This window comes from Budorcas taxicolor, chromosome 11, assembly GCF_023091745.1.
Source record: "Budorcas taxicolor isolate Tak-1 chromosome 11, Takin1.1, whole genome shotgun sequence".
NCBI classification, from domain to species: Eukaryota; Metazoa; Chordata; class Mammalia; order Artiodactyla; family Bovidae; genus Budorcas; species Budorcas taxicolor.
Window position 1 is genome coordinate 43,706,596 of NC_068920.1, and position 142,845 is coordinate 43,849,440.

General features: G+C 49.6%; 2 protein-coding genes across 3 annotated transcripts; one reads left to right on the forward strand and one right to left on the reverse strand.

The window, feature by feature from the left end:
- Positions 1-1,509: 1,509 nt before the first annotated feature.
- Positions 1,510-92,183, reverse strand: LOC128055909 (transcription initiation factor TFIID subunit 8). 2 transcript variants are annotated; one of them, XM_052648489.1, is made up of 8 exons: positions 92,139-92,183; positions 91,199-91,355; positions 88,337-88,435; positions 87,954-88,016; positions 86,835-86,959; positions 82,894-83,041; positions 81,196-81,338; positions 1,510-1,902 (listed from the first exon to the last, which is right to left on the reverse strand). In XM_052648489.1, the coding sequence occupies exons 1-8, from the start codon at positions 92,181-92,183 to the stop codon at positions 1,573-1,575; spliced, it is 1,110 nt and encodes a 369-aa protein (XP_052504449.1). In that variant the 3' UTR covers positions 1,510-1,572. The 2 variants fall into 2 exon arrangements, with proteins under 2 accessions (XP_052504449.1, XP_052504450.1); XM_052648490.1 differs by lacking the exon at positions 1,510-1,902 and adding an exon at positions 74,090-74,233.
- Positions 20,399-53,290, forward strand: C11H6orf132 (chromosome 11 C6orf132 homolog). Its single transcript, XM_052648488.1, has 5 exons — positions 20,399-20,534; positions 31,299-31,405; positions 46,730-46,805; positions 49,081-52,441; positions 53,173-53,290. Exons 1-5 carry the CDS (start codon positions 20,399-20,401, stop codon positions 53,288-53,290), a joined length of 3,798 nt encoding a protein of 1,265 aa, XP_052504448.1.
- Positions 92,184-142,845: the final 50,662 nt, after the last annotated feature.

Consider the following 142,845-nt stretch of genomic DNA (forward strand, 5'->3'; position numbering starts at 1 on the left):
AAGTTTGTGTCAGGAGCAACTAGTTCCCCAGAGGCCTTCCTCAAGGCAGCAGAATGGACATCTTAAGGTGTCATCTCTCTCCTCCTGGCCCTGGGGGAAGGTTATTTGGAGACTTGAACTGGACAAGCTCTAGCCTCGAGAGATAGCTCGAGAGGAGAGAGAAGGGCTGCTCTGGAAACCAGGAAGTTATGGCAAAGTCTGCATATGAAAAGTGAGACCCCTGCGCAGCTCCTTTCCACACTGGCTCCATGAACAATGGCAACCAGGAAGGAGAGGCTTGATACAGATGCCAAATAGCCTGCTTCCAGCCAAGGATCACTAGACATTTGAGGAAAGCCTCTAATTTGAAAGACAGCCTACTTCAAATATAATACATAGAAAAACCTGGATCCCTTGCTGTTAGGTGATATTTAGGACACCCTCTCATCCTTTTTCTCTGGCTTGCCATCTTCTTTTCAGAGAAGGGTGTCCAGGGAAATCTGGCCAGTGCTTTGGCTGCTTGTCTGGGTCCCCAGCACCCTGTCTCTTCATCCCACACCAGCCCCCTTGTCTCCTGTGCCCTAGAAGTGAAGCATGCACCACTGAATTCACCATTCTACCTGCAATAAGACATGATTCCTAGAAGTGAAACCAGCTGGAATCACTCAGTCGTCTGCTGGTAAATATTTAACTACTGGCTCTCTGGAAAAAAAGAAATCCTGTTTTATAGATGTTTGCTGGTTTCCTGGGTGTAAATACTTCCACTGCACTGGTTTCAAGCTACCAACATGAAGTCACTGATTGTGGAGTTGGGAGCTGCCCACTGCCAGCTCTCACAGGCCAGTGTGAGCTGGCGCCAGCAGGCCATTGGATCCAGCCTTGGGTGGCAGTGACCAAGGACTCTCTCTGGCTAGGAGTCAAGCGCACTCTGCTTTTACTCTCCTTCTCCGTGAACCACGGCCCATGAGCCTAACTAAACTCAGCATCAGCTCTGCTGGACCAGAGGGGAGACTTGAGATGGGAAGTCCATCCCTCACCAAAAAACCCACCAGTTAGAAGAGGCAGTTTTACGTAAAACTAGGAGCTAGAGAGGAGGCTCCCTGGAGATCAGGTTCACTCCCTGCAGGACGTCCCCCTTCCCCAGTGGCTGCTCCAACCCCAGGTCACGGTCGATTGATGTAGCTCTTTTTGGAGAGGTTGCCAAACTGGGACCACAGGCAGAGTGTGGCCAGCATGAGCTTTGCTTGGGACTCAGGCTCTGCAGGGGAGTTGGGGTTACTCTTGGGGTGAGCTGATGAGAATCAGGTCCTTCCAAGTCTTCAGGCACCTCTGGCCATAATCCTGCTTACAGCACCCCTGTGGCCTCAGTTTACCCATCCATAGCCACCCATTCAGATACCAGGGAAAGGAAGAAGAAACTTTAATTGCTGCTGAAAAGCGAGACCTCCCTTTGCCATTGTTGACAGTGGGCAAGGCACAGCCGTCCTAGCCCAGGCACTTTCTGCTCCTCCGGGAGGAAGCAGCCCTTCCCCTTGGGGACCCAGCATTGTGGGCGTGAGGGTGTAGGGTGGGGGGCTTCCGACTGGCACCAGCCTATGAGCGCCACAAGACCAGGTTGGCAGGAGGCACGTCGAAGCGCTTGCGGGTGTGGTCGGTGTCCCGGCGGTACAGGTAGCCGCAAGTGGGCTTCTGCAAGGTGTAGAAGGGGTTCAGGGAGTTGGAGTACTGGGAGGTGTAGAAATTGAACCTGAGCTTGTCTGGGTTCTGCCCTCTGGGGTCCACCACCACTGGCACATAGGCTGCCGCCAGAGTCTGCTCACGGTCCTGCTTCCACGACAAGGACAGGGGACGGTGTGGAGCCTTCACCTTTTGGCCTGATGGTGTCTTCGGCCCATGACTGGGTACTGAGGATTTCTGTGAGTCCTGCGAGGAAGGAAAGAAGGGGAGAGCTGGGGACTTTGCAAAGGCCAAGGGCAGGAGGGAGGGGGCAGGGGCACTGCTGAGAGGCCCACAGAGCTACCCCTGGAGCCCAGCTCTGCTGGCCCTGGAGCTAGACACTTGCAGGCAGGAGAAAGCCTTCAAGGTCCCCCCACCGGAGCTGCTTCTACAGACCTTGGTTTGCTTCTTGGAGACCTCGACCAGCTCAGAGGCTGGGAACCCGGGGTTCATCTCCAACCCCACGCCTGCCCCTTCCCTCTGCATCCGGTCTGTTCATCAATGTCCCCCACATCCTTCTCTCCCTGGCCTCTTCCACCCCTCCATCAGGCCTCCATCCTCTCTCCTACAAGGTGACTCCAGCTTTCTACCAACTCTTCCTGTTTCTTTATTTCTTGCTTTCCCAGCTTGCGCTTCACACTGATTTAGTCTCTCTATTGGTTGGCCCCAAAGTCCATAACATCCTACAGAAAACCCTGAATGAACTTTTGGACCAACCCAATATTTTAATGGCCAGCATGTATGGCTTGTCCTCAAAGCATCTTTTGCTGCCCAGAAAATAAAGGCCAAGTCCCCAGCCTGGAAAGACAGGGCTTCCCCAAAACCTGAGTTCCAGCCATCCAGTCTGCCTGTCACTTCCTGGTCACACCTGATCCTTCCAGGCATTCTCACTTTAGCTCAGGCTGTCCCCTGAGACTAGCCTGCCCTCCCTCCCACCCATCAGGGATACTCTTTCTTATTCAGCCCTGAACCCCTTAAGAGCAGCGCTCTCTCACCCTTACCCTTGACATAATAGCCTCCAAAATCCTATTCCTTCTCTTACTCCAGAACAAGACATTGAGCGAATGCTCAATAACTATTGGTTCAACAGAACTGGATTCTAGTAAGGGGTCATTGGCCTTCCAACCAGCCAGCCCCGTTCTAATTTAGAACACTTCTCATTGTTACAGACTGTGTCTCCCACCCAACAATGTCTGCCCCTCATAACCACTCTTGGGTGATTGGGTATGGAGATCCACCCTCCTAGGAGGTCCCTGTTGCAGCCTTTATCTCATGGTACTGACATTTATTTGGTCCTCTGTTGCCACCCTCCTTGACCACCCTGTGACTGAATCATCTTCCTCACCTTTGAACCCCTATACCGTCTCCCAGATCCTGGGTGCCCTCTCACTAGGAATCTTCACAGCTGTGATGGAACAACCCAAAGGCTGAGATCCCTGAGTGTCAGGCAGGTCTCTTGCACTTCCCCAGGCTGCAATTCTCAAGAAGACCTGTTTCCTGTCTGCAGAGGCCCCAGGGAACTGGGAGGAAACCCCTAGCTGTAGAGCTATTGGAAGTTGAACCCCTGCCATCTGACGAAACCCCCACTACTCAAATCATAATGTACGTTCTGTTGTGTTTAATTTATAAATTATTTGCCCAACTCACACTTGCCCAGGGCTTTTTTCCAAGGCAGAGAAAAGTTCCCACCTAGCAATATATGACCTCAGCATTGCACTTCAAAATTCCCCCTTATCTTCCCACACCAGCAGCTCTCATGGCACCTCCTCCAGAAAGCCTCAGATGCTGTGGCCTCTGCACCCATCTCACCATCCTCTGTGCCATCAGGCCCTCCTCCTGGGAGGTAGTCCTTCTCTGGGCTGGGACTAGAATAAGGCAAGGCTATGCATTTTCAGGAGGGGCTCATATTCAGACTCATGCAAGGGCACAGTGAGTGCTTCCTTTCACATATTTTGCACCCTAGCTCCTGTGCTTGCCTCATCTTAATGCCAAATAGTGGTCCTTCCGGGCTCTGGCTAATGTCCCAACAGCATGTACATGCTCTCAGAGGTCAGCACCACATCCTATTCACCTGGAGAGAGGGGTGCACAAGCGGTCAGCAGCCTTCCCAGACCTGTCCAGGCTCAGCCTTGGGATACAGATGACAAACAGAGGGGCTCACACCGGAAATGAGGTATGAATAGAGATAATCCACGATCATTTGTCACCACTACCCATGAGCATAGCGCCAAACTCTTTCAGTGGATTTCCTCTGAGAATCCTCACATTAACCCTTTAAGGAAGGTATCATTATGAGCCTCATTTATAATTGAGAAAACAGAAGTCAGGAGGGTATTCCCAAGTTTAGGGTTACGTGGCTGGTGAGGAGTTAGGCTGTGATGGGAACCCAGGCCTGGCTGACTCCAGGGGCCACCCCCTGTACCCCACAATACATGCTGTGTCCACAGCACTGTGGGGATGGGGCCTGCCAATTCTTTTTTTTTTTTTTTTTGCCAATGCATTTCTGTCCTCATTTCAGCATCTTGCTGGCCCCTTGCTAGATGTGCTGGGAGGCAGGTGAGCAGCTAGGGCGACCCCTCCCCAGTCCCCAGGCTCGCTGGTGAGAGAGGGTGGCCTGATGTCCCGGGTGTGGCAGGGACACTGTGGGGTTTTGAATGCTGGGTTTTGGTTCTGGGTCCTTGGACCTGGCAGAGACAGGATGACACCCCAGGAGTGTGAGGTTTATCCTGTGAATTATCTCTCAGCGCAGCTGAGGATGTGACGTCAGTTGTTCCATCCATTTGTGCTCCTCTTATGCACCAGGCTCTGGGTGTACAAGTGGCAGAGACACTACACATATGAACACAAATATGAAGCCCTGGGGAGCAGTGCTTCTCAGTCTCGGCCCCGTTGGCACTTTGGGCTGGATACATCTGCTGTGGGGCTGCCCTGTGCATCGCGTCAAAGGATGCTTAGCATCAGCCCTGGCCTCTGCCCACTAGCTGCCAGTAGCACCCCCTGCCAATTGTGACAGCTGAGAACATCTCTCGGTATTGCCAGCTCCTTCCAAGGGCGGTGAGAATCAGTGCTACAGAGTCCATGACAATTTCTCTTTCCTCAGTGTTGAGGCTGAGAGCCTGGAGGTGTAGAATTCTCCTTTCCTGGGGCGCACAAGCGGCTCGGGCTTTTCACGTTAAGCACGAATCCAAGGATGTGGGCTTCTGGTCCTCCTGACATGCAGGGAGGCTCAGCCTGTGCCTGTGGAGACAGGGAACTGCAGAGACCCTGCCCCGACCTGTCCCTGCTCCCTAGCAGCTCTTGGCCACCTGGGCCTTGCCCCTCAGGCTCCGGAGCTGCTGTGAGAGGTGGCAGAGGCAGGTGCTTTCAGAACTGTCTTGGGGGGCTCTTCCTGCAAGGGGAAGGGCTTGCAACACTCTTTGCTAATAAGATCGAGAATCTACCAACTGCCAGTGACTAAGCACTGACCTCTGCGAAAGCCCCAAAGAGCCATTGTGAGATGTTATTCCCATCTTTCTGGCTTTCCTGGTGGCTCAGACGATAAAGAATCCACCTGCAATGCAGGAGACGTGGGTTCAATCCCTGGGTTGGAAAGATCCCCCGGAGGAGGGCATGGCAACCCACTCCAGTATTCTTGTCTGGAGAATCCCCATGGACGGAGGAGCCTCCTATCTTTCTAATGCAGAAACTGAGGCTCAGAGGACTCTAAGCTTGGTCTAAGCACACATGGTTAGTGAGAGGTGTGTAAGAATCTTGAAGAAGTTGCACAACCAGTGACCAGTTAGTGCAGGAACCAGGGTTTGAATCCTCCTCTCCTACTCCACCCCAGCCCAGACCCCGAGTCTCCCGTCAGCTATGCCCCCGCTGCTGCTGCTGCTATACTTGAGACCCTGCTTGGGCGATCCAGGACCCCCAGCACATCCAGGGATGAGGCTCGCACAGGAACTGGGGAGCGAGGGAAGAGGAAGAGAGAAAGGAGGCGGCGGATGGGAAGAGGAGGAGGAAGCCGGGCAGCCCCAGCCTCGTCCCACCCCTCCCGGGGGCCCAGCCAGGTTCCAGGTGACTAAGCTCCGCACGCTGAGAACACCCCATCCCATGCTCAGCCCAGCACGGCCGCTCTGGAGGGAGGGAGGGGCCGGACTACGTACTTTCCAGGTTAACATCTGGTTTCATTTAACCGTCTCCTCCCCTCTCGGGTCCTCCCTGTCAAATGCACAGTGTGTGTGAATTTAGAGAAGTGGTTCACCCCTGGGGGCATTTCCGCCCCCACCCCACCCCGGGGGGACATGTGGCAATGCGGGGAGACATTTTCGGTGGTCAGAACTGGGAGGTGCTACTGGTGTCCAGAGGCCAGGGGTGCTGCCAAACTTCCCGCAGGATACCGGCCTCCCCCGCCCCTCCCACAGCGAAGAACCATCAGCTCACAATGCTGAGGCGGAGAAAAAGAGTTTAGAGGTGGAAGGAAGGCCCCCATCTCCCCTATCTGGTTTCTGCTGCCTTAAGCCTCCTAGTCCTCCCGTTCAGCAGGGAGCAATGAAGTTTATAGGGCAAGGAGAGGGTCCCACCAGCCCTTTCGCTCCCTGCTGAATCGCACTCCCCTGTTTTCACTTCGGTTTTGAGTTAAGAGCCAAAAGAAGGAATCTGACCCCCTCCTTCCATGACCCCCACACCCGCAGGCAGACCCACCCAGGCTTTTCAGATATATTATGTGTACATCTGTCCCTTATACCCGGACCGAGAATGGGGAAGAGGGAGACTTCAGGGCAGCACTTTCTGAGTAAGGCAAGATTCATATGTGAGATGAGGTTCAATACTTCAGGCCCCTCTTCTGGCTCCCGGCCCATCTGCTGGCCTAGTCTGTGCCTGACATGCCACCATTTGCACCTCCCTTTTTTGTGGAAGGCCTTCTGCCCTGTCAAAATGCAAATAGCACTGGGTGAGGCAGCTGGTGAAGCCTCCCAGGGCACCTGATGCTGGAAATATGCCCGAGCTTTGGAGTTTGAAGGTCTAAGCTCAGGACCTGACTCTGCCCTTACAGATCGGGCATCCTTGGGCAAGTCACTGAACCTCTTTGAGCTTGACTTGCCTCATCTGCAAAATGGGGCTAATAAGGCTATCTACCGCACAGCTTGTGGAGGGGGCACCATGAGTTGTGGGAGCTGTAAAAGAAAGTGGTAATTATCATCAGCCCCATCCAGAAGTTACACAGAGGTGTCACACATGCTCGAAGCTTTATGAGCACTTATTTGCCTTCAGTGAGGGTACAGGGACTCTGAAGGGAGTCAGTGAAAAAGCCAGGTTGGGGGAGCCTCGGCTTCCTCAGGAAGCCTTTACCACCCACTGGGTACCTGCTCTTCCGGTAATTTATTTATTTTTGGCCACACCACGCAGCGTGCAGAATCTTAGTCCTCCAGCCAGGGATCGAACTCGTGCGCCCGGCAGTGGAAGCTCAGAGTCCTAACCCCCGGACCCCCAGAGGAGCCTCTCCGGTAATTTATCATACACTCTGCCTGTTTTTCCATCTACGAAGGACAACAGAGACTCTATCTCATAGGGTTACTATGAGTTAATGAGATACTCTCCTTAAGGCGCCTGGACGTCTTTAGCCCTCAGTAACTGTTGACCAGCATTATTACTTATCACAAGTGTGCCTAGGAGGTAGGGCCATGCAAACTAACGGTCCAGGAAGCCTCTCAGGGAAGTGAAAGGGCAGAGAGCAAAGGAGCTGAGTGGTGGTCACCTGCCCTCCCCAACCCGGGGAGACAAGGACGGCTCCACAGCTGGGGAACAGGAGTTGGGCAGTGTCACTGGCACCTAAACCTTTGGTAAGAGTCCCTCAGCTCCCAGCTGCACAGGTGGGCTGGCCTGGGGCCTTCACACTCCTTCCTGTCAATCAAACTTCTTGCCACTTTGGGCTGCTCTGTTCCTACACCATGATGTCATCCCACCTGGAACATCCTTGACCAGTGCCTTCCTTGGTGGTGAGATGGAACTTCTGGCGGCCAAGGGCTCCAGAGGTATTCAGGGACTCTTGGGAGGGTACTGGGACACCAAGTCAGGAGAACTTGTATGGGGCTGGGGGCATTGTGACACCTCTTTGACAACATAATTCCTTCTGTCTTCCTAAGGAGATACAGGGGCAGGGCTGGGGGCAGAAGCTTCAAGGTCTGGATGGTTCTTCCAGCCTTAATACCTAGTCACTCTGCAATCCCTTCTTCCCATGGTGCCCAGGACTGGTGAGCTATGGGTAGTGGGGTGAGTGGAGAGTGGAGGACATCATTCTGTTTATTCAGGTAACTTGGGGAGTCCTAATGTTCCCCCAGCCCCGCAAAAGGTCACAAGAAATCACTGGCATGGAAGAAATGTAACCAGCTAACTCTCTATTCTCTTTCTTCCTCTCTATCTGCCTTCTCAAGAATAGGAATGAAGGATGATGGATGAATGGATGGATGGATGAATGGATGGATGGATGGATGGATAGGTGGATGGATGGATGGATGGATGGATGGATGGATGGGTGGGTGGATGGATGGGTGGGTGGGTGGATGGATGGATGGATGGATGGATGGATGGATGGATGGATGGGTGGGTGGGTGGATGGATGGATGGATAGATGGATGGATGGATGGATGGATGGGTGGATGGATGGATGGATGGATGGATGGATGGACAGAGGAGTAGGAGAGCAGAGTGGGAGGTGGATGGATGCAAGTAGGCGGATAGACGGCGGATGAGCAGACCCTCCTGATTGGACCCCTGGTCACCTTCTTAGTCTCATCGCTTGCTATCTTTTCCCTCACTCTGTGCAGCAGCTACTTTCTTAACATGCCCTGCTCTCTCCTTTCCAAGTCTTTGTATTTGCTGTTCCCTTTCCTAAACCACTTCAAACAAGGGGTTAGGAGATGAAGGGATGGCTGGATGAGTGAGTAGACAGGTGGTTAAGTGGGGTGGCCACGGGTGAGTGGATGGGAAGATGGTCCATGTGGATAGATGGTGGGTTGTTGTATAGTGGATGAGACTGCAGGCTCAAAGCCAGACTTTATGAGCTTGAATCCTGGCTCTACCATTTTACTAGTTGTGTAACCTTGGGCAAGTATAAATAACTGACCTCTCTGTACTTCTGTTTACTCATCTGTAAAATGGTTGGACTAAAGGTCCCTAACTACTAATAACAGAGTAGGGCAAAGCACTTAGGACAGTGCCTGGCACAGAGGAAGCACTCAATAAACACTAGCTATTATTGGACTTCCTGGTCCAGTGGTTAAAACTCTGTGCTTCCAACGCAGAGGGCATGAGTTCGATCCCTGGTTGGGGATCTAAGATCCACATTATGCACGATGTGACCAAAAAATAAATAAACAAATAAAACTGGCTGTTATTATGTGTGGGTGGGTAACTGTATTGAGGGGTAGGTGGCTGAATGGGCTGCCCTCTTGCCATCTTCAAAACCAGATGTCTTCCCCGACACACCTCCTTCGGGTCCCACCTCCGCAACATCAGACTTCCAGGAACGTGTCAGAAATGCCCCATGTCGGACTGCCCTGAGCTTCTCCCTGGGTCAGTGAGGAGGAAAGGAGGGGGCCCAGCGTGAGGAAGGCAGAACAGCTGGTGACTTCCTGCCCTCGGCCCACTGGCCAGGGCTGGGCCCAGCCCAGTTTCCTTCCTGGCACTGTCAGCACTGCCTGTTGAGTATGGTGTAGACTTAGACGCCCCCAGGCGGAGTGGGAGTTGGGGTGTTAATGGCTTGTACTCAGATCTCACACCCTAATGGTAATGACCCCTAATTTCTGGAGAGGATGGGAGGGACCAAGAGGGGAGGCAGGCAGGGAGGAGTGGGGAGGAAGGGCAGCCCTGGCGGAGCCTCTGATCTGGGATCTCCAAGGCTCTGGGCAGATGGTATCTTGCTTGGAAGACGGTGGGGAGGAGGGCCTGCTGCATGGTCAGTGCTGAGTTATATTGTTATTATCGTTTCTAAGCCCCAGACAGCACTGAGTCAGTCCTGCCTCCTGGAAGCCCACTCTTTCTGACTTCTCTGCCACACCCCCAGCATGAGCTCATTTTATTCCTCATCATAATTCCTGGAAGGTAAGGAGGGTGATCTGTACCCCACGGCACTCAGTGGGTGTTTGGGAATGATGGGGAGAGCTGGTGACATGTCAGGCTGACTTGTGGAGCCCAAGGAGATCCCCACCCCTTGCCACACACACCTGTCCTCTGTCCCTCTGTCCCTCCTGCCCTCTTTGCTGTTACAGTGCAGACATGTGGCTTTCAGGGTTCTGCTACCGTCTTGCTTTAAGAAGCCTACTTATTCGAACATCCTCTTTCCACTCCTCCTTGTCTGCTGTGTGATTTGCACAAATTACTTAACCTCTCTGATCCTTATTTGAGTTTCCTTTGTTGGACTTCAAGTACAAACAACTGAGCTATTCTTACAGCTCATATCAGGTGCCTTATCACCACTGGTCTATGAAGTCCTCCTCTCTTGTTATATTAATTTTCCCTCTTTATCTCCAGTCTCCAACCACACTCTCCACCCCCGCCCACCAGAGGCAGCTATTCTAATGTTCTTAATAAGTATCTTCTTGTTCAAATGTGTTGTCAAAATACATATTGTTTTGTGTGCAGGCAGTGTTCATTTACATAAGTGGTTTTGTGTGTTCTCGATCTCATTCTGTTGTTTACTTTGATCTCTACCTTCTGTTTTTAAGATCCATCCGTGTTGCTGCATAAGCCTCATTCCTTGCTTCCTTCCAAAGCCTTTCCTCCCATGTGTCTCCTACTCCCCATCTGCACAAACAGCACGGCAATAACATCACATCCACATGCCTTTATGGACCAGAGTGAAAGTTTCTTTGGGGCCTGCTCCTAACAGAGAATTGACTGGTCACAGGGTATGAGTAGGTGTCATTTGCGGCTTCCCTGAAGACTCACTGGTAAAGAATCTGCCTGCCAATGCAGGAGACTCGGGTTCGATCCTTGGGTCAGGGAAGATCCCCTGGAAAAGGAAGTGGCAACTCATTCCAATATTCTTGTCTGGAGAATTCCATGGACAGAGGAGCCTGGCGAGCTACAGTCCATGGGGTCATAAAAGAGTTGGACATGACTTAGCAACTAAACAATAGATGTCATTTGAAGTCTTTTCCCCTCCATCCACAAAATGGACGTATTGTCCTCTTCCTTTGTAGAGCTGGCTTGGTGGTAGTGGGTTGGGACTTCCCTGGTGGTCCAGTGGTTAGGAGGACTCCACACTTCCACTGCTGGGGGCGCGGGTTTGATCCCTGGTCAGGAAACTAAGCTCCCACGTGCCATGTGGTGTGGCCAAAAAATAAATGAAAAAAAATTTTTTTAAGATGGTATTGGGTTAATGCACCTAGTCCACTTGGCCCTGTGCCTCACACAGCAAAGATGCTCAGTGAATGGTAGATGCAGCTGCTATTACTTTCAGGTCTCAGGAAGAGAGGGAGAGACAAGATGGACCCACAAGAGGTTGCATAGAAACACACCCAGGGCTCAAGGTCCCCATTCAAGTGTTGGTCTTCAGAACACGTGAAAAGTGTACAGGGCTCCGCTGATTCCTAGAGGGTAGGGGACGGATCCTGAAGGCTAGAGACGGCTCCTGAAGGCTAGAGGCAAAGCACAGAGCTGGTGCAGAGGAGATGGCCACGCCCTGGGGAAATACTCCCTGCATCCAGTGCTCACCTCTCTTTCCCCGGAGCGCCCCCTGCACAAGAGGCACCAGAGATCCTCGTGTGCTGTTCTGCCTGCACTCTGCCAGCCAAGGAACACATTAATCAGATGGGAAACTACACCTGAGTGTTGGAGCGCACCATGTGACTTTACAGGGCTTGCCAGGTGACTCAGTGGTAAAGAATCCGCCTGCCAATACAGGGGCCACAGGAAAAGCAGTTTTGATCCCTGGGTCAAGAAGACCCCCTGGAGCAGGGCATGGAACCCACTGCAGTATTTTTGTCGGGATAATCCCGTGGACAGAGGAGACTGGTGGGCTACAGTCTATGGAGTCACAGAGTCGTATATGACTAGGGGACTGAGCGTGAGCATCCCACTTTACAGATGGAGAGACTGAGGCTCAGGAAGCCTGGATGGTCTCACAGGAGGTTCAGTTCAGTTCAGTCACTCAGTTGTGTCTGACTCTGTGACCCCATGAATCGCAGCACGCCAGCCCTCCCTGTCCATCACCGATTCCTGGGGTTTACTCAGATTCACGTCCATCGAGTCGGTGATGCCATCCAGCCATCTCATCCTCTGTTGTCTCCTTCTCCTCCTGCCCCCAATCCCTGCCAGCATTAGGGTCTTTTCCAATGAGTCAACTCTTTGCATGAGGTGGCCAAAGTATTGGAGTTTCAGATTCAGCATCAGTCCTTCCAATGAACACCCAGGACTGATCTCCTTTAGGATGGACTGGCTGGATCTTCTTGCAGTCCAAGGGACTCTCAAGAGTCTTCTCCAACACCACAGTTCAAAAGCATCAATTCTTTGGCACTCAGCTTTCTTCACAGTCCAACTCTCACATCCATACATGACCACTGGAAAAACCATAGCCTTGACTAGATGGACCTTTGTTGGCAAAGCAATGTCTCTGCTTTTCAATATGCTGTCTAGGTTGGTCATAACAGGAGGTTAGTGGCACTGAGATCCACATCTCCATGCTGGCCCCCATCCAGTGTTCTTTTTTTAAAAAAAGGAAAAATACATTCCATGCTAAACTATGTTCTTTGGGACTTCTCTGGTGGTTCAGTGGTTTAAAAAAATCTGCCTTCCAATGCAGATTCGATCCCTGGTTGGGAAACTAAGATCCCACATGCCGTGGGGCATCTAACTAAGCTCGTGTACCCCAACTAGGGCACCTGTGAGCCACAACTAGAGAAAGCTCTCTCACCGTAACAAAGAACCCGCGTGGCCAATATTAAAAAATAAATAGTGTTCTTTATTATTTGTAGAATTTCAAGTTAAGACAAATGATCTGCCAACAAAGGACATTACTGAAAAGTAAAAGCCCCACCTGTCATCCTAGCACTCCCCACCTGCTCGCTGCCCCAACTACCCCCATACTCCCAGTCAGCTCCACAGTCTTGGTCCCTGCAAACCCCTGGCTGTTCATTCACAAATACACCTTATCTACCTATAGTCACAATCTACATGAGATTTGGGTTTTTGTTTTTGTACTAAATAATCTCCCTTTTTTTAATATACACACATGATTTCAGATGGTAGGATGTGTTTTACAATGGAATATTTTTGTCTGGCTTTTGAACCTAACCTTGTAAACACCTACCCCGCCCTGTCTCCTAGGCCCCCATGGAATTTTCCTTCTTGAGGTTCTTTGTTGAATGGGTACTGCTCTCGTGCAGCCTCTCAAGGCCTCTGTTCTGTCTGTTCTGTTCAGCATGTCCATGCCCAAAGTCAAGGCAGGGAACTGGGGTGAGAGCATGCAGGTACTAAGTACCCACCATGAGTCAGACTCTGCTGGGTATTTTAACTCTCTATCTCATTGAGTCTCATAACCACCTACATTAATAGCCCCTGTTTTACAGATGAACAAACTGAGGCTCAGAGAGGTGGTATCTCAGCCAAGGTCACACCCTTTCTAAACAACAGAGTCAGGATTTAAACCTATTCCCCAGCAAGGATCTTTCTCATCCTGCCATGGTCCCACCCAAAGAGCCCACGGTTACCAAGGGAAATGCATCCCTTCCCAGCACCCTCAAACATACCACTTCCCACTCAGGGCTGGATCTTGGATCTTCATACTCTCAGGCACCAGGTACTGACCTTGACCACCTTCTCAGGATTTAGGAGTCCACGTTAGCCAGGCTTCCTCTTAGCCTGACCACATTTCCTGGCACCTGCCCAGCCCAGAGGAAGGCTGGGGTTGGGAGAGGGGGTGGGTGGAGACTGAAGCCCACTCCACCCTGCAGGCTGAAGGGAACAGTGTCAGGAGCTGGTCTGGTAGAAGGCATCTCCAACCTGGAGCAGTGGTGGGACGAGGTGATCCACAGCTCAGTGGATATGGGAATTGGCATGATGGGAGTTTTGACTTTTGCCCTTGCAGAGCTCACCACAGAGACCTGGGGTGGGGATGAGGTGACTCTTGGTGTCTCTCAGCCTGCCCTTCCCGCACTCAGAGTGCACTCCCGCAGCCAGGAGCATTTGGCTTTGTTGGAGGGGAGACCACCACTTTGACAAAGGCCCGGCTGGGTCTCTGGGGAGACTGCACCTACCGGGCCCCCATCCCACCCCACATTCCAGAACTGGCCAGGAAAGTCGGCTCTTGGAGGTGACTAAGTAACTGCCAAGCCAAGATTTAATTACAGGATTGGGCTTTTGGCTGTTTGGAGGGGAGCCTGTTATTTGGCTGTTTCTTTTCCTGGGGGACCAGGTGTGAGATGTCATCATTAGATGGAGTGGGGCTACAACAGGGGGCTGAGCTGGACAGAGAATCAAGCCCCGAGCCTGCCCCAGGGAACCCAGCCTCTAAAGTTGTCAGAAATGGGCCCCCACCTCTCCACGCACCAACATGGAAAAGGAATCTGGGTAGAATGTGGGGGTAGGGGGCAGGGAGAGCCCTGCTGTCTACTCTACGGCCTCAAGCCCTTCTGGGTGTTCATGCGTCACCCTGGTTCCCCCCTTTCCTCCACCCCCAACCAAGGCTAACCCCTAAGGCAAAGGGACCAGAAGGGGAGGAAATGAGCGAACACTTGAGGAGCGGCCCCTGGGTGCCAGGCCCTGTGCTGGCACTTCACATCGTTATCTTACTTAATCTTCCTAATGACCCGCAGAGAGGGTACTGTTATTACTCCCATGTTACAGATGAGGAAGCGAGCTCAGAGTTGTTTTCATCTCCCCATATGCAAGCTGTTAACCATGCCCTTCCCTTCTTCCTAAGAAGTGTCCCACAAACTAACAACTTTTTCATTTTCTATCCCCAGCACACGTGTCCAAATCCCCTCCTGCTTATGTCAATTAACCAAATGATTAAGCAAATAACTGATCAATTACACAGCCTCCCATAGTCCCTCAGCCTACTCTTTCTCCTTCTCCTGGTCTTTCATCCAGCTGCTAAAGATCCTTACAAACAGCTGTTACCACCAGTTACCCTTGCCTGCTCCATCACCTGGTAACCACCAACTCTAAGCCTGAACTTCTCAAACTATAACATGCTCCTGACTTACCTGGGAGTCTTGTTATATAACTTACTCATTTTGCAGTACAGCAGAAACTAACAACATTTTAAATCAACTATACTGCAATAGAATTTTTTTTAAAAAAACTGCTTAAATTACACTCTCAAAAAAATATACTGCAGATCTTCTGCTGGGTACCTTAATGCAACAGCTCACTGAATCTCATAATGATTTTAAATTAACATCTAATTTTACAGATGAGCAAGTGGACATCTTGAGAGGTTGCTCAACATCTGGAGTGGAGCCAGAGATCCTATATTTCTAGTAAAATCCCAGGTGATGCAGAGGCTGGTTTGTGGTGGGTCCATTTGTTGTTGTTCAGTTACTAAGTCATGTCTGACTCTTTTGTGATCCCATGGACTGTAGCCTGCCTGGCCCCTCTGTCCGTGGGATTTCCCAGGCAAGAATACTGGAGTGGGTTGCCATTTCCTTCTCCAGGGGATCTTTCCAACCCAGGGATCAACCTGAGTCTCCCGATTTGCGGGCAGATTCTTTACCACTGAGCTACCAGGGAAGCCCCATGGTGCTTCTAAACTAAACTCTCCTGCCGAGTTATTTTTTATTTTTTAACAGCAAATATATTTCCCACGGTTTGAAAATTAGAAAGTGTAAAACAGCATTCAGTGAGAATTCTCCCTCCCACTCTCTTTGCCCTGTTCCCACCACGTCCCCCTAGTAACCACTTTTACTAGTTTCTTAGGTTATCTTTCCTTAGTGTCTCTGTGCCAATACAAGCAAATAAGATTATACATAGTGAAAGTGAAGTCCGCTCAGTCGTGTCCGACTCTTTGTGACCCCATGGAGGGTAGCCTATCAGGCTCTGCCGTCCATGGGATTTTCCCGGCAAGAGTACTAGAGTGGGTTGCCATTTCCTTCTCCAGGGGATCTTCCCAACCCAGGGATGGAACCCGGGTCTCCTGCCCTGCAGACAGACGCTTTATCGTCTGAGCTACCTATCCTGCCCCAAACGGTAACACACACACACACACACACACACACACACACATGGTTTTGTCAACAGTTTATCAGTTTATCTGGTAGAAAACTGGACACAGTTGGCTGACTCACTCATTTTTAGAGTTGCATGATTATTCCATTGTGTGATTATGCCATCATTTATTTAACCAGTCATCTTTAACTGGACAATCTGGGTTGTTTCTGCCTTTTTAAGCCCGTCACACCCTGGCTGACCTTGCTGTGACCTCTCTTTCATCTCCCAGTTCCTAGTTCCACCACCCTGAGCCCTTGCAGAGGTCTTTGCCCTTCCTGCCTGCCCTCCTCAGATCCTCCAGCCCACCCTGTTTTCTCCTACTCTGAATCTCTGTTAATCCCATTGTTAGTCTCCCCCTGTTCACTTACCTCCCCGCCCTTTACCTCTCCACGTGTCTCTCACTGTCTCCCCAAATAGACTAAAGCCACTTGAACTCAGGAACCATGTCTCTGATTTCTCTGGATCCTTCATAGTCCAGAGCTGGGCACACAGATGTTCTCAAGATTATTTATAGGAACTTCCCTGGTGGTCTAGTGGCTAAGACTCCGAGCTCCCAATGCAGGGGGCTCAGGTTCAATCCCTGGTCAGGGAACGAGATTCACATGCCACAACTAAGACCCGCTGCAGCTAAATAAATAAATACTTAAAAACAAGAATATTATTTATATGGTGGAAGTTGCGTATGAATGGAATTGCTGGATGGTGACTCTCCTGGGGATAGTTCAGGGTGTAAGAGCCTAGGAGCTACCCAAGGCGGGAGGTCTCCAAGAAGGAAGCCCCTATCTCGTGCCTGAGTATCTGCAGCACTTGACTGGGTTGTGATGATGTCTAGGGCAGGATGCGGTATCAGGAGTCCCCTTGCACCCTTCCCAAGTGGCCAGTGGGAGGAGCCATGATGCAGAGGTGGGGGTGGTGGGGCGGATCCTGTGGGTATGTGTGGATGCCCCTCCAGTCTCTGTCAACATCCTTGTCATCCTTCAGAGGCCAGCTCAAGCCTCAGTTCTTCCAAGAAGCCTTCCTGGACCTCATGCTATTCTCCCCTCCTCTGAATTCCTGCTGTGTATGGATCACTGGCAGCAGTCACTGTTCTGTACTTAAGTCATCGTGGTCTGCCACCTTGAATCATGTAAACCCAGTTCCCTGATGAGACCTCAAGACCCTGCAAGGTAGAAATAAGACTTCTATAACTATCTTCTAGCTCCAGTTACCTCAAACCTTCAGCACGGCAACAGGCAACTGGGAAGCCTCCACAAATACTCTGAACAGGAACTGGCTCCTGCAGTGCCCTGGGAGTGGGTGGGGTAGGACAAGGTTGACCACAGACATGTCATCAATCAAAAACATTTGGGGAACACTGTCTTTAAAGATGCTCTGTCCCCCAATTTGTTCCTCAATCCCTCCTCTCTTGGTGGGAAAACGATGACTGAGGGCCCCTCTCATCCTGTCCCTTGACACTGGAGTGGACTTTTCAAAAATGCCACTGTCATGAAAAACAAAAGCAGAGGATTGCCCTAAATTACGAGATTAAACAAATATGACCAGCAAATGCAATGGGTGAGTCTTTAAAAAAAAAATTATTTGGCTGTGCCAGGTCTTAGTTGCGGCATGAGGGATCTTCGTTTCGGAATGTAGGACATTTTAGTTCTGGCACGCAAACTCTTAGTTGCGGCTTGTGGAATTAAGTTCCCTGAACAAGAATTGAACCTGGGCCCCCCTGCACTGGGAGCAGGAAGTCTTAGCCAATGGACCACCAGGGAAGTCCCACAGTGTGTGAATCCTGATTGAATTGCAGGTTGGGAAAAAAAAAAACAAAAAACTAAAATGACACCTTGGGGGATAATTGGGAAATTTTTAATGGGGAGTATACTTTATATATTCATAGTGTATCGATTGATGTTAAATTTCTGGTGTGTGATAACTGCATTGTGGTCATTAAGGAGAATGTCCTTAATCTTAGGCAATGGATACTGAAGTAGTGGTCAGGGTGGGGAGATGTGCCATACCCACACCTATGAACCGTCAGCAAAATGAAAATGAAGTGTGTGTGTGCATGCAGGTGGTCATTTTACTGTTTCAGTGTTTTCAAAATGAAAAGTTTGGAGGGGAAAGTTTGTGGTAAAAGAGGGGCGCCATTCCAACTGTCTGGGAGAAAGAGGGGAAATGCAGCTGGGGGTTATGATGGAGTAGCTCAAGGGAAGCACTTCGACTCTGTGACTCGAATACCACCCTCCACACACACACTAGCCTTCTACATGGTCCCCTGAAAGCATTCAAATCTAACCTCCCCACCCCACCCCCATGGCCTAACTCTCTGAATCTTCCGCACAGTGTCTCAGGTCCTCATCTGATGGGACCTCCCCTGGTGGAAGGCCACGCCCTGGCCGAGCTAGAATAGCGTCTTAAGGTGCACCTGAAGCATCTTAAAGATGCACAGCTCAACTCCCTGGAGAATGAACTGAACCTCCGTGGGCTTGACCCACCAGAAGTTTTTAAAAATTACATTCACTTAGAGGGTGAAGGAGTAGGCGATGGCACCCCACTCCAGTACTCTTGCCTGGAAAATCCCATGGACGGAGGAGCCTGGTGGGCTGCAGTCCATAGGGTCACGAAGAGTCGGACACAACTAAGCGACTTCACTTTCACTTTTCATTTTCATGCATTGGAGAAGGAAATGGCAACCCACTTCAGTGTTCTTGCCTGGAGAATCCCAGGGACGGGGGAGCCTGGAGGGCTGCCATCTATGGGGTCGCACAGAGTCGGACACAACTGAAGCGACTTAGCAGCAGCAGCAGCAGCAAAGAATGAAAGGGAACCCTTGGACACTGTTGGTGGGAATGTAAACTGGTGAAGCCACTATGGAAAACAGTATGGAGGTTCTCAAAAAAATAAAAATAGAACTACTATGTGATGCAGCAATATCACTCTTAGGTATATATCTGAAAAAAATGAAAAAAACAGTTCCAAAGATATACGTACCCCAGTGTTCACAAAAGCATTATTTACAATAGGCAAGACACAGAGACAGCCTAGTCTATCAACTGATAAATGGATAAAGAAGATACTTTATTTATAAGTATACATAGAAGTATATATACATTATACACACAATGGAATACTTTTGTTGTTGTTTAGTTGCTTAGTTGTGTCTGACTCTTGTGTGACCCCATGGACTGTCACCCATCAAACTTCTCTCTCCATGGGATTTTTCCAGGCAAGAATACTGGAGCGAGTTGCCATTTCCTTCTCTAGGGGATTTTCCCTGACCCAGGGATTGAACTTGTGTCTCCTGGATCATAGGCAAATTCTTCACCACTGAGCCACCACTCAGCCATAAAAAGAATGAAAACTTACCATTTGCCACAACATAGAAGGACCTAGAGAGTATTATGCTTATAAAGTTAGACAGAAAGCAAACACTAAATGTTTTCACTTGCGCAATCTAAAAAATTAAGCGAATGAATGTAAGAAAACAGAAACAGACCCACAGACACAGAGAACAAAACTGTTAATAGTTGGGGGGGGTTGGATAGTGGAGAAGGAAGGAGGGAAGGACAAAATAGGAGTAGAGAATTAAGAGGCACAAACTGCTGTGGATAAAATAAGCTGCAGGACCTACTGTACAGCACAGGGAATATAGCCGATATTTTATGATAATTTTAAATGGTATATAATCTATTAAAATATTAAATCACTCTGTTGTACACCTGAAAATAATACAATGTTGTGATTCAACTGTATTTCAATTAATATTCACAACTTCACAGAAAAAATAAAGAAATTGATGTTAAAAACGCACCAAGATTTAGCCATCCTGCATTCTCTTTGGAGCTTGTCAACGAGGATATTTTCCACCCTAGTCATCAGATTGGGACACTAGTTTATTGCTTTTATTTATCGCTTTTCCCTTTTTTTCCTATGGGCATTTCCTTACAGGCATGGATGATTCCCGCCCACTCTTCCAGGGTCTCTGGGAGCCATCTGCCTGCGCGCTGAGGCCAGCAGCCGCCCCAGTGCTGGACGCACGAGTTGTTTCCCAAGTTCTGGACTGTCCTGGTCGCGAACCGCCTTGGAAGCGGGGACCCGGCCCGCCCCCTGCCTCCCTCGGGGGGAGGGGGCGGAGGAGGAGGCCCGGGAGGCGGCCGCGGGGAAGGGGTGGGTCGTCCCCGCGCTGGGCGTGGGCTGGGCGAGGTTCCCCGGCCCACCGGGACCCGCCAACAATGGCCGGTTGTGGAAGGAGGCGGCAGGAATGCAGCCGGGGGAGTCGGGCGGCGGGGCGGCGGCGGCCGGGGGGCGGGGCCGGGGCGCAGCGGCAGCCTCTTACCTGTCCAGGTAGCTCGCATTTCTCGGAGAGCGGCGGCGCCCCCAGCACCTGTCGCCCGGTGCGCGGGCCGGGAGGACGGCGCGCGGCATGGCCTGGTAGAGGCCCCCGGGGAGACGGTGTGGAGTCCAGTCCGGAGCAGGGCAGGCGAGGGAGGGACGGTCCTCCCCCAGCGCCCGCGCGGCCGGCGGCAGCATGAAAAAGAACCCGGGCACTTTCAGCAAACTCTTCGGCAAGAAACATGCCAACCCGCCCGCCACCTCCCTCTACGCCACGAACCCCCCCTGGATCTTCACCCAGGAGGCCCCGGAGGAGGGGACCCGGGGCTTCGGTGAGTGCGCCCGGGAGCGGGAGCGCGCGGGGGCCTGCGCGTGGTCCCCCACCCCAAGGGCGGCGCTCTGCCCGGGCTCAGGGTGATCCGCGGCCGCGAGGGCGGGAGACGCGCCAGCGCGGAGGGGAAGCAACGCGTTTGAACCTGTGCGCTGGCCGGGCAGGAGCCTTCGGCAAAGGGAGGTCTCTCGGAAAAGGAAGGAGGGGCCCCTCCCCACCGCAAGGTCAGAGATCTTTGATGGGGAGGCCGCATCTGATCCTTGTCCCTCTCCCGAGGTGTTTGTTTTCCCTCCTCCGAGGAAGTTATGTTTGCTTTATTGTTGCCAGAAAGGCTTCCCGGGGTTTGCGAAACCCTCCCTCACCCTTCCCCCAGCAGTTCTGTTGAGTCTGAAGCCTTGCCTGGATCTGAGGACTTGGGGATGGTCCCTTCAACCCCTACTCTTTCCGGTTCCTCCGTTCCCCCTCTCCCAGTTCCCAGCCGGCCTCGCCTGGCCTGGCGTTGCAGGCAGTGAAGGAGCTGCTATCTAGGTGCCCACACACCGGCCTCTACCCTAAGGAGGCCCAGAGCCACTGCTGCCAGCAGGATAGCAGGCTGTGCCAGTCACCCAGTCTCTTTCTGGGATCACAGGCCCTTGTCAGGTCAACGACGGGTGCCTATGAATGAAGCCTCCCTTGACTGCCAGCCGCCCTTGGCCCCTGAATCAGGTTGATGTGTCTGCAGGTATTTGAAAACATCATACCTGCCTGCCCTGCCTTTGGGCTCTGCCTGTGGGTCATCTGATCACTGCATCTTTCTGCAATTTGTACCTTCTATAACATAGAGAATCTAGTCGGGTGAGGCCAGGAATTCACTTCTTGTGTCTGATCTGAGGTTCTGGGCCCAAGGAGGGTCACCCATCACTGCTTTAGCTCACCTGCCTTCATTTTCACCCCATTACCTTCACTGACCTTTATGGCCACAGTGTGGGGACCCCCAGAGGATGTCACAGCCTCAGCCCCTGCTCTTGGATTCAGTTTAGCCCCCAGCTTTATCAGGAGCAGGACACAAGACACCTGGACAGAAGAGGGCAAATGAGACATCGCCTCTCTCTGACCCAAGGATCTCCGGCTGGCTGGTGAACAGACATGACCAAATGCCGTTTAGCCCTTTCTGAGCCTATGCTATAAAAGAGTAAGTGCAAAAGCAACAGAGAGGTGACCTCTGATTGGAACTAGCATGTGAGCTGAGAGAGAAGGGCACCCAGCATTTCCAGAGCAAACAGCAGGAGCAAAGGTAGGAGGGCCAGGGCAGTTTGGAGGCAGGGCTTAGGAACTTAGCAAACACATGTGTCTTGCCAAGTACAACTCTGTAAGGTCTAAACACCTCTCCTCACCTGAATCCCAAACATTTATTGACCCCTTCTTAGGTGCAAGGTACCATTTGAAAGTCCTCCTGTTGTTGACTTGTTTAATCCTCATCTAGCCTGTGATGTAGGGACTGTTATTCCTGTTTGACAGGTGGGGAAAAGGAGGCGCAGAGAGGTTAAGTAACATGCCCAAGAGCACACCATTTTAAATGATCGAGCCAGGATTTTCTCTTTTTTTCTGTTTTTTAATATTTATTTATGGCTGTGCTAGGTATTCATTGCTGCACAGGCTTGGGGCAAGTGGGGACTACTCTCTAGTTGGCGGTTGAGGGCTTCTTACTGTGGTGGCTTCTCTTGTTGCTGAGCATGGCTCTAAGGCGTGTGGGGTTTGCTAGTTTCAGCTCCCAGGCTCTAGAGCACAGGCTCAGTAGTTTTGGTGCACGGGTTTAGTTGTTCTGTGCATGTAAGATCTTCCCAGATCAGGGATTGGATCACCACTGAGCCAGGGAAGCCAGAGCCAGGATTTTCTTAAGTGTACAGTTCACGGATTTTTTCTTTTTTTTTTCGTAGACTTATCAAGCTGTGTAATTGTCAGCACAATTCAGTTTTAAAACATTTTCATTGCCCCCAAATTTCCCTCATGGGGCAGAGCCAATATTTGAACCCAGGTTATGGGGCTCCAGAGACCACACTCCAGCTTGCAGAGGTGACTTTGTGGAAGGTATGAATGAATGAAAGTCACTCAGTCGTGTCGGACTCACTGGGACCCCGTGGACTGTAGCCCACCAGATTTCTCCTGGAACTCTCCAGGCAAGACTACTGGAGTGGGTAGCCATTTCCTTCTCCATGGGGCCTTCCTGACCCAGGGGTCGAACCCCGGGTCTCCTGCATTGCAGGTGGATTTTTTACCATCTGAGCCACCAGGGAAGCCTCGAAAGTGGAAGGTAATCAAGGGGGAATTTGGATGGAGAGGCATCTACCTGAGAACACCTCCCCCCACACTCCTTCCCCAAGGGGAATGCCTTCCTTGCACACCTCTACATTTTTGCTTTACATACTTCTCTACATTTTTGCCATAGGTAAATTCCCCAACATTTTTCCTACACCGAACAGACTTCTGGTGGGGTCAGTAAAGAGATGTGGGCATGGTGCCCAGTCACCTCTGGCCAGCTGCTGCCTCCACCAGCAGGGCTTGGAGCCCAGGGAGCCTCCCGTTCCGTAGGGCACAACTGGGTCTCCAGCTGACTCAGGCTGCCTGTGCCATGTGGAGAGGTGGGAAGCAACGCGCAGCCGGCAGAATGGCTCTCCAGTGTTTCCAGGGTATTTCCCGGGCCCCAGTGGGTGTAGCAGAAGTCTTCCTGCTAAGCAGGACATGTGTTGGAGTTGGGGACAGGAAGGACTAGTGTTGAGGATTCTCAGATGTGATGAAGACCCCAGACCTATTTTGGAGTCCGCCTCTGTCAATAATTGGGGGCCTAGCCACTCTCTGGGCCTCAGTATTTTTTGTTTCTGTTAAGTGGGTCCAGCAGTCTGGTATCCAGGCTCCTTACAGAATGAGTGCTTAAATTTTGTATATGGCAGTGCTTTAAAGAGCATCGAAAGGAAAGACACTAAAACAAGGATTGGCAAATTAAGGCCCATGGCCTGTTTTTGTAAATAAAGTTTTATTAGAACATGACCAGTCACGCCCATCATTTGCATGTCTTCTGTGGTTACCTTCATGCTACTAAGGGCAGAATTGAGTGACTGCAGCAGAGACAGTGTGGCTCACAAAGCCAGAGATATTTACTAGCTGGCCCTTTACAGAACAAATCTGTTAACTCCTGCCTGGTTTATTATTATCAGGGCATGTCTAGCTCTGAGCGCTTCCTGCTTCAGTTCTTCCTCCTAACATTGCTGTAGACCAGAGGAAACTGATCTGTGAAGCGGTCTCAAAGGGGTTGGGATTAGAGTTTCATAGGGTCCCTGAGTCTGTGACGTTCCCTGAGATGCTGGCAGTATCCATACGCTTGGAGAACAGCCGGTAGGATTCAGGGGGAAGAATATCAATGGGGAGTATGTAAGGGAATTAAGCAGTACGCACTTGCTGTTTGGCTACAGTCATGTAAAAATCTGTTTGCACAAGGGTAGGCTGGGTGCAGCAGGTAAAATGCAAACAGTCATGTGAGTGTGGTGATGGGTAAATTTTTCCTTACAGGATTTCCCTGGTATTTATCCAGTAACTATTAAAGCGCTTCACTTAATGCAATTTCATTCCTAATGAAGCCTAGGCCTCCCCGCTGGGCCCATCCAAGGGTCTTAAAAGGCCACACAATTGTTTTTTAAAGTACGTGAGAAAACAGAGATGTGGATCTTTCTAAATCTCATGATAAAGGACTTGCTGCAGCCGGAGACCAGACTGCCAGTGGCTCTGGACTCCTCCCTTGGCTCTCAGATTAGTTGAGCCAAGCTTCCTTATCTATTGTCACTCCACCCCACCCCACCAATAGGACACCCTGCTTGCTGGGGGCCCTTCCTCCGAAATGTAAGTCACCTTCCTCACAATCACCTAGTATGCTTATTTAAGATGCAGATTCCTGGGGGCCCCACCTGAGGTATAGGAAGTCAGAATCTCTGGGCTAAGACCCAGGTCCTGGACTTTTCACCAACTCCCAGGTGATTTTTTAAAAACTAATTAATTTATTTGGCTGTGTGAGATCTTTAGTTGTGGCATATGAACTCTTCCTTGCAGCATGTGGGATCTAGCTCCCTGACTGAAGGGACTGAAGCCAGGCCCCCCGCATTGGGAGCACAGAGTCTTAGCCACTGGACTGCCAGGGAAGTCCCCTGGGTGATTCTTTTGTATGGGAAAATTTGAGAATCTTCTCCAGGTAGAGCTGCCGTGCTCTCCCCCACTGAGGACTTCCTGCAATTCTACATAAATACATAGGGCCTATCCCAGTTCCTTATCCACGAGAACCCCTGGGCGTTCTCCCTAAGGTGGCTGCAGGTTCTACTAGTCCTGCTCCTGGGGACCGCGTGTCTCAGGCCAGGCTAACGGGTAAGAAAGCCATGAACTCCAGGCACTGAGCACATATTTCTGGCCCAGGACAGGCTGGCACCAGCCTCCCGAAAGGAAAGCTGACCTGTGCGTGACAGGGGTGTGAAGGAGATTTCTGTTTACTCGTGTCCCCTGGAGGTGTGCTGTGGTTTGCTGGCAGCTCAGTACACACACACACACACACACACACACACACACACACCCCTGGAGGTGTGCTGTGGTTTGCTGGCAGCTCAGTACACACACACACACACACACACACACACACACCCCGTCTCCTCTTGTTCCTGTAGTTCAGCTTAGAAAGCCAGGCCCTTCCTTGACCACTGCAGGCTACAGGGTGCCCCTTCTCTCCCAGCCAATAAATTAATGATAATAATACCATCCTCATCATTATTATTTTTCCCCCTCATGCTCAGTCATGTCCGGCTCTTTTTCGACCTCATGGATTGTAGCCCACCAGGCTCTTCTGTCCATGGGATTCTCCAGGCAAGAATACTGGTTGCCATTTTTTCTCCAGGGGAGCTTCCTGACCCACGAATTGAACCCATGTCTCTTGAGTCTCCGGCATTAGCAAGAGCTTATCTACTGAAAGAAGCACCATGCTAAAAACTGTTTTCTCAATTGAGGAAACACTCAGAGGCTCAGTCAGTCTGACTCCAGGCAGCTCAAAAATTAGTGCATCCAGCCACCCGGGACCTTGTTAAGATCAGATTCTGATGCACTTCAGACACTTTTTCAGGTGAAGTTCACCAGGGCTGTAGGCCATACTTTGGGGAGCATGTCCTAGCCTGGAAGCGGGCGGGGTTGTTGGGGGGTGCCTGTTTGCTACGCTCCTCCTCCCCCAGTCCCCAACCCTGAGGCTCCGTCCCCCAGTGGTCCCCCCTCCCCTATTCTGTGGCTCTCCCAGCCCAGCCCAGCTCCACCTCCGGCGTCCCCTCTGCCCTTGGACAAAGGCTTCTCCCTGGCACCCTGGGTCAGACGGGCTGAGACTTGCTGGGACAGACCAGCCTTTTCAGGTTCCTGTCATGTGGCCCTGTTAATTAGCAAGGAAGGGCCTCATCAGCCGTTTGTGGGTTACATTCACATGGGGCCCCCTAGCTTCGTCCCTGAAAGGCTGGGGCTCCAGCCAAGTGACAAGGATCAGATGCCCTACCTCGGTGGGGTGGAGGTTGGGGCCTGTTTTGGGGTTCTGGGTTACTCTGGTCAAGGTAACAAACTCTTCCAACTAGAAACCCCACCCTTTTTAAGCACCTGGAATTTTTTATTAAAAAACATAATATTTGTGTATTTATTCTTGGCTGTGCTGGGTCTTCATTGCTGACTTTTCTCTAGTTGCAGTGCACGGGTTTCTCATTGCGCTGGCTTCTCTTGTTCTGGAGCACAGACTCTAGGCCACGCAGGCTTCAGTAGCTGTAGTATGAGGGCTCAGTAGTTGTGGCTGCCCAGCTCTAGAGCACAGGCTTAGTTGCTCCACGGCATGTGGGATCTTCCTGGATCAGGGATCGAACCCCTGTCCCCTGCATCTGCAGGCAGAGAAGCCCAAGCACCTGGGATCTGATGAGACCCGTGGCCAGTGCTCGTGGGGTCATGTGGGGGCTCCTGGCAGTTTGTGACCCCGCACTGTCACCCCAGCCTTCCTCTCAGCTCTGCTAGCTTTTTTCTTTTCCTTGATTTTGGGAGGCTTCTCCCTAAAGGATCCCCATTTGGCGGTGGGGAAACCCAGCCTGAGCAAGTGCTCAGAGTCCTCAAGTGCTACATGGAGGAGCTGGGGCATGACCTCAGATCTGATTCCCGGATGCATTTGTCTCCTCCAGGCCTCACCAACTCTTCAAGCTCACTGGAGACTGAGCAAAGGGATGTTGAATCCCTGCGTTAATTCCCTGCTGTGCTGGCTGTAGCCAGAGGGAATTGGATTCTAGAGTCGGGTTGCCTGGACTTGAATCCTGGCCTCTTTTCCTCACTAGCTGTGGGACCGTGGGCCGGGGACTTAACCTCTCTGAGCCTCAGTTTCCTCATCTGGCAAATGAGGATAGTAAAAGTGCCTCCCACACAGGTGTATGAAGAGGGATGTAAAGAGAGCTTAGAATGGTCCTAGCTCATAATACTGCGTATCAGGTATCACACAGTTACATTAAAAAAAATTATGATTTTATTTGGCTGTGCCAGGACTTAGTTGCAGCACACTCTTAGTTGTGGCATATGGGATCTAGTTTCCAAACCAGGGATCGAACGCGGGCCCCCTGCATTGGGTGCCTGGAGTGTTGGCCACTGGGCCACCAGGCAAGTCCCAGACAGTTACATTTTTATCATTCATTTCCTCTCTAGTTTGGACCTATCTAGGATTTGAGAAAGGAGCTAAACAACTGTTCTGGACTTCAGCCTCCAAGGAGACCCATGGGCAGCTTTGGGGCTGGGGCAGTAAGAGCATTTTGTCAGGCTTTCAACCCTGAGCTCTGTGAGGAAAGAAGGCCCAGTGAGAGGTTCCTCCTTGGGGAGAAGCAGAAAGGAAGGGCTGGGAGTGAGGCAGCCATGGATACCCAGTCTTCAGCTCCCCCAGAGCTGGCGGTTCCCCCTCCACATAACACACACACAAGCACACGCACACCCTGCTCCAAACCGAGAAAACTAGGTCAGCCTATTTGGGGAGAGGCAGTAAGACACATGGCATGTGTAGGGCACCCCCTTATTTGTGCCTGGAGCCCAACACTTCAAGGGGCACTCCATTTGGGCCCTGGCACCACTGCTGCTCTGAGACTTTAGGCCAGCCCCCCCACCCCCCACCAGCCATTCTGGGCCTCAGTCTCCCCATCAGCACAGAGGGCAGCCCCAAGTGTCCAGACTCTAGAGTTCTCCCTGACAAAGGAGCAAAGGGCTACCCACCTCCTGGTGGCTCTGCCCCATTGGGTAGAGTCATCCAGCCTCCTCTCTGTCACCAGCTTTATCTCCTGACTTCATCTCCCTCAAGAGGCCCTCCTTTATCTCCTCTATTGAGGAGGGGGCTTCCCAGAAAGTTATTCTAGTGTCCCTGACATTCATCCCAGCAGAGTTCATTTACTTCTGCAGGAAAATCCCCAAAGTTTGATTCTGTTGTCTTTCTCTTTATTTTGGACCTTGACCTTGAGGCTCAGAAAGCCCCAGCCCTGACCTTGAACTCTCGGGCATCCCAGCTTATGGCAGCAGTCACAGTTACCCCACTTGCTGGTATGACTTGACCAGCTGGGAACTGTGCCCGGGTATGAGGGGCCCAGGAAACTGTGTCAGGTTCTAGACACACCTCTTTTTCTTTTCTTTTTTCCCCCTTGAAATAACATACATTTAATATCTCATAGTTCTGTAGATCAGAAGTCTGATCTCACTGGGCTAAAATTAAAATGTCAGCAACATTTTGTTCTTTTCTGGAGGTTCTAGGAGAGAATGTTTTCTCTCCTTTTCCACCTTCTGCCTGCACTCCCTGGCTCACGGCCCCTTCCATCTTCAGAGCTGGCAACGGCCAGCTGAGTCTTTCACACATCACACCACTTTGCCTCTGCTTCCCTCATCATATTTCCTTCCCTGAATCCCAGCCACACCTCTTAGAACTGGGAAAGCAACTTGTATTTCCAAGAGGTGCTCCCGTGGAAGGGAGCCACCTGGGCCTTCCACGCCTGTCTCTACCAGAGCTGCTCCCTTTCCACAGGTATTCTAGAGAACAATCATATTCTTAGAAAGGGTTCCCCAGTTCAAAATAACCACAAACCAACCAAGACAACAGTGCCTCAGAAGATGGGCTGAGTCATGGAATCTGTGGGCTTCCCAGGTGGCTCAGAGGTAAAGAATCCTGCTGCCAATGCTGGAGACGCAAGAGATGCAGGTTCGATTCCTGGGTTGCGAAGATCCCCTGGAGGAGGAAATGGCAACCCACTTCAGCATTCTTGGACAGAGGAGTCCATGATATTGAAAACAGTCAGACGCAACTGAGTGGCTAAGCCTGCATGAAAGGTGCTTAGAAGCGTGCCTGACCCATTACAAATGTCCAATAAATTCCACCTGGCATTATATTATTACTGCTATTATAGTGATCAGCTTGCCAGGCTGCTTGCTTCTAAAACTCCTGTGCTTAGTCAGCTCAGTCATGTCTGACTCTTTGCAACCCCCTGTAGCCCGCCAAGCTCCTCTGTCCATGGGGATTCTCCAGGCAAGAATACTAGAGTGGGTTGACATGCCCTCCTCCAGGGGATCTTCCCAACCCAGGATTGAACCCAGGTCTCCCTCATTGCAGGCGGATTCTTCACTGTTTGGGTCACCAAGGAAGCCCCAAAATACTGGAGTGGCTAGCCTATCCCTTCTCCAGGGGATCTTCCCGACCCAGGAATTGAACCAGGGTCTTCTGCATCACAGGTGGATTCTTTGCCAGCTGAGCTACCAGGGAACCCCTAAAACTCCTTGGTCCACAATAATAGTAACTATTAATATTGTGGTAACTCAGCTGCTGAGAGGATGCTCCCTTGACCCCAACACCAATACAGATTTAAATGAAATAGTGAGAGAGAGGGGAGCATGCCTGGGTTAGTCCCCACCCTACCCCCTGTCCTAATAAGGGGCCAGGCAGCGATGGACCTGGCTGCCAGGTCAGATCGAGGTCCTTGGTTTCAAAACAGCCCTGTCTAGAGAATGTCCCAGGAAACCCTGGTGTCAACAAGCTGGTGAGACATTAGAGCCAGTGAGAACTGGGTGGGCTTTAGCGTTAGCGGTTGGAGATGTGGTTATCTCTACTTTTCTTGTTTCTGATTGGGCCAAATCTACACTCTTACCACCTCCTTCTCCCTCCCCACCCACTCCATGGCATCTTGGTCTCCAGGCCCAGGCGTGGAGCCTGGCAACCACACTGGGAAATCGGGTTTGCCCAGAGTGTATGGGACCGGGCAGTGCTGGGAACTGGAATTTCCAGGGACGAGGGGAAAGCTTGCTGTGTTGGTCCCTCAGAAAGGTGGAGAATCTGGAATGTGCCAGCCAACTCTCTGGCTGGTAGGGCAACACCAGAGGTTTCTGGGTCCCATTTCTAGGGTGCCCCCTGGAGCCTCCATGTCATATTCAAGGCCCTCTATGTCAGATCTGTAAACTATTGCAATTTCTTCCTAAAGTCACGTACAAGAGGAAAAGTAATCACCGTTCATCCAATGTTTCGGTTAGTAGGATACTAGTTCGTTGGAATTTTGACTTTTCTCCTCTGTCCTCTCTGGCTCAAGAGGAAGTCCCCCACGTCCCGTGAATGGAGAAAGTCCTCCTTGCTCTTGGCCCACGTAGTAGGAGGTCCACAGTGACTCCTGCCTCTCGGAGGTGACAGTGTGAGTCTGGGGCAGGATGGGAAAGTCCCATCAATGTGTGCTAAGAGTCATGAGGGCGATTGGTTGAGAAAATGTGACTAGCGTCTCACTCCCTCCCACTCCTGTAGAAACAACCCAGAACACAGGGCCAGCAACTAGAGGAAGAGAAATGTTCTGTATCATCTTTCTACAGGGGACAGAACCACATTTGCTGGGCCCATCATTGCTCCCATTGTACAGATGGGAAAAGTGAGATCCAGACTGGTTATATGACATGGCAAGTCCATGGCAGAGCTGGGATCTGTATTAAATCAGGTGGACCCTACTGTCCTATTCTTTCTGCTCTGCCCTCAAGGGCACCTCAAACGGAGCCATGACCCCCAATCACTGATGGTTTGGGGGCTAAAGAAATCTTGGGTTAAGGACTTCCCTGGTGGTCCAGTGGCTAAGACTCTGCACTCCCAATGCAGGGGGCCTCAGTTCAGTTCCTGGTCAGGGAACTAGATCCCACATGCTGCAACTAAAGATCCCACGTGCTGCAACTAAGACCCGGCACAGCCAAATAAATAATAAACAAACAAATAAAAGAGATCTCAGGTTAGCAGAGTCCAGAAGGTGGGTGCTGAGCCACTGGGTGGCCTCATCTGCTCTTCTAGTTTCAGATTAGAAATTCAAACACTCGAGAGAAAACAACTTGTTTTCTTCCCTCTTCTCAGAGATAAGCGTTAGCTGAGGCCTTGGCCAAGCTCTCAGCGCCCCCAAAGGAGGGTCTTGTGAGAGTGAAGGCTCAGATCCTGCAGTGGGTGGATCAGGAGACAGATGGCAGCTGGGGGCCGAAAGCCCCAGGAGACCCCGAGAAACCACCCCTGGAGTCCCTCGCAGTGCTGTTTCCGGTGGCCCCATCAGCGCACGTCTACCTGTAGGATCTTGTCACGAAGAGGCGCCTGGCAGAGCCAAGCAGGGGCCACCAAGGGGCTTGGTTTTCCTTACTGGGAACTGCAGAGCAGACTAAACTCAGTCGTCCCCCATGCTCTTGATCCCCAGTCATGGTCTCCCCGTCTTGTCTCCTCTAGATGGGATCTATTATGGAGACAACCGGTTTGACACTGTGAGTGAGTCGGGAACCGCCACGCTAAAAGCTCGGCCCAGAGTCCGGCCCCTGCTCACCTTTCTTCCGCTGGTGAGTATGTTCTGCCCTGACGTCAGAGGGTCTGCTCTGGGCGGGCCACCTGGGCTGCCACAGAGAAGGTGGCCCCACCTGCCCTGGTCCGAGTGGTCATCAGCCTCACCCTCTGTCCATCCTCTTCCTTCCTGATGCCAACTGAGGGCGGCAACTGGGAGGAGGCATGGCTCACGACAGGAAGGCTGAGATTAGGGGTGTCAGCTCCTTTGAGTCGAAACCTAAGGAGGGGTTATGGGGAACATGGGTGCAGAAGCAATGCAGCGGTGGGTACCTCCAGCTCAATGGGATTCCTATTCCACACTCACCAGAGGCTGCCTGCTTCATCCCAGGCCTTGCATAGAATGCTGGGATTCAGAAATGATTGACCCAGGATTGCTCAAGGAACCTGCTGCCCGGTATAGGGGATGAATCAGTAAAGAGACTGTTAATACGTAGACCAGAGCAGGAGCAGCCTACCTAGCCACAGGGGCTGGTCAAGGAAGGCTTCCTGGAAGAGGTGACACCTGATTGTCTCAAAGGTCAAATAGCAGTGACCCTTGGGAGAAGAGCATGTGGACTGCTTTATTTGTGGGTCTGAAACTGCCAGAAACCAAACACTCCCTTCTGGAGCCTGTGGTTGGGCTTTTGTTCTCGGACAAGGGAAAGAGACTCAAAACAACCTCTCCGTGACTGGTTCTATCTACTGTGACGAGAGCTCTGGCTTTTCCAAGACAGCCTAGGCCTGTGCCGTCCAATAGAAATACAATGCAAGCCTTAGGTATAACTATCATTTCTAGTAGCAACATGAATAAGAAATAGATAAAATTAGTCCAGAGATGATCATTTCAACATTTAACCAACGTAGAAGGTACAGCTGAGATGTTTTACACTCTTTCTTTCACACTAAGTCGTTAAAGTCTAGTGTGTCGCACTTCGAGCACACATCCTGCTTCTGAGCAGTGGCATTCAAGGGCTCAAGAGCCACTTGTGGTCAGTGGCTACCATATGCACCAGCCCAGATTTAGACCTAAACAGTCAGCCTCATAAATTCTAGGTTCATTACCATCTGTGAGACCTGGGTCCCGGTTGGGACAATACTGTCACTGAGGCCACAGCATCTCACACCTCCATGAGGCTCTGTTCTGCTTCAACTCACAAGGCACCAAATCGTGATCTGAGTTTTCAGGGGCCCGTTAGACCTCACAGCACCCGACACCTTGGTCCCCGCACTCACAAATTCTGCCCAGCACTGCCTGGCACAACCACCTCCCTCACACCATCGTCAATTTTTTTCTGGTTGTTCAACCTCGCCACAGACCTGAGATTCTAGATGGGAGAGACTGAGTCTTACATTCTCCTTGCTGTGTCCCCAAGGCCTGTATGTGGAGGCCTGAGCATACAGATCGTTGGGCATACGGCTTTAATTTATTTTCTGCTTACAAAAGCAATTCATGGACATCACAGACAAATACAGAAAGTACACCACCACCAGAGAAAAGGTATAAAGCAAATGAGTCCACTCCTCACTGTTTCCAGAGATGCATAAAACTGTTTCCAGGGTTACCGCACCCATATATGCAGATGAAACAGTTTTTTGATTGTCACTAGAAGTGAATTTGATTCTCTCCCTTCATCTACTGCATACTCAGAATTACAGTGGTGGGCACCCAGGACTGGCACACCGTGCCCATTGTGGTTGATAAAATATTGAAATAAATGGCTGTTGCCCCTTGAATGGCTGTTGCTCTCTTAGCTCCTCTTTCAGGTCTGAACCAGCAAGTAAAGTGTTAATGAGGCATCACTGAGTTTGTTCTGATTGGTCAGCATCCTGCATCCCTGCCTCTACCCACCCACTCACTTTGGACCATTTGATTAACACCACAGGTCCATCCTTTCTGCCCTCCCCCTTCTGGTTTGAGTCCTCTGGTTTGGATCTGATCTGGGCCAACCAGGGCCTGACTGGGAGCGCTGCACAGGGTTAGGGGCTGCTGGCTGGTACTGGCTTGGGAACAGTCCGTCAGGGCAAGCCTCAGACCCAGTCCCAGGAGATGGGGGCTTCTCCCCAGCAAACTCACACCCCCTCATTGGTGAGGTTGAGGGAATGAACACGCCATGAATCCACAACTGAAAGGGACCTCGTGGGGTCCACACCAGCCTCCCTAGACACTGGCAGGAACTGAACCTGGAAAGGGAAGGTCATTCCGTACCTTCAGTGCCAACTGTGCAGCTGGCACGGTGCTAGCCAACAGCAGGGCCATGAGATCGTGACTTACTTGTGGGGGGCCCTTCCTGTGTGTCAGGCACCATCCCAAGTGTTAGCATGTGTTAACTGAACTGATAGAGAAACTGAAGCTCAGGATGAGGAAGTAACTTGCTCAAGGACAGGCAGCTCATAAGTGGCAGAGCTGGGGTTTGTAGCCAGGCTCCAGGGTCCAAGTTTATTGGGCCATTCTACCTGCCCTTCCACCCATGACCTTTTCCTTCTTCCCTCCCAACATCAGCCTGCAGAACCACCTGCCTCTCCCATGTCTGCCTCTCTGAACTCCTGCCTGGCCTTTTGGGGATCACACACCCCTCTGAGACCATGCTGAGGCTGTGGGCCACATCTACGTGATCTTGCTTACAATTCCAGCCAGGGCTCTCAGGCCCCAGAAGCCCACCTCTGATGCACCTCGAGATTAGGAGCCCTGAGCCTGACCGCTTGTGTCCCGGGGACGTGTTTTGCTCCTGACTCAGGTCCTAAGATACAAAGCAGCCCCAGCATCTGGGTTACGGGGAACCCAACTCCTCTGCCTTAGGCTCTGGACTGGGGCCTCTGCTTTCCTCTCGCCGGGGCAGAAGGCCCGGAGAATGAGAGGCAGGAGGACAGAACTGCAGGTTTACACGCAGGTGTGCACGTGCACACCCTGCCCCCGGCACCCCCCCGAGCCAGGTTGAGTGGGGAGCTGGGCTCTGACACCGCCTCACAGCTGGGCCTCGCCCCTCCCTGTCTTGCCTTCCCACACTCAAGGGGCACCTCCCAAGCCTGACCCTGGGGCAGGGGAGGGGCCAGGCTTCAGTGCCCATGACAGGCCCACGCTCTTCCTTGAGTGCCATCCAGGCCGGGCCGTCTTCTGAGCACACAGTCGCTCTCACGACCCCTCACGAGCCCCCGTGGGACGGTGTGAGAGGGGAGGGCAAGATGAGGAGGGGATGGGCACAGCTGGGGCTTCTGCTTCCTTCCTAGACCTTCCTTGCTTATTAAGGTGAAAGTGCAAAGGATGGGGAAATATTTTGGCCTACTCCATACTTTCCCAGGCAGCTGGCCACCAAAGGCCAGTTCCGGGAAGGACCCTGGGATCACTCGGTGACGGGGACGGGCTCTGGATTGATCCTCGGGGGACCAGTCCCAGCTCTGCCTCTGGGCCACAGCCCTTCCTCTCCAGGGGCCTCTGGCTCCTCACCCATCAGTGGGGTTACGTGGGATGGTCTGCTAGGGTCCCCTCAGCTGTGACTTTCTGTGTCCAAATAACTCACTAACAGAGGGGCAGGAGGTGGGGTCAGCTCTCTGGAGGCCCCCAGAGATGCCAGACCCTCTGAAAAGGAAGCCCTTTAGCCACCAGGGCTTCCCCCACCCCACCCTGCCCCAACTTCCTGCTCTGAGAGCTCCAAGGAGCTGGATTAGCATGGCAAACTTCAAAACTGAAGGTGGGGGTGGGCGCAGACCTTGGTGAGCATCGGAATAAGAAAACTGAAGCCCAGGGAGGGGGGATGCATGCAACTCCCTCAGCTCCATGGAGGCAGAGACAGACCCCAAGTCCAGGTCTTCTCCTCCCAATTCCCATCTACACCACCATGGATGGGCCTGGGCTGAGTCTGGGAAGGGTCCTTTCTCCCCACTTCCTTCTCCCTTCAAGGGGACGCTTGGCCCAGAACTCAAGCCAGAGCCTGCCCCTAGCTTCTCAGAGCTGAGACGGTAGGATGGCTGGTGGTGGGAAGGGCAAACTTGTCTCTGGGGCTGCCTCTGGCCCTACCCCAGTCTGAACCCAACCATCTCCAGGGCAGTGCATGTGAGGAATTAAAAAAGAAACGCCAATGAGGCAAATATGGGGAAACTGGCCAGACAGGTCCCCCGGGGTGCCTTGGGCGGTGAGAGCTCCCTGGGTCACCCCACCCTCTGAGTCAGGCAGGGCTGGCAGGGCCTGGGGAGATGTCAGGCTGGGCTCCGGGCAGGAAGCCTGACTGTTTTGGGGCCCACCCTCTACTCCTCAGCAGAGATGCAGCCCAAGTCAGCCAGATTTCTCCTTTCCACTCTTCCTCTCCATCCGCCGGCTCTGGGAGCTGTCTCGGAAGCCAAGGCCCAGGCTCCCTTTGGGGTTGGTGCTCATTTGGGTGAGCTGGGAAGGGCAGTCAGTCATGATTGGCTTTTGAGTGATTCTCTTGGCTGACATTAGCTGGCACGGCTCTTGGGTAGGGAGCTCCGGGTGTTCCTGTGGGAGTGGGTGTTGGGAGCCTGCAGCCAGTGAACAGATGGAATACCCCTCTGTTCCCCGCAGAAGCCACCCACCTGGCTCTTCTTCCACAGGGAGGGCCTCAGCCTGAACCCCCAAAGCCCAACACACACCCTCATCCTAACCACATATGGCCGCCCCTTGGCCACCCGATGGGGCTTCCCAGGTAGTGCTAGTGGTAAAGAACTCGCTTGCCAACGCAGGAGACTTAAGAGACACGGGTTCTATATCCCTGGGTCGGGAAGATCCCCTGCAGGAAGAAATAGCCACCCACTCTAGTATTCTCGCCTGGAAAATCCTATGGACAAAAGAGCCTGGCAGGCTAGTCCACAGGGTTGTAGAGTCGGACACAACTGAAGTGACTTAGCACACACACTTGGCCACCCTGTGGGTTCAGGGATGTGTGCCCCCCACTCAGGCTGCCTTCAGAAGGACTGATTGGGAAAGAAGCTCTAGAAAGTGAAAGTGTTATTTGCTTTAGTTGTGTCCAACTCCTTCTGACCCCGTGGACTGCAGCCGGCCAGGCTCCTGTCCATGGGGATTCTCTAGGCAAGAATACTGCAGTAAGTTGCCATTTTCTTCTGCAGGGGATCTTCCCAACCCAGGGATTGAAACTGGATCTCCTGCATTGCAGTTCTTTACCACTGAGTCACCAAAAGAGGCCTAAGGGCCGTTTGAATGGAGGATTCTAGGGACCTTGGTGTCTGGAGCAAGGTCAGGAAGGGGGCAGGGTGGGCTCTTAGGGCTTGTCTCCTTGACCCCATGGACTCCTTGCCCTGCAGGGCAACAGAGCACAGCCCTCTACAGATGAGAGTCCAGGGCCGGGCCCTAGAGCTCAAGTCTAAGAGAGATCCTGGGGTGGCGTGGGTCCAGAGTAAGACAGCATTATTGGTGGAATTCTCTGTTCCCCAGGAAGGAGGCATGAGCTTCAGCAGAGAGCAGGGGCTGGGGCAAGGAAGTCCTGGAGCTCTTTTTATGTTAAAAAAAATTTTTTTTCCTAAGGTTATTATTTTTTTTAACATGGACCATTTTTTTTTAAAAAGTCTTTATTGAATTTGTTACAGTATTGTTTCTGTTCTATTTTGGGGTTATGACAAGGCATGTGGGGTCTTAGCTCCCTGACTGAGGATCAAACCCACACCCCCTGCACTGGAAGGCGAACTCTTGACCACTGGACCCCAGGAAAGTCCTGGAGCTCTTGATTTTAAATGCTCACTGGTTCCCAACTTCAGAGAAGCTGCTGTGTGGGTGAAACATTGCCGACCCTCACACTGCCCCCAAAAGCCGGGAAATAACTAGCAGGGCTTCACCCAGCTGGGGACGTTGGGTGCTGGGAGGGGTTTCCTTGTGGCCCTCACTCCAGGGGCCCATCCCTCTGTTCCCCAGCCTACAGCAGCGTTCCCAACCATTCCCGGCTCTGACTGTGACTCAGGGTCACCTCCCTCACCGCCTGAGCTCTGCACCCCACCCTGAGGTGCCCCACCAGGCTCCTGGAGGAATCTGAGGAAGTTTGCATTCCACAGCCTGTCACTAAGGCTCTGAGCTGGCTCATACTCAAGGTCAACTGTGTGTAGCCCATTGGCCCAACCCTTGTGACCCACCCTCGGGGTTGGCCTGCGTTCTGAGGAACCCCAGGTATGAGGATGTGTGTCCTGGCTCAGGGAGGGCAAGGGGACTGGGCTGGGCCCATTGGTGGGGTGAGGCTGTCCCCCAGATCCTTGGTGGTGCAGCAGGGGGCTAGTGGTGGGCTCTGACTCCCTATGACTTTAAGGGGGAGACAACCTCAGTCCTCAAATAGTGAATGCTTTCCTCCCCTCTTCTTTTCTGCTTTCTTTCCTCCTTCTCTTTAACTCTGAAATATTTGTGGTCGAAAGGGCAGTAGGGGATTCCCGGTGACCTGGCCCTGACTTCGGGGAAGTACCCATCTATCTCTTCAGGCCCAACCAGACAGACACATCCCAGGAGCCCCTCCCGGAGCAGAGTATCCATGGATTTGGGCCACTGCTCACCCACTGAGCCTTGTTAGGACCTGAGGTGTGGGGACTCAGAGAGATGCCCCTTCCTTGAGTGCTTCTCTGCAGGATCTCTTTAGGTGTGGGGAGGCCTCCAATGTCACAGCAAACCCACGGAGGCAGGATCAACCCCATCTTACAGATGAGAAGAAAACTGAACCTCAAAAGGCAAGAAGGGGGCACACTTCCTGACCACTGAGTGTGTGATTCTATCTTTGAGATGATGGAGTTAAATTAAGATTGCCAGTGTGGTCTACCTGCCTACAAAATCCATGCTTTTCTTCATTTTTTAAGTATTCATTTATTTGGCTGCACTGGGTCTTAGGGACAGCACACAGAATCTTCACTGCATCACACAGGATCTTGTGTGGCAACACCGGGACTCTCTAGTTGTGGTTCACAGGCTTAGTTGCTATGCAGCATGGGGGATCTTAGTTCCCTGACCAGGGATCAAACCCACATCCCTCGAATTGCACGGTGGGTTTTGACCCACTGGAGCACCAGGGAAGTAAGTCCCCATACTCTTCTTGATTACAAGAACTTAAAAAAAACCCAAAACTACGTATTGTGTGAGTGTGTATTTTTCAATTGTGAAGGAAACAGAAGTTCATTGTTAAGAACTGAAAATAGAGACAAGTATAAGGAAGGAAATATATATAAATATCCTCAGAATGGCGCTTCCGTCCCTAGGCTCCTTGCCAGCTAATCATTGCCGGGTAACTTTTCAGTATACGAGGCTGTGATGGGGCTGCTTGATTGAGCTGGGGAGCTGGAGCTTGCACCCCTGTGAAGTGGGCAAGGTGATGGGGATCTTAGCTTCTGGGTGTTGTCCGGGTGTGGGTTCGGGAAGGGCTGAGGCCCAGCTTCAGGGGGAATGCCCCACCTGGACTCTGCCCCAGGCATTGAGCAAGGGCTGCTGTTGCGGAGTGGGGGTGGCCTGGCTGAGGACGGAGGCGCCAGGGGGCTGCCCCAGCAGAGGAGCTCAGATGCTCATTTGCATGTTCTTGGTCATTTCCCTTGCCCACCAGGTGGCCACACCCCGTCCCTCGATGTGGGGACGCTGTCCTTCAAGGGCCAGACAGGTCTCCCTCCTGAGTCTACTTGAGGGGCACACCAGTCCCTGCAGGCAGCCCCCTGGGGCGTGGGGTCTGTGATTTTCCCAGGGCAAGCGTGCTGAGGGTGGGGCAGCCCTCGGCTGACTGCTGCGGTCACAGGCCCACGTCGGAGCCAGCGGTGACCTCAGGCCCAGTCCTGCCCGCTTGGCCTCGCCCTGTAACTCCTGGAAAAGCAGCTTCACAGACTCCTCCCACCCCCTCCTCCCCCTTCCTCCTCCCCTGCCCCTACGTGTTCCGCCACCCCCCTGCCCCCAAGAACTCTCCCGAGACAAGGGCAGAGGTCTGTCCCAACACCTGGTTGTGGAAGAGGGTGGCCTCCGGTGTTCAGGCCGCTGCCCACATGGCACAGGTGAGCCGAGCACAGACAGGACACCTTATGGGCCGAGACTCACAGAACGCCAGGTTGGAGATGATCCTGAAGAGCGTTCACAGGAGAGGGCGGGAAGGAGGCCCTTTGTTCCCAGTCTGGCGCCAGAACACAGACTTTACACCTCCCTGTCCTATGTTCTTTCCACCTCTCATTCATTCATCCAGGAGTTTCTTCACTCATCCAACTCTCACTGAATTGCCCCATCTGTGCCAGGTGGGCCAAAAAGAATCAGCCGTCCCCCTACCCACAGACAGACTGGGCTGGGGCAGCAGAGACCACGGCCACCTGCAGCAGGCTTCGTTTATGCTGGAGGAAAAGTGTGAGTGTGAATAGTGGCAAAGAGGGCAGGCTCCGAGTTCCAGTATCAACTGCTGCTTATTAGCTGTATGACCTTGGGCGATGTGCTTAGCCTCTCTGTGCCTCAGTTTCATCTTCTATACAATAAAAACAACAACCTACCTCTTAGGGTTACTATGACGACTAACTAGGTTGCTACATGAGAAGTACTCAGAACAGTGCCTAGCACATAGTAGGCACCTAATAAATGTCAGGTATCAGAATGCACACACAGGGTGAGGAACACACTGAGAAGAGAAATGAACTTGGGCTGAGGTTGCCAAGGAGGGCTTCATGGAGGAGGGGTATTTAATCTAGGGTTTAAAGGCTAGGTAGGAGTTTGCTGGACAAAGAAGGGCATCTAAGAATAAGAGCCAAAGGTAAAGGAGATAATTAATAAGGATCTACTGTACAGCTCAGGGAACTCTTCTCAGTACTCTGTAATGACCCACGTGGGAATAGAATTTTAAAAAGAGTGGATATAGGTATATGCATAACTGATAGATGTTACTGTACAGCAGAAACTAACACATCTTAAATCTACTATAATAATTAAAAAAAGAGCAAAGCAAGATTTGGGAAGTCTGAGAGTATGTGGGAGTGAATCTCAAGCAGCTGCAGTGATTCTGCACGGTGAGGGAGGGAAGCAGAGCCAAATCACCTAGGGGCTTTTTCAAGCTATAGATTCACCCCCAGAACCTCGAAATACTCCCTCCAAGGAGTGGTCTCTGCTATACTGAAGATCCCTGCTGCAGGGAGCCCATTTGCTCTTGAGTGAGGCAGGTCTCCAGGGACACTGGTGGAAAAACACGAGAACCACTAACTGGAGCCCAGAGTGTGTGGAGTGGGTGGGAGAAGGTGGTGGGGGTTGCAGACAGGACAGCTTAGGAAAAGTCTAGAACACCATGCGAAGGCGTTTGGGTGTCATCCTCCAGACCGACAGAAGGATGCTGAACAGGGAAGGGATCTGCTCTGGGATGCACTTTATTTCTTTCTTTATTTTTTTAAAAATATTTATTTATTTTGGTTGCTCTGGGTCTTAGTTGTGCCTGCCGGGCTTCTCTCTAGTTGAGACATGGGGACTCAGCAGTTGTGGCCCACGGGCTGGGTTGCTCCGAATCAGGTGGGATCTTAGTTCCCCAGCCAGGGATTGAATCTGTGTCCCTTGCATTGGGAGGCAGAGTCTTAACCACTGGACCACCAGGGAATTCCCTGAGATGCATTTTAGAAAGAATATCCTGGCATCAGGCTTAAAGAATGGGGTGAGGCAGAAGCCAGGGAGATGATAGCAGTAGTCTGTCTGTCTGGGTAACAGTGAGGACTGAAGGAGGGCCAAGCTTTCGGGGTAGCAGGAAGGGAGGGACACAGGATATGCCTGGCAGAGCCAGGTGAAAAGCTGGGGGTATGGGTGACGGGTAGATGCCTGGAAAGACAGTGATTTGCTCATCTGTAAAGGGGAGGTGTAATAACACTGATCACATCTCATGTTGTGAAAAGTAAATGAGTTAAGAGATGGAAGACAGAGCACGTGGTACAGAGTAAGTGCTAAGTAGCAGCTGTTATGGTTATGGTTAAGGTTGGGAATATTAAAAACGAGAGAAAGAAGTGAGATGCTGATGTCTGTCCAGTGGATGGGTAAGCTGTAAGTCTCCCTCAAGACTTTCTCTCTTGACGTTCTTGTTCTTTTGTTTGTGGGAGTGTGTGCCAAGTCGCTTCAGTCGTGTCCGACTCTTTGTGACCCTATGGACTGTAGCCCGTCAGGTTCTTCTGTCCCTGAGGTTCTTCAGGCGAGAATACTGGAGTGGTTGCTGTGCCCTCCTCCAGGGGATCTTCCTGACCCAGGGACTGCACTCTCCTGTCTTAAGTCTCTTGCATTGGCTGGCAGGTTCTTTGCCACTAGCGCCCCCTGGGAAGTCCTTGGTCTTTTGTTTGCTGTGTTTTAACTTTTTAAATTGTTAAGATACATTACATGCAATCTACCATTTTAACTATTTTAAAATGGACCATTCAAGGGTATTAAGTAACTCTCTCCTTTTAACCAACCCCAATGTGCGGAGCGGTTGCAGGGATAGTACAAAGGACTCCCTAGAGCCGCCACCTAGATTCACCGCATTGTGCTCCATTTGCTTTATTTGCTCTCTCTCTCATTATTTACACATTGTTTCTGCCCAAATGTTAGAGTAATTTGAGACATCGGATCCCTTTATTCCTAACTACTTTAAATCAACTATAATGCAATTAGTAAAAAAGCAAAACCTTCCCTCTTCAAAAAAAAAAAACTCTTACATACTATGTGTGTGCTATGTAAGCACAGAGACATTCTCTGTGCAACTAGCAAATTCAGGAATTTAATATAGATACGATACTATTACCTGATATGCCTTTTACATTCAATCATCGCTGATTGTCCATTAAGACCCTTTTACGGCACACCCTTCCCCCATCGCAGGATCACACATCGAATTGAGATGTTACCTCCAGGCCCTCTTCCAAAAGAGGCTTCACCTCAGTCCTCTGAGGCTAAGGGAGGCAGGTGAGGAAGTTTACTCCCCATGGAGAAGGATGCTGTTCACACCTGTGCATTTGCACACTGAACTCTGTCACCACCCAAGCCAGGGCACTGGATGCCAGCTCCCTGGGTCCCCGTGTTGAGAGGGGTGTGACGTACCTTCCAGGTCAGTTTTACTAGCACTTGCATTAAAATGAGTTTGTATTTGCCTTCCCCAGTCCACACTGGTGGAAGGGACAGCTAGCCCAGGCAGGTGGGAGGGGAAGAAGCAGGGCCAGCTGGGGCTTGGGGCTGCATTCAGTTCAGTATTGGGGGCTCCTAAGATCATGGCATCTGGTCCCATCACTTCATGGGAAATAGATGGGGAAACAGTGGAAACAGTGTCAAACTTTATTTTGGGGGGCTCCAAAATCACTGCAGATGGTGATTGCAGCCATGAAATTAAAAGATGCTTACTCCTTGGAAGGAAAGTTATGACCAACCTAGATAGCATATTAAAAAACAGAGACATTACTTTGTCAACAAAGGTCCGTCTAGTCAAAGCTATGGTTTTTCCAGTGGTCACATATGGATGTGAGAGTTGGACTGTGAAGAAAGCTGAGCACCGAAGAATTGATGCTTTTGAACTGTGGTGCTGGAGAAGACTTGAGAGTCCCTTGGACTGCAAGGAGATCCAGCCAGTCCATCCTAAAGGAGATCAGTCCTGGGTGTTCATTAGAAGGACTGATGCTAAAGCTGAAACTCCAATACTTTGGCTACCTCATGCAAAGAGTTGACTCATTGGAAAAGACTCTGATGCTGGGAGGGACTGGGGGCAAGAGGAGAAGGGGATGACAGAGGATGAGATGGCTGGATGGCATCACCGACTTGACTTGATGGACATGGGTTTGGGTGAACTCCAGGAGTTGGTGATGGACAGGGAGGCCTGGCGTGCTGCGATTCATGGGGTCGCAAAGAGTTGGACAGGACTGAGCGACGGAACTGAACTGAACTGAAGGAGTGAGGCTGGACTTTGGGACCTACCGCAAGGGTAACAGAGTACCACAGCACCTCAGGCACTGTGGGGATGTGATGGGCGTGTTCTGGACTCGTGTGTGTGTGTGTGTGTGTGTGTGTGTGTGTGTGTGTGTGTGTTTGTTCCAAGGCTGCTCAGGAGACAGATTTCCATCCATCCTGTGGTCTTTGGAATCTAATGCGTTTTCAGAGTTCAGATCAAAGGTGGGGTGGACAGTATTACCTCCAGCCCATAAAGTCCGTCCGTGTTCCTCATTCACACATAATTATAGGGTGACCCAGAAGGTGCTTCTAGGATTCCAGGCAGCTTGCTTTGACTGTTCACAATATTCTCACTTTTGTGGGGAGAAGATTTAGAACACAGATTCCTGGGCTAGGAGCATTATCTCCTGTGGTCGTCGTGATGGCCCCACAGAGCAGGAAATCTCTCCATGTTATACATGAAGAAAATGAGTCTCTGATTTGTAGAAAAGGGAAGTTAGGAGGCCTAGGTTTGCACCCTGTCTCTTAAGGGGTTTGAGATAACATAGTGCTGGCATATAGTAGGTGCATAAATGATAGATTAACATCATAGTTGCTACGGCTCATCCAAGGTCACACTCCTGGCAACGTCACACATGCACAGGCAAAATCAGAGCACGACTGGAATCTGAGAACCCTTAATGATAAGTCCCTAGGTCTTTCTACTTTCCGGTTATGTGCAAAAGAGGAATGAGAGCTCAACCCGGGCTTTTAAAGGCCTGGCCTCCATCTCATCAAAATCAGAGTATACATACTCCATGAGGGTTATTAGACAGTCAGTCATGGGCACACCACAAAGAGGTGGACAGGACTTAGCGACTGAACAGCTAGACAGCCTTGTGTACTGCCTCTCATGCAGTATGCACCGCATTTCAGAATGCAGGATTGAGAGAGGTTGAGAACAAGTATGTGGCCATTTGACTCAAACAGAGGCAGAAAAAAAGTAGATGATGGAGCAAGGCCATTCCAGTTCTTCAGAATTCTTTAAATAAAATGAGTTGTTTGCTGCCCTCATATAACCAGAGAGTAATTCTGAGACTGCCCTTGGTACCCCGAGGTCTTGTGGATGTTTGTGAAACATCTGCCTTGAATCCCCCTTCTTATATATTGAACCATTAAGTCTAGAGAGTTGGCACCATCAGCCCATGAGTGAGTAATAGCTTGGCTTACTATATGTCCATGTTTGGGGGATTCATATAAGACATGTCCCTGGGCTCCAAGGAGCAACCAGATCTCATTGGAGGAACTGGGGGAATATCTAGGGCGCCAACAGGAGTCCTCCTTTGTGGGACTTGGCTGTGGGTGGCTCTGAACAGCAGTCGGTCAGTATGGCCTGGTGCAGACAAGGGATGGCTCCGTAGGAATAACAAGAGCTAATGTTTATTGGGTTTTCACTGCATGCCAGGAGCTAAGTGCTTTTTGTGTTTTGCATCACTTAATCCTCACAACTTCCCTAGAATAGGTAAATTCTATTTTTTCTTTTCTGACCGTGCCGTGTGGCATGTGAGAACATAGTTCCCCAACCAGAGATCAAACCTGTGCCCACTGCCACTGGGAGTGTGGAGTCTTAACCACTGGACTGCCAGGGAAGTCCCAGTAAATTCTATTTTTAAATCAGTTTCATAGTCAAGGAAACTGAGGCACAGAGAACATAAGTCATTGGCTGAGTCATATAGCCAGTGGGAAGCAGAGCTAGAATTCAAATTCAAGCAGTCTGGCTCCAGAACTTTCTCATTCCCTCTACCATCTTTCTAGAGGGGCTCTGTGAATCCTTTTAGGGTTAGAGACTTGGACTTTAGGGAAGCAAAATACTCAGGGGTGGGAGCTCCACAGACCTGGGCTTAGCACCGCTGGTCGTGAGAGTGTAAACAACTTAGCAAACTTCTAAACCTCTGCGTTCTCCGGCTCATGGGGACAACTTCTTCATCGCAGGGTAGTGTGATGGTGAGCATGTGTTTACAGCACAGAGCAAGGGGTGTTACTGTTAGAAATGGAGGGTGGGAAGAGGGGCACAGCCTGACCAACACCCAGTATCAGGGATGAACATGAACCAGAGGGGTGGGTTGGAAGGATCCTAGAGAGGGAGCTGGTTCAGTTAGATTATCGGATTGGCTGTAACAGGTGAATGGAAATTAACACTAGCCTGAAGGATACTGCCAGGGTGTTGAGGACCTTGAAAGCTACCATAAAACGCCCCACAGCTCCTCCAAAGGACAGGTGTGTGGACATTGTTGACATATGGAAATGTGTGTTTGGAGGGAAAGAAAATAGAATGCAAAATAGTATGTACAGACCAACAGCTGTGTAAACGCATTATGGTCCGAAAGCCTAGAGATCAGAAAGGCATCCACAGTGTTGTCAGTACTCCAGGTCACCACTCTTTTCTTATTTACTTTTCTGTAACTACCTAATGAAAACTAAGCGTGAACGGGAGGCCAGGCCACGGGGGGTTGGCTTTTGATCTTATGGACATCCCTGGGGAGTCATGCACAGTTTTGTTTTATTTTGTTTTTTTGATCTGTTTCAATTGAGATACAGTTCATATACAGTTGACTCTCATTATTTGCAGATTCAGTATCTGTAATTCGCTTACTCGCTAAAATTTATTTGTAACCCCCCAAATCAGTATTCAAGACACTTTGGCTCGAGCAGAGCAGTGAAAAGTTTGTCACCTGCTGCACAGGGAACCAGCTGAGGTCGAACAAGGCATTTTGCTTCCTTGTTTCAGCCCTTGTACTGTAAATAAGCCTCCTTTTCTGTTTAGTGCCATACTTTTCATATTTCTTTACTTTTTGTTGGTGATTTTGCTATTTAAAAATAGCCCTCAAGGACTTCCCTGGCAGTCCAATGGTTAAGACTCTGTCTCCAATGCAGAGGGGCATGGGTTTGATCCCTGGTCAGGCAACTAAGATCCCACATGTTGCATGGAATGGCTAGAAAAACATTTTTAATTTTAAAAATTAAATGAAACATCCCCTAAGCACAGGGCTGATGTGCTGTCTAACATCCCTACGTGCAAGGAAGCTACGAGGTGCCTTACAGAGAAAATACGTGTGTTAGGTAAGCTTCAAAGGCGTGAGTTATGGAACTGCCGTGAGTTCAATATCAGCGAGTTAACAACAGACATTAAATAAGGTGTCTTTAAAGAGAAACACGCATAAAGACAAAGTTGTGTATTGATCAGCTGATGAAAGTGACTTGACCAAGATTTACAGGATCCTTACCCTGTATTTCCCTCAGGGCATGGATCCAGTTTTTACTAATTCACTGTTTGCAGCAATTTCACAGACCCTAACTACCACGAATAACAAGACTTGACTATATCATAAAATTCACCCTTTTAACTGAGCCCATATTTCAGTATATTCACAAGGTTAACCCTGTGGATTTTTCAGCAATTAAAACAGCCTCACAGAGCAGCAAGTTAAGAACTGTCTGTCTTTCCCTATCCCCTGATGGTTCTGCTCTCTTTCAGGATGCCCAGGAGAACCATGGACTGGCTGTACCCACGCCCTGTGTGCCAGACAGCTTTGCAGACAAACAAGGGACAGGTAAGAGGACCTCATGCTTGAGACTTGCCCATCTTTCTTTTTTTCCTCCTTAAGCCCAAGCATCTGGACCTCCCTCCCCAGCTGGTGAGAAAGCTGGAGTCCCCAGGCCTCTTGGCTGCTAGCTGCTGTGGGTGGGAGATGAGGAGAGCCAGGGCTAAGGCCCAGGGGAGGAAGGATGGTTAGGGACGTGGCCAGAGCAGGAACAAGGGCAGCGTGAGTGATAGAAAGAACCCTGGAGTCAGGCAGCGCTGGCTTTGAGTCCCAGCTCCCCCGCATATTAGCCTCGCTCCCTGGGGCAAGTCACTTAACCCCTTGCCCTCTGTATCTCTGGGCAAGACAATTCCAGTTCTGGAGGCGCAAACAAAGTACTGGATAGGATGTGAGTCACTTCTTGTCATATCCCTGCTCAAAACCCGCCAGTGACTTCCCTTGTCGCCTAATGGAAGGGTTCTTGCCAGGATGGCCAGAATCTGGCCCCACCTGGCTTAATCTGCTGGCTTTCTCGTCTCATCCCACTCTCCTTGCCGCTCCTTCAATATCCAGGCTCGTTTCCACCCTCGGGCCTGTGCACTTTCTGCTGTCCAGTCTGTTCTTCCCTTGCACGTGTGCACAGCTCACTCTCTCTCTCTCTCATTCCGTCTCTGCTCCAATGTCACCTTCTCAGCCAGGTCTTCCCGGACCTCGCTATTCACATTGCACCCCCAGCACCCATCCTGGGTTTCCCCTCTGTATCACTCTTCACCTCGATGTGGTGGAAATTTACTGATATATTCATTGTCTATCTCATTGTCCCGTTAAAACACAAGCTGCAAGAGGGCCAATATTTTGATTATTTTTTTCATTTGTCTTTTCTGCTGTGTCCCAGCTCTTAACACTTGGGTGCTCAATGGATGTTGTCTGGTCTTTATTTTGAAGTCAGGAAACTGGGAGGAGCCCTTCAGAGCTGCACATTCCTGGGTTTGTTTCACTCTTGTGCCAGAAATTGAGAGGTGGGGGAGGCAAAGGATATGTGCCCCTCAGAGAGGAGTAACCAGGGCATCCTGGTGGTCTGCAGACACTAGGGAGGGGGCAGGGACTGGGGCTGGGGGCTGGGGATTTGAGCCTCTGGGGCTAGGGTGGGGGACTCAGTATCTCTCTAGTGCCTGAGTCATCCAAGTCAATTCATTTCTACACACCCCATCCATCCGGCAGTCCAGAGTCCCTTCCAGTTCTCTGCGAGGTTCTCTGGGTTCTTGGTAGATTCAGGATCTTTAGAAAGCAAGAATTGCTCATGCAGATTTCTTCCTCCCAAACTTTCACCCAAACTTCCTCACTGAGGTGACACTGAGGTGTCCAGGCCCCTACTTCCATCTATGATTTCCTATCTTTCCCAGCTTCCTGTCTTATGCAGAATGAAAAGTTAAGCACAGGTGGTAGTAGTCAAAGTGATTACCATTCTCTGGACCTAGCACTTGATACGAAGAAGGCAATGGCACCCCACTCCAGTACTCTTGCCTGGAAAATCCCATGGATGGAGGAGCCTGGTAGGCTGCAGTCCATGGGGTCGTGAAGAGTCAGACACGACTGAGCGACTTCACTTTCACTTTTCACTTTCATGCATTGGAGAAGGAAATGGCAACCCACTCCAGTGTTGGAGAATCCCAGGGATGGGGGAGCCTGGCAGGCTGCCATCTATGGAGTTGCACAGAGTTGGACACGACTGAAGCAACTTAGTAGTAGCAGCAGCAAGCAGCACCTGATAAGCTCTTTCCATGCTTTTACAAAAATTCTCTTAATCCTCACAACAGCTTTATGAGGCAATTGCTGACGTTATTCCCATTTTACAGATAATGAAACTGAGGCTCAGCAAGTTTAATCAGTGGGTCCAAGGTCACACATTTAGTAAGTGGAGAGCCTGGATTTGAACCCTGGCGTTTCTGGCTTTGTACCAGCTGAGGCACCTGTAAGAAACACCCGGTGCACTCCAAGGGGCAAACTGAAGAGAGTTTAGTAAAGGAATTATATATAGGACTGTGAGCAGGGCAAAGAAGCATGGAGCCTGAGCCTTGGAAGCCAATGGAGAAAATTCAGCACAGGCTCCAGAGGCTGTGCCAGGGACAGGCAGGGGCAGGGGTCCCTCCCTGGAAAGCAGAGGGTCCCTCCCAGGAGAGGTCAGAAGCCTGGAGACATGGCTGCTCCTCGCTTGGTGTTCAAGAAACTGGCCAGCTGCTCTCTCATGTCAGCAAGCCCATGCTGCCCACTCACCCTCCTCACCTCTGCCTCTCCCTCCTTTCAGGCACCAGCACACTCGTCAATGGCAACCTCCGACTATACAGCTCTGTGGGGGACCTAAGGCCTGGGCATTATGGCCAGGACTTACTCATCCCCCCACCTCCCCCGGGCCCAGCGCCGGCACCACCCCTAGGTGCTCTGCAGCCTCCAGAGTTCTCTCCGCCACCTCCACCCTCCACAGCTCCCCCACCTCCTCCCCTGCTGGAATCACTGCCCCCACCCCCACCCAGCACAGCCCCAGCTCTGCCCCCAGGAATGGGGGCCCTTCCCCACCCACCCACCGTTTCCTCCCCATCCACACCCACGCCTCCTGACTTCATTCCTCCCGCACCACCCCAGGCCGTTCAAGCCCCACCTCTACCCCTCTTGCCAGCCCCGACACCCCCAGCCCCAGAGTCTCCTCATACCGTGGGGACACGCCTCTTCCCCACTGGGGGTGTCACCAAGTGGAAATCAGAAGTGGCGCTGAATGGCAGGCAGCCAGAGGTCCCCAGAAGCAGCCCCCCTAGGAGCCCTGCTGAGCCCAAGGGGGCCCTCCCGGGTCTGGAGTCCCACCTCACCTTCCCCCGGTCATTCAAGGTGCCTCCCCCAACCCCAGTCAGGACTTCGTCCATCTCTATTCCAGAGGCACAAGGGACTCCTCCTGAGGACGAAGAGTGCACCAAGAAGGGCCCCGGTCGACCCTCACTGCCTCCTAGCTTCCATATCCGCTCCGCGTGCCAGGCCTACCCCGACAGGGCTGCTGAGCTAGCGCTCCCTGAGGAGCCCAGCACTGTGGCACTGGCCGGCCCAAGGCCAGGCCAGCCTCAGGTCCAGAGCAGTGAACAAGCTGAGATGCCACCTCCAGCCCCTCCCCTACCCCCTCCTGCACCCCCACTCCCTCCACCAGCACCCCCACTGCCCCCAGCCGCCCCTCCTCTGCCATCTGCTGAGAAGGCAGCCCCTCCACCTGCTGGCTTGATGAAAAGAACCAAGTTTAGCTTTCCTGCTCCCAAACCCAAACCTGACCCCCCCAGCCCTGAGGAGACAGCCTCTTCGGAGCCCATGGACTGGCGGGACCCCAGCCAGATGGCAAAGCTCCGGGACCAGCTGTCAGCCTATCTTTGCAGCTCCAGGAGAGAGGACCGGCTTGCCAGTCACAGACCAGGTCCAATGGCAGCCTCTCAGGAAAGAGAGAACCACAAGCGTCCCAGCCTGCCAGCGAAAGAGGTGCCCCCGAGTCTGCTACAGAAGGAGGCTCCCCCAAGGCTGCCAGAGAAGGAGGCCCCCTCAAGTGTTCTTGAGGAGAGTCCTTGCAGCCGGCCAAAGAAGGCTGCCACCAGCCTGATCCTCCCTCCTGTGGACTACCTCCCCCAAGACCCGCCAACTCCTAGCGTCTGGGAGATCCGGAAGAAGCTGGAGGCCCAGCTTTCCTCATCAGCTGAGAAGGAGGCCAGGCCCAGCAGAGGGTCTCTGCCTCCCAAATCTCAGCCAGAAGGGGGAAGAATCTTTGAAAACAGAGATGATAACAGCAAATTCCCCAAGCCTGTGGCCAAGAATCTGCCACCTCTATCCACCACCCCTCTGCCAAACACACCACTCCAGTCCAAGGTCACACCTGGACCAGCCACCCCACCCAAGGCCACGCCTGAACCAGCCACATCACCCAAGGCCACTCCCAGACCAGCCTCACCACCCAAGGCCACGTCCGGACCAGCCTCACCACCCAAGGCCACGCCCGGACCAGCCACACCACCCAAGGCCACGCCCGGACCAGCCTCACCACCCAAGGCCACGCCCGGACCAGCCTCACCACCCAAGGCCACGCCCGGACCAGCCACACCACCCAAGGTCACGCCCGGACCAGCCACACCACCCAAGGCCACGCCCGGACCAGCCTCACCACCCAAGGCCACGCCCGGACCAGCCACACCATCCAAGGCCACGCCCGGACCAGCCACACCACCCAAGGCCACGTCTGGACCAGCCACACCACCCAAGGCCACACCTCTACCCATCACATCTTCCCAACTGATAGCAGAAAAGAACCTGGCCCCTGCTGGGCAGTGGGAGAAGCCAGAACATGAAGCACTTGCAGTGCCCTCCAAGCCAGAGGTAGAGGGGCACTCCTCAGAGACCAGTAAGCCTCCTACACAGGGAGCCCTCTCATCTCCAGCCTTCCCCCCAAAGATATCACCTGGGCGAGAAGAGGTGCCATGTTTCTACAAGCCCCACTGCAGCCAGAACAGCTCCAGCAGAGAGGTGGCTGTGGTGATACCCACTCTGTCCAGAGGAGAGGCTGCAGGGTCAGGCAAGCCTGTGGAGGTGAAGGAGCCCCAGCAGCTGCCACCCAAACCCCCAGCCTCATCCCAGGCTGCTGACGAACTCCTCAGGCACCCGGTGACGGGGGAGGTGGTGGAGCGGGGTTCCCCAATGGCCCTGCTCCTTGCGGCCAAGCAGAGGGCCCAGAAGGGGAGGCCCAGGGGGGCCCCCCTGGGCCGGCCCTCCCTGCCAGGGAGTCTCCAAGGCCCCAGCCAGCCCGAGGCAGGCTCTGATACCATCTTGTACAACGAGGGCCAGCCCAACTCCTTCACTGTGGTTCCCAAGGTGTCCAAGGAGACTGAGAAGGTCCCCCAGCTAACCTCGCCAGGACAACCCAAAGGACTCTGTCAGTGGGAACTCCAGCCCCTCAGGGACCCGGAGGACACAGAGTCGGGCCGCGGGCCCAGCTCAACAAAGGTGAAGCCCCAGGCCTCCGCGGCCTGGGAGAGACCGGCGCCCTCCAGCCTCCTCCAGGGCCGCCTGCTGCCCAAGTCTTTCTCTTCCCCTCCTTCTCCTTCCCACAAGCCGGAGGAAGACAAGGAGGAGGAGTTCAACTTTGAGGTCATCCCGCCGCCGCCAGAATTCAGCAATGATCCCGAGCCCCCGGCCGCCCCCTTGCAGTATCTGGGGCGCCGGGGTTCCCCTCCCCGGAACAATTTCTCAGACTTGGGGCAGCCCGCGAATGCGGGCCCAGCTCGCGGCTTCTCTCACTTCTCCGCGGATCCAGGTCCGGCCCGGGGCCTGGAGCGCTTCTCCGGCGGGGGCGGGGGCCGCTCGCTCATCAAGAAGCGCCTGTACGTCGGGGAGCCCCACCGCAACCCAGAGCCGCCCCGCGGCGGCACCGGCCGCAGCCTGAGCTTCCCCAACTGCTTCGGGCCGCAGCCCGGGGGCCCCTTCGCAGCGCCCAGCGGCCCGGAGATGCGGCGCGTCAACTCGGCGGGCCGCGGGCCCCCCGGCGGCCTGCACTCGCGGAAGGTGTCCCTGGAGGGCGCCGCTCGCGGAGAGGCCAAGTACAAAGCTCGCGGCGGCGGCGGCGACTATGGCTGCGCCCCGGCTACCGGCAGGTGAGCGGCAGGCTGGGAAAGCAGGGGAGAGGGGAGCTGGGCTGGGAAAGCAGGGGAGAGGGGAGCTGGGCTGGGAAGGCAGGGAGAGGGGAGAAGGTAGGGGAGAGGGGAGCTGGGCAGGGAAGGCAGGGGAGGGGGGGCTGGGCAGGGAAGGTAAGGTAAAGGGGGGCTGGGCAGGGAAGGCAGGGGAGAGGGGGGCTGGGCAGGGAAGGCAAGGGAGAGGGGGGCTGGGCAGGGAAGGCAGGGGAGAGGGAGGCTCACCCCCAGACCACCCGGAGCTGGCCAGGCTGCAGCCATCAGCCTGGACATTTGGTTTTCTCCCTCCTGGCTCTCAGGGCAGAGAGAAGGGGCAGGGAGGCCTGCTTTCCTAACACCCACTGTCTCCTTTGTCTTCTCGCTCCTGTCTCCCTCTTCCTAGAGTTCCCGTGTGGGGTGGGGGAGAGCTGAGCGGTCCTTGAGTGCTGAGATTTCCCATCACCGAGATGCATCCAGAGCCAGGCTAGGAGGGAAGGGCTCTGAGAAGGAGGGTATTGCACGTGTACTCTGGCGACAGGGCCTGGACAAGAGGGAACCCTGGGGCTGATGAGTCAATACTGGGGTCCCACTGGGGAGGATAAGCCCTGGGCTTGAGGGGCAGCTCCATCCTTCCTCTGATGGCCCTGGGGAGATTCGCAGGTTGATGGTTAACCAGCTGCAGATACTAACCTCATCTCTCTCGTGCTTCCCGCCAGGTCTCCCCACAACAACATGCACTACGGAAGCTCCATCAACACATTCACTGTGAGGCCTGGGACCCGCCATCCCATCTCCTACGCCTACTCAGGGGCCCATTGGAAGGCCCCCTCCTGAGCTCAGGGTTTTCTCAGCTCTCCTCCAAGGGGTCGTATCCAGGCGCTTGTTTTGGTGGGGTTGGGAGGGATGCAACTGGTGTTAGGTAGCCTCACCCAGACACAGAAGAGTCTTTGTTTCCCAAAGACAGATGGACAACGAGTGAAGCCTTGGCCCCAGGAAGATCAGGATTGGACTTCTGTTTCCCAAAGCCTTGGTGTGGCTGTGGACTGTCTGCAGAGGAGGGTGGGAGGGAGGAGAAGGGAGAAGAGAAGGAACCTTTAAGGACCCGCAGCCTGCGTTTTCACTATCTGGGACTATTTGCCTTAGCAGGACTTACTGAAAGCAGTTTTCCAAGCAGCCCTGCTGAGCAGGTTCTAAAAGCAAGGGCAGTGGCACTGGCTCCGAATGGGAACCTGATGGGAACCCATCAGAATGGCTGTGGTTCCTGGAAGGCTCTCATGAGGGGCTGGGGACCAGCCCTGTCTGGGTAGGGGTGCAGGGTGCTACAGGTTGATCTCAGCTTCCACCTGTCCACCAGTTGCCAATCCAGAGGTGATACCTGGGGTTGCTGGTATGAAAGCCACAGTGAGGTGGGACCAGGAATATGTAGGCAGAAGTGGGGAAGATACCAGAACAAAGTGCTTTGCACTGACCATGAGTAGGGATGGGGGAATTGGTGGTTCATTTCTCCCTGGCCTTGAGCTACAGAAGGGCCTAGAGAGGGGAGACTTGGCAAGGTTGGGATGGAAGGCAGGGTGGAGGCTTGCTTTTCTACTCAGACCCAGGCAGCCATGATTTGGGGGGTTGGGCCCAAGGAGCCAGAAAGCCTGGGGCTTGACACCAAAGGCCTTGAGTGGTGTCCAGGTCCTGTATGGGATTTGGAGGGGCATCATCCCAACCACCCCTCCCAACCCCAGTACTACAGGTCCCCAATATTATTGAGGCCTTGGGATATGTAACCAAGATGCCAGAAGGCCTTGGAGAGTAGGAGGCGACGGAGATGGTAATAGAGGTCTGAGAAGAGTTTGCTACGAGTAGGGACCATGATTTGGAAAGTCAAGAGTGCAGGACCAGGCCCGTTCAGAGCAGGGAAACCTGATCAGTAGGGTGACCATTTGTTCTTTGGTGGGAAGTCTGGGTTTAGGCCTGTTTTCCAGCTTATTAGAACCCCTTCCACTTTCAAAAAAGTCCTGGTGTAGATGGTGTCTGGCCATCAGACACGTCAGGGACCACTACTCCTTGGCCCATCTTGTCTTCAGGTCTTGGTGGGTTGAACTCCTGGGGCCAGGCCAAGGCAGGCTACCTGGGTGAGGGAATAGGGCAGGGGGTGCCTGCCTCAGAGGAACAGGCTGGTGGGGGCACCCAGGAAGCAGTTCCCTTTGGGGGCATGATGCTAGACCTCTGTGATGTGTGCGAACCACTCACAGTACCAGGGTGGGGGGTAGCAGATGACCACTTCAGGGAAAGAGTGCTGGGGTGGGCAGGTGCTCTGATGGGGCAGGATCTGGTTGCCTGTGTCTAAAAAGCCAACCACACCCCAGTGCCAGCAGTGGCTCTATATATATGTATGTATTTCCCCCTGTACAATGTTTTATACAAGATTTCACTAATTTATCTGCTATGTTAAGGCTTGAGGGGTGGGATGTGGACTCCCAGCTGTATCTTGCCCTGGGGTTGGCAGGGAAGGACTAATTCTTTCTTGGCATGGAAATAAACAGGCCAGTCTGGATGGCCTCCAGCCCTGTGGCTGCAGATTGATGACTGAGACGTACTGGGCTGTGACAAGAGGTTGGGGGAACTCAGCTGGGGAAGGCCGAGTACAGGGTGGTGGCTGTACCGGGGCCATTATGCTGAGCCCAACTCTTTCTTCTGACCCCTAGGTTTTCTCATTCTCCAAGTCCTTTCAAGGGGAGGGAGTAGAGCTGAAGTCTGGTGATAACAGACTGTGCCCCAAAGCAAGTCTCTGAGTCTCTGAACCTCAGTTTCTTCTGTATAATGGATGTGATAACCTACCTCATGAGGCTGTTGTGACGACTAAAGACAGTCGTGCATTCATTTAACAGGGATCTGAGTGGCCACGAGATAGCAGGCACTGTGCTTAGCACGGATATACAGCCATCAACATTGACACACCTCCTACCCATGGCAAGACTGTAGTCTCGTGGAGGAGAGAGAATGGAAGGAACACACAGAAACAGGCTCTATTATAAAGAATGGTAGGGAGGGGAGAAAACAGGGGCTGTGGGAATAACCGGAGGGTGGAGGGGAGGAGCGGATTGACTTTGACTGGCTGGTCAGGGGGCGGCCTCTTGAAAGGGTGCCGTTTATGTGGTTCCAGCCAAGCATCCATCATGTATCTGGCACTCAGTAATTGCTCAATAAACTGCATCTTGTCTGTGGCCCTGCATGGCTTTCCATAAAGCATCTTTAACTTTCCCAGAAGAGGAAACTGAGAACCAGAGGTCGTCTCTCACCGTGTGAGAGTGTGCTTGTTGGGTTTCCTGTGTCTGAGCCTTTTGTGGGGGGGTTTCTGGGAAAGGGAGGCTGGGAGGGTGACTCACTTGTCTGGCAACTTGGAAGGGCCGCCCCTCTCCCATCCTGGGGCTCCCTGGTTCTTTTGTCTCTCACCGTCCCCACCCTGAACTGTGAGCAAGGATGGGGCCCTGCCTCTGGCTGCTCTGCGGGAGGCGAGGATCGAGGAATCACCTTGATTCATCTCTAACTCAGCTCGAAAGTGGCCGGGATGGATGTGTGCTGTGTGGTTTTTTTTTTTTTTTTTTGAAAAAAATCTTTTGACCCTGCTGCATGGCATGTGGGATATTAGTTCCCCGACTGGGGATTGAACCTGTGCCCCCTGCACTGGCAACAGAGTCTTAACCACTGGACCACCCTGTGTCTGAGTCTTAAACTTTGTTAGTCCCAGACTTCTTTAAAGAACTTTTGAGAGCTATGGATGCTCACCCCAGAAAGATGCCCCCACATGCATTTTTACACGTTATTTCAGGCACTCCACAGATTCCCCCAGACTGGGCTCCGTGGACTTCACGCTGAGAACTCCTGATGAAATCGTGGTCGTGGTAACCACCAACAGTGTACTTAATTTTGACAGTTTGGAAAATTCATTCCTTTGCTTGTTTACTCCCGACAATCGTCTAAGGAGTGCCGGCCTCAGGATACTCCTACTTCCATGCTGATGAGAAAATTAGGGCTCCAAGAAGAAGAGTGAATTGTTCAGAATAGCCCACCTGCCTCCAACCTCTGCTTCTCACCACTGCCTGCCTCCCACCATTCCCACGTTTCATCCCTCTTCCCAAACTGTGTACCTGTCAGAGCAGGGATGGGGGAGGGCCTGAGGAGGGAAAAGCTAATAGGCAAAGTTAATGGGTGTAGGTGGCAGAGGTGTTTCTGGATCGGGGTGGTCGCACCTTGGTTTCCGGAGCCTCCTCACTGCTTCCTGGACATGGCCCAAGTCCCGGAACCCAGAACCAACCCCCCCCCCCCATCCCCCTCTGAGGCCTGGCCCAAAGCAGCAGCGGGTCCGGTCCTGGGGCCTGCAGTGATGTCTGAAGGGCCCTCTTCTCCCAAAGGAGAAAGCACAGCTTTCTCTGGGGTGGGGTTTCCTGGAAGCAGAGAGGCCTTTTCTCACCCCTGCGGAGGCTGCAGGAGAGAGAGGTGCCTTCCACTGGGAGGCGTGAGGGAGTGAGCGGAAGCCTGCCCCCTCCTGCTCACCCCTCACCTGCCTCCCCTCGGCGGCCTCTGGCCACTTTCATCTCTGCAGCTCGAGGGCAGTGCTGGTTTCCCACCATGAGTCAGTCAGCTGCCCAGAATGGGCGGCCCCTGAGTCCAGGCAGAGGAGCTGGGCCTCCTCCTCCCGAAGGCCCAGGGCCGGCCGGCCGCTGTGGACCTGCTGCTGGGGCCTCTGTAGGCGCTTTTGGCCAAGAAGGTGAGAGAAGGAAGGTGCGCTTCTGGGAGGGGATGGAGACCCTGGCAGCAATGTACGGATGCTAGTCTTTACCTCGAGGGTCCTGTGCTCCTGCCCAGTTCTCAGAGCTCTAGAACCGTCGTCAACACTTGGCACAGGGGAGCCTCTCCCTGCTCCCCTCCTTGCGAACTGCTCTCCAAACTCCTACAGATGGTTCTCTGAGGTCTCCGGTCCTTTAGGAGTCCTGTCTCCTTCCTTCCTCCGCCAACCAGTCTTCCTTCTCCATAGCGTCCATGTCAGGAGACTCAGTGGCACCCCCGTCTGGCCTGCACCCATTGCTAACTTGAAAGTACTCTGTCCCCAGCCATTTCCCTGTGGATCCTGCCGGCCACTGAGATTCGGCCTCTCCTCTCCCCTCCTTCCTTCTCACACAATCATGAGGCCAGAGCAGCCAGACTGATGGCCTCACTACCCGCCCCCTCGGCTTCCTCAAGGCTGAGTTGCTCTTCAAGGCCCAGCCAGCCCCGTGCCGCTCGGAGACCCCTCCCTCCTCCACACCGCGGCACCCACTTCCCTTGGCTGGCTCATCCTTCAGGCCCCGCCAAACATCCCTCACGTCCATGGCCACCTCAGCCCCTGTTAAAGCTCACGGTCCCCACATGGTGTTCAGATGCTCTACATCTCCCTCCCCAGCAGCCTGTTGGCTCCACAAGGATGCCTGTCTTATTCATCACAGCATCCCCGGCATCCCTGGCTGCTCCTGGGCACACCAGGTACTAATATGCATTTGTTGAGTGGCTACCTGTTAGTATGTAATCAGATGCTGTCATGCACTATCTAAGTTCCTTGAGGGCAAAGGCCATGTCTCCTATGGACCCGTGATCACACAACCCTCTGTTTTTGTTTTTTTTTTTGGCTGCACTGGGTCTTAGCTGCAGCATGCAGGATCTTTGTTGTATTGTTGGGGATCTTTCGTTACGGCACATGGACTCTCTTTGTGGCATGCGGGCTCTATAGTTGCGACACCTGGGCTTAGTTGCTCCACGACACGCGGGGTCTTTCCAGACCAGGGATTGAACCTGCGTCCCTTGCATTACAAGGCAGATTCTCAACCACTGGACCACCAGGGAAATCCCAACCCTCTTGTTTCTAGATGTCTGTGACCTGATCTAATGCTGAGGTTCCTGCAGGATGTAAAGTAATGGTTTTAGGGACAGGCCTCGTGCGTTTCATCATAATGGCATCAAGATGCCTTGAAGAGGCTCCTGCCTGGTGCGCTGAGACTTTGATGCCCTCTAAGTGGAAGCAGAAGGAGCTGGGTACTACCAGGTGTGGTCCATCTGGTCCTCAGAGGGCTAGGCATGGGAGCCTCAGATGACCCTCGTGTCAGGTCAGGGCTGCTGCCCCCTGGAGCTGCCAGCGCCAAGCAGCCCAATGACCTGCCCTCCATGTCCACTCCCCTTCTGCCCTTCCATCCTCAGCACTGTGATTGGTCTCCAGCCTGTCCCTGTGCTGCCAGGGCCAATGTGGGTCAGACAGTGAGAAGCAGCAGCACCCCTGGGGCCAGGGTGGCAGAAGCCGGTCAGGATCAGTCTGTTCACTGTCCCCCACCCCAGGAGGAAGCCTTACAGTTCGAGGGGTTTGGGTTTGTTTTGGCTTTTTTCCACCCCCCTGTTAAACAGCGAGCTCCCTGCACAAAGTTCTCAGCCTTAGGAGGGATCCACACACAGAATGGGGACCCAGCAACATTGCCATCCTCCATTTCTCCCACTGCAGAGTGGCGTCATGTTCCCGGTGCCGCCGAGGTGGGATGTCGCTGGCAGCCCTTCTGCGGGGCATTCCCTTCTCATCCCTGAAAACTGTATTTCTTCCATCTGTCTTCCCCAGACCGAGCCTCCAGTCTCCTTTAAGACTTCCTCCCAGGAGAGTTCTGTGTTCTGCCACTTCGTGTCACTGTCATTTGCTTTCTGAGCCACTCAAAAAGGGTTTGGTAGGTGCCTGCTTCCTCTCTCTCTCTCTCATACCCTATCTGTGATCTTCCTGCCTTTTCGTTCAAAACTTTCCAGCATTTGTTCCAAATACCTGAGGCAGCACAAACCTGAGGCAGTTCCATCCCGCAGTGCTAGAGGGCTGCACAGTACAAGGCAAGGAGCCAACAGGAGTTCCCTGGCGGCCCAGTGGTTAGGACTCCATGCTTTCACTGCCAAAGGCCTGGGTACGATCCCTGGTTAGGGAACTAAGATCCACAAGTCACCCAGTACAGCCAGAAAACAAAGGCAAGGAGTCAGGCAAGAGGCTCACAGTTGAGTGCAGGAGACACACACACACACACACACACACACACACACATAACTAGGATATGAAGCAAGGCATTTGAAAGTTCTCCCACCCAGGGGAGCCGGGTGGCCAAATAGAGCAGGTGACCACACAGGACTCACTGCTGGCCTAGCACCACGGGCGGCCCCCCTTGCTGGCCTGTGACCAGGTCATCAAGGCCGCCCTCAGCCCTGTGACCCCAGTGGGAGCTCATGCATGAGCGGGCAGAGGAAGGAGGGCAGGCATCTGTTTACCTGCTTCCTCTCCAGTGTCTGACACGCAAACCCTTGGGAAAGGGTCCTTGTTATTGCTGAGGCAGACACACATACTGCTGTTGTCTTCGATGGCCTCTGCTGGCACTTTAAGGCTGCCGTTGACATTCACTTTAACCTGATCTCTCCAGGGGGAGTGGAGGGGAGTGAGGAGCGGAAGTCTGTGTCTGTAGCACTGCTGTCCTTGCCCCGAGGGCTAGGCTGAGCCGCTGCTTTTGACCCTCACGTGTACAAGTGAGGTTGGCTGTGCGTGGAACCAGCAGGTGGCGCTCTGCTCACAGGTACCTGACCTCAAGCCCGGAAAATGATGTTCATGCTGAGGTTGACAGGGCTCCCGTTAGGATCCAGGCACAGAGCTAAGTGCTGCCCCATCTGCCAGTATTTCCCAAACTCGAGCTGCATTAGATATATTGGAGGATTTGTGAAAACACAGATCCCTGGGGCTCATTCCCAGTACTCCTGATTCAGTGAGTTTGCTGTGGGTCCTGAGAATTCACATTTCTAGTCATGTACAGATGTGAGAATTGGACCATCAACAAGGCTGAGTGCCGAAGAATTGATGCTTTTGAACTGTGGTGCAGGAGAAGACTCTTGAGAGTCTCTTGGACAGCAAAGAGATCAAACCAGTCAATCCTAAAGGAAATCAACCCTGAATATTCATTAGAAGGACTGATGCTGAAGTTCCAATACTTTGGCCACCTGATACAAAGAGTCAATTCATTGGCAAAACCCTGATGCTGGGATTGAGGGCAGGAGTAGAAGGGAGCGACCGAGGATGAGGTGGTTGGATGGCATCACTGACTCAATGGACATGAGTTTGAGCAAACTCTGGGAGATAGTGAAGGACAGGGAAGCCTGCGTGCTGCAGTTCATGGGGTCGCAAAGATTCAGACACAACTTAACAACTGAGCATCCCAGTCCCGATGACCCAAGGACCACACTGTGAGTAATCATCCTACTCCTCTCTGGGAAGGCAGCATCCAGTTATCAACGAAGCAAAGATATTCCCAACAGGCCAAGAGACGTGGCCTAAGCCACACGGCGGAGGACAGGGAAGATCCAACCACCTGGGGCCCCGCCCTCAGGCTGGGGTGGCTGTGATGCACCCCTCCTGATTCCAGTAGGGCAGTAAGAGGAGAGAGCAAGGGAGGGACAAGCAGGGTGCTGAAAGGAGGCATGAGGCGTTGTTAGGCTGGGAGGCATTCCCGGGGGTCCAGAGTGTTTTAAAAGCACTTTACTTCTATTGAATTATAGTCTGGGACTTATCTGGTGCTCCAGTGGTTAAGACGCCACACTCTCAATGCTGGGTTCAATTCCTGCCCAGGAAACTAGATCCCACATGCCACAACTAAGACCTGGTACAGTCAAATAAGTAAATATTTTAAAGAAGAAAGAGAGAGGGGAAAAAAAAAATATATATCCTCATAATACTGGCTAATGAGCACTCACACCGCGGACCCGGTGTGGCCACCCTGATCCCCTCCCTTTTCAGGGCTGGAGCTCTGGCTCCCCCTGCTGGCAGAGATGCTGCAACTGTTTGTGCTCAGTTGGGTCCCTCCCCATGGTCCTTTTTCCATATGACTGACTGCCCTGTCCATGAGACAGCCACCTCATCCAAGGTCATGTCAGCTCCCTGGAGGCAGCCCATGTTTGTTGATGGCTCCTCCTTCCAAGCCAGGACAACTCTGAAGACTCCTCACAACTCCTGGGCTCCCCCAGGGCGGCTGGCCTTCTCTCCCTGCTCTCCTTTACCCCTCCCTACTTGACAGGTATGCATCCTAAAGGCTCTCCCCAAACACATCCTGTACACAAATCACAGTGTCCCAGGAACCTGTCCTGCCACAACTTATTACACACCACACACTGTTCTGAGCATTTACACATATTATTTCAAGGAATCCTCCCAGTGACCCCAGGATGTAGGTATTTTTATTATCTCTGGTTAACAGATGAGAAAGGTAACTTGCCTAAGGTCACAGAGCTAGGAAGCTGCACAGCCAGGATTCCTATGCAAGCTCTGAAGTGTTACACACACTGTCTTCTAGAACATTTCTGTGGTCTAGCTTCAAAGAAATTAAAGGAATCAGCCAAAGGAGATTTATTCTGATTTGAGAAGGGAAAAAAAATCCTTGATCGCTCCCAGTCCTTTTCAGACAGCTCTCTCCAGTGTCTGAATATGCAGCCCTGGTGCCTAATTTTAGTTCAGTGGTTCTTATGGTGAGGAGGGGTGTTGCTCCCTGGGGAACTTTGGCAATGTCTGGAGATATTTATTGTTGTTGTTTCCAGATCTGGGAGAAGGGACTTCCCTGGTGGTCTAGTGGCCAAGACTCCATGTTCCCAATGCAGGAGGCCTGGGTTCAATCCCTGGTCAGGGAACTATTAATAGATCCCATATGCCACAATTAAGAGTTTGAATGCCACAACTAAAGATCCTACATGCCGCAACTAAGACCTGGTGCAGCCAAATAAATAAATTTAAAAAGACCTGCGAGACCCTAAGGGCATTTAGCAGGTGGAGGTCACAGTTACTATTAAATGTCATACAATGCAAGCAGATCTAGCCCCAAATACCAGTAGACTACAATTGGGTGTGTGTGTGTGCACGCGCGCGCGTGTTCCTCTGTCCATGGGATTTCCCAGGAAAGAATACTGGAGTGGGTTACCATTTCCTCGAGAGGATCTTCCCGACCCAAGGATCGAACCCATGTCTCCGCATTGTAGACAGATTCTTTACCACTGAGCCATCAGGGAAGCCCAGACTGAGGCTGAGAAACGCCGTAATCTGGCTTTAAAGCCCAGTCTCCCAGCTGCTTTTACCCTCAAGGACTCCCAGTTTGATGACCACTAGAGAGCAGGCTTTGGTGGAGGTGGTCAGAGATGTTTGAGCACTGAGGTGGAGAGAAGGTTGGGAAGGCAAACCTCCTACCTGCACATCTATCTAGCTAGTAATCAGAGGCAATGAAGTCCCAGAGGCACAAAGCCACTTACCACATTCATGCCTGAAACAGCAGGAGGAGGTTGGTAACTACCTGTATGTCCCTCGACTTGGAATGGGTTAGATAAGTAAGCCATGGTAGAGCCATACAATGGGACATGGTACAGCCATAAAATAGAGAGAAGTAGCTTTTAATTATTAGCATGGAACCAGCACCAAATATACACTGGGAAGTCGGGGGTGAGGAGGAACATGGGTAGTTTATACGGCATCTCCCATTATATAAAAAGGGAAGAAAGGATATACCGGCATTTGTGTTTGATGCATAGACTATTTCTTGAAAAATATATCAGGTGATGTTGACACTGACGTACTGAAGGCCTCCAGGGAAAAGAACTGGGTGTCTGGGAGAGAGGGGAGAAGGGGGATGCTTAGTCATTACTTATATCTTTTTCTGTCTTTTAAATGTTATATTGTAGACATATATTTATTATCTATTCAAGATTAAATAACTTTTTAGTAAACTAGGAAAAAAAGAAACACCATAATAAAATAGAGATGACGGTGAGAGTATCCATGGGAAATCTGTACCCTCAGGACAGCTGCTCCCCACTTGTACCTGGGCACTGACAGGTGACATCAGAGAATTAAAGACTTATTTCAGTACGAGCCTTAGTTAAACAGAAGCAGGACAGACCCACTATCAGTAGTTGAAGAAAATGCATAAACGAATGCCTAAAAGTCCAAAAGGAACACCATTAGAATCTGGGGTACCAGGGCTTTTTCGTGATGGCAAATACCTGACAAGGCCCTTTCTCTGGCCACAGCACAAGCACTTCTAAGAGCCTCCGAGGATGCTGGCCCTTCTATTTAAAAGCCTCCCGGATCATCAGCAACTTCTCTGAGTAAAGGGCTTGGGCCAGGGCCCCTTCCAGCCCTGGACCCTGCCAGATCAGGAGACCCCTTTTCTGGGGCAAGGCTGGTACAGAGCCGGCAGACACACTCCAAAACCCAACCTGCCCCGTGGGGGTACAATCTGAGGGCCAGTGCCCTCGCGGGGGTGGGAGGACTTCCGCCCACCAGCTCCACCAGAAGTCTGGTTCCTGCTGACAGCAAAGTAACCCCAGGGCAGAAGACTATAGGAGGTCAGCATTAGGGCAGTTGAGTCTCCGAGGCTGGGTCACCCAAAGCTGGGTCAAGCTCTCTCTGCCCTCCTCAATCCTTACTCACCTCTTCCGGAAGCTTCACTTGCTCACACCCTCCCTGCCCCTTCAGATCTCAGCGTCCCTTTATCACTTAAGTCCAGCCCTCTATTGACCCTGGCTCCTCTGACTTGGTGAGTGGTGGTAAGCAGGTTCTGGTGTTTATCTGTCTCCCTGACAACACTGCAACCGCCCAGAGGAGGGAATTAATTATCTGTGTGTGTTTGTGTTTCCTCCTCTCCCCTAGGTACAGGGCTCAGGATGCAGGGGGCAGTCCCTTTTGGCCTTGTTGGCTGTCCTGGGGCCAGGACTTGCTTCCCCCCAGCTTGATCGTGTTTGTTAAGTACCAGACCACAGGAAAGTAACTGAAGAGAAATGGCATCTCTCATGTCCTTCCAGCCAGAAGGCCACCAGGAGCCAGAATGACCCTTTGACAAGCTAAGTCAACGGCTGTCACTGCCTGGTGATCCATCTCACTCTGAATAGCACTGAAAGCCCTGACTCAGGCTCTGTGCTGTGTGGGCCATGCTGCCCCCCGGCCTCCTGATCCTCCCCAGCACCCTCTCTCCCTCTGCTCTCCAGGGTCTAGGGGCCCACATCCTGCCTCAGAGCTCCTGTGCTTGCTCTTCCCTCTCTTCGGAATGCTTTTCCATGTGGCTGGCCCTATTAATGCAGGCAGGGCCCTACTCTGACAGCTCTCCTTCCCCACCCTGACCTAGCCCCTTTTACTTGCCCCTCCTGATCCGATCTGCTCACTCTCCATCTCTCCACCCCGCACAGGGCCCTGGGAGGGTGGCCGTTCTGCCTGCCTGGATAGGCACCATGCCCTCTGGCTTCTATTCAGCAGAGAACAGGAAGGGAGGGGTTAGGAGGCCGGGGTGTTAATCCCTGGGATCGGCTCTCTCCCTGCAGGGTGGCTGCTGCCCACTGGCCCCCTCAGTGGCCTTGGCCCCAGCTCCTGGCAAAAGGGTCTCCCAACAGCCTCCCTCCAGGTCTGGTAACTGCGCCTCCCCTCCCTGTACTCACCCAGGTCCGGCTACCTGTGCTGTGCTCCCCTATTAGCTCGTCCACATCTTAGGAGGTAATCCCTTTATTAAACCTTCCTCAAATTCCCCAGCCCAAGTATACCGTGGCTTTTCTTTCAGGACCCCAATTCACCACCCATTACATGTGGCCCCCAGTTAGACCAGAAGGTCAGAGAATGTAGCAGCACAGTCATCCTCCGCTGCATCTCAATGTCTGATTCAGCGCCTGCGCATAGTAGCTCAGTATTTGTCGAATGAGTGAATGAAGGGAAGGATCCGTATCATCTGGAGAGGGGCTATGGAGGCGGGAAGGACAGGCTGAGATTTTAGGAGGCGAAGGGGAAAAAGAGCAGCAGTGATGAGGATGTCGCCTCCCCGCCAGCATAAAGACCTCTGTGTATGTCCTTCTTAGCACTTCACAATCTGCGGTGATCACAGTTTGCTTTCTTTGTATGTCTTCCCACTAGAATGGATTCCCCAGCGGCATGTCCATGTCTGTCTTGTTCACTCTGGTATCCTTAGAGCCCGGCGCCGTGCCTGACATACATAAAGGCTCTAGATCCACACTTGTCAGATAAATGCAAGATGCATGAGTTATCCAAAAGAAACACTGAGTTGGCAGAGGACCTGGAAAGCCGGGTTGGGCAGTTTGGAGGTTTCGTGCAGAGTGGTAGGGATGAACTTAAAAGTCTAGTGCAGGAGTGGGGGTGGGGATGAGAAAGATGGAGCTTACAGAAAGAGCTTACAGAAGGGAGGCTGCTGCAGCCTCCAGCAGGCAGGGAAGGAAGAGGTGGCAGAAACTGGGGAGAGATCAGATGCAGATGGAGGATGAGGAGTCCAGACCATCTGGAGGATGAGATGGTGCTGCAAAGCCAGTGGTCCTGGCCCAAGGTAAGTACTCTGGGCCCAGCTGCTACTGGCCTTGATTCTATAATAACTTTTGCATGAAGTGGGAAAGCTGGGGAGTGGAAGTGGTTTGTTGTGGGGGGTGGCGGTGAGTGAATAAAATCCAATCTACCTTGTTGCTTTGAGGGTATAACCAGATAGCTCAGTGGAGAGCGACAGACAGATGCTGAGGACTTGCAGGGTGGTGACAGCCAGGGGTGGAAGAGCAGATGAGCCACGTTCTGTGTAAGCAGAGGGTGGTCTGGGATCACACCCAGCTGGGTGGGTCGGGGAAGGGAATAAGAGCCAGCAAAGAAAAGGGAGGCTAAGAGGGGGCACAATCAGGAGACGGGGGCAAGGTCCTGGGGCCAAAGGAGCGACTCTGAAGAAGGAAGAGGCAGTCAGCAGGCCCTTGTCAGAAGCGAGGCTGGGCTGGAGCTCACTGAGGGCCGCATCCTTGAGGAGCACCTTTCTGCCGCCTCTGGACTGGCTGGGGGAGCTGACAGTGCCAAGTCAGGTGCGGCCAGTGCTGGAGAAGGGTTTGCTGCCTGTCCCACCAAAGCATTCCCAGGCACGTGTCCTAACCCTCATTGTGTCAGAGATAGCCGGCTGTCTGCCAAATCCATTCTTTCCTTGCTGACAAGCCTCCCACATTTGTCCTAGACACAGAGCCTGATTTCCTCACTTGCTGTGCAGCTCGGCAGGGCCTGGGAGGGGGTCAGCTTCTGGGCTCCAAGCTCCCTTCACACACACGCTTCCACCCCTTTCCTCTTCCTCACTGGAAAGGGGATCCAGCAGAAGGGGCGGCAGCAGTCTTCCAGCGCACACACGAGTGTCACCTGAGGTGATGGGGGAGCCGGGAGACTGACAGAGATTTGACATCATCAGGCCACCAAGCCGGCCTGGAACACCCACCCCGACTTTCACAGAAGGCATATAGTCTGTCTTAAGTGACTCTATTTGGGGAACTCTTTGTGAGAGCAGCCGAACTCAGGTTGGAACATATCGTTTAATCCAGTAGAAATACCACTTGGATCAGACCAAAAGTCGTTCCACCCCATCTCTGCCAGGGGCCCCGCGGGGCAGTGACAGGGGGCCACAGGTGTGTCCCTTGACAAAGACTCACACTCTCCACATACCAGGAATTAAGTCTCCTTACAGATCTGTTACAGAGCCATTACTCAGAAACCACTCAAAATACTTGATAAAAACGTTTGTAAACCTGTCATCTACTCCATCAAGAAACGAATAACAGTGACTAGAAGCCTCACCAACGCTCTCTGCAACTGATTTCATTTCCAGCTCCCAGGGACGGTGTGCGTGTGCGCATGGGTGGACCCACGTGGCACACAGTGGTAGCAATGCCTTTGAGGAGCAGAATCGTGTGCCCGTGAAGCAAGAGCATGAAAGGTTAACAAGCGTGGACTTGAATGGGATGCCTGTGGGCAGAACCACAGCTCTGCTCCTTATCAGCCAAGCAGACTGAGGTGTTTCTGAGCTCTGGGGCCTCAGGGCCTCCACTGCAAGTGGGGACAGTAAGGACATCTACATTTGAGGTGATTGTGAGGATTAAATGAGTCCGTATGTGGAAAACACAATAGTGACTGACCAGCATTAAGTTCTCACTTAGTATTAGCTTGTATGTCATTTTTAACGCAACAGAGAAGAACACAGTTTGGCAACTGAGTAACATTGTCACTTACAAAGCACAGGTACAGATGTTCTCATTAAATCTTCTTGATGAGGTAATCATCATTATCCATTTTATGGAAACTGATTTGGACATTTAGGGAGTTGCCCTCCATCTCACAGCTGATTCCCAGATGGCTCAGTGGGTAAAGAATCTGCCTGCATTGCAGGAGACCTGGGTTCCATCTCTGGGTCAGGAGGATCCTCTGGAGGAGGGCATGGCAATCCACTCCAGTATTCTTGCCTGGGAAATCCCATGGACAGAGGAGCCTGGCAGGCTACAAGTCTATAGGGTTGCAAATAGTCGGACATGACTGAAGCCACTGAGCACGCATGGACACACAGTTGGTAGGTTGTGGTAGAGCCAAAAGTACAGATAAATGTCACTGAGTCTTGTTTTATAGAACCACCACCATTAAGTTGAGCAACTTAAGGATTCCAGAAAATCAAAGTTCAGGAAGGCTAGTTCCATTTAGGGTTGTCCCACCCACCCCCTAAACCAGGCCACTTTGTTGTTAGTTTCTCCATTAACTCCACCGATCATCTTATTTAACTGCCTCATGATCAGAAAAGGAGAAGAGGACCTGCCCAGCACCCTCATCCCCGGGCCAGAGCTGGGAGGGGCTGTCGTACACTTCAGTTCAGTTCAGTTCAGTCGCTCAATCGTATCTGACTCTTTGCGACTCCATGAATCGCAGCACGCCAAGCCACCCTGTCCATCACCAACTCCTGGAGTTCACTCAGACTCGCATCCATCGAGTCAGTGATGCCATCCAGCCATCTCATCCTCTGTCGTCCCCTTCTCCTCCTGCCCCCAATCCCTCCCAGCATCAGTCTTTTCCAATGAGTCAACTCTGGAGATGTGAAAACCTAGGGCAATGTGTGGATCTTATTTTGGTCCTGATTCAAACCAGCCAACTATTAAAAAATAAAAACATCTTTGAGATAATAGGAAAAATTTGAGTATGAACTGGATATGAGAGGATACTATAAAATCACTCTTCAGGGTACTTCCCTGGTGAAAGCGAAAGTGCTAGCTGCGCAGTTGTGTCTGACCCTTTGCGATCTCATGGACTAGCCCACCAGGCTCCTCTGTCCATGGGATTCTCCAGGCAAGAATACTGGAATGGGCTGCCTTGCCCTCCTCCAGGGGATCTTCCTGACCAGGGTCTCCTGCATTGCAAGCAGATTCTTTACCATCTGAGCCACCAATCCCATATAAAAACCTAATTTTTAACAAAGACACAAACATCATTCAGTGGAAGAAGGGTAATTTTTCCACAAAGGGTAACTGAATCAGTTGGACATCCTCAGGCAAAAGTGAACTCAACCTAAACCCCAACCTCATAGAAAGTATATCTAAATAGATCAAGGCCTAATCATCAAAAAGTCTACAAACAATAAATGCTGGAGATGGTGTGGGGAAAAGGGAATGCTCTTGCACTGTTGGTGGGAATGTAAATTGATACAGCCACTATGGAAGACGGTATGGAGAGTCCTTAAAAAACAAGGAATAAAACCACCATATGACCCAGCAATCCCACTCCTAGGCATATACCCTGAGGAAACAAAAACTGAAAAAGACACACATATCCCATTGTTCATTGCAGCATTATGTACAATAGCTAGAATATGGAAGCAACCTGCATGTCCATCAACAGATGAATGGATAAAGAAGTTGTGGTACATATGCACAATGGAATATTACTCAGCCACTAAGTAATACTGAGCAAATATTACTCAGCCACTGAGTAAAAAGGAATGCATCTGAGTCAGTTCTGATGAGGCAGATGAATCTAGAACCTATTATATAGACTGAAGTGAGTCAGAAAGACAAATACTGAATTCTAATGCACATATACAGAATCTAGAAAAATGGTACTGAAGGATTTACACGGCAGCAGTGGAGAAACAGACATAGAGACTAGACTTATGGACATGGGGAGAGGGGAGCAGAGGGTGTGAGGTATGGAAAGAATAACATGGAAACTTACGTTACCAAATATAAAATAGATAGCCAACAGGAATTTGCTGTATGGCTCAGGAAACTCAAACAGGGGCTCTGCATCAACCTAGAGGGATGGGAAGGGGCGAGAGATGGGAAGGAGGTTCAAAAGGGAGGGGATATATGTATACCTATGATTGATTCTGTAAAGCAATTATCCTTCAATAAAAAAAAATAGATCAAGGCCTAAAACATAAAACATGTATTAAAATATTAGAAAAATATAGAAAAAGATCTTCAGGACCTAGGGCTCAATAAAGAGGTTTTAGGCCTGTCAACAGAAACAATCTATAAAAGAAAAAATAAATTGGATTTCATGAAAATCAAAAACTTTTGCTCTCCCAAAGATCCCTGTGAAGCGAATGAAAAGACCAGCTACAGAGTGTGAAAAAGTATTTACAAACCACATGCCTGACAAAGTTCTTGTATCCAGAATATACAAAGAAATCTAAAAACAAAGAAGCAATCCAGTTAGAACATGGACAAAAGATTTAAATGGATAACTAACCAAAGAAGATATACAGACAGCAAAAAAGCACATGAAACCATGTCCAACATCTAGCCATCAGGGACAGGCAAACTAAGATCACAACGAGTGTTATCACATGCCTAGCAGAACAGCTAAAAAAACTGTTTAAATGATAACATCAAACACTGGAGAGGATGTGGAGAAACTGGCTTATTCATACATTGCCAGTAGGAAGGCAAAATGATACAGGCCACTGTGGAATAGGTTTTTTTTTTTTTTTTTTTTTAATGAAACATACAGTTACCATAGGACCCAGTGGTTGCATTACTGGGCATTTATTGTAGAGAAATGAAAATTTATGTTTACATAAAAACCTATACACAGCTGTTCACAGCTGCTTTAGCCATAACAGCCCCAAACTGGAATCAGCCAAATGGTTAAACAAACATGGTACATCCACCTGGGACGCTGCTCAGCAATAAAGAAGCTACTGACACAGCCACCTGGATGGCTCTCACTCCTTATGCTGCGTGGAAAAGCCAATTCCAAAAGGCTACAAACCTAAAATTCCATGTAATATTTTAAACATAAAATTAAAGAAATGGAGAAAGGAGAGCACTGGTTGCCAGAAGGTAGGGATGGGGAAGATGTGAGAGGTGGATATGGTTATAAGGAGACAACCCGACGGAACTTCATGGTTATGAGAATGTTCTGAATTTTTAAAAAAATTTTATTGGGGCAAGTGGATTTACAATGTCATGTTAGTTTCTGCTATACAACAAAGTGAATTGGTTATACACATACATATATCCACTTTTTTAGATTCTTTTCTCAAAGAGGTCACTATAGAGTATTGAGTAGAGTTCCCTGTGCTACAGAGTAGGTCCTTATTAGTTATGTATTTTATAACTTTTATGGTGGGTTTTTTTTTTTGGTTACACTGGGTCTTCGTCGCTGCATGCAGGAGCGGGGGGCTATCGTCACTGCTGTGCACGAGCTTCTCGTGGCGGTGGCTTCTCGTCGTGGAGCACAGGCTCTAGGTGCACAGGGCTCAGGAGTTGCAGCACGTGGGCTCAGCATTTGTGGCGTGCACGCTCCAGAGCTCAGGCTACTCTTGTCCTGGCACCTGGGCTTAGTCGCTCCTCTGCCTGTGGATACTTCCCAGACCAGGGACCAAACCCGCATCCTCTGCTTTGGCAGCTGGATTCTTATCCACTATACCACCAGGGAAGTCCTATCTTTTTTATCTGTCATAGTGTGTATGTCAATTCCAACCTCCCAGTTTAGCCCTGCCTGCTCCCCAATGTTCTATATCTTGACTGTGAATTTACACAACATAATTACATAGAATTACACACGCACACAAAGGTGAAATCTGGATAAGCTCTGTGGATTGTACCAATGTCATTTTCTTGGGTTTGCTATTATACTAGTTATTTGAGATGCTACCAGTGGGACCTCCCTGGTAAAACACTTTTCTTTTTTTGGGGGGGGGGTAACATTCTCTCAATCTGTAATTACCTGAAGAAAAACTTTAAAAAGTCTATCAGAGATGCATAACAGCATATTTACAGATTACATGATACAGCTCTCAGGTTTGTTTTAAAATATATTCTAGGAATTAAAAAAATAAAACAGTAGAAGACATAGATGAAACAGAACTGAAAAGATGTTGCTAAATGTTGAAGCTGGGTGAATAATACATAGGGAAAACACTAGTTTTGTGTTTGCAGACTTCCCAAATAAAAAGTTTTAGACAGCTTAGAAGGACTAAGCCTAACTTAGACAGCCGTACTCAATGCTATAACTTTTGCATATAAATTGAGTTCAATGCTTGTAATTGATTCATTTACAAAGTTTATTATGACCTTTTATTAAGAGCTCATAAATCACAGGCTTAATCTGATTTCATTGACTACTTTTTCCCTCCACGTATTCTCCCAAAGTTATAAAAAATAAATTTATAAATATACAGTGAGGATCATGCAGTTTTTACACAGTAAGAGCTGGGTCAATGTTTCACGTTGTCCAAGCATCTCCCAGTGTCTCGTTCAGGACAGAATTTGAGTGGCATGGCCTCTGAAGTCTCAACAGCAGAAGGGCAGTTCTTTTCCAAATTTCACCTCATCACTCAGCATTACAGCATCAACAGGTGCTTGTCTGGGAAGTATCAGGAGAAACCGCTGGGATGACCACTCCAGGAAGTGGAATTTTAGCCCTGTAACTGCCATGGCTCGACTCTGGGACTGTATTTAAACTTAACAAAGAGCCAAATGACAAGCTTGGAAGGGGTCAGCACAGGCCCAATCTGACGACTATAACTGGAAGGGTTTCAGGTCACTACAGACGGGGAAACTCTTATTTGGTCCAGAGCTGGGGAATCAGATTTTCTCATTCCGCTTCCCTTGTCCAGTTACTGACAGCAGCACTTTCCTTCCAGCCGGTGGGATGGCGTGTTTAAGACAATGGTGAGGCCAGCACACGGAGCCTGCTGCCTGCTGTCACCAGGCTTTTTGAGTTTTCAAATTCAACCAAGAGGACGTAAGACTAAGAGATGACTGTGGAGGCTGAGTATCAGGAGAGCTCAGGATGGACCTAAGGACTTTACCCAGGGTCTCGTGTTTTCTGTGTATTAACTGGGGTTTCTCTGGGATTTCACTGGCATTTCTCTTCCTCCGACTTAGTTTGAAAACCTCTTCCTTTGGAGACCAGCCAAAGGTATCAGCTTGCCCAGCATCTTCCTTTCTTGGTTTGTAGGCACATCAAGGATGAAGAGGCAAAGAGTTTGGGCAGATTCAGACATGCAGGTTCTTCTTGGCCCACTTCTGCCATAAGGCGGGCACATGGCCTTCTATCCGTGCCAGCCTCCAGCAGACCCGCCAGGTTTCTCAGCCTTTGGACCATACGGCCAAGCCCGGCCTTCAAAATCTCATCCCCACCACCTCCCAGTCCCATCGATCCTTTTCCTATTGCATAAAATCAATGATTCTGCTATCAAATCACAGCATAATACATCCACTTAGTAGGCTCTTGCCAAAGAAAAATCTCTTTTCCCAGGACGGTGCAGAACTTGGTTGTTCCCAAGCACATGCTCCATGACAGGACAGTAAATGATAAACCTCTCGCGAGAGGGCACTGCCCTGCCTCAGGGAGATTTCATCAGATGCTGAGAGTCAGTGCTGTCTTCCACTCTCCTCCCCATGAAGGCATCTGGTCATGCCTCCTGACTCCTGCTGGCCCTACAATGAGGCTGCAATGGGTGAGCCTCCTGCTTCCAACACGTTGAAAAAGGGCAAGTCACCTTCAACCAAATCAACAGGGTGCTTGCAGCCCAGGCGGGCAGAGAAATAAGCAGATTCTAGGATGATAAATCAGAGCCACAAATTGTTGGCCAATGAAAGGATCCAGATATCCTGAAACACAAACTAAGCACACCGTCTTTCTGGCAATGAGCAGAGCAGGCAGAGCCCCCCCTCTGCCACCTTCTCTGGTCTCCCAGGTTTCAAAGAATCAAGTTCCATGATTATAAATGAATTCACCATTCCTGTACCCCATGGTATGGCCAGCTGATTAAAAGTCTCATCATTTCTTCATCAACCCCAAAATCCAGTGAGAACAGGTAATTGTAATAGAGAGTTGGCTATTAAAATCATGCCAAGTTCACACCCCACAGCCTCAGCTTGACCCCGAGACGACCACCTTCCTCTTCCCTCGTGTGGCTTTAACTCGCCCAGGAGGGTGGCGTCCACATCTCTGTACAAGGCAGGCTTCCTTCTTAGCTCAGGAGAGGGACCTAGGAAGAAGAGGAATCCTTGGAGCCCACCTGGCGGGGGGCCCGCTAGCTCTCCTTCTGGTGAGGGGAACAAAAACTGCTGGGCTGTGCGGGCTGGTCCCTGGGCTGCAGGATGCTCAAGCTCCATGCAACAAGAAAGAGGTACGTGCAGGAAACGAGGATGGAGAGGTAGTGGGGAACATTTCCTGTCACCAAGTAGCTCTGCCCAAGGCTCAGACCCACCATGAGCCTCTCTTTTCTGCCCAGGAGCAGAGAAGACCACCTCGGTCAGCCGGGGAGGCCTCTCTGCACCCCAGCCTCCAACTCACTTCTTCCTACGGATCTTGGGTTTCTTCACAGGCCGCAGATAGGGGTTATCGATGATACTCTCCTCCCCGTTTCGGCTCCCCGACAAGGAGGGGTTCTGCTGCAGAACAGAGGTGTTCTCCTTCTCGGCTCCAGAATCATCCTTTGAGCAAAGCCGAAATAAAGCAAAACAACCAGCAGCGTGAGGAAAGAGATCATACCTGTGGCTGAAAACTACTACAAGCACCCCTCTCATTGAGAAATCAGAAGCTTGGCTAATGTGCCTCTCTCTGCTCCAGAGGAGACCAGGCAGTGGCTGCGATCAGAGGAAGGCGGGAGCGTCAGCGGTGACACAGAACGTAAGACCCTGAGAAGGCAGGGACAGGAGTCGGAAGGGAGCAGAGGCCTGGGAGGGCAGCGAATCAGGGACTACAAGTCAGATGCTTCAGCCTGTGGGGATATAACAAAAAAGAGAAGTGGGACTTCCTTGGTGGCCCAGTGGCTAAGACTTCTCGCTCCCAAGGCAGGGGGCTCAGATTCAGTCTCTGGTCAGGGAACTAGAATCCACATGCCACAACAAAGATCAGACATCCGGAATGCCACAAGGAAGCCCCAGCGCAATCAAATAAATACTTTTTAAAACTTAGAGAGAGAGAGAAGGGGCCCTCGGTCCCCTGCAGGACTGAGAGGTACAGGACCAGAACAGACCATGTGCACAGAGCCCCTCCTGGAGCTAACCTCATGTAAATCATGATCTACTGCCCCATAAATTCTCAAGCATCTGGTACTTGCAACGTGGTGCCAATGGTCATATGCCGGTGGAGGCCAGAAACTGCTGGAGCCCCGAGAGCTCCCACGAAGGCATCAGCATGGGAGTGTCATCCGCCACCTCCACGTGTGGCCTGTGGGTCAGGCCTCTCCCTGTTCGGTTTTTGAGAAAAGTGATTTTTGGAGAAAAGTTTATAAGTTTGAGTATAACCAATATGATCTTGAAGATTTTTTTTTTTAAATCACAATTGGATGTAGACATAGAAAACAGTAATGATGCTGAAGTTTTACAAACTGCTTCTAAAAATACGGGTGACTGATTTTCCTTTCCTTTTTTACACTCTCTTTCTATTTTCCAAGTTCTTTAAAATGAGCAGAAGCTACAGGAGAGGCGCTGAGGGGACTCACACGAAGGGCTCAGGCCCAAGTGGCAATAAGTGACCAGAAGCTGCTGGTTGGGCTGCACCCCCTGGTGACAGGCCGAAGGTTCCACCACTGAGGTTCCTGTTCTGTGTGTGCTCGTCGCTCAGTTGTGTCTGACTCTTTGTGACCCCATGGACTGCAGCCCGCCAGGCTCCTCTGTCCATAGGATTCTCCAGCCAAGAATACTGGAGTGGGTTGCTTTTTCCGTCTCTAAGGGATCTTCCTGACCCAGGGATGAAACCAGGTTCTCCTGCATTGAAGACAGATTTTTTTACCATTTGAGCCACCAGGTCAGCTGTTGTGTAACTTGAGGCAAAAGAGGATCTGACCTCAAGCAGGAGATGGGGCTGTCAAAAGACAGCAGGGCAGAGGATGCTGTCATCAGGGATAGAAGAAGTAGATGAAAGAAATAAAGGAACTAAACTGACTGAGATTTGTAAAGAAAAGGTGGGAGCAAAAAGGACTGTCAGGAGTGACCTGGGCTCAGAAAAACCAGACTCAGGCAATGCGCATGCTCTGTGTGAATACCAGGCACCCAAGGGTGCTGCCTCCAGCCTCACAGGTTCCAACACCATTTCCACGGCAACATCTCCCACCTGAACCTCCCCAGCTGTCACCTCTCCCGTGACCTCCAGGCCTGCACGGCCTGTCACTCTACCACCGCCATCTCCGGGCATCTCAAATTCAATGTGCCTGAAACTGAACCCCGAGCACAAACAGCTCCTCCCACTGACATAGGTGACGGCAACTGCATCCTCCCATTGGCCCAAGCCCCAAAATCCATCACGCCTGCTTTTTTTCTTTCTCTGATATATCCCCCAGCCAACCTGTTAGGAAAACTTCTTGGCCTTACTTTCAGAATACAGGCAGAACTGACTTCCATTATCTCTAGTGGAACCCCCTGGTAGGATCCCCTGCTGTCTCCCACCTGGATGGACAGCCGCCTCCTAACAGCTATCCCGTCACAGTCCATCCTCTGCCTGCCCTGTGGTCACCAGCGTGGCCAGTGCTCCCTGGAGAAGCTCAGACCTGCCCCTCCTCTGCCCCACATCCTCTCATGACTCCCGCTTCACCCAATGGGAAGACAGCTCTTCAAACTGCTCACAAGGCCCTTCCTGACCTGACCTCTCCCTCTCCCCCACGCCCATCCCACCTGCCTCAGTCACAGCCCCACTTGCCTTCTTACTGTTTCCTTTCCAGGACACCACCCCAGAGAGCCCGAGGCTCAATCCTTCACCTCCTTCAAGACAGCTCGGATGTCACCTTCCCTGTGATGTGTACCTTGAGCACCCTATTTAGAACGGAAACCTCCCCGCTTTATCCTGGATCTTTCCCTACTTAGTCCCCCCCGCCTCCACCCAGAGCACTTTTCATCTTTAACATACTATACAGTGACGGATTTACATATTATACTTCATGGTCAAGCCCCCACTGCCAACACACGGGCTGCCAAGAGGCAGCGGTTGTCTTTGTGCTGGTCACTGATGTGTCCCAAGCACCCAGAACAATGTCTGGCACCTACCAGGTATTAAGTAAATATTTGTTGAATTAGTGAATGGTACGTTGTTCAGAAAAAAGTAAAGGGTGAGGCACTGGGATTGCCTGCAGACGGAAGCTGGTTCAAATGTATGAGAAAATAATCATCTGATACACCAATTTAAAATGAAGGGCCCCTTCATATTCGTAGATAGAGAAACCAGAATCAAGCTCAACAAAGTAACTTCCCAGCAACAGTCTGTGAGAGCTTCTTCCTCCACAGACAAAAGAACACTTTAAAACACCAGTTAGAAAATAAATAAATAAATAAATAAAACACCAGTTAGTGAACTCCTTGTTAACAATGTCGTGTAAACACTAAAGACAGGAAATAACCTAACGTCCAAAGGGGACTGGCTTGTAAAGTCCACACAAGAGGGCGGGACTATGGGGAGGGGCGAAACAGCTCCGCATACAAGGATGTGGAATGACCGCCACGTAGCTCCACAAGGGAAGAAAGCAAGGGGTAAAAACTGTGATTTGCTGTGTATGTTCAAAACAACAATTAAAAAAACGTCTCTAAGGACTTCCCCGGCAGTCCAGTGGTTAAGATTCCATGCTTCCAATGCAGGGAGTACAGGTTTGCTCCCTGGTCAGAGAACTAAGGTCCCACGTGCTGCACAGCATGGCCAAAAAAATAAACTCAAACAAAGTCTCTAGAAGAATTCACAAGAATGTGGTGACACTGCTTGCTCTGTAGGAGGGGAAAGGAGAGTGAAAGACGGTCACCACACATCTTTTTGCACATTCGGGTTTCAAATGTTTGCTTGTTGCCAGTCCGACAAAATAACAAGCCCAATTGATTGTCCATAAATTGTTGCTGGAATCCTTCTCTTGAAGTTTTTTATTTCTCTGTTCTGTACAGAAGAGCACATGGCCATACAACAGGGGCGGGGAGGGGGTGGGCAGGGGTGCCATGGGCTGTCATATGCCAAGCACCCAACATAGATGAGCTGATTTTATCTCAGGCGCCTCACTTCCCCTTGAAGTAGGCATTCCCATTTGTAAGGAAACAGACTCAGATGCTGGGTCAGGCAACCAACGTCACTTAGTGGAAAACAGCCTGGTCTGGATTTGCAGCCAGGCCAGTCTGACTCCCAAGGCTCAGGTCTTTTTACTCTTTGCTGTCTGGCTTGGCCTCCAGGGATCCAGAAGTCCTCAGGCAGCTCCTGGCATCCAGTCCGCCTCGCTGTACTCACCGCCATGACCTCACCTATGTCACTCCCAGAGTGTTAGGTAACTCAACTGCAAGCCCTTGAGCTTACTTACAAAAGGATTGTGATGTTTGTTTAGAAGATTCCTCCTTCTCATAAGGTGAACCTCATCTTAGTCCATGACCCAATCACCATATCTCAGACCGACTTAATAGAGTCCAAACCAGAAGCGTAGGATAACAAGCTCCTCTGCTTTACGTAAAGCCATGGGCTGCCAGCCCTAATTCTGAAAGGAATAATTCAACATTAAAGAGGTATGTGATCAGGCAAGAGAGACCGTCAGTAAATACTAGAGTCAGAACTGGCACTCTCCACCTGCATCCCGGGGCTGCAGACTGCCACCTGGGGCCTCACACCTCAGAGAACCCTCAGTCCAGTTACGACCACTAAGCCATCTCTTGCTTAAAAGCCAGGGCCAGCCCTAAATGACAGATGAACATGGCAACCTCACTCTAAGGATCCAATAAGCCTTAAAGGCATTAGAGCTTCTGGCACGTCTATGCCTCTACTTGGAACTTTCTCTCCTGATGCATAAATGAGTGGCTCTTACCCTCTTACTTGCCAAGGACAATACATCATAACCCGAAAGGAACACCCCCAAGTTTCCACGAGCACACTCCCCTCCTCAACCTTTGTCTCTGTCCACACACTTTGTCTCCTATCCTGGCTGGGAAAAGTCCACAATCAGGCTAACCCCTCCTTTTGGGTACTGGATTCCTGCCCTACCAAAGATCATCATTCCAAAATGTTTTTCTCTCCTGAATCAACTTTATCAGATCACTCTCACCAGCACAGGCATCTTGTTACACCTCTCTGACCTCCTTAATTCTTTCCCTTTAGTTACCACGCCATTTCTCTCTTTTCCGTCAGAGCAAAATTCCTTGAAACCACGGTCTACATTTAATAGAACTTCCTGTGATGATTTAATTGTTCATATCTGCACTGCCCAGCAGGGTAGCAGGAGTCACAGGTGGCTACAGAAATGTAGCTGGTGTTGACTAAGGAACCAAATTTTTTGTTATATGTAATTTACATCAATTTAGACTTAGTTGCCTGTGGACTACTGGCCACTGTGAAGGACAACACCAGTCTGTACTCACTCACTCCAATTTCTCTCCTCCCATTCTCTTTGAATTCACTTGCTCTCATTCTTCCTGAAATGGCTGGTGCCAAATCTAAGGGACAAAGTCTCAGTCCTCACACGGCTGGAACCAGCCGCAGCTGCAGACAAAGATCAAGCGGGATCATGCTCCTCCTCCTAAAACTTTCTTCCCTCGGCACCCAGGACGCGCCACCTTCCCTCCTGTGCCTTCTCCACATCCTTGGCAGGTTCCTTGTCTCCTCAGCTGCTGAACAGTGCAGAGCCCCAGGGCTCAGTCCTGATACTTCTCTTTTTTGTCCTCATTGCTCCCTAGGTGCTCATCTGGTCTCTAGTGGTTTTCAACACTACCTACATGCTGAGGACTCCCAGACTTGCACTTTGAGCCCAAACACCTTCCTACCTGACATCACCATGACTCTTTGTGACCCCACGGACTGTAGCCCACCAGGCTCCTTTGTTCATGGATTATCCTGGCAAGAATACTGGAGTAGGTTGCCATTTCCTTCTCCATGGCATCTTCCCGACCCAGGGATCAAACCTGCGTCTCCTGCAGCTCCTACATTGGCAGGGGGATTCTTTAGCACTGAGCCACTAGGGAGGCCCCTACCTGATCTCACCAGCCGGATATCTAACAAGCATCTCAAACTTACCTCATGTACACCTCAACTCCTGGTTCCCCCGCTACCCCGATTCCACCCAAAAACCTCCCCTTTCTTGGCTGAAGCCAACTCCTTTTTTCCTACCCCGATTCCACCCAAAAACCTCCCCTCTCTTGGCTGAAGCCAACTCCTTTTTTCCTACCCCGATTCCACCCAAAAACCTCCCCTTTCTTGGCTGAAGCCAACTCCTTTTTTCCTACTGTTCAGGCAAAAAACCTTGCATTTGTCTTTGACTCTCTCTCTTTCCCATCTCACACCCACTCTGTCAGTCGGTTCTTTTCTGAAAATCACCTGCAATTCGGCTAAGTCACCCACCCGGTCGTGCCTCTCCCCCTGCTCCTTCTCTGAGCTTCCTGCACCGTCTCTGAGCTTCCTGCTCCGTCTCTCAGCTTCCTGCTCCGTCTCTCAGCTTCCTGCACTGTCTCTCAGCTTCCTGCACCGTCTCTCAGCTTCCTGCACCGTCTCTGTGCTTCCTGCACCGTCTCTGTGCTTCCTGCACCGTCTCTCAGCTTCCTGCTCCGTCTCTCAGCCTCCTGCACCGTCTGAGCTTCCTGCACCGTCTCTGAGCTTCCTGCACCGTCTCTGAGCTTCCTGCACCGTCTCTGTGCTTCCTGCACCGTCTCTGATCTTCCTGCACCGTCTCTGAGCTTCCTGCACCGTCTCTGAGCTTCCTGCACCATCTCTCAGCTTCCTGCACCAGCCCCCTGACCGGCCTCTGCTCCGCCCTCACCCTGTGCAGTCCACCTTGACCGCACCAGCTCACCCATCCCGAGACCCAGCTCTGCTTAGCGGGTCGCGTGGCTCCCGTCTCACTGACAAAAAGCCCAAGTGCTGGTGTACCGTGAAGCCCTGAGCCCCAGGAGCTCCCTGACCCCATCCCCTGCTGCTCCCCTCTTACTGGTGTCTCCCTGGTCACCCCCACGGCCTCTGCTCTTCTTCAGCACAGCAGTTCCCACCTCGGGGCCTTTGCATCTGCCGTTCCCTCTGCGGGGAAGGCTCCCCTCCCAGAAAAGCGCAGGCCTTGTTCCCTCAGGCCTTTGCTCACCTGTCCGCCTTCTCACTCACCCTGTCTAATACCACGCCCCCCAGGCCCATGCCTACTCCTGTCCCCTACTCCTGTCTCATTTTTCCTTAGTTCCGTGAGGGCAGGACGTTTTGCCTATTTTGCCTTCCGCTAATTTCGCAGCACCCAACACATGCCTAACTCTGGCAGGGGCTCATTCAGTATCTGCTGGATGACTGAACGAATCCCCAGGGAGCAAGAGATAACGTCACCACAGGCCCATCGTGCAAGCCCCTCACAAGAGGCCAGAGACTGAGGGGGTCCTGTCCAACCCCTGGGGAGACAGGCAGTGAGCAGCATGGGCTCCTGCGGGGGGTGGGGGCGAGGGGTGCACGGAAGCGGACGGAAGGCTGGACCCACCGGGCTGATGTGAAGAGGGAGGTTCTCTGTGTCCGTCTGCTCGTCCTGCTCTGAGGAATCCGTCTCCTCCATCTGCTGCATCTCCAGCTCGGACGGAAGAAGAGCCGTCAGGTAGGGAATGGTGAAAGGCCTGGCAGCGATCACTGGGGGATTGGAAAAGAGGCCAGGAGCCTTACGACACATCAGCGAGCAGCACCCAGCGGCAGGGATGCCTAACATGCTCGGGCACTCACCACGGGCCAGGTAACACTTATACGTTACCTTTAACCCTCGCCTCCACCATATTAAACAAGTACAATTACCAGCCTCATCGTACAGATGGGGAACTTGAGGAATGGAGGGATGATGAACGTGAAAGTGAAAGTGAAGTCGCTCAGTCGTGTCCAACTCTTTGCAATCCCATGACCATGGGATTCTCCAGGCAAGAAGACTGGAGTGGGTTGCCATTTCCTTCTCCGGAGGACCATCCAGACACAGGAACTGAACCTAGGTCTCCCACACTGCAGGCAGACACTCTACTGTCTGAGCCACCCCCCTCAAACACACAGGAAGTGGCAGAGTGGGATATGAACCCCGGCAATATGACTTCAGAGCTTCTTTTACCAAGCACCAGAGAGGACTGGGGCTGAATCCTAGTGAAGCATCAGCTTAGTGATCTTATACCCGAGGCCAGTTAACCCCTCAGCTTCATTACTAGAGCAAAGATATGGATCCCTTCAGCCTGAAGGACTCAAGTCCTGACAGTGGACCTGAGAACTCTTGGCCTGGAATATATCCATGGAGCTAGAGGGCACTTCAGGTAAAGGAGTGATCCAATTCCTCCAAAAAGCAATGAGGCTGAGGAGAAATTATTGTTTAAAAAAAAAAAAAATTGAAAGAAAGTCTCTGTGTATACTTCCATGGTAGAATTAACAGCAGACACTCAAAGATTATTTTCAGCATGGCTCAGATGTGGGTCCTGCACACAGAAAGAACTAGGTCTGAATACCATCTGCTCGCCACGTGACCTTCGGCAAATTACTCCATTGCTTTTCTCTAGAAGCCTTGGCTTCCCAGAAGGGCAGTGGAAATAGTTCCTAACTCAGAGGTTCACTCAAGGAGCTCAGAAGTAACAGAAGGGAAGTGATCAGCATAGCTTCTGGACTTAGTAACCTAGCTGCTGTAGATCCAGGGCCAGGAACACAGCGAGGATCCACCAGGAGCCTGCTGACCCCTCCAAGCTCATCACCCTCGCTCCCCTAGGGAAACCCGGAGGCTGATGGAGGAAGGAACTTGGGTCACACAGCGAAATGGTAGTGCTGAGATGAGAACTTCAGGGGTGGGCCCTGTGAGAGGCTGCTATGAAGGCGAAGCCTGGCAGAGGCTCTGTAACTGCCTGGCCCGACGCCAGGTCCTTCTACCACCAGGGCCGCCCTCTCACTGGATGAGCCTCTCTGATGCCCAGGGCTCAGTCACCCTCGAGGTGACCTCAACTCAACGAACCTCAAGCACCCACTTCCAACACAGGTCATGACTATTTTTGAGTCATCAGTTAGGGACAGGCCCTGAAGATCTGGGAAAAAAGAGCCAGAAATCTGAAAAACAAGTTCCACCCAAGATAAGGACAAAGCTTTCTTGTTTCTTCCAATCACAATGAGGGAGGGAAGAGGGGATGGTGTCTCAAGGACAAGGCAGGGTCCACAGAGGGGAGAGACTCACGTGGAAACGTGCTGACGTCATCTTTGAAAAGACTCTGGGTCTCGCCTGTCTTGGCCATGAAACGGGTGAGTGCCCGCTCCACATCGCGTCTCTGGGACGCGGCCTTCTCCCGCAGGACCTGGTAGTCTGACACGGGCTCGCGGTACGTCTAAAGGGAGAGCAGCAAAGACGCTCGAGAAAATACCCGTGACTGCATTGCTCTCCTTGGGTCCCTGCCTTGCTGTTGCTCTGTCCTCCCACCCTTTAAATGACCCCCTACCGTCACCCAGAGCAGAGATCTCCAAGGGTGGTGGAAGGGCACAAAGAAAGTAATAAGACTATCATTAACATTTACTTTGAATCTTAAAAATTAAGAAATGTACAAATATTTATATAGTGCTTGATCCTAGGCATTCATTTAGCTCCCGTGACAGCTGGACTCAGGCATAAGGGAGAAAGGGAATCCTCAACCTCCAACCCCCTGCAAGCCCTGATGGGACCACCTAGGACCCTTGGTGTAATGCGATGACAAGATTTTCTGACATGTTTGAAATTTTCCCCAAATGAAGAATTTGATGAGATCCTGAACACTCTGGTTAAAAACATTAAAAAGCAAGATCTTACAATTATTTTTAAGACAACTGCTTGACATTTATCATAAAAGTTTGAAATTTAATTAACAAAATTCTTCAAATAAATTGGTAGGTGAGAATGAAAAAAAATTACTTTTATGGTTTATTAAGGACAGCCTAAGATGCCACCTATCTTTGTAATATATCTTTTTCAACTATGAGAGCTGTTAAAGTAAACTTCAGTTTAAAGAAAGACGTGTCGAAGTCCCAACCTTGAGGGCCTCAGAATATGATCTTACTGTATTTGGAAGCAGGGTCAGGGCAAGATGCACTCAGTGAACATGAGGTGATATACAGTAGGGCGGTATGAAGCCACATGACTGGTGTCCTTAACAGAAATGGTCAAATGAAGGCGGAGAGGCAAAGGGAGGGCCACGTGAAGGCGGAAGATCGCAGTAACATATCTACAAGCCAAAGGACCCCATGAGCTGCCTGAAGCTACCAGAGGCCGAGAAGCGATTTCAGAGGGAGCCTGCTGACACCTTGATTTTGAACTTCTGGCCTCTGGAACTGGAAGACAATGCATTTCTGTTGTTCCGAGCCACCTACTTTGTGGCACTTTGTTACAGCAGCCCTGGGACCCTCATACAGAATCCACTGGTCAAGGGCAATGTCTGTGTTGCAGTGGTGGGTGACCACTTGCTCCTTTCCCCCCATATCTTGAGGTGTGGAAAAATCTCCCGGATGACTTGCTCTAACCCCGCATTGTGGCCACATTTGCATCAGGACACGGGGACACAGGAAGTGAGTGGAACAGCTTCTAGGGACTCCTGGCCACCATGTGCCTTCCAAGGGAAGGAGAAATTGCTAGAAGGCAAATTAGGACATATCAAACCACACACGAAAACTAGACTTGTCCTATATAGACCCAAAGCTCACAGTTATGATAAGCTGCTGCTGCTGCTGATGCTAAGTCGCTTCAGTTGTGTCTGACTCTGTGCGACCCCACAGACAGCAGCCCATCAGGCTCTGCTGTCCCTGGGATTCTCCAGGCAAGAACACTGGAGGGGGCTGCCATTTCCTTCTCCAATGCATGAAAGTGAAAAGTGAAAGTGAAGTTGCTCAGTCGTGACCGACTCTTCGCGACCCCATGGACTGCAGCCTACCAGGCTCCTCTGTCCATGGGATTTTCCAGACAAGAGTACTGGAGTGGGCTGCCATTGCTTTCTCCTATGATAAGTTACATTTCATATACCAAGCTTTTTTTTGGCTGTGCCACATGGCATGCAGGATCTTAGCTCCCCGACCTGGGATCAAATTCATGCCCCTGCAATGGAACAGTGGTCTTAACCACTGGACCACCAAGGAAGTCCCACCAAGTATGTTTTAAGTAACTTTTACCCTGATTTCAAAAATAACTTTTACCTATTTTGGAATATTTGGAAAACCCAGAAAAGCATACACAAAACAAGAGTTAGCTACACTCTAACCAAGAATTACTACCAATGTTTTGTGGAATAGGTCTTTTCTTTATGTGGCTAGGTACTTTTGTATCTAGAAGATATTAAGAAGTGATGGCAAGAATATACAGAAGAACTATACAAAAAAGATCTTCATGACCCAGATAACCACAATGGTATGATCCCCCACCTAGAGCCAGATATCCTGGAATGTGAAGTCAAGTGGGCCTTAGCAAACATTGCTATGAACAAAGCTGTTGGAGATAATGGAATTCCAGTTGAGCTATTTCAAATCCTAAAAGATAATGCTGTGAAAGTGCTATACTCAATATGCCAGTAAATCTGGAAAACTTGGCAGTGGACACACGCCTAGAAAAGGTCAGTTTTCATTCCAATCCCAAAGAAAGGTCATGTCAAAGAATGTTCAACCTACTATACAATTGCACTCATCTCACATGCTAGCAAAAGTAATGCTTCCAAGCCAGGCTTCAGCAGTATGTGAACCATGACCTTCCAGATATTCAAGCCAGATTTAGAAAAGGCAGAAGAACCAGAGACAAAATTGCCAACATCTGTTGGGTCATTGAAAAAGTAAGAGAGTTCCAAAAAAACATCTGCTTTATTGACTATGCCAAAGCCTTTGACTGTGTGGATCACAACAAACTGTGGAAAATGCTTCAAGAGACGGGAATAGCAGACCAACTGACCTGCCTCCTGAGAAATCTGTATGCAGGTCAAGAAGTAACAGTTAGAAACAGACATGGAACAAAAAACTGGCTCCAAATTTGGAAGGGAGCACGTTAAGGCTATATATTATCACCCTGTTTATTTAACTTATATGCAGAGTACATCATGTGAAATGCTGGGCTGGATGAAGCACAAGCTGGAATCAAGATTGCTGGAAGAAATATCAGTAATCTCAGATATGCAGATGAGACCACCCTTATGGCAGAAAACGAAGAGAAACTAAAGAGCCTCTTGATGAAAGTGAAAGAGGAGAGTGAAAAAGTTGGCTTATAACTTAACATTCAGAAAACTAAGATCATGGCATCCAGTCCCATCACTTCATGGCAAATAGATGCGGAAACAATGAAAACAGTAAGAGACTGTTTCCTTGGGCTCCAAAATCACTGCAGATGGTGACTGCAGCCATGAAATTAAAAGACGGTTGCTCCTTCGAAGAAACGCTATGACCACCCTAGACAGCATATTAAAAAGCAGAGACATTACTTTGCCAACAAAAGTCCATATAGTCAAAGCTAAGGTTTTTCCAGTAGTCATGTATGGATGTGAGAGTTGACTATAAAGAAAGCTGAGTGCCAAAGAATTGATGCTTTTGAACTATGGTGTTGGAGAAGACTCTTGACAGTCCCTTGGCCTGCAAGGAGATCCAACCAGTCCATTATAAAGGAAATCCTGAATATTCATTGGAAGGACTGATGATGAAACTCCAATACTTTGGCCACCTGATGTGAAGAACTGACTCACTGGAAGAGACCCTGATGCTGGGAAAGATTGAAGCCGGGGGGAGAAAGGGATGACAGAGGTTGAGATGGTTGGATGGCATCACCAACTTGATGGACGCGAGTTTGCGCAAGTCCGGGAGTTGGTGATGGACAGGAAAGCCTGGTGTGCTGCAGTCCATGGGGTCACAAAGAGTCAGACACGACTGAGCAACCGAACTGACTTTTGTGTCTGGACGGGAGCGGCAAAATTGTGCCAGCTTCAATTTCTTCATTAACTCTATTTTTGCCAGCAAAGTGCAGAAGATAATTCTCCTTTGCCAAATTGAAGACATTTTGGAGGAGAGACATTCTGAGTCCTGAACTACCCTGTTACCAATAAACTTCTGGACTCCAGTCTGACAGCCAGGTAGAATTGAGTCTGCTTTTGCATCAGTCACAGCCTCTAGCATGGCCTTATCACTCACCGGAGTTTTGATGTAGGTATGGGGGTCAGGAAACTCAGGGAAATGGCTGGGGATGTGTGGCGGGTGGGGTCGGTTCTGTCCTGCAGTGAGGGCCTTGGGGGTCACCGGCTGATTGGTCACCGGAGCTGCAACAGAGTTATGACTGGTTACGATTCCACCAGAGGTCTTGCGTCTCTAACCCAACCCTCCTTTTCTCAAAATAAATGCTGGACCTTAGTGTTCTATGCAACAGGCACTTTGTACTTCTACTAATAAAAGGCGTTCGATGGCTTGAGGACCTGAAAGGGTACCTCTGCCCCCAACCTCTGCATAATCTGGGGTGACATGCCCATGTACAATAATCTGCCTGCATGCCTCTCAGGAGGTGAGCTGGTGGCTGTGACAAGCTAACTAGGTAAAAGAGAGGCCTGAGGAACTAAGCAAGTTAGGTGGGCTGCTCGCTCTTTTCAAGAATCTGGGTAACAAAGACAAACACTGAGCCAGGGAAAGTTAAGTGAGGAGGGGATTAAAAACGGCACCTTCCACTGCTGCCTTGAGAGGTATTCCTAAAAAGATGCCAGCCTGAAAAGAGTGATGAAAAAAAAAAACAAACTAGTGAATTCTTGCCAGGTTCCATAAACCCAAACTAGTTACTCCAACTCAGTTTATGGTGCTCAGTGTATCGAAGGCAGGGATCATCACACTTTTTGTATAAAGGGACAAAAAGTAAATATTTTAGGTTTTGCAAGCCATGCAGTCTGTCACAACTACTGAACCCTGCCATTATAGCAAGAAAGCAACCATAGGTAATAAGTAAATGTGGCTGTGTACCAACAAAGGTTTATTTACAAACATAGGTGGTGGGCCACAGTACCCATAGTTTACTGATTCTTGATCTAAGCAGGAACAGGAACTCTCATATTTCTCAAGTAGCATCGGGATGGTTTGCCTTTGTGGTGAGTGAATTTCACAACCTAATTCCATCGGCCCAAATCAAGATGACACTGTAGGTAGCCCCAAATCATGGAAAGGAGCCTGCACTGAGGCAGTAGCTACATACCAGTCCCTGCCCTATTCAATTACTTCACTCCACCAGCATTAATTGAGCACTACCGGATATCTTGGTTCGCAGTCACTTACGGGCGGTGATGACCATCCTCTGAGACCGTTTTGCATATGCAGGGAGAGTGTCCACATTGAAACCTAAGAAACAGGAAAACAAAAATCACTGCCTAGGCCACTAAATATGGAAGGGGAAGTAATGCTGCGGTGAAATGGTTTAAACTCCTGACTTTGCTGCCACTCAAAGGAAGCTACAACAGAGTCCGCCAAAGGAGTTAAGAGGTCTCTTACAGGGTTCAGAGGAACCCTCTTTTGATAACTGTCAAGTTGAAAGCAAACCAGGAGACTCACGAGGAGATTCAAGAACATTCAGCAGACTGGCCTGCCTCCTGGGGACTCCTCTCTCTCTCATGTTCCCAACTCAGATGCACTGAAGAAATGGAAACTGGAGATGTACTCACCCATCTCGACAAGGGTGACCACAATATCTGACAGTGTGGGCTGGGTCCTGGCTGTGTGCTCACAGTAAGACTTGGCACTCCTTCCAATTTCTGAAATGTCTAAGGATCAAAAGCAGAAAGTCTTGTTCTCAGTTCCCAAACGGTTACAGAATGATCACATGAGCCAGCAACTCCACTCCTAGGTATATACCCAAGTGAAAGGAAAACAGGGACTCGAACAGATTCTTGCGTGTACATGTTCACAGCAGCCAAAATGGAGAAACAACCTAACGCCCATCCACAGAGGAATGGATCCAGAAAATGTGGTCTATACCTTTAATGGAATATTACTCAGCCTTCAAAAGGGATGATGTTCTGATATAAGATACAATATGAATGAACTTTTTGGTTTTTTTCTTAACTTTATATTTTATATTGGAGTATAGCCAATGCAATTAACAATATTGTGACAGTTTCCGGCAGACAGCAAAGGGACTCAGTCACAATATACATGTATCTATTCTCCTCCAAACTCCCTCCCATCTAGGTTTCCTGTGTTTGTATAAAATATTTATTTACTTATTAATTTTTTAATTTTTGGCTGTGTTGGGTCTTTGTTGCTATGCATAGGCTTTCTCTAGTTGCAGAGAGTGGGGGGCTCCTCTTCCTTGTGGAGTGTGGGCTTCTCACTGTGGTGGCTTGTCTTATTGCGGAGCACATGCTCTAGAGCTCATGGCCTTAGCAGCCCCATGGTGTGTGGAATCTTCTTGAACCAGGGATTGAAACCGTGTCCCCTGCATTGCAAGGCAGATTCTTAACCACTGGACCACCAGAGAAGCCTATGAATGAACTCCAAAAACATCATGCTAAGTTAAATAACCCAACCAGTCACACATTTTAAGATTCCACTTACATGAGGTACATAGAAAAAAAGAAAATCCATAGGGACAAAAATTAGATTAGAGGTTACCAGGAGCTGGGAGGAAGGAGGGATGAGGGGCTGTTGTTTATGGATACAGAGTTACTGTTCAGAACCATGAAAAAGTAAAGTTCCGAAAATGGATAGTGCTGATGGTTGACACCACTGTGACTATATTTAACACTACTGAATGCTTAAAAGTAATTAAAATGGTAATTTTATGGTATGTATATTGTGCCATCCAAAAAAAAAAAAAGAAAAAAAAAGGTCTTATTTGGGTGTCAGGTTTTTTCTCTTCTACCTGAAGCCGAAACCTCTTTTTCAGTCACTCGGAAGTCCCTCAGGGGAAAGGGGAAACAGGAAGCTGGGCTCCATGAATGGGCTTCAGAGGTGGATGAGCAGTTTCGGGAAAATTCTGAAATGGTGCTCCATTTTACACAAACACAAAAAGCCTGTGGGTAAAATGAGACATTCTTTGACTTTTTCTACTCTCACTCTCTGTCATGTTTTCCAGAGGCTATGTCACCTGTGATGACGTCCTGGCTCTGCTGGCTAATGGAATGTGTCTGTGTGCATCCTTATGTTTTAGGATGTTCTCAATTTCATTTTCTAATGTGGCAAAATCTCTCTATATAAAGCCCATGTTGCTATTTCCCTCATGGTCTAGTGGTTAAGAATCCACCTGCCAATGCAGGGGATACAAGTTCAATCCCTGGTCTAGGAAAATTCCACATGCCGCAGGGCAAGTAAGTTCACGTACCACAGCTACTGAGTCCACACTCTGCAATGACTGAAGCCCATGCACCCTAGGGCCTGTGCTCTGCAACAAGAGACGCCACTGCAATGAGAAGCCTGTGCACTGCAACTAGAGTAGTCCCTGCTCGCTGCATCTGCAGGAAGCCTGCACGCAGCAACAAAGACCTAGAGCAGCCCCCCGCCTCCAAAAAAGCTTATTTTTTTTTTAAAAAAGAGAGTATCATTAAAAAAAAAAAAAGCCCATGTATACAAAATTCCTTACTACCCTCAATATTTAAGAATCTAAAGGAGTTTGAGATAGCTGCTTTAGGAAAACATTTGGTAGTTTGAAGTCCCAAACATCAGCTGCAGAGAGTCATCTCACCCCAGATCACACCCTTCCTGGAGCAGCCCACATCCATGACTGATCAAGACTGCAAAGGCAGGGCTTTGGGGACCTGATGTCAGAAACTCTGATGGGCAATAATCCCTCCAAGGTTCCCTGCTGAGCTGGCCAATTCTTTGTTTGAACTTTCCCCTCTCTGCCTAAACCTTTCTCTCACTTCCACTCACAGGGCTGATTCCTCCCAAAACACCTTAATGCCCAATCCCTCATCTCATCCTTCCCTTCCCTACCCAAGGCCCAAAGAGGGAAATACACTGATTATGCACAAGCCTGTGTGAGACCATTCCAGGCTCCTAAATCTTAAGATACTTCCTTTTAAAAGCAGTGGTGGTTTTTATTGTCCATTTTCTAAAACTTATCCTCCCTCACTCTTTGTATCACATAATATAGCATTTGATTATATAATGTGTGGCATCTATTTCATGGGACTTAATCCTGACTCTCCAATAAAAGTGTAAATTCTTTGAGCATAGAGAACAAACAGTAACAATAACACCACCTACAAGTCATTGAGGGCTTACATTTTCAGCTTTGACTGTTTTACATATATATCTCACTTGTACTCAAAACTCCAAACTGTGCCAATTATTACCCCTTTTCACAAATAAGGAAATTGAGGTTCAGGAAGTTTAGTGGTTGACCCAAGCTATTAAGTGGCAGAGTGAGAACTTACACCCAGGTCTATCTTATTCTAAAGCCTGTTAGTCGCTTCACAATGTCCTTCCTTTTCTTAAACCTTTTCAACACTATCATGATGCAGGCCACAGAACAGATGTTTGACTGGAAGAAGGCCTACTGTTTCCTATTGTTTCCCGGTACTTACAGCTCTGCAGCATCTCTGTCAATGTTTCCACAGATGCTTTCTCAGCACTCTCAAACCCTGCCTCTGTCAGCAGGGAGCTCACAACCACTTGCAGGGTTCGCCTCCGGGCCAGATGGTAGTTATCAGCAGGGTTAGTGGACTGTTTACTTCCTGATCTCTGTGAATCAGCAGCCCAGAAACAGAGAACATTTTTATTCACTGGACAATGATGCAATTAGAGCTCACATACTGTCACTGGCAAGCAAAGGTTCTTTTGCTAAATACTTATCGGTACTCTTGGCCAAATGAACAGTAACTGAGCATCCTAGGGGCTCTAAATTCGGAGACAACCTTTCTGCCTACCTAACACTTCACAATTTCATAACACAAAGCGGCTGTTTTTTCTATTTTAGCAGATTTTCAGAATATATAGCTGAAGAAACGTGCATGATGGGATTGGAACTCGTGCCCATCTCCCAGAAAAAAAGTGATCTCTCTCTCTCGTTCTTCCCATCTCCATATCATTTCACTAACGAGGAGAGTCAAAGCAACAAACAACACATGAAGCTAAGAGGACAGAAAAAGTAGGAAACCTAAATTATTTTGAAATGCGAATCCCTCCCCAACTTTAGCGGGCCAATAAGAAGGCGAAAACGGCCTCAGTGGACCAATCAGGAGCTGTTCCGGGTTCCCAACCCCCCCCCCCCCCCACACACACACACACAAAGAACGGGCCAATCAGTACACAGGTCCACCGACTCCGGAGGCCGCCGCCAAGTCTCGAGAATGGCGGGGGAGGGGGCGGGGGGTGGCAGTCACGTACGGCCTGAAAGACCCTCCTCCACGCAGGGTTCAGGGTGGAGCTGGGTTTCTGGGTATGGGCTCGTAGCCCGGATAAGGGGAAAGTCGGGAATGCCCCGACTTTCTCGGCTCCGGCCCCGCGCCTGCCTCCCGCCCTTACCGTTCCGGAGCCCGCAGCCCCGGCAGTGGCCGTCGCGTCGGCCATCTTGCCCTGGCGTAATGTGCGCGAGTGCGGGGCACGACGGGACTTGTAGTCAAGGGGCGGGGCGGGAGCCAGGGGGCGGGGCGAAGCGCGCCGGGCGGAGCTTTCCGAGGCCTTGCGAGGTCCGCAGGGTGATCCCCCACCCCAACCCCGGCTCACGTGACCTTTTGTGAGCGGTGGGTTCAGTTAGCCCCGGAAGTTTGCCCCGGAAAATGAGCCCACGGTTTCACACCTTTTTTTTAAATGAAATCGCTTTTTCATGAAAAGCACATCCCTGGGACGCTCCGAACTTTCCTGGATGGTTGTGTGGGGTTCCCCTGGGTCCCCATGATTTGCTCTCTAGGAGAGGGGCCTGGGAACCTGTATTCTTAAGTCTCCAGGTGATTCTTATGAGCTGGAAATCTGAAGGGAAACCCTGTTTTGTGCTGGGGTCCCCGCAGCCCCACTTGGAACTAGAGCTTCACAGCCACCCAGTTCTGGTGTTCCGGTGCATCACGCTGCCCTCTCGCCCTGTGTGAATCTGCAGGCGTTTGCGGGCGAGCCTGAAGGCGCCGCTGGCTGGAGGCTGTCGCTCGCCGGTCTCCCTCCCACGCCGCTGCGTCCACGCGGTGCCTGTGGTTTTCTGTGGTTCGCTCGCGGGTCAGCCCCCTCCGGATGAGGGGGCGGGGGTCTTCCCTGCACCGCCCCGTTTGCGGGTGTCTGGTAGGACGCAGAGGCTGGATTTGAACCTCAGAACTCGCCAGCTCTGGGTCTTCGGATACATTGCCTGACTTCACTGTGCCTCAGTTTCCTCTCTTGTAAAACTAGGATGGGATGAGATGGATAGGGGTTGGGGGTGAGCAAATACAGACGAAGGGTCTATCATGTGCAGACTTAAGAGTAAGAGGTCAAGAAACAGCGCCTAATGTTTATTTCCTGCGTGGCGAACGGATGAGTGGAAAATGCTCAGAGGCCGATGACTGGAATCCTGCGCAGCGCCTGCCCGCCGGGAGCACTTGTGCCTGGGGGGCACCCCCATCACCCCCTCACCTGGGGCGCGTGGCACGCGTGGGGCGGCGTCTGAGGGCCAGGATCGCGGCGCCCGGCGAACCGCCTGGAGGAGTCGGGGCCCAAACCTTCGCTGAGCGGAGCACCCAGCCCCTTTGTCTCCCCCGCCCCCTCTTCCCCACTTCCTGCCCAGCTTTAAACTCGGGATTGGCGGCGAGGCGCCGACTTTGTAAACACGCCGAGTCTGCGGCAGCGGAGGCTGGTTCTGTTTGGGCGCCTGGGGGAGGGGTGCACGCCCCTCCCCGAGGCTGGAGGTGGCGACCCCCCCCCCCCCCCCGACACACACACCTCCCCAGAGACAGAAGCCAGAGGCGGCGGGAGAGAGTGTGTGCGGCCACGGTCGATGCTCCGGGGGGCTCACCTGCCGAGAAGGTAGGCTTGAGGGCTGGAGAAACCAAGATAGATGGGTGTCAGCGACACCCTGCTTTCCTGGAACCTCCAAGCTGAGACTGGCGGGGGATCGGGGATGGGGGGCGGTGGTTAGAGAGGTCACTGCGTCTCATCACCTCCCGTTGTCTCTCAAAGCTCAACTCACTTTCTCTCTGAGTTGCATGTGGCTGAAGGGCAGAGAAGCCCCCCCAAAGCTCTCTGCTTTCTCTGTGTCCGCACAGTTCCCCTCCAAGCTGAACTGGAAGCCCAGTGACCTCACTGGGCTTTCTGTTGTCGTTCTGCATACCTCAGAGATGAACTGGGAGGCGGAGGGAGGGCAGAGGGTGGGCAGGGAGCCTTGGGGTCCTTCTGCCAGCCGGGGCCGGGGGAGCAGGCTGGAAGACAGGACGGCAAAGAGGGGTCTCGCAATGGTGGTCTCTCTAGTGTCTGATGGGTAGATGGTATCTACCCACAAGTGATGGCTCTAGCCTCTTCTGTGTCTTTTAATGTGTCAACAAGAGGAATAACTGAAGACATCGGTTGCTGTTACTGAGGGAGCCTTAATGTATTCATCTGCAAACATTGATTGAGCACCTACTGTGTGTCTGGGATTTGGCTGGGATGCTGAAGGTACAATGGTGTTATTCATCCACAGTGATCTCGCCTGAGTCATAGAACAACAGAGACAAGGTGCCAAGTTGGGGTGGCTGGGAAGGCTTCAGAGAGAAGAGGACATTTAAGTTGGGTTCTCAATGATGGAAAGTCAGCAGGCAGAAAAGTGGTGGGGTCTTTGTGGGCAACTTACTCATTCTACAGAGCTGGACTGAACCCTGACTGTTGGGTTGGGCACTGGGAAACAATGGGGACACAGAAACAGCTGCTGCTCTCTTTAACCCTGCTGTCTAGACACGAAGAAGAGATAGGAATGAACAGGATGGATTCTGGGAAGGCCATGTTTCTGGGCTGGTTCCCAGGACCCCAGAAATTCCCAAGTAGGTGCAGCAGGGAGAGTCCACACAATGCTGGGGTACCCACCCCCCAGCCCTGGATGCTAAGACTGTTTCCTGTTTCTAAGCCCCCAGCTCAGTTCTCCTTGGCACTAGAGGGGAGTGAAAAGAAGTGGATCTCCCATTGTTTTCCTGCCGCTGCTTCTGCATTTTCAATTCCCAGGCTCACTTGAAAGATGGCTGACACAACAATTTATGAATTCATTCAGTTGTCTGCCGAGACCACACTATCTGCACAGGCTAAATAGTGGGGACATAAGGGCAAACAAGTCAGAGCTTCTACTCCCCAGGAATTCGGGATCAAAAGCATCTCTGAGGATTCCACCAATATCCCAGTCTCTGTCCAGTCTTTGAGACCATGACCTCCATGGTCCCAAGTGCCTTCTCTTTCCCATTTCTCTCAAGGGTTCAGAACACCAGCTAAGGCTTATATAGCACCGTCAGGCACTCTTCCAAATGTTTTAGGTGTAATGTCTCCTGTAATCGTCCCAACAGTCCTGTGAGGTGAACACTAGTATTATCTCCATCTTTGTTGTTTACTCGCTAAGTCATATCCAACTTTTTTGTGACCCCATGGACTGTAGCCCGCCAGGCGCCTCTGTCCATGGGATATCCCATCTTAGAGATGAGGAAATTCGGGCCTGGGGGAGATAATTTTCCAGAGGACTGGGTTGGGATTTAAACCCAGGTTACTTGACTTGGGAGGCCCTGTTCTTAACCATTGGGCTAGCCCACCTCCTTGACTGACCACATGGAATGTGCCCTTAAGCCAGGGGCTTAGGAATTTCCCAAAGGGAGTCTGTGGTCCTGTATCTCAAATGATGCAGAGGAGAGCAATTTGTTAGCTGAGTGTGGGTGCAGGTGCTGTTTACAGGGAGCCCCAGCAGGCCTGGATCAGAGTTGTGGGGACTACACAGAGCTTGTATCCCTTCCTAATGACCCTGTGTGTGTGTGTGTATGTGTGTGTGTATTCTCCTGAGTAAGCCTCACTCACAAAGAGGAATAAACCAAGGTTTGATGCAGGAAAGATGCATGGAGGTGATGCCAGCCCAGAATCTAGGGAGATGGGAAACCAAGACACTTCTTTTGTTGGGAATCTTGAAGAAGAGCAGAAACCTTCATGTTCTGGACCCCAACTTGGTAGCTGAGTCAGGAAGATGGTCAGGAAGTGACCTTAAGCAGTCTTAAGACACTCACCTTTCTTCCTCACAGCCGCTGCATCCCAGAGCTGCGTCCCCAAACTGCATCTGCACATCTGAGATGCATCCCTCTAGGCAGACTGGGACTCAGCCATGATGCCAGCCAGGCCACAGGGCAGAGGCTCCATGGATTCCCGCTGATTTTCCATTATCTCTCTGGAACTAGATTTCTCACATGAGGCCTCTAAACAGATCTGGGGAGGCCCAGAGGTCCCTCTCTGCCTGCAGTCAGACTAGCTCTAGTGTCTAGGGGGCAGGTGGGGGGGGTGGAGGTGGGGATGGGTGTTGATGCTGGGAGTTGAAGGTAGATGGTGGTCACACCTCCATCACAGGTAAGCAGGATGTGAAGACCAGAACTGTGTGGACCTCCAGGCTGCTCCTCGGCACACACACCCCCTCCTCCTCCTGTAGGGTGGGGTGTGATGGAAGCCTTGGCGTGCCCCAGCCCACTGCCCCAGGCGCTGTTCTTTTGCTTGAGAACAGGTTGTACTCTTGAGAAACCACAAGAGGAAGTTTAGGGAGGGCTGGGGGTGAGGAAAGTTCTGGGGCCCCTGCCAAGTTTCCCTTTCTCTGCTGCGCGGAGGTGTGTTTGTTTTGGTGTGTTTCTCTTGCCCTCAAAGACATTTAAATTTTAAACCCTCTGAGTTTCAAAGAGCTGTCAAGGCCTGCTCCTGTACTCTCTCTGTGTGTGTAGGTGGGTGGGAGGACTGTGGGGGTGGTCAGAGACCCCCCTGGAAACGGGGTTGCAACATGGTACTCATTTTTTGGATTTTGTGCTGGGATTTGTGTTGTTTGGCTAGCTAACTCCACAAAGTCTTTTCATCTCTGCCCTTTCACCTTACTCTTGCCTGCAGCACTCACTACAGCCCCAAACACTAGAAAATGTGGTTATAGTGGCCACTCAGGAGCTGAATGATGTTGCCAGGAGCTGTTCTACCTGCCTTATCTGATTTCACATTCACCATAATGCCAACAAGTAAATGCTTCTAGTCCCAATTTACAGATGAAGAAACTGAATTTCAGAAAGGCTTAGAAGCTTACCTGAGCTAGTAAGGGGCAGAACCCAGATTTGAACCCTGGTCTGATTTCAGAGCCTGTGCTCTAGATGTCTATTTAATCCTCAGATCAGAGCATCAACTTCCTGAACACAGACCCTGCACAGCAGGAGGTTGAGATCCCAAGGTTTTTTGTTGTTGTTGTTTGCTGAGCTGCATGGCATGCAGAGATCTTAGTTCCCTGACAAGGAATTGAACCTGTTCCCCCTGCTGTGAAACCTGGGTGTCTTAACTGCTGGACCACCAAGGAAGTCCCAACCCAAAAATGTTTTAAAATGATTCTGCTAGTGCAGGGAGGGAGGTGGCCTGCATATAGAGTTGGAAGAGGGATTCTCTGGAAGTTAATATTAAAAAGGATGGAATTCCCTGGTGGTCCAGTGGTTAGGACTCGGTGCTCTCACTGCCAAGGGCCCAGATTCAATCCCTGGTCCAAGGAACAACTAAGATCTCACAGGACTCTGTGCAGCCAAAAAGAAAAAAGACAACCATATAACTGAGGGAAAGGAAAGGAAGAGTAAGTGGGTGCTAAACAACTCTGGAAGTTCGAGGCAGATGGGGAGAAGATTTAGGAGGGTTATTGTACCTGTATTCAGACATTTGAAAGGCTGCCTTTGGAAGCCCCCAGCTAGGGGACTGGTAGAGGCAGATTTCCACAAAGCATAAACACTTTCTAACAAATAATTGCCTAATCTTTCTGCAGAAGTGAGTTCCTCATCTAGGGGTGTATAGAGCACATGCTCAGGTGAGGCTTCTGCCAGGTGAAGCCCTCAAACTCCTTCTAAGCCTCTAAGCCTCCCATGGGATTACTGACTGGCTTACCTCCCCAGGGCTTTCCTGGTAGCTCAGCTGGTAAAGAATCCGCCTGCAATGCAGGAGACCCCGGCTCAATTCCTGGGTCGGGAAGTCCCCTGGAGAAGGGGTAGGCTACCCACTCCAGTGTTCTTGGGCTTCCTTCCCTGGTGGCTCAGGTGGTGAAGAATCCGCCTGCAATGCGGGAGACCTAGGTTCGATCCCTGGGTTGGGAAGATCCCCTGGAGGAGGGAACGGCTATCCACTTCAGTATTCTTGCCTGGAGAATCCCATGGACAGAGGAGCCTGGCAGGCTACAGTCTATGGGGTCGCAGAGAGTCCGACACGACTGAAAGACTTGCACTTCACTTACCTTCCCATGTGTCCACCAGGCGGCGCTGTTGCCCAGCGCGCGACTCCAAGGCTGCTGGATGGGCTGGCTGAAGAGCGCCACCTGGTCCTGCAGCTACCGGCTTGGTTTCCTGGGGCCTTTCCCCGACCTCATCCCCAGCTGTGAACACACCAGGGCCCAGAGAGCCACTTTTGACCCAGCACCGTCCCCATGAAGTGTGCTCGCAGGTCTCCTCGTGGCTCGGGCCAGAACGTGTGGGCCTGGGCCGCTGGGATAGGCTCCCTTCCCGGCTAGGGCAGGCTCCCTTCCCAGGCCCGGGGTCCCCTCCCTCCCCTCCCTCCCCTCCTGCTCTTTCCCCTCCCTGGTCTTCCTTTGTCCTGAAGATAGAAGGAGCCGCGTTAGGAGCCGAGGGCAAGCCCAGCAGCCCTTGTCAGCGTGGCCTTTCACAGCCTTCAAGGGCATGACACCCGCATCATGTCATCTTTTTTTAAGGTCCTCCAAAACCGCGCCTCTCAGAAACTATTTGTCCTCAGCAACCTGCCCAGTTCTCCCACCGTGCTTAGAACCACCCTAGGACAGCCACTCCTAAGGAGAGCCAGCCGGGGCCCAGGCGTTGTCCCCAGGAAGGAGGGAGGGCCAGAGCGGTTGCCTGGTGCCTCGTTTGTTGGCCCAGATCTGCGTTGTGGCCTCTCAGACCTTTAGAAAGGCCCAGAACCACTGGGGTTCCCCGCCCCCTCAGGGCAGGCCGGGCTCAGCACGTGCCAGGACAGAGAGTGCAGTTACAAACCTTGGGGCCAGGGGGCGCCATGGAGGCCACGCCCAGAGAGAGGGGCCTTAACCGGCCCGTTGCAAGCACTCACCACCCCTCACCCACCACCCTGTGAGGCGGGAGGTCCATTGTATGGAAGGAGCAAGGCAAGGCACCGAGGGTTAAGCAGCAGGACAGTTTCGGAGCTGGAAGTCTGTCGTGGCCCTTTGCCTGTCTGATTTGTGCACGTGACCACCTAACCCGTCCTTTCTCTTGCGGAGTGGCTCAGAGAGCCTGGACTCAAGACAGAAACCACCCTGGTTTGAGTCCCAGCTTGGCCCCTTCTTGGCTGTGTGAAACTGTTTCCTTACCTGTCAAGTGGGCGTAACGGTGGCCCCTTCCTCACTGAGTCATTGTGGGGATTAACTGTCCTGACACTCCTGAGCATTTTATAATATCCAGATCAGATCTTTTTGTGTCCTCGTAGCGGCTTTGTGAGGGACATACTATCATGAAGCCTTTTTTGTTCTTTTTGGCTGCACTGGGTATTTGCTGCTGCTCCTGGGTCTAGTTGCGGTGGGGGTAAGGGGGGCAGGTGGTGAGCTGAGGGCGACTCTCTAGTGCACGAGCCTCTTGTGGTGGCCTCTCTTGTTGCGGAGTGTGGGCTTTTGGGTGCCCAGGCTTCAGTGTTTGTGGCATACAAGCTAAGTTGCCCTGTGGCCCATGGAGTTTTCCGGGACCAGGGATGGACCCTGTATCCCTTGCATTGGAAGGGGCATTCTTAACCACCAAGGAAGTCCCTTGTGATGCCTTTATGTAGACGAGGAAGCTGGGGCACAAAGTGGTTACACAGAGTTAAGGGGCCGAGGCTTCCGGGCCCACGCTCTGCACCAGGCTTAGGAGATAATACGCTCAAAGCCCTGCCAACTACCGAGCAGGTCATACACCCTTACACGCGATACTTCTGTCACCATCATATCATCCTCACGATCATCCCGCAGCCTGAGCTCCATGGACTGGGCGTGGGGGCCATCCAGCAACGAGAGGGCAGCCCTGGTATCTTTGCTCGCCATCCCACCGATGACTTCATCTCATCCTCTTTTCTAGAAGAAAAATCGGCCCACAGTTCTGGCCTGTGGTCAGACCGTTGGACAGAATACTTGAAATTGGGACTGTCCCAGAAACTCCCAGTTCTGGCCCCCGCACTGTCTGCTCCAGCTCGGCCTGCCTCCTGGTTCTCTGTCCTCTCCCCTCCAGGCTGCACCTCCCAGCCCCTCCCCTGGGGGGCCCCGGGTTCTGGGAAAGGAAGCCAGGAGCAGGGCCTCCGACAGATGCAGAGCTTGGGCTCCAGCTGGGGGTGTTAGAGGCTGTGGGAGGAGGGAGGAAGGGCCAGGGGACGGGAGGATGGGGTACTAGGGCACTCCCAGCCAGGCGGCATGTCCCCCGGAAGGCCTCTCTCTGCTCTTCATAGACTCTTCTTCCTAAGCTCCTGTTTATTATGCTAACTCTGCTGGGTGCTGAGGAAACAGCCTGGAATAAGACCCCAGGGAGGATTTACTCCTCTCTGGCAAGTGGATATCACAAGCTGTTTTTGGATTATGGAGGGAAGAGTGTTTTTTCTTCCCCGCACACGGCCCCAGGGATCAGGACTGCTTTTTGCTTTCCTTCCAGCCCTGTTCCCTTTTCTCTAAGCAGTATCTACTACAGAACCACAGACCGGGAGACTGTTCAGAGGTGGAGTCTATTTTCATCACAGTGAGCGGGGATCTTAGGGTTACGCACTCTCAGATGTGCTGGGTGGCTGAGCGTAGGCCAGAGTGTAGAACTTTCAAATGGTTTCCAGTCTCTTTTTCTTTCCCATCAGCTGGTACCTGCTGGTCTTAGGGGTGGCCACCATCTTTTCTTAGAATTCTGCCTCTAGGACCAGGCAGAGTTCTTCCTGTTGGGTCTCTTGGTCTCCAAGGAAACAAGAATTTTTTCTGCTCAGGGCCCAACCTCTTGGGCTCTAACTCAAAACTCTCTTTATAGCCACTGGACATGAGCTTGGTGCCTCCTGGGTGGTCCTCAGAAGTCTTGCGTGTCCCCTGCTTCACCTCACGTGCAGCTCTTAGAGTTGGGTGTTTCTTGTAGGAATCTATTGTGTGGATTTTCTCTGAACCCTCATTTCTTTGCAGACAGGTGGCAGCGAAGATGTTGGGATAATAGAGCACATGTTTGCACAATACTCCCATGTGCTGGGAGGTGCCTATGTGTAATATGTACCATGTGTACATAAATTTCTAATGTGCTGTGTGTGTGTGTGTGTGTGTGTGTATGTGCTCATATCCAATTCTTTGCAACCTCATGGACTGTAGCCCCCTAGGCTCCTTTGTCCATGGGAGTCTCCAGGCAAGAATACAGGAATGGGTTGCCATTTCCTCCTCCAAGGGATCTTCCCAATCCAGGGATTGAACCCACATTTCTTGTATCTCCTGCATTGGCAGGCGGATTCTTTACCTCTGTGCCACCTGGGAAGCTCATGTAAGTTGATAATAAATGTGGATATTTATTAACTTGTTTCTCATTTATTCCTCACAAGAATCCTCTGAGGTTTCCCTTATTTTGCAGGTAGAGAAACTGAGGCACAGAGGTTAAGTAACTTGCCCAAGGTCATACCGCCAGTCAGCGTTGAGAGGCCAGTGGCTGAAAGAACTCTGACTGGAGTCAGACTTCTTTTTATATTTTTTAGTTAAAAAAAAAGTTTAAAAAATTGATATTGGGTATTTAGCCGATTAGGGCTTCCCTGCTGGCTCATCTGGTAAAGAGTCCGCCTGGAATACGGGAGACCTGGGTTTGATCCCTGGGTTAGGAGAATCCCCTGGAGAAGGTAACGGCTACCCACTCCAGTATTCTGGCCTGGAGAATTCCATGGACTGTATTGTCCATGGGGTCGCAAAGAGTCAAACATGTTTTGATAGTTTCAAGTGAGCAGCAAAGGAGCTCAGCCATACTGGAGTTGGACCTTTCATGCACACTGTGTGTGTGTGTGTGTGTGTGTGTGTGTGTGTGTGTGTGAATGTGCACTTTGGAGGGCACTCCCACCAAGGAGTGTGAGTGGACCCCAGGTTCCCTGTCAAGATGTCCTGAACACAGCATTAAGACGGGGCAGAACAGGCAGGTAGGCCCCTGAGCTGTCTCTGTGTGTCCCAAAGCCTCCCCTATCCTTCGGTGCTCCTGGCTGGAGCTGCAGGCTTGTCCCCTAAGCCAAGCAAGATGGCAGGGAAGGAACCAGGAGGACCCCGCCCCTGCCCCAGCAGGCAGGTCAGGTGTTGCAGCTACCCAGGAAGCAGGGGTGGGTGGTGGCGATGTGAGCTCTGCTAGGTGGGGCTGGGGCCCTGACCTTTCTGGGGAGCCCTGGATGAATCAGCCCGACCACAGCCGCCCTAACTGCAACATGGTGCAAACAAGCTTTTCTTCCAGCTCCGTCCCCTCCCCCCTCATTTTCCTTTCTCTCCTTGGCAGGGGTGTGGCACCAGGGCAGTGGCTGTGGCACACCTCTGGAGTTGGTGGTGAAGCTGGGTCCTAGTGCTGGGCCTGCAACTTCACCTTCCAGATACTCCACCCCAGGATGGGCAGCAGCCCCAGCCCAGGGTGGCGGCCACGTACCCTGCCCTGAAGACAGGACTGCGTAGATGTAGGACTTATGGCCCAGCCACCTGGCATGTCCCTCCAACAATATCTGTAAGCCTCAGAAGGCTTGTCCATTCCTCATTGACAGTAGAACCACGTTTTACTTATTTTTATTGTTGATTTCGTTTGTGGTTGTCCTGGGTCTTCACTGTTGCGCAGGATTCTCTCCAGTTGTGGAGAGCGGGGGCTGCTCCCTCGTGGTGGTGCAGGGGCTTCTCCCTGTGGTGGCTTCTCCTGTCGTGGAGCATGGGCTGTAGGGAACGAGTTTTTCAGCAGTTGTGGTGTGAGGGCTCAGTAGTTACATCCCCAGGATCTAGAGCTCAGACTCAAAAGAGCTGTGACGCGTGGGCTTAGCTCCTCCGTGGCGGCATGTGGGATCTGCCTGACCCAGGGATGGAACCTGCATTTGACAGGTGGATTCTTTTACTCCTGAGGCACCAGGGAAGCCCTAGAGCCACGTTTTGTGCTGTGTTGGGTTCACAGTCAGTGTAAAAGCAAAACACATCCACATTACTATTAAGGTCTCCTTAAACTGCTCATAAAACACACTGTGCATGGCTTGGACATTATCTAAGGATCTCCAGCATAGCTGTTTTCATTGAGACAGATGGCCGCGTCTTTGGTGGAACATTATGCTGAATTTGGGGAAGGGCTCACATTATACGAAACCCATGTAAGTGGTTTTCTGAGGCTGCTGGGGACCTCCTCCAGTGGACAGCACTGAATTTGTGATAGTTCAGTGTGCATATTTAGGAACTCAGTGGGCATTCACTTACGGACTCTTACTGGTTTCCTGGCTGGCAGGACAGGTTGGAGCGACAGTGCTGTGGGAATCTGGAGGAAGGAACAGTTTCTTGTGGATGGATTTACCAGGAGTGTCTGCAGAGGTGCCATCGGAGAAAAATGAAAGAGGAGTGGACGTGATGGGAAGATATTCAGCAGCAGTTTTAAATGATGGTTGTTTCTGTATCTTTTTCTTCTCTCAATATCTGAGTTTTTTTTTTTTTTTTAGCCGAAAGCCTATGACAATTATTAGGCTTATTTATTCTTTATATACATATATATATATATATATATTTGGCTGCACCAAGTCTTAGTTGTGACACACGGGATCTTTTTTAAAAAAATTAATTTAATTGAAGACTAATTACAATATTGTGGTGTTTTTTGCCATGCATTGACATGAATCAGCCACGGATATACATGAGTCCCCCTGTCCAGAACACCCCTCCCACCTCCCTCCCCATCCCATCCGTCTGGGTTGTCCCAGCATACCGGGCTTTAAGTGCCCTGTTTCATGTATCGAACTTGGACTGGTGATCTATTTCACATATGGTAATATACATGTTTCAATGTTGTTCTCTCAAATCATCCCACCCTCACCTTCTCCCACAGAGTTCACAAGTCTGTTCTTCAAATCTGTATCTCTTTTGCTGTCTTGCATATAGGGTCGTTGTTACCATCTTTCTGAACACACAAGATCTTTAGTTGAGGCAAGTGAACTCTTAGTGGCAGTGTGTGGGATCTAATTCCCTGACCAGGAATCAAACCTGGGGCCCCCTGTGTCTTAGCCACTGGACCACCAGGAAAGTCCCTATTGTTTGTTGTTGTTTTTGACCCCCCTGCATGACTTATGGGATCTTAGTTCCCCAACCAGGGATGGAACTCATGCCTCCTGCTGTGGAAGTACAGAGACCTCAACACTGTACCCCCAGGGAAGTCCCCAGGCTTATTTATTCTTTATATTATTATTGATTCTAGTACAACTGATGACTGTTTCTACAGTCACTATTATTTCTATAATAATAATTATTCTTTATATGTTGTTCAGTTGCTCAGTCATGTCTAATTCTTTGTGACCCCATGGACTGCAGCACACCAGGCTTCCCTGTCCTTCACCAGCTCCCAGAGCTTGCTCAAACTCATGTCCATTGAGTCAGTGATGCCATCCAACCATCTCATCCTCTGTCATCCCCTTCTCCTCCTTCCTTCTATCTTTCCCAGCATCAGGGTGTTTTCTAATGAATCGGCTGGCTCACAAATCAGGTGGCCAAAGTATTGGAGCTTCAGTTTCAGCGTCAGTTTTTCCAATGAATATTCAGGGTTGATTTCCTTAGGATTGACTGGTTTGATCTTCTTGCAGTCTAAGGAACTCTGAAGAGCCTTCTCCAACACCATAGTTCAAAGGCATCAATTCTTCGGTGCTCAGCTTTCTTTATAGTCCAACTTTCACATCCATACATGACTATTGGAAAAACTATAGCTTTGACTATATGGACCTTTGTTGGCAAAGTAATGTCTCTGCTATTACCACTACTTATTTTTTTAATGGTTTAAAAACTCCAGCAACAGACTGGGGCAGGGAGTTAAAACACACGAGTAAGGGGGGGAAGGCTGGGGCATTTCAGAGACCCCCGTGTCTGCTTTAACTGACTTGTTAGATCTCAGGCAGCAGTTCTCAAACTTTCTGATCTCAGGATCACTTTACACCCTTAAAAATGATTTAGAATCCCAAAGTTTTTGCTTTTCAAAGTGGTAGCTACCGACGTTTGACTTCTAATAAAAAGTGTTGAGTGCAAAATTTAAAAAATATTTAGTAATTCCTTTAAAGTAACAATAAAAATCATTGCAGTAACATAGCATTATATTTTTTATAAGATAATAACTGTATTTTCCAAAATAAAAAAATTTGCAGTGGGGCCTTGTTTTATATTTTTCAAAAATCTCTTTAATGCCCGGCTTAGTAGAAGACAGCTGGGTTCTCATATCTGCTCCTGCTTCAATCTGTTTCAATATGTTGTTTTGATTGATTTGTATGAAGAAAATCAGGCCTCACACAGTTATGTGGTTGGGAAGAGAGGACCCGGTGGACTGTGGATTAGTGGACATGCAGCTAGAGAGAAACTTTGGGGCAGTGGTGGAGAAGCCAAATAAACAATGCTGGGTTGGGGAGTTAGGACTCGTTTAGGAGGTAATGGGAAGCCACTGGAGACTTAGGCTGTGCTGGGGTTTTGTTGCTGCTCACGGGCTTTCTGCAGTTGTGGCCAGTGGGAGCTTCTCTTCATTACGGTGCATGCGCTTCTCACTGTGATGTCTTCTCTTGTTGTGGAGCACAGGCTGTAGGTACAAGGGCTCACTAGTGATGTATGGGCTTCGTTGCCTCATGGCATGTGAAATCTTCCTGGACCAGGGACCAAACCCGTGTCCCCTGCATTGGCAGGCGGATCCTTAACCACTGGACCACCAGGAAAGTCCATCACTGAAAACTTGTGAGCAAAGAGGCGACATGATCAGAATAGATTTCAGTAGGGCAGTAGGCAAGAGAGAGCCTACACAAAATAAAAAGGATTGAAACTAGGGCGATGCAGTAGGAATGGAAACAAGGGGGGTGCGATTTGGCAAAGTATTTTGAAGGTAGAAGCGACAGAACTTAGTAGTTATTCGGTAGGAAGGTATGAAGAGTCACTGGCACTGTGAAATCGCTCTGCTCTTCCCTGTTAGGTACCATGTGTACTCCAAAGATGAAGTATGTGCCCATGTGTTATCGTTTGCTGCTCTCTCGTCTTCTGTCCTTCTGGGATACAGTAGGTAGTCAGTAGATGAATGGAGGAGCAGTCAAGGACTAGACTACTACGGGATATTTCAGCCTAGGTGGGTGGCAGAATATTGGTGCCATTAACAGAAATTTAAAGACCAAGAGGAAAAGATGTCCATTATCATTAAGTATCATCAAGTAAAGGGTGGGTGGAGATGTCAAGCTATTAATAGAGATAAGATAGTGGGTGGGCCTTGAAATATACTGTTCTCTTGGAAAGGAAGTACATTTTCCTAAGTACTAAAGATTTGGGGAGAAATAGATAATACGTCTAGGAGAGATTACTCTTGATTATTCTTTATTCTCAAGTTACTCAAGTTCAATAAAGGCAATGTTTTGCAAAATTAGAAATGTCTTCATTTTAACCTATTTCTTATGCACACATACACACACATATATGTATACATAAAACAAACAAGTTTCATTAACTAGACAATACTTCACTTTACTTATCTTTTTTATTCTGTTGTTTCATTTTTAAAAAACGCTGGTTCAGATAGCTTCATGACTTCATGACCCAGTAAAGCGTCCTGACTTGCAATTTGAAAAACAGTAAGTTGGCGAGGTATCAATATTTTCAAGGTTCTGTTAGCAACAGAAACAGATTGTCTAATATGAGGCAAAAGGAATTTATTGGAAGAAGGTTGGGAACCCATAGACTCATCAGAAAGGCTGGAAAACAAGTTTTGGAAATGAGCAGAAACTGACGAAGTGCCCAAGGGCTGAGCAGAAGGACCGACGGCATGGTTGGAATGGTCAGGCCAGACGCTCTGGTTTCCATGCTGCAGGTCAGTCAGGGTGGCTCCTCGATTTGCACTGGGGGAGAGGTAACCTCCCAAAAGGAAGTGACAGTGCAGTTGGAAAGGGGATCAGCAGCCAAAAGAAGGAACAGTCTGCAAAAGGTAACATGACTTAGACATATAAAAAGATACCTAACAGGGACTTCCCTTGTGGTCTAGTGGTTAAGACTCCACTTCCACTGCAGGGGCTGAGGGTTTGATCCCTAGTCAGGGAACTAAGACCCTGCATGCTGTGTGGTGCGGCCAAGAAAAAATAAGAGAGAGTGGTGCCCCTACATGATAGCAGTGGGTCTAAATGGGTGTGTTCTTGCCTGTTGATGACCTTGCCGTGTGATAAATTCTCCCTTCAGAAAGCATCTTGGCTAAAGGTGTCAAATCAAATGGCTCTAGAATATTCTGACCCTCTGCTTTGGTCATCCCACTTTTCCAGGCTCTGTCCTAAATGTAGGGAAAAATTTTGTCTGTAATGACAGGCATATAGTGATACAAAACTGGAACAACTGAAACATCTCCCAATAGAGTATGGTTAAGCAAGATATACTATATCTAGTACATGGAATATTGGGTAGTCATTAAAAATGTCAACTGCAAAAATCTGTGATATCACAAAAATTACCTATATAGTAATGTTAAGGAGAAAATTAGGATGCAAAAGTGTTCATACAATATGTTTACTGGAGAAGGGAATGACAACCCACTCCAGAATTCTTGCTTGGAAAATTCCATGAGCAGAGGAACCTGGCGGGCTACAGGCTATGGGGGTCTCAAAGTCAGCCAGACTGAGAGACTGGGCACATTAACTGTAATCTAAAGTGGTTGTTTCCTTTTGTATTCCTACCAGAAGAGCTTGGGGCTTCCAGTTATTCCATATCCTTGCCAATATATTCAGTCTTTTTAAACTTTTGACCTTTTAAATAAATGTGTAGCATTAAAATGACAACTGTCTGTTGTACACACATAGAGATATACACACACATAGAGAAAAGACTGGAAGAAACTATACCAAAATGTTAACAGCAGTTGTTTGGGGGAAGCAGTAGAACTATGGGTGATTTCTTTTTTACTTTTTCCCCTTTTTCTAAATGTTCCAGTTCTGTAATGACAAGAGAAATGCAAAACAAGTCATGAGTTGTGTTTCCATAATCATATAGAAAATCAGTCTTATTGTTTTCACATCATCGCATTGGAGACATAAGGTGCCAAGTAAACAGTTGGCACAGCGGGACTTCCCTGCCGGTGCAGTGGTTAAGAATCTGCCTGCCAGTACAGGGGTCACGGGTTCGATCCCTGGTCCCACACGCCGCAGGGCAACTAAGCCCATGCGTCACAACTCTAGAGCCTGGGAGGTGGAACTCCTGAAGCCTGTGAGCCCTTTAGCCCTCGCTCTGCAATGAGAAAAGCCACCGCAATGAGAAGCGCATGCACCACAACTCGAGAAAGCCCGCCCCGCAACGAAGACTCAGCACAACCCAAAATTAATTTTTTAAAAGAGTTGGCACGATGCAACTTTCTCAGCGGTCCAGTGGTTAGGACTCCACTCATCCAATGCAGTGGGTGAGAATTCGATCCCGGGTCAGGGAACGAAGATTCCCCACTTGCTGGGTGGCACAGCCAAAAAAGGAAAAAATGTTAAAAAAAAAAAAAAGAAAAGTTGGCAGGAATAGTAAGTGTGACAGCCGAGAGGACAGCCTGGTGTGGCTGGGAGTTGACAGCTGCCCTTGCTTCAAGTCCCCAACTAAGCCAGCACTATCCGCTAGACCCTTCAAGTCCAAGGCCACCACCTATAAAGCTGAAATACCCTGGCAAACCCAGGGTGACAGCTCAGGTTGTCCTGGCAGATGCGGGGTGCGTCTTAACGTGAGATGACTGTTTCACGAGCCAGTTACGTCTCTGAAACATGGAGCAGGCATTTCTGGTTGTCAGGGGCGGGGGGCGCTGCTCTCTCCTGTCCCTTTTAGCAACTTGGAGCCGGGGAGGACTAAGGCAGTGAGAGCAGGGTGCGGGGCTGTGTCCCACAGTATCTGCCTTCCGCAGCTCAGCAACAGGGAAGGAGGTGGAGTCTGGATTGAGCTCTGAGATAAGGAATGGGCTGCAGCTGACTGAGAAGATCAAAATAAACAGCTGTGCCCCCAGGAGAACGAACTCCACATTCCATTCTCAGGCCCCACCCCCGATTCCCACTTTGCCCTCTCTCCTTCCCCCCACCCCGTGCACACTCAGCACCCCCATCAGCTAGAAGGGCCTCCCCTCAGCCTTGGCTTAGGTCCCTCCGAACCTTCCCACACTACCCCCCACCCCTTAACCAGAGGTTCCAGGGCCGCCCTCCAGCTGTTGGGAAGGGAGTGAGTGCTCCGGACAGGTGGCCGGAGGCGGATGGAGAGGGGCCTCATCCAGGGCCGGACTCCACCTGCCAGACTGGGCCACCCTCAGACTCACGCAGGGGCCCAGGAACAGAAGAGGGTGGCGGTGATGGTGGTGGTGGCCAGTCTTGGGAAGCCAAGGCCGCCGTGGGGTGGCTGGGAAGGGGGGCATGCAGGGGTCCTGACAGCCGGCTCTGCAAACATCTGGTCCTCGCTGTGGGTGGGCCCGGTCTGGCCCTCTGGGAGCTCACAGTCCAGTAAGGGGAGACAGCAGGTCCAAGGGGTTCTGAGGGGGTTATTCCTCCCTGTAGTGCCCAGAGGCAACCCCAGCCCTATGGAAGCCTCTCCAAGGCTCCCTGACTCCTGAGAGTTCAAGTCAGTACCCCAGACCACTTTCTAGACGTGCTAACCTGGGACTTAAAATCAAGGAGACGTGGACTTTCCAGGTAGTCCAGTGGTTAAGAATCTGCCTTGTGATGCAGGGGACACAGGTTCGAGCCCTGGCTGGGGAACTACGATCGCACATGCAGAAGCTAAGCCCAAGCACTGGAACTACTGAGCCTGCCTGCTCTGGAACCTGTGCCACACACTGTACCTACTGAGCCCACATGACACAGAGTCTTGTGCCACAATGAAAGATCTCGACTGGGGGTTGAGGGGGACACTTCCACCACCCCAAAGCCTAGGGAGGGTGTGTATAGTGGTCTCACCACCCTCTCAGTCCCTAACTGCAGGCAACCTCGCAGAGTCCCACATCACTCTACTTAAATGACCCTCTTGAATTCCCCAGTGCCCTCTAATGTCCCACATCTCCAGCAGATTGCTGGGCAACTCCCCCCCAACCCCGGGTCTAGTCCCCCCAGCCAGCAGACTCAGTGTATGCATGCTGATACTAGCCAGGACCAACAACATACTTTTCAAGAGGCCCTTGTTCAAAAATTATTGAGAATTTCAAGATGGTGGCAACAGAGCATTGAACCAGGGGTGGAACCCTTCTGAGTACAGGGCTGTGTGTGCCTGCCTGGATCACGCACCTGCGAAGCCAACCCTGGGGTCGCTACCCTTCATCGAACACTGTCGGTGATGCCAGACCCAGTGCTGGGTGCTCACCACGCATGATCTCATTCCTTCCTCTCAGTGGCCCTTTTCTCCCAATTGTGCAGACGAGGAAATTGAAGGATTAGACAAGCCGCATAACTTGCTGAGGTCATCAGCTCTTAAGGGCTAGAGCGGGGGGGAAAGAACCCAGCCTGTCTGTCTACAGAGCCTGGGCTGTTAACCACCCAGGAGCCGCTGCAGCTCATGGGGCTGGGGTGGTTGCTGGGCAAGGCAGCTGCTTCCCGTCCCCTTCTTGTGTCCTGTCGGGCAGGAAGGAAGATGAGGCAACAAACAGCAGCTGACGGTGTGGCAACAGGGGCAGTACGGGGAGGGTACCCAACCCCGACAGAAGTGCTGGGTGGAGACGGTGTGAGATGGGCCCAGGGACTGTGTGAGCTGCAGGCGGCTGATAGACACCACAGCTGTGCCCTCCACCCTCTCGCCCAGTGTGGGCATCACTGAGCCTTTCCCCCTCTCCCCAACGGCACCTCCAGCTCTGCCTGTCTCTCTTCCTCTTTCCCCCATGGTCTCTGCTCCCCAGCTCTCTCCTTCACGCCCTTTCCAGCCAGCCTTCACTGGGGGTTGTGGGGGGAGCATCACTCAGGACTCCTCCAGCTCTGTCCTCAGTATCTTCATAGCAGTAACAACCACAGTTTAGTGAGCACCTACTATGTGTCAGTTGCACTGCTAGACACTTAATTATTTTTAATTTCTATTAAAAAAACACTCTTTATTTTGGCTGCACTGGGTCTTAGTTGTGGCTCTTGGGACCTCTCTTGGGGCGTGTGGACTTCTTAGTTGGGGCAGGTGGAATCTAGTTCCCCGACTAGGGGTCAAACCCAGGCCCTCTCCATTTCGAGCTCAGAGTCTTAACCACTGGCTGGACCACCACGCAAGTCCTCTAGGCATTTTATAAATAGATAAACTTGAATTCTCTCTGCCAACCTGTAAACGAGGGTTATCATCCACATTTTATAAAGGAAGAAATCGAGGCTCAGAGGGGCCCGGAGGTCTGTCCAGGGCTACATAGGTGTTCTGTCCTTTCTCACTGCCTGTCCCACAGGAGCGGGTGGGCCTGATAAGGTGAGGTGGTCCCGGAGCATGGAGGAGACTTTTCTCAGCAAGGACAGAGTTTGAGAAATGGTCAGTTTGAGGGAGGAGTGGGTTATGTATTGTGAGTGAGGCAGATGGTCACCTCCTTGGCGTTGGCTGCGGTGGCGTGGCGAGGATCTGACTCCGCTCTCCACCTGGAGGGCCCCCTCTGACACTCGGGAATGCAGACCTGATGGCATGAGGTGACGGGGAGCTGAAGGGCTGAGGATGCAGACGAAGAGGAAGGTCCCTCTCACACATTCTACCCACTGGCACCAGAGAACGGACTGCGGTAGGCACTGGGAGAGGTTCGATCGCTAGAATGCACGCGCGTGTGCTAAGTCGCTTCAGTCGTGTCTGACTCTTCGTGACCCCATGTAGCCCACCAGGCTTTTCTGTCCATGGGATTCTCCAGGCAAGAATACTGGAGTGGGTTGCCATGCCTTCCTCCAGGGGACCTTCCTGACCCAGGGATCGAACCCGTGTCTCTTGTGTCTCCTGCACTGGCAACTGATTCTTTACCATTAGCCCCACCTGGCAACCCCAGACTGCTGGAATAGAGACCCCCAAATTAGGCGTCTGAACAAAATGGAAATTTCTCACATACAAGTCTGGGTGGGCAATTGGACCCCTTGACAGGGTTGGGGACCCACACTTCTCCCAGGCTGTTGTTCATCCAGGCCCTCGGATGTTGAAGATAGCACACCACCCCATCCCCTGGGTCCATGACCCAGCCAGTGGGAAGGGAGAGGAGGGTAGGAGGGAGCATAACTCTTCCTTTTCAGGACATGACTCCAAATTGCCGGATCCCTTATCCCATTAGCCAAAAGTTGGTCACCCACCATGTTGAGCTACAGAGGATCTTGGGGATCATTCTGAGCAGAGCTTCTAGTATGAAAGGTATAAGAAGGGGAAATGGATGCTGTGGGGTTAGGAACCTTCATCCCAGGATCTCGACAGGTGGAGACCAGGAGAGCCTGTGTCACGCATGTGAGGATGGCTTTTCTACGTGGAACCTCTGAGCAAAGGGTTCCCAGATGGGCTTCTCTCTGGGGGAGGCCCAGGGCAGCGGGGCCAGCACCCCCCTGGCTGCCGCCCTCTCCCCTGGATGCTTCACTCCTGATCACAGGTAGAGGATTTGACTCCACGTGCTTTGACCAGAGCCCTGGTCTCAGGAGCACCATAGGATGGGGGAGGACGCTCAGTGAAGGGCACCACGCCTGCCCCTTTGGGAGGCTCTGCTGTCCTCGGTGGAGGAGGGAGGCGTCACGTCCCCTCACCTTAGTGAGCAGGTGGGATCGTCTCAGCGTCAGGAGATGGAGAGTCCCGGGGCTCTCAGGGCCAAATCTCAGTCTCAGAGACAAAGGACATGGAGTTGAGGCCGAGGGTCCAGCTTTCCCCAAAGGAGAGAAATGGTTCTCTTCCCCTGCAGCTGTGAATTTCTGGATGCAGTCTTCTGGGCCCGTTGTTTGTTTGCTCATCCATTCATCCATTCATTTGCTCATTCATTTCTTCGTTCATCATTACCTGTGTATTGAGCACCTGCTGCGCAGATGCTGTGCTCATTTCAGGTGAAAGAGAAAAGAGCATGACCGGCACAGCCCCTGACCTCATGGATCTTACAAGCTCTTGCTGCCTCCCCACAGAGGACAGACCAAGCCATCGCAGCTCTGAGAGCCACTCTGGTGGCTCAGAGCGTGAAAGGCCTGCAGGTAGCTCCTGAAAGCACGTGGCTGGTCTCACCTGGGCGCTGTCCTGGGGCGGCTGGGTGGGGCTGGGTGGGGGTGCGTCGGGGGAGGAGCAGGCATTGGAGTGGGTGTTTCACTTCCCCCTCACTTACTAGGGGTGGAATCTGCTTTTTTCTCAGATGGTGAGATTGGTGACTTCTCTTCTGCTCCGGGGGGACACGTCCCCTCCAGGCCCCTCCTCCAGCACCCTGGTCTGGGTGGGATCCTTCCTCCTATTACCTGTGACCCCAGGAAAGTGCAGAGTGTGGGGAGTGGAAATCTGTGTGGGGACACTTCCTCTGTGGGCCCTTGTTTCTGATCTCCTCTCTGGGCCCCTCTTGCCCTGCAGTCCTCCCAGCTAGTCCAGGAAGAGAGGCTGTACACCCTGGCCTCCGCAGAGGGCTCACTGGCTTCCTGCTTCCTCTGAGTGCCAGACCCACACCCAGACCTGCCGTTTGCCTTCTCATGTTGGGGTCTCTCACTTTATTCCTTGAGGCACAGCCTTGCTCTGGACCCTGAGTGGCCTCTCAGTCACTTCATGCGCTGTTCTTACTACCTGGCAAAAGTTTGAGGCCCCAACTGGAATGTAAACCCAGGGACTCAGGCCAAAGAAAGAAAGAAAAAAAACCTTCAGAGTCACGTGCCCTCAGCTCTGCAGTTAAGATGGTTGATAGGAGGGCAGGGGTCCTGTTTGCATTACATGGTTTTGGCTTTTAGTAGGGACAGAGGAGCCTAGTGGGCTACCGTCTATGGGGTTGCACAGAGTCGGACACGACTGAAGCGACTTAGCAGCAGCAGCAGGATTTGTGCTTCGCAGCTGTTCGGTAGGTGCTGGGTAGTGAATGGATGAGTAGATGCAGGCTGGCATTCACAGGAACCCAAAGATAGGGCTGCCCCATTATTGTAACAGTGAAATATAGCCCACTGTCATTATTCACAATACTCACGCTCTATAAGGTTGCTGCGGGGGCTTCCCTGGTGCCTCAGTGGTGGAGAATCCGCCTGCCAATGCAGGAGACACAGTTTGATCCCTGATCCTGAAAGATTCCACCTGCCTCGCAGGAGCTTAGCCTGTGCGCCACAGCTGTTCAGCCTGTGCCCTAGAGCCCAGGAGCTGCAACCCCTGAAGCCTGCTTGCCCTAGAGTCTGTGCTCTGCAACAGAAGATGCCACTGCAGTGAGAAGCCTGCAGTTGGAAAGTAACCCCGCTCTCTGCAACTAGAGAAAAGCCCAGGTAGCAGTGAAGACCCCCCACAGCCACAGATAAATAAATAAAATTAGTAAAAAATAAAGGCACCATGAACTCTGCATTAGTGAGTCCAGAGCCGTTGCTCGGAGGGAAATACAAGGCTGACTTCCTTTGAGCCTGTAGTCCCAACGTTTTTCATCAGCCAATCAACATACTTGTTTTGTGTGAGTTTCTGTTTTAAGACAGTGTTTTTAATATGTTGATTCATTAACACTGAGCTCAGGGTCTAGGGCACTGTAACTCATGCCTGAACGAAGCTTAGCTCACGCACACCCCAGCCTTCTTATAGTTAGCCGTGTAGCCATGCATGAGGGCAATTTTAAACAGTGAAATCAACAAAAAGGCTAAAAATGCTGGAAAGGGGCCACTGAATAGCCTGAAAAGGACACTTGTTTACTGCACGGGAGATGCAGCAAAGAGGCAGAACATCGCCCTGTTCAACCTCAGCTGAGAACAAGCGCATCAGCTGACTCGAATTTTTCACACCTCTGTGAGTGTCTTCGAATGACCACGAAAGCAGCAGGAGCATTGAGAGAGAGTAGGCAGATTCACAAATGGAGAATCCGTGAATATAGAGGATGACTGTACCTCCACAGGGGTTGCTAGATACCTGATGCCCTCTGCCCCAGCCCTCCCCCCAGTTTCAGCATCTAAGGATGGGCTGCCTTGCCCAGCATGGCCCTCCGTCACCCATACTGCACCACTGCTGCCTCTCGGGTGGGTGGGTGAATTTCACTGGCCTGGCCTGCACTGGAGGAGGGGTGAAGAAGCCTGCTCTGCCACCCTTCCCCCTTCCCCTACTTTCTCACTGCACATGAGGCCTCCCTGGTGAGCCAGACCCACACGTGCATAAAAGGAGGTGGGGTGACACGAGCAGGCAGCCACCTGTGACTTCTCCAAGCCGAGTGTTGCACCAACACCTGGGGAAGACCCCCTGGCGGTTTGGGGGAGCCTGTTTTGACCCGATCTTTATTTACCCCTCACAAAGGAAGTAAATAAATAGCTCTTTGTGTGTCTGTGTGGATGTGCGCGTGCCAGACTGTGTGTGTGCCTGCTGCACACCGTTAAAAACCATGGCCTGGCCCCAGAGGAAGTGGTAACAGAACAATTGTTTATTTTCCATTTACCCTCCTATCCCTCCCCACCTCCACCCTTTTAATGTGCGCCCAGAGGCACTCTTTGCCAGTCCAGGATCCAGTCATTTGTTCATCCATTTCTTTTTTTTTTTTTTAAGACGTTATGCTTTATTTTTTAAAAATATTTAATTATTTCGCTGCGCTGGTCTTAGTTGCAGCACTCGGGATCTTCAGCCTTTGTTGTGGAATGCAGGAATGCAGATCACATGTGGCATGCAAACTCTTAGTTCTGACATGTGGGATCTAGTTTTCCGACCAGGTATCAAACCTGGCCCCCTGTGTTGGAGCATGGGAGTCTTAGGCCCTGGACAACCAGGGACGTCCCTGTTCATCCCTTGCTGCATTCACTCGTCCTGGTGTGCTCTGAAGCAGCATAGTGCCAGATGCTGGCCGATGTAAAAGACAGATACATAGAATGTATAGAAGAAGGTGGGATGGGGAAAGGGCGTTTGGCCTGGGGGTGTGACTTTCTTCCTTTAAGGACACACTCTGCACTTGGGAAGCAAGTGTTGTGGTATTCCCCACTGCGCCTCTTCTCTGCTCCTGTGGCTGCCTGCCCACCCCAGGCCTCCGTGTGCACTTGCCTGGATTACTGTGTGTTTCCATAGCTTTGCTGCTCGAAGACCATCAGAGACTTCCTTCTCTGGGCCTGTGAAATTAAATTCAACTTGTCATGGTGCTCTGGGTCTCCTTGCATCTGGGCTCAACCCACCTATCCAGCCCTTCTACCCACAGTCAACCTCCATCACCTTATTCCTGGGCTTCCTAGGTAGCTCAGCTGGTAAAGAATCTGCTTGCAATGCAGGAGACCCCCGGTTCAATTCCTTGGTTGGGAAGTTCTCCTGGAGAAGGGATAGGCTACCTACTCCCATATTCTTGGGCTTCCCTGGTGGCTCAGGTGGTAAAGAATCCTCCTGCAATGCAGGAGACCTGGGTTTCGATCCCTGGGTTGGGAAGATCCCCAGGAGGAGGGCATGGCAACCCACTCCAGTATTCTTGCATGGAGAATCCCCATGGACAGAGGAGCCTGGCAGGGTACAGTCCATGGGGATCACAAAGAGTCGGACATGACTGATTGACTAAGCACAGCACACCTTATTTCTGCCCAACAGGCATGCTGAGACATCCTGGGGAGTCCCTGCTTCCATCCCTTGCCTCACGCTGTCCCTCCTTCTTGGGATGCACCTTGTCCTCCTCTCATCCACTCCTGTCTGTCCAAACTTGGCTGTTCTTCACGTCCTGGTTTAAATCTACCTAGCTGCTCCCCTGACACATCCCACCTTTTGGATAGCATATCCTCGTGAACGTTGCGGGTGGGTGCAGCTCCTTGTCCTTACTAGACCGTGAATTCCTTGAGAACAGGGTCTGTGTCTTGGTTAGCTTCCACCTTTTTATTTTTATTTTTTTTACTGCACCGCACAGTGTGCAGAATCTTAGTTCCCTGACCAAGGATTGAACCTGCACTCTCTGCACTGGCAGAGCCTTAACCACTGGACTGCCAGGGAAATCCCTTCTTCTTTCATCCATTCATTTAGCCCATATGAAGGGTGACTGTGCGTGATGACTCCTGTCCTTGTTTCTCTAATGTACCCATCACTGCATATGATATCCTCTTGATCAATCCTGGTCCAACAGATGATGCTGCAAGTATGAAGTCTCGGGGTGCAAGTCTCTATGCTGTGGGCATTCCGAGGTGAGGGAGAGCTGGGAAGGCGGGGTTGAGGGGAGGGCTTCTGGGAGAGCTGAGCAGTCTCTCGAGTGGATAGGTGGAGTCTGGAGGGTTGGGACATGGAGACAAGGGCAGGGCAGGAGCCCTGAGCATCCTGAGCCGAGCCCAGGATTCTTGCTCCTGGCTCTCACGACCATGCTGGTGTCCAGATCTGGGGAGGGCGCTGAGGACGGAGGCTTGAACTGTGCACATCCGTGGACAGAGTCCTTCTGAAGGCCTGATCCATATGGTGAAGCAAGGGAGGACAGAGAGACAGCCATGGATCTCTTGCATGCTGGGTCAGATTTAGGCACAGAGGAGGGCTTGGGAAAGTTGTGCATTCATTCATTCAGCCTTTATTTTTACGGTTTAAAAAACTATAAAATGAATACTTGCTCAGTATAGAAAATTTGGACAATACACAAAAATAGGAAAAAGCTAGAAAAATCGTGTTACCACCCAAAGACAGCCTTAGTTTACATTTTGTAAGCCTTCTCTCTTTATTATTTAAATAATTGCCTTGCAATTATTTAAGCAGCTATTTAAGTAATTGTTAATTTTGTATTTAATTTTTAAGGAAAAATTCATTAACTTGAATAGTAAGAAATGTAATTGTGAAAGTAAAACTTTATAAACACCTTCATTTTAAAAACACCTTATAGACAGGAAGAAAATAAAGGTGCCCCACCCTCCAACTTTCATCCCCTGGGGAAAACCAGTGTTAAGGGCTAGTATGTGTCCTTCTGAACCTTTTTTTCTGTGTATATACACTCAGTTTTATTTTTTCAAAATAAGATTATAGGATACTGTTCATATGCACTTATTTTTCTTTTTACAAAGTTAAGATCATTTTGCACTCAATGTTGCATATCCTTTTTTTAAAAAAAACCATTTTTATGCCATATAAATTTAAATAAGTATCTGACATTATACAAAATGAATCCATACTGTTAATGCATTACATATGATACAGTTAAAGGTTGTAATTTACAACACTGTTCGAAAATATGGAATAATTTGCTTGAAAACACAGAAATATCTACTTTGTACTTTTAAGAACATGATTGAAATAGCCCATTGATTAATCAAAATGATTTTATTTTTGTTTCTGTTTTTTTTTTTTTTTTGGCTGTGCCACTAGGCTTGTGGGATCTTAGTTCCCCCACTGGGATCAAACCCATGCTCCCTTCAGTGGAAGCTTGGAGTCTTAACCTCTGTACCACTAGGGAAGTCCTGATTTTTTTTTTAGGTAAGAAATAGATTTATTTAGAGAGAAACACACTCCAGAGAGTGTGGGCCATCTCAGAAGGCAAGAGGCCCATACCATTTTAAGAAACAGCTTTTTCTATGTGAACATGTAGATTTTTGAATATGTATGTAACTGTCCAGCCATATTGTATTCAGAATCCTCACAGACGTTTCCTAGGCTCTGTGCCAGGCCCATGAGACAAACTCTGCTCTCTGGACCTTCCAGGCTGGTTGAGACACCAACACCTGAGCAGTTTCCACTTAATGAATACATGGCTGGAAGTGGCTTCTGTGCTGCTTGCAACGGAAGCTTGCAAGAGGTGGGGGTCAGGGTGCCATCAAGGAAGGCTTTGTGGAGAGATGACTTTGCTACGCTGGGTCTTGACGACGAGTGGGAGGTCCCACAGGCAGAGGCTGGAGGACACAGTGCAGGGGCCCCAGCAGTGCTGTGACTTATTATCAGCCATCCTCCCGGCCCCAGAGGTTCCTTTCTCCTTTTCCTTTGGACATGACAGATTCTGCAAACAAGGGCTCCAGCTGTTTATCTGGGGCCACCCCAGGGCCAGGGGCTCCCACTCCCTGCTGCAGAGGCTGTGGGGCCCTGATTAAGGAAACAGCTGAGGCAAAGGACTCAGAGCAGAGGGGGAGGGAGAACCGGAAGGAAGGGCACTGGAGAGCCGGGGCGAAGGACAGGAACGAGCAAACCGTGCCCCTCTGCGCTGCTAGGGTGGGTCCCTGCCTTCCTCCACCTGGTAGACCCTGCTCCATCAAGGCCCCTTCCTTTGGCACCTCCTCTGCGACTCCATTCATTCATCACATGCGTCCTGGTGGCATCGATTAGAACTGATTGCTCTCTTGTGCTCACTGAGCAAGTCAGCCTGTTGCCATTAACGAGTGTGAACTTTGGAATCAAGAATCATAGCCGGAGTAGCTAACATGTATGAAACGCTTCACATAGGTTGGACACTGGTGAGGGATTTTTTTTCTTTTTTTGACGGTGCTGGGTCTTTGCTGCAACGCAAGGGCTTCTCTAGTTCTCTAGTTGTGGTGCACAGGCTCAGCTGCCTTGAGGCAGTTGGGCCTTAGTTCCCGACCAGGGATGCAACCCAAGTCCCCTGTACTGGAAGGCAGATTCTCAACCACTGGACCACCAGGGAAGTCCCATGTGATGAGAGTGTTTTGAATCTATTTTCTCATTTAATATTTTCCAACAGTCGGTGTGGTGGGAATTACGATCCCATGGAGTAGAAGAGGAAACTGAAGGCCAAAGGGGTTAGTAAGTGTGAAATATAACAGAGAGTCACACCCCTCTATGAGTCTTAGTTTCCTCATTTATAACACAGAAAGGAAAACAGTACCTTTTCCCCAGGACACTTGTAAGAACTAAATGAGTTAATACGTATCAAGCACCTGGTACACCCAATAAATGTGGTCTCTCACCCCTCCTTATAGCCTTTACCACTATCATTCTGGATCATCATTCTTTGGTTGGGGCTAGTTTGAGCTTATTTAACCTGGTAGAGGGCTTAAGAATATCCATTCTGGATTTGGGCTGCTCGAGTTCAAAATCTAGGCTCAGAGGGACTTCCCTGGTGGTCCAGTAGTTAAGAATCCACCTTGCAGTGAAGGGGGCTTGGGTTCAGTCCCTGTTCGGGGAACTAAGATTGCTACATGCTATGGGGTGATTAAACCCACGTGCCACAACTACTGAGCCTGCATACTCTGGAGACCTTGAACCACAACTAAGACCCGTTGCAGCCAAATAAATAAATTAAAGAAAAAAATCTAGGCTCAGATCCATGACCAAACTCCATCCAGTAAATGACCTTGGCCAAATTAACGTCTTTGAGCTCCAATTTCTTCATCTATAATACAGTAATGATAATGGTACTCTGTGTGCATGTGCTGACATTAACTAGGCTGGAAACTTCCTGAGGGCCAGTAAGGTATCATCTGAGTTCTCACTGCCTTGATGAGGATATGTGTGGGGAGTAATCCAGATAATGGTATGACAATAAGAATAACAAGTACCAATATGTTGATCTTCCTCTCCCTATAGGAGAAATACTTGCTCATTGTAGACACTTTGAAAAATAAAAAGAAAAAATAAACCACGATCCCACTTCTCACAAATAATCACTGTGGTTTTTTGTTTGTTTTGTTTTTTGCTGCGCTGAGTGATTGTTGTGGCATGTGGGGTTCTGTAGTTGTGAGCTTTGTTTCCCCATGGCATGTGGGATCTTAGTTCCCCAACCAGGGATCAAACCCACGTCCCCTACATTGGAAGGTGGAGTCTTCACTACTGGATCACATAATCACTGTGAACATTTTGGCATATTTCTTCTCAGTCTTATTTCTATGTAGGTAGCTATCGTCCTATAATTGGAACCGTTGACTATCTTACTGACCACGTGCTATATTCTGTCTCCCACTGACCTGGTTGTATATCAAACGAGCCTTTTCGAATGCCATCAAAATATTTTTTGAAATAGTATTAATGGTATTTCATTCTATTTTGTTTTGCTGATCCAAAGACAATACACTGAGGGAGTTGATGAATAAATAGATACTGTTCTGGAGGAAGGGAGGTCTGTTCCATTGCATATTTTCACCAGTGACTTGGGAGATAACATGAGTGGCATGTGATCAGCTGGCCTCTTGGTGTCTTATTCGTCTTGATGTCACCTACATTCCTGGGTCCTGAGCAGTTGTTCTTTCATTCATTCTGCAAATATTTATTTCGTATCCGTTATGTGCCAGGCATTGTTCTATGTACTTTGGGATACATCAATGAACAAAACAGGCAAAAATTCCTTCCCTTGTATAGCAAGGGGCAGGATTGGTAGGGCAGAGAGCAAACACTACACACAAGAAATAAGCTAGCTTACAGAGCTCTTTGTTGTTGTTGTTGTTGTTGGAGCTCTAATCCCCATTGTGACTCTATTTGGAGGTAAGGCCTTGTTTCGCTGCTCCGAGTCTTAGTTGGCGGTGTGCAGGATCTAGTTCCCCAACCAGCGATGGAAACCGGGCCTCCTTCATTGGAAGTGCAGAGTCTTAGCCACTGGACTGCCAGGGAAGTCCCACCAGTCAGTTAGTCAGTACAGTCACTCAGTTGCGTTCGACTCTTTGTAAACCCATGGACTGCAACACACCAGGCCTCCCTGTCTATCACCAACTCCCAGAGCTTACTCAAACTCAAGTCCATCGAGTCAGTGATGCCATCCAACCATCTCATCCTCTGTCATCCCATCTCCTCCTGCCTTCAATCTTTCCCAGCCTCAGGCTCTTTTCCAGTGAGTCAGTTCTTCGAATCAGGTGGCCAAAGTATTGGAATTTCAGCTTCAGCATCAGTCCTTCCAATGAATATTCAGGACTGATTTCCTTTAGGATGGACTCGTCCAACGGATTCTCAAGAGTCTTCTCCAGCACCACAGTTCAAGAGCATTAATTCTTTGGCACTCAACTCTCACATCCACACATGACTACTGGAAAAATCATAGCTTTAACTGGATGGACCTTTGTCAGCAAAGTAATGTCTCTGTTTTTTAATATGCTGTCTAGCTTGGTCATAACTTTTCTTCCAAGGAGCAAGCATCTTTTAATTTCATGGCTGCAGTCACCATCTGCAGTGATTTTGGAGCCCCCCAAAATAAAGTCTCTCGCTGTTTCCATTTTTTCCCCATCTATTTGCCATGAAGTGATGGGACCAGATGCCATTTCTGAATGTTGAGTTTTAAGCAAACTTTTTCACTCTCCTCTTTCACTTTCATCAAGAGGCTCTTTACTTCCTCTTCGCTTTCTTCCATAAGGGTGGTGTCATCTGCATATCTGAGGTTATTGATATTTCTCCCGGCAATCTTGATTCCAGCTTGTGGTTCATCTAGTCGTGCATTTCGCATGATGTACTCTGTATATTAGTTAAATAAGCAAGGTGACAATATATAGCCTTGACGTGCTCCTTTCCTGATTTGGAACCAGTCTGTTGTTCCATGTCCAGTTCTAACTGTTGCTTCTTGACTTGCATACAGATTTCTCAGGAGGCAGGTCAGGTGGTCTGGTATTCCCATCTCTTTAAATATTTTCCACAGTTTATTGTGATCCACACAGTCAAAAGCTTTGGTGTAGTCAGTAAAGCAGAAATAGATGTTTTTCTAGAATTCTCTTGCTTTTTCAATGATCCAGTGGATGTTGGCAATTTGATTTCTGGTTCCTCTGCCTTTTCTAAATCCAGCTTGAACATCTGGAAGTTCACGGTTCCCATACTGTTGAAGCCTGGCTTGGAGAATCTTGAGCATTACTTTGCTGGCATGTGAGATGAGTACAATTGTGTGGTAGTTTAAACATTCTTTGGCATTGCCTTTCTTTGGGATTAGAATGAAAACTGACCTTTTCCAGTCCTGTGGCCACTGCTGAGTTTTCCAGATTTGCTGGCATATTGAGTGCAGCACTTTCACAGCATCATCTTTCAGGATTTGAAATAGCTCAACTGTAATTCCATCACCTCCACTAGCTTTATTCATAGCGATGCTTCCTAAGGCCCATAAGTCCCATGAAGTGAAGTGAAGTGAAGTCGCTCAGTCGTGTCTGACTCTTTGCAACCCCATGGACTGTAGCCTTCCAGGCTCCTCTGTCCATGGGATTTTCCAGGCGATATACTGGAGTAGATTGCCATTTCCTTCTCCAGGGGATCTTCCCAACCCAGGGATTGAACCCGGGTCTCTTAAAGATCATTAAAAGGTGATAAGCATTATGGACAACATAAATCTATGGAGCTGGGTAAGGAGGATAGGACTGGAGAGGGGGGACATTTTGCAGTTTTAAGTAGGATGAGCAGTGTCACCCTCACTGAGAAGGAAACATTTGAACAGTGACATAAAGGTGAGGAACTGGTAATATTAACTATATGGGGGGATGGGTACGAGTGGGGAAGGGGTTCCCCAGCAGAGGGTAGAGTCAAAGTAGAAATCCTGGGAGTGTGTTTGAGCCTCTTAGAGTGTTAGAGGAATAGCAAGATCAATGTGGCCGCAGTGAAATAAATAACTGGATACTCAGAGAGGTAGCCAATATGCTGGTCGAGAGCCAGGAATTAGATCTCAACAGGCTGTAACTAATGATACAAATGTAATCAAATATAGACAAGAACAAAGTTTGTGGGATGTCCCTGGTGGTCCAGTGGCTAAGACTCCGAGCTCCCAATGCAGGGGGCACAGGTGTGATCCCTGGTCAGGGAACTAGATCCCACATGCTGCAACTCAGAGTTCACATGCCACAATGAAAGATTCCACATGCTCTAACAAAGATCGGAGATCCCGGGTGCTGCAGCTAAGACCTGGTGTGGCCAAATTAATTGATTTTTGAAAAAAAGAACAAATTTGCTCTGAAGTTAAAAAGTCATGCAAAGCAAGTCATCCCAAATCCCTCTTGTTAGTAGACTGGGTGTGAATGATAAATAAGTTACACAAATATAGAAAAAGTGAGATATGGCTTATATGTTATAAATATATATATTCATTTCTTTGGTGTGTATTTAGTGAATATCCTCTATGGGTTTGGACCTGTCCTAGGTGTTGGGGATTCAGAACAAGACAAAGCCTCTGCTTTCATGAATCTTATGTTCTAGTGGGTAGAAACTGATGCTGAGCAAACTCAGAGAGATGCGGGGTGATACTGGGTGGTGATAACTGCTGAAACCAAGAGCAGTGAACCATGGTTCACAAGAGAACTGTGGTTTGAGTCTAAATTCATTGAGTCAGCTGTGTGATGCAGTTGCCAAAAAGTCGAATTCTATCTGAGGCTGGGTGAACAGGATGCTGAGAACTAGAAAGGTCATGTTTGCCCTGCTTCTGATGGTCAAGCTGGACCTGGAGTGTTGCATTTATATTCTAGAAGAACACTGACAAACCTGAATTTAGGATAGAATAACTAATAGATAGATCAGATATCTAATAGATAGATCTGTCTAATAGGATAGATCATGGGGATGGAGATGCTGTAACACCATCCAGAAAACAGGATCAGGATCAGTGGATAGAGGTTCCAGAAGGTAGGTTTCAAGTCAGCAAGCTGAAGAATTTTCTAGTGGTCAGAACTGACCAGTAATGGAACGGGCTGTGTGAGAGGATCAGAGTCCATTTTCCAAAAATGTTTTAAAAAAGCCTGGATTCACCCATCTCAGGATATAAATGAGGATATAATGAGTCCGGTAGGAACTTGGACTTAACTGGTATGGCTCCTTTGAGTTCCAGGTCTTAATGTGCATGAGAAGGATTTTCTGCATATAACTTGTAACATAGAGAATTCCAACATCAGCCACATATTATTTCCACAGTAATTTCCACAATAGCCAGCAACCACCAAGGGCGTAAGTAGAATCTCAACATGTAGAAATCCAAAGTTTCAAGAACTCTTTCACTCATCACTTTAGCTTGGTGTCCAGGCCTGGGCTCCAGTAACTTCAAAGCATTTCTTTAAAAAGTTCAACAGGAAGGCCATGGAATAGCATGGTCAGTGGACTTTTCCCCCTTCACCTTTTTAGTTTGATAATTTCAGATAAAGAAAAATTGCAAGAATTGTACAGAAAATCCTCATATAGTCTACCCAGATTCCCCAAAAGTTAACGTTTTATCACATTTGTTTTGTCGTTCTAACTCTCATATATATATACACACACACGCACACACACATTGTTTGAATGTAAATTGAAGACATAACAATGTCCCTTTACTCCTAAACACTAGTGTATATTCTTAAAACAAGGTCTTCTCTTACATAACCGCAATGGAATGATAAAAACCAGGAAAGTAATACTGATACAATGCTAGTATCTAATCTACAGACCTTATTCAAATGTCACAATAGTCTCAATGATAAGCTTGTAGCCGAAAAAGAAAGAAGTCCCATATCACAGGTTGTATTTAGTTGTTGTGTCTCTGTAAGTTTCTTTTAACCTGAAGTGGTTCCTTAATTTTTCTTTGTCTTTCATGACTTCATTTATGATGGGTAGGCAAAGGACTCTTTAGCAGTCTTTTTTAAAAATGAGCTGAGACTAGGAGAAGGTTTGGATATGGATCCTCAAGCTTCTTTGGTTTATTCATCAAGAATGGCTTCCCTGTTCAAGATGCCACAGTGGTTCCATGTTGCTCACCACCAAGAATCCACATGCCCCCAGTATTCATTTCCTAGGGCTGATATAACAAAGGTCCACACACTGGGTGTCTTGAAACAACAGAAATATATTTTTCTCACAGTTCTGGAAGCCAGAAGTCTGAAATCAAGGTGTCAGCAGGGCCATGCTCCCTCCGAAGCTTGTAGGAGAGATTCCTTATTCCATCCCCTGGTAACCCCAGCTTCCTTGACTTGTCGCTGGATCACCCCGGTCTGCCTCTGTCTTCACACGGCCATCTGTCTCTTCTTATAAAGACACCGGTCATATCAGATTTAAAGGCTACTCTACTGTGATATGGTATGACATCATCTTAATTAAATCTGCAACCACTGTGTTTCCAAATAAGGTCACACTCTGAGGTACTGAGAGTTAGAAATGTCAACTACTGTTTTGGGGGACACAGTTCAAGCTGTAACACTTTCCCCCCTCATCTTTCCAGCCTAATCCTGCATTTCCTCATACATGGTCCCTCTGCTGCAGCCATACTCCTCATCCTCAGGGGACATTTCTGACACTTTCTTTCTCTCAGACTCAAGGCTTTCTTCCGGCCTTCTCTGCTTGTCTCTGCCAATCGGACCTCCACTTTTTCCTAGTGATGACAGCTTTCATTTACCTAGCACTTATCCTCTGCCAGGCAGTGTTCTGAACTCTTTACTCAGCATATGCGTTTAGCTCTACCTGGTGAAGATCATGAGCCCATTTTACAGATGAGGAAATGGAGGCACAGAAATGTTAACTTGCTCAAGGCCTCTCAACAAGAAGATTCTGACATTTTCCTGGCGTATTTCCCTCTTATTTTTGAGACTTTGCTGGTTGCTGGAGAAAAAAGATCTCAGTGCTGGCGAGCCTTCTGGTTGGTGGCCTCCCCTTCTGAGATGGTCAGGGCCTCAGTTTACCTTGATCCATACTGTGTGTCCTCAGTTCTTGGGTGGGGATGAGGCATGGGATTCGGGATTCTTTTACGTTAACTCTATTCTCCCCACTGGAGCCCCTGGACCCTTGCACCTTAAATCAAGCCCAGGCTCCTTAGAGTGGGGTCCAGTGTTTCAAATTGTGCCAAATTATCAACATCTTTTGTGGGGTGTGTCAAAAATATACAAGCCAGGACAGCACTCCAGACCTAACCAAATCTTTGGTGGGGAGACCCACAGCCTGCCTTTGTAATAAACTTCCCAGTATTCTTATAAGTTTGAGAATTGCTGTCGAAAACCCTCATGGGATGCTTACAAAATGATGTTTTGACTGAATGACCCATTGACTGCTTAGATGAACCTCAGCAGTGTGCGTCTATGGGGGACAGACCAAGAGGAAAGTTTAAAAATTTTCCTGCCAGTTTTCACAGATCAGTTTTTCTCTGCACCTAAAACTGCTCCAAAAATAAAGCCTACTCTTTTTCTTTTGAATGAAGGTCGTTGCCCATAGAGTAACTAAAGAATGTCGTGGGATGTAGGACTGAAAAACATGGGGTATGGCTGGCACGGACGATTTCTACTTAAAACCTCTCTGCAGCATGGCCCCCTTCAGAATCAGAGGGAAATCGGCAGGTCCCTGACCTGGTCTCACCACCCTCTCCTCACCCCTTGTCCGAAACTCCGAAGAGCCCGGGGGTGACAGGAGACAGTTGCTGCACCCCCCAGAGGAGCCCAGCTGTTTCCGAGCCCCTCGGTTCAGCCACCTGAACCCATTCACAGTTTTCCTGTCAGTTAACCCGGCCGCGGGGCACTGTGGGAAGGGGCCCCTCTAGACCGGGTGGGGCCGCGTTCCATTTACGGGCGTCTTTCCTCCCGCCTCAGCTGAACAGGTGCAGGCAGAAGCAGCTGGGTGAAATGAGGACAGCCTTCCTCTCCTTTCCTTTCTCCTCTCCCTCCCGCTCCCTCCTCCAACCCAGCCACTCTGAAGCCACAACATCCCATTTCCTCCCCAACATTCAAAAGCATTTCTCCCGCTACCCCACCATCCTTCATTCATCAAAGGGCAGCACACCCTCCCCCTCACCGTGTGTGTCTGTGTGTGTGTGAAGGGGAGGGGTTGCTTTAAGCTGGGGGCGGGGGCGGTTCATGATCAAGGGAAAGTGGGAAGCCGTTGGTTTGCATTGCCACCTCCCCTTCTGTTCTGGTGGGCTTTGTTTTGTTTTTCAGGAAGGTGGAGAAAGGGAAATGGTGTCTTAGGAACCAGGGGAAGGAGGGGAGGGCAGGTGCGGGCCCTGGGCCGCTGACTTTACCTATGGCCCCTCAGGCACTGAGAAGCCTTGGTTTTGAAGTTGGCCCACCTGCCTCCTTTGGACAGATTCCTCCCTGTCTCCTGAAAGAATGAGCGTGGGGTAGTGATGGGGAATCGGATCGATAGTCACATTCACTAGAACAAAGGTACTCAAATCTGAGAGTACATTCATGTCTCCTGGAGGGCTTGTTCAACTGAGATTCGGACTCAGGACTGAGGTGGGGCTGGACAATTTGCATTTCTGATTTGCTTCCCAGTTGATGCTGCTCCTGCTGGCTCAGGGGCCACACCTAGAGAACCACTGTTCTAGAGCTCCCCTTAAGATTTCTGATACATGGGCTCTGCAGAGACACCGCTGGAAGACCGGGTCACTCAAGGAAGTTGGGTCCCCAGTGGTGGCCTTAACACTCCGGCTCAAATCCCAACCCTTCCCCCTGGAAATTCTGTGTGATTTAGCTCAGTTTGGGTGGGACTGTGGCTAAAGAGCACAGAAAGAAGACCCTCCCTGTGTGCTTTCCCCTCACTCCCATGGACAGGCCCCCTCCAAGCGATGCCTCCTGCCATCTTGAATCTTTTGTTTCCATATCTTCTTCCCTGCCAGTTGTAGGGAAAGAGATGCCCTTATATTCTCTGACGCTTACCCTTCAGGTATCTGCTATGGAATATTAGGCAGCTCTTCCAATCATGAATTTAATCTCTTATGTGGTGACTTTGGAATGACCTACCTTGACATATTGTAGAGTGAAACTGCTCAGGTATAGGCAGAAAATATTCCTGCTTTTGTAAAAAACAGCCAATTTATAAAGTTATAAATGAACATATACATACTTACTTACATGCCCACAGACCAGAAAAAAAATTCTGGAAGGACCCTTTCCAGATCGCCATCAGAAGTTAGTTCAGGGACTTGCCTGGTGGCCCAGTGGCTAAGAATCCACATTCCAATGCAAAGGAATTCGGGTTCCATCCTTGGTTGGGGAGCTAAGATCCCACATGCTGTGGAGCAACTAAGACCTGATGCAGATAAATAAACATTAAAAAAATAATTGAAAAATTATAAAAAACAGCTCAGGAAGATGTGAAATTTTACCGTTTACTTTCTCTAATCCTATATTTTAACAAGCCCATCTCACGCTAATTAAAAGCCAGTGGACTGAACCTAGAGGGGTGGGATGGGGAAGGAGGTGGGAGGGATGTTCAAGTGGGAGGGGACATGGGTAAACCTATGGCTGATTCATGTTGGTGTTGGGTAGAAACCAACGCAATACTGTAAAGCACTTATCCTTCAATTGAAAAAAAAAACTGAAATTAATAAAAAATGGTGCAGCTCTGGAAAGCTGTACTGAACTATTAACAGTAGGGAGTAGGAAGTAGGAGTGTGGGGTCTCTCACCGCACACACAAACACACACTGGACTGTTGGAATTTGTTAAAAGGAGGATTATTTCTGTCCCTTAATTTAAGAAAAAAAAAAAAAAAAGGAAATACAGGCCTAAAAGGAAATAGATGGCCTCCCCGGCTCCCCCATCCTTTCCCTGGCAGCTCTTGGCTCACCCGCACCAGCTGCTGCCCCCAAGCCCTCCGCACTCCTCCAGCTGCTGGGCCATCTCATTCCTTCCTGTCACCGTCAGATTTCTCCACTGAGTGGCCTTCACTTGTTGCCTCCATTTCTTCAACAGCCATTCTCTTGATTTTAAAGAAGCATCACATGTTTTTGTTTGCCGATGACCAGCATTCCCAAAAAGAAAAAAAGAAAAATCCCATAGCCTTCAAACAGCATCCACAAACAGGACTCGATCTGGTCCAGTCCTATCTGCTTCTCACTGCACCCTCATGCCCTTTCATCATTGTAATCTGCACAAGTACTATTTTGTGTCCTGAAATGTTTTTACGTCACCTAATTTTGTAAGCCTGTCTGTGTATGGACACAGCATCATTTCTTCTCTGAATGGAACTATGGTTATTTCACCAGGCCTTGATTGTTAGGCCTTTGGGTGGTTTCCAGTTTTTTGCTATTTATTCATTCATGATTTCACCCCCTTCTTTTGGGCCCCACCTCCTGCCAGCCTATAAAAACTGCCCTCTTAAAGGTCACTGCTTTCGGTCTTCCCTCCATATCTACCAGCTTCTTCTTAGTCCTTGACTGAGCCCTTGTCCTGATTTTAACTGGACTTGGCCTTGTTAACCATCTTCACTGCCGCCCACCAGCCCATCCGTCAAACCCTTCCTGAAATTCCAGTCTCCCTTCATTGGCTTTTATTTTTTTCTTTCTTGTTTTCTTTTAAATACAGACCTTTTTACATTTTCATTATTAAAAAAAAATAACATTAGTGAATGGATACTGTGGGAAGTAAAAATACATTTATTTTACATTTCTTGGTTGAATTATGAATTATATTTATATATTTAAATATATATATATGAAAAGTGAAAGTCGATCAGTTGTGTCCAACTCTTTTCGACCCCATGGACCATACAGTCCATGGAACTCTTCAGGCCAGAATACTGGAGTGGGGGGTAGCCGTCCCGTCTCCCATTCTTCCCAACCCAGGGATCGAACCCAGGTCTCCCATATTGCAGGCACATTCTTTACCAGCTGAACCACCAGGGAAGCCCATATATATATATATAAATTGTGAAGCAGAAATACATTACCAGTTCCATGGAAGCTTCCTGTGTCCCCCTTTCTGGGTCATTCATCTAAAAACTGATAATATTCCACTGAAATACTCCAAAACTTTATTTTATCCTTCTCCTAATTAATTTTAAGAAGTTGTAAATTTGAAGGGGTTCTGGCTAGAGAAGCCTACCATCTACCCATAATGACATTGTTTCTTTCCAGTTCTATCCCTTTATTTTTCGTTGGTTTCTGCTTTTGCTAGGACCTCCAATTCATTGTCAACTAGAAGCAGGAATAGCAGACATCCCTGACTTGTTCCTGAATTGAAAGGAAATGCTTCTAATGTTTTCCCACTAATGATAAGGAGTGCTCTACGTTTTTGGTAGATGCTGTTTAACCGGTTAAGGAAGGTTCTTTCTGTCTCTAGTCTATTGCTAAATTTTATGAAGTGCTTTTTCTACTTCTATTGAAATGATCTTATGGGTTTTCTTTTTTCATCTGCAAATGCTATAAATTGCATTAATCTTTTTATGTTAAACTTCCTTTGCATTTCTAGGATAAATTCATTTGGGACATAATATATTATCTTTTTAATATATGGCTGAGTTGTAGGAAGATCTTAAAGTACTGATTTAAATTTTGTTTATGGTTATATGTAAAGTTGGAGAAGGAAATGGCCTCCTAGTCCAGTCTTCTTGCCTGGAGAATTCCATGGACAGAGCAGCCTGGCTGGCTACAGTCCTGGGGGTTGCAAAGAGTCAGACACAACAGAGCGACTAACAGTACATTATATAGTAAGTAAATAACCATATGCAGGGACTTCCCTGGCGGTCCAGTGGTTGAGACTCCACAGTACCCTTGCAGGGTATGTGGGTTTGATCCCTGGTTGGGGACCTAAGATTCTGCATGCCACAGAGCGTGGCCAAAAAAATAACCATATGCATCCTGGTTTTTCTGGGCTAGTATCAGGTTATACCTATTTCCTGGCATATTTATTACTAATGCGCCCTTTCACTTCCAAAGATGTCTTTGTTCACATAATAAAATATATGTGAGTATTCTGTGTATGGAGCTACGTAGGTTTTGCTTTTTCTACTTGAGTTAGTTTAGCTGGATCATATTTTTCTGTAATGTTGTCTAGTTTGTTTCAAACTTATTGGCATAAAGTTGTTCACGCATGTGTGCTAAGTCGCTTCAGTCAAGTTCAACTCTGTGGACTGTAGCCCGCCAGGCTCCTCTGTCCAGGGAGTTCTCCAGGCAAGAATATTGGAATGGGTTGCCATGCCCTACTTCAGGGGATCTTCCCGATCCAGGGATCAAACCTGCATCTCTTATGTCTTCTGCACTGGCAGACTGGTTCTTTACCACTAGTGCTACCTGGGAAGCCCAGAGTTGTTCACAGTTTTTTCATTTTTAAAACTCTGATGCAGTGTTAAAAATCTCACATGTTGTTTATTCGCATCTTTTTTCTTGATCAATATTACCTAAGTTTTTTCTCTCTTATTAGTCTTAATGATGTACAACTTTTGACCTTATTGATTTTCTCTGTTTATTTTCTATTTCATTTTGCCTTTATTCAGTTTTTGTTTTTCTACTTTTTTTCTTTCTGTGTAGTTGATTTACGATGCTGTGTTAGTCTCGTGTGTACTGCAAAATGATTTAGAGACATATATATATATATTCCTGTATATTTGTATTCTTGTATATGCTGTGCTTAGTCGCTCAGTCGTGTCTGACTCTTTGCAACCCCGTGGACTGTAGCCTCCGCCAGGCTCCTCTGTCCATGGGATTCTCCAGGCAAGAATACTGGAGTGGATTGCCATGCCCTCCTCCAGGGGATCTTCCCAACCCAGGGATTGAACCCAGGTCTTCCACGTTGCAGGTGGATTCTTTATCGTCTGAGCCACTAGGGAAGCCCATATTCTTGTATATATATGTAATGTTTTTCAAATTTTTTTCCATCATAGGTTATTACAATATATTGAATATAGTTCCCTGAGGTATATGTTAAATCCTTGTTATTTGTGTTTTTTATATAGTAGTGGATAACTGTTAATTCTGTGATGCTAATTTATCCTACCCTCATCTTGTTGTTTTCATTTTTCTTCTCTTAGGGTTTATTCTGCTACTCTTTGTTTAACTTCCTAATTTCTATCCTTGATTTATCAATTTTGAATCCTTTTTCTCGTTTCTATTATATGCACTTAAGGCTATGTATTTCCCAATAAGTGTTATTTAGGTTGCATCCTGGAAGTATTTTTCTTTATTAACCATACATGCATGCATGCTAAGTCATTTCAGTCGTGTCTGACTCTTTGCAACCGTACGGTTCGTAGCCTGCTAGGCTCCACTGTCCATAGGATTCTCCAGGCAAGAATACTGGAATGGGGTGCCAGGCCCTCCTCCAGGGGATATTCCCCACCCAGGGAATGAACCCACATCTCTTGCATCTCCTGCACTGGCAGGCATACCGATCATAAAAGACACAGATCTTAATTATACAGTCTTGTGAGTTTTGGCACATGTAAACTTACATGTTAAAAATCATCCAAATCAAGATCTAGGATATTTGCCTCATCCAAGAAAGCTCCATTCAAGTGGGGCCCATTTTGGATCCATCTCCTCTTCAGCACCAGAGTTAATCAGCATTAGAACTATACTTGGCTAGAAGTTCACCTTCATGGAATCATACCGTATAGTCTCTTTTGTGTCCAGCTTCTTTCACTCAGCATATGTTGTGTGCATTAGTTAATTTGTTCCTTTTTACTGCTGAGTTTATTCTATTATATGGGAAGCTATACACTATTGTTTACCCATTTTCTATTGGTTGGTGTTTGGATTATTTCCAGTTTTTGACTGTTGTGAATAAAGTACTGAGACATAAGCTTGTTAATGGCATTATTCAAATATTCTAAATGCTTTTTGATTTTTGTCTATTTGATTTATCAATTACTAAAAAAAGATTTATTAAAATCTCCTACCTGACTGATAAATGGTGAATTTATCAATTTCTCCTTATAGTTTTGTCAAATTTGGCTTTATATATTTTTAACCTTTGTTATTGGGGATGTATAGGTTTAGAATTATCATGTATCATTCTAGCAAACAATAAACTATTACTGTAGCAAATTTCTAAGTCATTCTATGGTGACTATCTCTTACAAAACTTTTTGCCTTAGAGCCCATTTTATCTCACATGAGTATTTGGCATCAGCTTTCTTTCAGTTAGTATTTATTCAGTATATTTTTTCCATCATTTAACTTTCAGTTCAGTTCAGTTCAGTCACTCAGTCATGTCCGACTCTTTGCGACCCCATGAATCGCAGCACACCAGGCCTTCCTGTCCATCACCAACTCCTGGAGTTCACCCAAACTCATGTGCATCGAGTTGGTGATGCCATCCAGCCATCTCATCCTCTGTCGTCCCCTTCTCCTCCTGCCCCCAATCCCTCCCAGCATCAAAGTCTTTTCCAATGAGTCAACTCTTTGCATGAGGTAGCCAAAGTATTGAAGTTTCAGCCTCAGCATCAGTCCTTCCAATGAATCCCCAGGACTGGTCTTCTTTAGGTTGGACTGGTTGGATCTCCTTGCAGTCCAAGGGACTCGCAAGAGTCTTCTCCAGCATCACAGTTCAAAAGCATCAATTCTTCGGCACTCAATTTTCTTCACAGTCCAACTCTCACATCCATACACTGGAAAAACCATAGCCTTGACTAGAAGGACCTTTGTTGGCAAAGTAGTATCTCTGCTTTTTAATATGTTATCTAGGTTGGTCATAACTTTCTTCCAAGGAGTAAGTGCCTTTTAATTTCATGGCTGCAGTCACCATCTGCAGTGATTTTGGAGCCCCCCAAAATAAAGTCTGACACTGTTTCCACTGTTTCCCCATCTATTTCCCATGAAGTGATGGGACCAGATGCCATGATCTTAGTTTTCTGAATGCTGAGCTTTTATTTCTTGTCTAGCAATACTTTTAATGAGGCCTAGTTAGTGTTCTTGCCTGGAGAATCCCAGGGACGGGGGAGCCTGGTGGGCTGATGTCTCTGGGGTCGCACAGAGTCGGACACGACTGAAGCGACTTAGCAGCAGCAGCAGCAGTTTAGAAGTCAGAAGACCTCCCTTCTAGTCTCATTGTTCAGTTGGGTGTAGGAATACTTGCCTTGGACTTCCCTGGTGGTCCAGTGGTTAACGCTCAAAATTATACTGCAAGGGGCACGGGTTCAATCCCTGGTTGGAAAACTAAGATCTTACATCCTATGTGGTGCAGCCAAAAAAAAATTAAGAAAAAAAGACAACTTACCTTGCATGCTCCTCTTCACCAGTGTTATGAGATTCAAATGAGATAAAGCATGTGAAATCACTTTGTAAACTTTAAAGTATTTTGCAAATTATTGTCCTGGTCACCTAACAATGAGAGTCATCAGAAGCTTGCTTAAAGCCATAGTGGTTAAGAACTTAGTTGGTTAACAAAGTCATGCTTTTGCACTTGCAAATACTATTTCATAGAGTGGTTCCAAGATTAAATGTATTAAAGTACTAAAGTATCTGGAGCATAGTAAGTGTTCAATAAATAGTAAGTTGGTATTTTTATGATTATGATTATTATGTTGTTTTTGCTTTTACCTGAATTCTAGCTCCTCAGCTTACCAGTGTATGACCGTAGGCAAATTCTTGAACCTCTCTAAGCCTCAGCTTCCTCATCTTTGAAGCCAGAATAATAATAACTACTTCATAGTGTTGTTCTGAGAATGGTGTAAAATGATGATGAAAAGAACTTGGCACCATCCTGAGTTACCATGACCTCAATCTTGATGATCTCTTCTACTATTAGAATTCTTTTTATTATTTTAATATTTATTTAAATTAATTTGTCTGTGCCAGGTCTTAGTTGCGGCACGTGGGATCTTCGATCTTTGTTTCGGCATGCGGGATCTTTAGTTGTAGCATGCAAACTCTTATTTGAGGCATGTGGGATCTAGTTCCCTGACCAGCGATTGAACCTGGGACTCTGCCACACCCCACAACTGGGAGCTCAGAGTCTTAGTCACTGGATCAACAGGGAAGTTTCTAGAGCTCTTTTAAATGTTGGCATTTTTTAACATCTCAAATTATCTCTAACCTCTTGCTTGAGCTTGAAGCCCTTACTTAAAATGCTAGCAGAGTAGGTCCACTTGAGTATCTAACCATCAATTTAAAGCCTTCTGTCTAAATTCTTTATCCTTTCTCCCCACCAAATCATCTCAGCTTCTTGAACACCAGAGTGATGGGCTTATGTCAAGCTCCACCCTTAAGGAGCTCACCATAATAGAAGACTGACCCTAAACATCTGCTAGAAGTGCCATTGTAGAAATTCATACCAGATGCTTCAGGAGACTCTACAGAAGAGATGGGCCCTGTGGGGATGAGGGTGGCCAAGTCTGGGAAAGCTTCCAGGACCAGAGGAAGCCCATTTCCCCATTTCCAACAAACATACCAGAAACATCATCTGAGTTTATTCCATTATATGGGAGGCTGTACACTATTGTTTACCCATTTTCTATTGATTGATGTTTGGATTGTTCCCAGTTTGGGGCTGTTGTGAATAAAGCCCTGATGAACATCTCTGTATAAATCCTCTGTCTGTCATTCTCCCAACACAACAGACTGGGATTCATAAAATTAAACAGCTCTTCTCACTTCGTAACTCCCAAGCAGTTATCCCGAGTCAGGGATCCAGGCTTCTTAGTTTTGTGGTGACACAGCGGCCATGTTCTGGAAGTCCTTGATTAGCTCTTCTGCATCCTACTCTGCTCAACTGAGCGACAGTGAGGACTGTGCCAGGTGTGTATGTGCCTGAAGAGGCAACATCATTGCTGCCCACATTCATTGGTCAGACCCACTGGATGGCGGCGGCCTAACCGCAAGGGATACTGGGAATTGTAGTTTCTTTGTGTACCCAGGAAGAGGAAAAGGGATTGGTGGACTTCTAACCAATCTTAGCCATAGCTGTCTCAGAAACATCTTTGACAGCAGCCACTCCTGACTTACTGGAAGGACTGATGCTGAAGCTGAAGCTCCAATACTTTAGCCACCTAATATGAAGAACTGACTCTTTGGAAAAGACCCTGACGCTGGAAAAGATTGAAGGCAGGAGGAGAAAGGGACCACAGAGGATGAGAGGTTGGATGGCATCACCGACTCAATGGACATGAGTTTGAGCAAGCTCTGGGAGTTGGTTATGGACAGGGAAGCTGGGCGTGCTGCAGTCCATGGGGTCGCAAAGAGTTGGACATGACTGAGCTACTGAACTGAACCGAACTGAGTCCTGACTTGCACCATTTGCTATGCTTGTGAAAGCCTGGGCCACAGAGCAGAGGGCCATCACCTTGGTAATCCCTGAGTTCAATCCCAGCTGGATAAGACCAACATTTTTTTTTTCCTGCTCACTTTCATAATCTTTCTAGCTAAGGAAAAGTTATTTTGGTACCTGGACCAGTGTTTGGCACCCAGTAGGTATACAAGAAGTATTTTGGAAATGAATGAATTTTCTCAGCTCTAGAAATTGCTTAGACATTACTTATAATTGTAAATTAAACTGAGCACTTGGGTGGGGGGAGAGAGAGAGAGAGAAATGGAGAGGGGGTGATGGGGAGGGGAAGAGGGAGGGAGGAGAGCTTTTGAAAACTGCACAATCAGGGCTGGGAGGACCTCTTTTTATTAAAAAAGAGCTTGTTTATTGGTCACAGCTGGACTGCCCTTGAAGGCAAATGAAACCACTTCAGTGCTAGAGGCTTTCCAGCATGGCTACTTCCTTCCTTAGAATCTAAAAGGAAAAGTGACATGGCAGAGCAGAGGCCCCAAGGGACTGGAACTGGAAGAGAGGCTCTCACTGTGCCTTCTTGGCACTTGGCTCTGAAGGGAGCCCTCAGAGCGTGGCCAAGCGCCAAGCGCAGACTCTGATGGGTTACAGTCTACCTTGTCCATTGTGGAAACTTGGACAAGTCACTTAATTTTTTTGTGCCAGTTTCCTCATCTGTACTATAAAGGTAATAATACCCCCCTCCCTTGGTTTTTAGATTAAGCAGGTCAATATAGTAAAAAGCATAGGTCAGTGACTGGCCCAATTAAGTGCTCTGTAATGATAGATATTGTCATCATTGTTGACATCATTGTCATCATTCTGTCAGGGACAGAAAAGAAGTGGTCGTAAGAAATCCTAAAATGATAGACTGGAAGGACTATTAGCGGGGACTCAATCTAGTCCCCAGCTCCATGGGCTGTTTTTGGTGTCTAGTTGGATTCTTGTGCCGCCTCTGGTTTTCAGCTCACACCATAGCTCTAAGCTCTTGGGTCCAATAGGTGAAATTTATTTTAATGGCTAATGGCTTCCTAAGTCCAGGCTGCTGCAGCCCAATCCCTGCCCCCACCCTTGCCTGTTTTGCCCCCAGTCTGCCTTTCCTGCCCTGGAACACTGTTCCCCTCCACCCAGATCTTCACTCTGCCACCGCATCACCACCCCACCTATGTTCTGCTAGATCCTGTCCTGGGATCACGTTCTGCACATCAGTGCCAACTAGTTAATCTGATAAAAGGATTGCTCTGAAAGTACTAATTAGAAATGGTGCAAAGGTTGCTGCTTCATACAAAGGTGCATTATGACTGGGGCCCTTCTGGAGCAAATGCCCCACCCTTTGTGTCCTGGTCTGTGGGAAGGAGAGGTGGAACAGCGTTCCTGCTGGGAAGTTGGGAAGATTGAAGGCCATCAACATTCCCTGAAAGAAGACAGTTCCTCTCTGAGCTTCCTTCCTGTTGGCTGGGGAGGGAATAGATGAGGATGTTGGCAGAGACGTAGCAGGTGCACATGACAGGGACCTTTAGTCAGTGGATTTCTAGACAGAGCTTGTTTGCTGGAGCGGGTAGGGCAGGATATGAAAATGGCTAATACTTGTCCCTGCCTTCCAGGAGTGGGAAATGCGAGTACCCGTTTAATAAGCCTGCAAAGTAAACTATGTCACATGATAACACAAATACAAATTAGTGTATAGACCAAGGTGAGAGATCCATTCAAACTGGAGGGTCCTGATGATTCCATGAAAAGGTCAATGGTAGCCTTAAAACTGAGTCCCAAAGAGGACTTTTTAAAAGTATATTTAACTTTTTGCCGGTAAATTTTGTATGTTGAGTACTAGAAAACCTGTAAATACTAGAGCACAGGAAAGGAAAATCACCCATGGTCTCACAGTTCAAGGTGAGCTCTGTTATCTCCAGATAATGGGGTTATAGGTAACTTTTGTTTACATTCCTGTATTTTTAAGTTTTCTATCATGAGTTTTGCAATTTAAAGGTAGACACTTATAAAAACAAACAAACAAAAAATAAAACCCAAAGACAACTCAGGCTAACCTTTCAGTGTGTTATCCTCTCAGTTGTTTTGCAATATACAAGTTTTTCATTCCATTCATACATCCCTGCTCTTTTCAACATCTCAGCATTTGCCCTGCTGTTATAAATGCTTCATAAATATAACTACGTGGTTGTGGATGGAATTCCTATGGTCATTTCCTTCTGTTGAGCTGTAAGCTAGTTTACAATTTTTTTTTTGCTGTTCTAAATAGCCTTTCCTATGCATAAGTCCTTTTTTTAAATTAATAAACTTTCTTATTTAGGTTGACAGCAAAACTGAATGGAAATTACATAGAGTTCTCATATATTTTCAGTCCCCACATATATACAACCTCCTCCACTACCAAGCCCATTCTTTTTTTTAAATATAGTTTTATCTATTTATTTTTTGGCTGTGTTGGGTCTTTGTTGCTGCACGGGTTACTCTATAGCTGCGGTGTGCAGGCTTCTTTCATTGCGGTGGCTTCTCTTGTTGATGAGCCAGGCTCTCTCTAGGGCTCCAGAGCCACTCAGTAATTGCGGCTCCCAAGCTCTAGAGCACTGGCTCAATAGTTGTGGGCTTAGTTGCTCCTGGGCATGAGGGATCTTCCTGGATCAGGGATCAAACTGTGTCTCCTGTGTTAGCAGGTGGATTCTTTACCACTGAGCCACTGGGGAAGCTCTCCAACCCGACTCTTGACATCCCCCACCAGAGAGTCCATTTGTGATCATTGATGAACCTACAGTGTTCACCTCAAAGTTCACAGCTTACATTAGGGTTCATTCTTGGGGTCATATAGTCTATAGATTTTGACATGTGTCCACCATTGTAGTATCATACAGAATGGTTTCACTGTCCTGAAAGTTCTCTGTACTCTGCCTGTTCATCCCTTTCTTCCTGCTGAACCCTGGCAACCACTGATCTTTTTACTGTTTCTATGTGTGTGTGTGTTGGTCACTTGCCACCCCGTAGACTGTAACCTGCAGGGCTCCTCTGTCCATGGAATTCTCCAGGCGTGAATAATGGAGTGGGTTGCCATTCCCTTCTCCAGAGGATCTTCCCAACCCAGGGATTGAACCCTGGTCTCCTGCATTGCAGGTAGATTCTTTAGTGTCTGTGTAGATTTGCATTTTTCAAAATGTCATGCAGTTGGGATTACACAGTATATAGGCTTTTCAGGTTGGCTTCTTTCATTTAGTAATATGCATCTAAGATTCCTTTGTATTTCCATGACTTGATAATTCCTTTTTTCTTTTTGCACTGAATATTCCATTGTCTGCCTGTACCACAGTTTATTTATCCATCCACCTACTGAAGGACATCTTGGTTTGTTCTAAGTTTGGGCAGTTAATGCATAAAGCTGCTGTACACATCCGTGTGCAGACTTTTATGTGGACATAAGTTTTCAGTGCATTTGAGTAAATACCAAGGAGTACAACTGTTGGATCATATAGCGAGAGTATATTGAGTTTTGTAAGAAACCACCAAACTGACTGGGAGAAGGTGAGGGTGGGATGATTTGTATATTACCATGTGTAAAATAGATGACCAGTGCAAGTGTGATGCATGAAGCAGGGCACCCAAAGCTGGTGCCCTGGGACCACCCAGAGGGATAGTGTGGGGAGGGAGGTGGGGGGGTTCAGGATGGGGGGACACATGTGTACCCGTGGGTGATTCATGTTGATGTATGGCAAAAACCATCACAGTATTGTAAATTTAATTTACAATAAATTAATAATTTTAACTTTAATTTATAATTAATTTACAATTATAAACTTAATTTATACAATAAATTAATAAATTTAATTATTCTGCAATTAAAATCAATCAATTAATTTTAAAAAAAGAAGCCACCAAATTGTCTTCTGTGTGGCGGTACCATTTTGCATTTCCAGCAGCATTGAATGAGAGTTCCTGTTGCTTCACATCCTTGCCAGCATTTGGTGTGTCCATGTTCTGAATTAACTCACAGTGTATAGTGGTATGAAATAAAGAACAAACGTACACTGATGTCTGCCCCGGGTTCCAGGCACAGAGGAAACCCTTGTAATTTCCTAAGTGATAAGAGCACTAGGAGCATCTTTTGTTCTAATATATGGTCTTTGAACCCCCCATTCCTGATGCAGGTCTTCTAAATCCCTTGGAATTTCCTAGGTGATAGCAGTCTTTTGTTCTAATAAGGTAGCTCTGAGTGGGCTCCTGGATGGCCTCAGGATAGAGGTGGGCCACCAGAAAGACTACGCCATGATTAGAAGCTTGGAATTTTCCATCCCAGTCTCTGGAGAGGAGAGACTGGAAATGGAGTTAATAATTGATCATGCCTACATCAGGAAGCCTCCATTAAAAATTCCAATAGCATGGGGTTGGAGGAGCTTCCAGGAGGATGAACACCTTCTCATACCAGGAGGGTGATGAACACCAGCTCTGCTCGGGACCCTTCCAGACCTCACCATATGTATCTTCATCTGGCTGCTCCTTTGTATCCCTTATCATATCTTTTAATAAACTGGTAAACTGAAGTAAATATTTCCCTGAATTCTGTGAGCTGCTGTAGTGAATGAATTGAATCCAAGGATGTCATGGGAACCTCTGATTTGTAGCCAAGTGGGACAGAAGTTGTGGGTAATCTAGAGACCTGCTACTTGCAATTGGCATCTCCGTGTGGCAGTCTTGGGGGACTGAGCCCCGAACCTGTGGGATCCGATACTGTGTCCAGGTAGATTAGATAGTGTTAGAATTGAGTTTGGTAGATGTTCTTTATCAAGTTCCCCTCTATTCCTAGTTTGCTAAGAGTCATAATTATTATTTTTTAATCATGATGGGTTTTAGGTTTCATCAAATGCTTTTTCCACACCTATTGATGTCCTTATGTTAGTTTTCTTCTTTAGCTTGTTGACCTGATGAATTATATTAGTTGACTTTGAATGCTGAACCAGCCTTGCACACCTGGAGTATATCTCACTTGGTCATGGTGTCTAATTTTTGTACAATTCTGTATTAGTGTATTCAATCTGCTAATATTTTGTTGAGGATTTTTGCATCTATATTCATGAAAGATTTGGTCTGTGGGTTTTTTCTTTTTTGGTTATGCTACTTGGTTTATGAGATTTTAGTTTACCAACCGGGGATTGAACCAAGGCCCTGAGCAGTGGGAACACAGAGTCTTAACCTCTGGACTGCCAGGGAATTCTCTGACGTTTTGTTTTCTTGTAATGTTTTTGTCTTGTTTTGCTGTTAAGGTAATACTAATGTAATCGAATAAGTTGCTGCTGCTGCTGCTGCTGCTGCTGCTGCTAAGTCGCTTCAGTTGTGTCCAACTCTGTGCGACCCCATAGACTGCAGCCCACCAGGCTCCCCCGTCCCTGGGATTCTCCAGGCAAGAACACTGGAGTGGGTTGCCATTTCCTTCTCCAATGCATGAAAGTGAAAAGTGAAAGTGAAGCTGCTCAGTCATACCGACTCTTGGCAATCCCATGGACTGCAGCCTACCAGGCTCCTCCGTCCATGGGATTTTCCAGGCAAGAGTACTGGAGTGGGTTGCCATTGCCTTCTCCAATTGAATAAGTTAGTACATATTTATTCTGTATCTATCTTCTGAAAGAGATTGTAGAGAATTTTAATTTCTTATTTGAATATTTGGTAGAATTTACCAGTGAACACATCTGGGCTTGGTGCTTTCTGTTTTGGAAGGTTTTTAATTATTGAATCAGTGTCTTTAATAGACATTGGGCTATTAAATTGTCCTTTAGTAATTTTTTAAGGATATGTTTCTAGAGGTAGGATTTCTTGTCAAGAGTTTAATGTGTGTGTGTGATTCTGAAACTAGTACATGCTCGTTGTTAAATAAATAAGCTGGATAGAAATATACCAAGTAAAGAAGTAAAAGTTTCCTAACAACCCCCTTCAGCAGACAGACTCCACTGAAGTGATCACTATTAATGGTTTGCTGTGGATTTTGCCAAACTTTGTTTCTCCCCTTTGGCCACACCGTGTGGCCTATGGGATCTTCAGTTCCCTAACAAGCGATTGAACCTGGGCCATGCAAGTGAAAA

What these genes read in the sequence shown, in the direction of transcription:
- C11H6orf132 (XM_052648488.1), top strand. Translation starts at nt 20,399, where the DNA reads ATGAAAAAGAACCCGGGCACTTTCAGCAAACTCTTCGGCAAGAAACAT. An exon ending in TGCTCACCTTTCTTCCGCTG is followed by an intron (nt 31,406 to 46,729) that starts GTGAGTATGTTC and finishes GCTCTCTTTCAG; the next exon opens with GATGCCCAGGAGAACCATGG. An exon ending in TGCAGACAAACAAGGGACAG is followed by an intron (nt 46,806 to 49,080) that starts GTAAGAGGACCT and finishes CCCTCCTTTCAG; the next exon opens with GCACCAGCACACTCGTCAAT.
- LOC128055909 (XM_052648489.1), bottom strand. Translation starts at nt 92,183, where the DNA reads ATGGCCGACGCGACGGCCACTGCCGGGGCTGCGGGCTCCGGAACG. An exon ending in ATACCTACATCAAAACTCCG is followed by an intron (nt 83,042 to 86,834) that starts GTGAGTGATAAG and finishes CTCTCCCTTTAG; the next exon opens with ACGTACCGCGAGCCCGTGTC. An exon ending in TCCCTCTTCACATCAGCCCG is followed by an intron (nt 1,903 to 81,195) that starts GTGGGTCCAGCC and finishes CCTTCCTCGCAG; the next exon opens with GACTCACAGAAATCCTCAGT.